This window comes from Eutrigla gurnardus, assembly GCF_963514095.1.
Source record: "Eutrigla gurnardus genome assembly, chromosome: 12".
Classification (NCBI taxonomy): domain Eukaryota; kingdom Metazoa; phylum Chordata; class Actinopteri; order Perciformes; family Triglidae; genus Eutrigla; species Eutrigla gurnardus.
In genome coordinates, this window is record NC_139926.1 from 5,325,671 (window position 1) to 5,438,388 (window position 112,718).

General features: G+C 41.8%; 4 protein-coding genes across 5 annotated transcripts in view; 1 reads left to right on the forward strand and 3 right to left on the reverse strand.

The window, feature by feature from the left end:
* Nucleotides 1-293: 293 nt before the first annotated feature.
* On the reverse strand, nucleotides 294-28,922 carry slc15a2 (solute carrier family 15 member 2). The gene is made up of 23 exons (XM_084022580.1): nucleotides 28,765-28,922; nucleotides 26,913-27,000; nucleotides 25,659-25,800; nucleotides 24,192-24,284; nucleotides 23,333-23,432; nucleotides 22,336-22,426; nucleotides 21,531-21,608; nucleotides 16,843-16,925; nucleotides 16,375-16,458; nucleotides 15,909-15,998; nucleotides 15,018-15,062; nucleotides 12,748-12,783; nucleotides 11,862-11,950; nucleotides 10,620-10,701; nucleotides 10,147-10,272; nucleotides 9,240-9,398; nucleotides 8,487-8,533; nucleotides 8,294-8,401; nucleotides 2,555-2,654; nucleotides 2,341-2,484; nucleotides 1,870-1,974; nucleotides 622-897; nucleotides 294-589 (listed from the first exon to the last, which is right to left on the reverse strand). Exons 1-22 carry the CDS (start codon nucleotides 28,771-28,773, stop codon nucleotides 688-690), a joined length of 2,109 nt encoding a protein of 702 aa, XP_083878706.1. The 5' UTR covers nucleotides 28,774-28,922; the 3' UTR covers nucleotides 294-589; nucleotides 622-687.
* A 10,275-nt stretch (nucleotides 28,923-39,197) lies between these two features.
* Nucleotides 39,198-63,549, reverse strand: cyp27a3 (cytochrome P450 family 27 subfamily A member 3). Its single transcript, XM_084022581.1, has 9 exons — nucleotides 63,152-63,549; nucleotides 54,674-54,864; nucleotides 49,863-50,062; nucleotides 47,929-48,126; nucleotides 47,294-47,457; nucleotides 42,669-42,835; nucleotides 40,912-40,993; nucleotides 40,588-40,791; nucleotides 39,198-39,844 (listed from the first exon to the last, which is right to left on the reverse strand). Exons 1-9 carry the CDS (start codon nucleotides 63,413-63,415, stop codon nucleotides 39,692-39,694), a joined length of 1,623 nt encoding a protein of 540 aa, XP_083878707.1. The 5' UTR covers nucleotides 63,416-63,549; the 3' UTR covers nucleotides 39,198-39,691.
* Nucleotides 63,550-70,856: 7,307 nt separating this feature from the next.
* eaf2 (ELL associated factor 2) lies at nucleotides 70,857-80,026 on the reverse strand. Its single transcript, XM_084022591.1, has 6 exons — nucleotides 79,909-80,026; nucleotides 79,276-79,370; nucleotides 78,923-79,059; nucleotides 78,037-78,212; nucleotides 76,863-77,105; nucleotides 70,857-74,013 (listed from the first exon to the last, which is right to left on the reverse strand). Exons 1-6 carry the CDS (start codon nucleotides 80,009-80,011, stop codon nucleotides 73,970-73,972), a joined length of 798 nt encoding a protein of 265 aa, XP_083878717.1. The 5' UTR covers nucleotides 80,012-80,026; the 3' UTR covers nucleotides 70,857-73,969.
* Nucleotides 80,027-85,626: 5,600 nt separating this feature from the next.
* arhgef49 (Rho guanine nucleotide exchange factor 49) overlaps nucleotides 85,627-112,718 on the forward strand; it is a 66,064-nt gene continuing 38,972 nt past the window's right edge. Inside the window, exon 1 of one of the 2 annotated variants that reach the window (XM_084022564.1) lies at nucleotides 85,627-85,762. The gene's annotated coding sequence lies outside the window, so the exon portion shown is untranslated. Of the gene's footprint in view, nucleotides 85,763-105,405; nucleotides 105,498-112,718 lie in introns of those variants that run through there. The other variant, XM_084022565.1, reaches the window with a different exon arrangement.

Below are 112,718 nucleotides of genomic sequence, written 5' to 3' on the forward strand. Positions count from 1 at the left end.
CCCATCAGATTGTGAGACCGCTCGTTGGTGGATCATCCTGACGAATCCACACAGTTACAAGAATAGAAGACGAAGGCAAACCTGCTGTAACTCTGACTTTCCACCTGCCATATTGCTCTAACTGCAGAGCCTTGAAGCTCCGCCCCCCGCTGCTCCCCACAGACCCGTTCATTTGATTATTCAAAGTGTATTAATACTGAACGTGGCATGGGTCCAAATTGCACCAAAATTGGACGTGGCGTATCCCCGGGTTCCCAGCAATACACCGAGTGGAGATATGTTACCTTCATAACAGACACAGACTCCTGAACATGGAAAACCACCAGGTCCTTTTATTATTAACTTTCTCTTACAACTCAAAGACTGAACGCTTGTGATTATTATTTAGCTTCACAGAAAAACACGACATTGTGACGTGGAGTAATACATAACAAATATATACAGCGTATAATATTTGACATTCATTTGTAAAACAACTGATCAGAGTGTGGGAAATCACGCCTGAACACTATTTCATGTATTGAGTCTCATTCAGAAAAAGGTTTCACATAATATATGAAATATTGGGAAAATGATCAATGATCACGTCTTAGTGCTTCATTATCACACAGGAGCACGGAAAGCAGGGATCCTCCAACAGCTCCTCGGAGCCAAATCAGTGACGGACGAGGGCGTGTCATGTGACCGTTACAGTCTGGTGCCCAGCACCGCTTTCCTCAGGTGTTCCTCATTCACCTTTTTCTTCACGTCATCGTCGTCGCTCGACTCCCTCTCCACATCCTCCAGGAAAATCTTGTCCAGCTGATCGGGGGAGACGTAGGTGTAGAAGTAGGCCATGAAGGAGAAGATGATGAAGACGCCCAACAGCAGGCCGGCAAACAGCAGGAACTCCTTCCACTGGGACAACAGACACTGGTCAGTGTGGACTGTACTGGGAGCACTGGGTAATGCTTGTTAGAGCCGGCCCCCCCTTTCCTTCTCTCTCTTTTAGACCATCATTGTTCTCATCCATCCAGCATCATCTGTTCACCAACCCTGATTCCTCCTCTCATCCCTTCATCCCTCCTCCCCTAATCCCTCACCCTTCATCCCACCATACCTTCATTTCTCTCCCTTCATCCTCATATCTTTCATCCCTCATACCCTCATCCCTTCATCCTCTTATCACTTAATTCATCACCCTTCTTGTCCTCATCCCTTAATCTGTCACCCACCATACCCTCATCCCTTTATTACTTCCTCACTCTTCATCGCTCATCCCTTCATTCCTCACCCTTCTTCCCTCACGCTTCAGTATTGAACAGAACAGCTGCTTCACTATGGTTTTGGTGAGTAAATCCTCCTTCCGTGTACTGTGTAGGAGATGTAAATGTACTGTGTAGGAGATGTAAATGTACTGTGTAGGAGATGTTAATGTACTGTGTAGGAGATGTAAATGTACTGTGTAGGAGATGTAAATGTACTGTGTAGGAGATGTTAATGTACTGTGTAGGAGATGTAAATGTACTGTGTAGGAGATGTAAATGTACTGTGTAGGAGATGTAAATGTACTGTGTAGGAGATGTAAATGTACTGTGTAGGAGATGTAAATGTACTGTGTAGGAGATGTTAATGTACTGTGTAGGAGATGTAAATGTACTGTGTAGGAGATGTTAATGTGCTGTGTAGGAGATGTAAATGTACTGTGTAGGAGATGTTAATGTACTGTGTAGGAGATGTTAATGTACTGTGTAGGAGATGTAAATGTACTGTAGGAGATGTTAATGTATGTGTGGGAGATGTAAATGTACTGTGTAGGAGATGTAAATGTACTGTGTAGGAGATGTAAATGTACTGTGTAGGAGATGTTAATGTGCTGTGGCGTCGTACCTGTTCTAGTCCCGCCCCCTCCGCCACGATCAGGACTATCACGTTCCCGAACGCAACGGTGAGCAGCCAGCCGGCCTGCAGGACTGACTTCATGTTGGCCGGAGCCTGGAGGGAGACGTCAGCAGTCAGGACAGAGAGGTTAAGAGTTAAAAAGAAATATTGATGGGCTGAAAGTTACAGGTAACAAGTAAGTAACAGGAGGGCATGAATGAACATGTGTACAGTGTACAGTAAAAAATAATAATACAATAATATAATAATATTTGAAAAACAACCACATTATACTAATCATGTATTAATGGTTATTGTTATCATTGATGATAATAATAATAATAATAATAATAATAATGAGAATAATAATAATAATTAAGATTGAGATTCTGATGTCAAACAAACTGGACTTTAAGCTCCATCGTGCCCAGCATGGCTAGGATTACATGGTGTGAGTGTGTCCTTGGTGTCGTGACAAACCTGTGAGTAGGAGAACTCCAGGCCTGTGATGGAGAACATGACCTCTCCAATGGTCATGAGGACATACTGGGGGATCTGCCAGGTGATGTGCACGTTGTTGGCCTCTACATCCTCCATCTTGTGAGCCACGAGTTTACCCGATTCCTAACAAAAGACACAGTGTTACGTCCTGTTGTACAGCTGGTCACTGGATGGACAGAAGCAGCGTCCTGACCTCCGTGAGGATGGCGGTGTAGGAAGCTCCATAGTCCAGCAGGCCCAGAGCCAGACTCGAGCACTTCTCTGACTGCAAGCTGCAGCCCACATCTGGGTAACTAGCGGTGACAGCAAGGATGAGAGGAGTCGGACAACACTCAACACATATCATCTGACTAGCTTAGCATAGCTAACGTTACAGCACACAAACATGAAGTCAATCACTTAGTTGAGGAAGGTCACTTATAAAGTTGAAGTGACTGAGATATGGGATAAGATGAATAGATCCCGGATCTTAGCCTGGTCTGGAGCAGCTTAGCTCCACAAGATACATCTCCATGGTGATTTATGACATAATATATGAAACATATGAGCTTTCATGCAACCGGATCACTGCTCGCTCCCTCTCTTTGATTATGGTTGTAATGTGAACAGAGTACCTGAGCAGGTAGTGAACAGAGTACCTGAGCAGGTAGAGAACAGAGTACATGAGCAGGTAGAGAACAGAGTACATGAGCAGGTAGAACAGAGTACCTGAGCAGGTAGTGAACAGAGTACCTGAGCAGGTAGAGAACAGAGTACATGAGCAGGTAGAGAACAGAGTACCTGAGCAGGTAGAGAACAGAGTACATGAGCAGGTAGAGAACAGAGTACACGAGCAGGTAGAGAACAGAGTACATGAGCAGGTAGAGAACAGAGTACATGAGCAGGTAGTGAACAGAGTACCTGAGCAGGTAGAGAACAGAGTACCTGAGCAGGTAGAACAGAGTACCTGAGCAGGTAGAGAACAGAGTACCTGAGCAGGTAGTGAACAGAGTACCTGAGCAGGTAGAACAGTGTACCTGAGCAGGTAGTGAACAGAGTACATGAGCAGGTAGAGAACAGAGTACCTGAGCAAGTAGAACAGAGTACCTGAGCAGGTAGTGAACAGAGTACCTGAGCAGGTAGAGAACAGAGTACCTGAGCAAGTAGAACAGAGTACCTGAGCAGGTAGAGAACAGAGTACCTGAGCAGGTAGAGAACAGAGTACCTGAGCAAGTAGAACAGAGTACCTGAGCAGGTAGAGAACAGAGTACCTGAGCAGGTAGAGAACAGAGTACCTGAGCAAGTAGAACAGAGTACCTGAGCAGGTAGAGAACAGAGTACCTGAGCAGGTAGTGAACAGAGTACATGAGCAGGTAGTGAACAGAGTACATGAGCAGGTAGAGAACAGAGTACATGAGCAGGTAGAGAACAGAGTACCTGAGCAGGTAGAGAACAGAGTACCTGAGCAAGTAGAACAGAGTACCTGAGCAGGTAGTGAACAGAGTACCTGAGCAGGTAGAGAACAGAGTACCTGAGCAAGTAGAACAGAGTACCTGAGCAGGTAGAGAACAGAGTACCTGAGCAGGTAGAGAACAGAGTACCTGAGCAAGTAGAACAGAGTACCTGAGCAGGTAGAGAACAGAGTACCTGAGCAGGTAGAGAACAGAGTACCTGAGCAGGTAGAGAACAGAGTACCTGAGCAGGTAGAGAACAGAGTACCTGAGCAGGTAGTGAACAGAGTACATGAGCAGGTAGTGAACAGAGTACATGAGCAGGTAGAGAACAGAGTACATGAGCAGGTAGAGAACAGAGTACCTGAGCAGGTAGAGAACAGAGTACCTGAGCAAGTAGAACAGAGTACCTGAGCAGGTAGTGAACAGAGTACCTGAGCAGGTAGAGAACAGAGTACCTGAGCAAGTAGAACAGAGTACCTGAGCAGGTAGTGAACAGAGTACCTGAGCAGGTAGAGAACAGAGTACCTGAGCAAGTAGAACAGAGTACCTGAGCAGGTAGAGAACAGAGTACCTGAGCAGGTAGAGAACAGAGTACCTGAGCAAGTAGAACAGAGTACCTGAGCAGGTAGAGAACAGAGTACCTGAGCAGGTAGAGAACAGAGTACCTGAGCAAGTAGAACAGAGTACCTGAGCAGGTAGAGAACAGAGTACCTGAGCAGGTAGTGAACAGAGTACATGAGCAGGTAGTGAACAGAGTACATGAGCAGGTAGAGAACAGAGTACATGAGCAGGTAGAGAACAGAGTACCTGAGCAGGTAGAGAACAGAGTACCTGAGCAAGTAGAACAGAGTACCTGAGCAGGTAGTGAACAGAGTACCTGAGCAGGTAGAGAACAGAGTACCTGAGCAAGTAGAACAGAGTACCTGAGCAGGTAGAGAACAGAGTACCTGAGCAGGTAGAGAACAGAGTACCTGAGCAAGTAGAACAGAGTACCTGAGCAGGTAGAGAACAGAGTACCTGAGCAGGTAGAGAACAGAGTACCTGAGCAAGTAGAACAGAGTACCTGAGCAGGTAGAGAACAGAGTACCTGAGCAGGTAGTGAACAGAGTACATGAGCAGGTAGTGAACAGAGTACATGAGCAGGTAGAGAACAGAGTACATGAGCAGGTAGAGAACAGAGTACCTGAGCAGGTAGAGAACAGAGTACCTGAGCAAGTAGAACAGAGTACCTGAGCAGGTAGTGAACAGAGTACCTGAGCAGGTAGAGAACAGAGTACCTGAGCAAGTAGAACAGAGTACCTGAGCAGGTAGAGAACAGAGTACCTGAGCAAGTAGAACAGAGTACCTGAGCAGGTAGAGAACAGAGTACCTGAGCAAGTAGAACAGAGTACCTGAGCAGGTAGAGAACAGAGTACCTGAGCAGGTAGAACAGAGTACATGAGCAGGTAGAGAACAGAGTACCTGAGCAGGTAGAGAACAGAGTACATGAGCAGGTAGAACAGAGTACATGAGCAGGTAGAACAGAGTACCTGAGCAGGTAGAACAGTGTACCTGAGCAGGTAGAGAACAGAGTACATGAGCAAGTAGAACAGAGTACCTGAGCAGGTAGAGAACAGAGTACATGAGCAGGTAGAACAGAGTACCTGAGCAGGTAGAGAACAGAGTACATGAGCAGGTAGAACAGAGTACCTGAGCAGGTAGAACAGTGTACCTGAGCAGGTAGAGAACAGAGTACCTGAGCAGGTAGTGAACAGAGTACATGAGCAGGTAGAGAACAGAGTACATGAGCAGGTAGTGAACAGAGTACATGAGCAGGTAGAGAACAGAGTACCTGAGCAGGTAGAGAACAGAGTACCTGAGCAGGTAGTGAAAAGAGTACATGAGCAGGTAGAACAGTGTACCTGAGCAGGTAGAGAACAGAGTACCTGAGCAGGTAGAGAACAGAGTACCTGAGCAGGTAGAGAACAGAGTACATGAGCAGGTAGAACAGAGTACATGAGCAGGTAGAACAGAGTACATGAGCAGGTAGAGAACAGAGTACCTGAGTAGGTAGAGAACAGAGTACATGAGCAGGTAGAACAGAGTACATGAGCAGGTAGAACAGAGTACATGAGCAGGTAGAGAACAGAGTACATGAGCAGGTAGAACAGTGTACCTGAGCAGGTAGAGAACAGAGTACATGAGCAGGTAGAGAACAGAGTACATGAGCAGGTAGAGAACAGAGTACATGAGCAGGTAGAACAGAGTACATGAGCAGGTAGAACAGAGTACATGAGCAGGTAGTGAACAGAGTACCTGAGCAGGTAGAGAACAGAGTACATGAGCAGGTAGAGAACAGAGTACACGAGCAGGTAGAGAACAGAGTACATGAGCAGGTAGAGAACAGAGTACCTGAGCAGGTAGAGAACAGAGTACATGAGCAGGTAGAACAGAGTACCTGAGCAGGTAGAACAGTGTACCTGAGCAGGTAGAGAACAGAGTACCTGAGCAGGTAGTGAACAGAGTACATGAGCACACTGCAAAAATGGAATTTCAAGAAAGTAAAAAAAGCCTTGTATCAAGAAAATAAGTCTTATTTTTTGTCCAAAAAGAATATTAATCTTGTCAAGCAAGTTTTGCATTAGAACAAATATCTAATTTTAAGAAAGTATGCCTTACTTTTTCTTGATAAGATATTCCAGCTAATTTTGAGCTAGAATGAACCAGAAAAAGAGTATAAAAATGTTTTACGATCAAACCCAGCGGGGCACCAAAATTATTTGCCTTATTTTAAGAGTAAGACCATTTGCACAACATCTCAATTCAAGAATGCCATGAAACAAGGACAAAAGTTTTTATTATTAATATTTTCATTTTCATTACAGGACAGTTGCTTGGTGAGATTAAAAACCATATGGGATATTATGCTGCAAACCAGCTGCAACATGATGTTTAGTTGCTATGCTGCTACAATAACTGATGTATTATTATTTTGATAGTGAGGTTCAAAACAAAACTGGCTTTTCAATCTGTTTGATTATGATGGATCTGGAATGCAGAAGTGCCCTTTTTTTTTTGGATGTTGAATTGAGCAATGCAAAGTTAATAAAAAAAATTAACTGGGGCGGTCGGTGGCGCAGTGGATGAGGCAGCCGCCCCATGTACGGAGGCTCAGCCGGTGGCGCAGTGGATAAGGCAGCCGCCCCATGTACGGAGGTATCAGCCTCGACGCGGAGATCAGTGGTTCGACTCCCGGCCTGGCAATCTCCTTCACGCATGTCTTCCCCCTCTATCTCCCCTTTCCACACTGTCTCTCTCATAAAAAAAAAACAACAAAAAAACAAAAAACTGAGAAAGTTGTGGTATCTTGATTTAAGACATCACTTTTATATTTGTTATGCTGTTTTAAGAAATTATGTCTTATTTTAACTACTTTTATGCTCATTATCAATCCCAGATTAAGGTGTAATTTCTTAAATTAGTAAAGAGACTTAAATTCTAATTTTGAGTAATTTAATCTTGAATTAGTGTTTTTTTCATTGCTTGTTTTAGAAGAATTTGGATTAGTTTAAGATTTTCTGTCTAGTTTAAAGTCTCATTTTAGTCTTTCGGAGCTAAGAAATTTGGGCTTATTTTAAGAATTGCTTGTCAAGCAAAAAAAGCTTACCCCATTGGCAGATTTTTTTGCTTGATACAAGATAATTTGATTGAATATGAGAATATTTTACTTCTTTCTAGAAGGGCTGTTTTTGCAGTGCAGGTAGAGAACAGAGTACATGAGCAGGTAGTGAACAGAGTACATGAGCAGGTAGAGAACAGAGTACCTGAGCAGGTAGAGAACAGAGTACCTGAGCAGGTAGTGAAAAGAGTACATGAGCAGGTAGAACAGTGTACCTGAGCAGGTAGAGAACAGAGTACCTGAGCAGGTAGAGAACAGAGTACCTGAGCAGGTAGAGAACAGAGTACATGAGCAGGTAGAACAGAGTACATGAGCAGGTAGAACAGAGTACATGAGCAGGTAGAGAACAGAGTACCTGAGTAGGTAGAGAACAGAGTACATGAGCAGGTAGAACAGAGTACATGAGCAGGTAGAACAGAGTACATGAGCAGGTAGAGAACAGAGTACCTGAGCAGGTAGAGAACAGAGTACCTGAGCAGGTAGAGAACAGAGTACCTGAGCAGGTAGAGAACAGAGTACATGAGCAGGTAGAACAGAGTACATGAGCAGGTAGAGAACAGAGTACATGAGCAGGTAGAACAGAGTACATGAGCAGGTAGAACAGAGTACCTGAGCAGGTAGTGAACAGAGTACATGAGCAGGTAGAACAGAGTACATGAGCAGGTAGAGAACAGAGTACATGAGCAGGTAGAACAGAGTTTTTGAGGGTTCATCTCTACCAACGAGTCATTAAGTGTTATTTACTTTGTTAAGAGCACCGAGGTTTCAGCTTGAAAATGCTAAATGAGAGTTCCAGAAGTCAGAGTCAGGATTTTGTCTGTTCATACTGATTTGTACTCACTCTCCCCGATCCACAGTCTCGTTATCAGACATGCTGTAACCAGAGGGCAAGTGGAAAGTCACTGCTCCAACAGTTAGGTTCACTGTGTCTGGCTGCGTGTTGAGGAACCTGTTGAATCAGAAAATATACCTTAAGTGATCATCTTATAGCATCTTGAAAGGTTTTACAATGAAGAATAAAAGATGTATTTTACCTCAGGCGAGGACTCCCATCTCCACTTTTCATTATTTCATCATCCACCTAAAAACACAGCCAGGACAAAGACGTCTCCATCGTCAACATCATTTTCTTCTCTCTGCTTACCTTGTTCAGAGTACAGGACTCTTGCAACTATTTTGACTTTACAGTCTTATACAAGTTTTACTCACCTTCCAATATTTCTTATTGCACCAGGTTTATTTGTTGTGTTAATGCTTGTTTGCATTTTTATAAAATAATCACAAAACCATTTTCATTTTCATTCAGAGGTATGAAATTAAAAGATACCGGATTGCATTTGGGAACAATATCACGTATAAGTAAATCTTTGCACTGTAGATTTAGGAGTCTCCTCAAGCATCAAGGTTCAGTTAGTTGTCATTGTATGATGTGCACAAGGACAGTTAGTTTGTAGTCACATTTTTGCTCCATAAGAAAAATACACACACAAAACTATACAATAATATGAAGGGTGGAGGATGAATTTAGTGCCCGTAATGTTGTATAGGTCTCACATCACTCCTATCTGACCGCTGCATTGGCTGGCAGTAATGTTCAGTCTTCATTTTAAGATTCTTTGAATCACTTATGAAGCACTCCATCACCGAGCTGCTGTTTACATCTCTACTTATCCATCTACTCCTCCATTATGCCACTTCGTTCGACAATCAAAGCCTGTTGGCTATACGGTGTATACGGGTATGGGAAAGAACGGAACATTTGGAAGCATTTGTTTAAGGACACTCACAAGTTTGCAGTGGATTCCAGAAGTGTCTGAGAACAAGATGAGACTGTACGCCCCCTGCTGTTGAAAGATGACGTTACACACTGAGCGGTTTCCCTGGAAGGTGACTTGAATCTTCAGCTCCTCGCCGGATGCCGGCAGCGTCTCATATTTAGGAGGGTCCTGACACAGAGAGCACAATGTAAAGGCTTTCATCAGAGCATCTGTGTCGTTGCACCACCAGAAGTGGACCGCTTGCCTTTGAGGCAGCAGAAGGAACTTTATCTGTTTCCACTTTTAATGAGCCGCTTTTAAAAATGTATTCCTATTTTTTTTTTTTTAACTGAACCATACGCATCTATTACATATCAGAACCAGAATCAGCTTCAGATATACAGAAATAGAAGTAAAAGCTATGATAATCTAAATAAGAAAATACAATAAGAAAATACAGAACTTGACTTCTGTGTATATAGAAGTCAAGTGTCCTGTTATTTCGTAACAAAACAAAAAATGCAAATAAATAAATACTAAATGGAAACACATGGGCTGGATGATTATATACAGTATTTTGATGTAAGGGTATTTCTATATTGTGTGTAGGATTTCTAGGATTTATATATTTTATATATCTATATATATTTGTATAAGTTGATCCATGTTTACATATTCTATTTAACACATTATGAATCTGCTTCATATGTTCTGTAAGCTCTCTGCTGCTTCACACTCCTGCAAAACAAAAAGTTCATCTGAGGCATTTCCTGGTGAGATTATGTCAATATAATTGAGGGGAATGGAGCAATAAAAAGCTCAACACTGACACACAGACCTTTTGAGTCCTGTTTGAAATGTAAAAGGAGAGTACACAAAGACATTTGAGGACAGGGATTAAAATATCAAAGCAGTGTTCCTCCTCTGGCCAGGTTACCTGAAGGTACTGGATTGGCTCTGTAAACAGGTCGCTGCCAGGGATCTTCAGAGTGGCGTCACCTTCGGCCACGTTAAACACCTGCAGGAGACACTTCCCCACAGGTGCAGGATCCACCACCGTTTTCTAGCAGACAGGGGAGGACATCATCAAGACTCATATGCTATTTGTTACGGTCCATGCACCATTAACATTCTCTCTAGACAACACTTGGCTATTCTGAGACATGCATACTTATCATGACAGAAAAGGAAAACACAAGCTGCACATCTACTGCACAGAATTAATTTAAATAAATACATAAAAAAATAAAATACATTAATTCCCAGGACTGAAAGCTGAATTATTCCAGGTTTTCCAGGATGCATGGGAACACCGACAGTCGTGTGTGTTGTGGCCTGGTGTGCATGCATGCAAGTATAGGTGCAGCTCTATTTCTGCAACAACAGGAAGGCTTCATGATGAATACTCACCACAACGTTCACCTCCACCAGCGTGGCCGCTCCGAAGGCCAGCGCTGCAAAAATCATCCCTGCGGCCATTTTCCTCAGAGGCCTGAAGAACAGACAGTCAACACGTTCATACTCCTTTCATTCAAAGTCAAGAAAAGTGATTTCCTTTATGGAATTTATGGATGAAAGGTTGGAATTTGATTTGTCTACATATCGCCAAGGTTGTGTCTTCTTGGGCAGAACAGTTGTAATAGTAGTAAATCTGGCTTAAAGCTATGGTCCATGATTTGGAATAAAAAAATCCGTTCAGTCTATCAGCCGTAGGCCTGCATAGAAATTGACCAATGGGAGCCATTGCTCTGGAAGGCTCCCATTGGCTCCATCCAATCCCCTCGTCTCCCCTGCTCCTCATCATCCCGCCTCGTCCAATCGTGGAACACTGAGGGGAGGGGTTTGGTTGGGGGGGGCGGGATGCTTTTTTCAAATCAACAGATGCTCAGAATGTAGACCAAAGCTTTAACGACTTGTGCTCAGGTGATTCTTAGGTTTTGCAAAGAGCCTAAAACTCCGGCAATGAAAACTAGGAGGGAACAAATGATGTAAAAAGATGTTGGGAAGACTGAACGGCAAAATCCAAATGTTAATGAGCAATGGGACAGCTTCTGTGGACACAGCTGTGACCTGAACTCGGCACAAATCTGGTGGTTTAGTACAGTATTATGAGCACCACATTATTGTCACCAAATAATAATCTTTCATACAACAATGTTGGTTGTGTTACCTGCCTGTTTTTAGCTGTATTTATGAATGTTTGTGAATAATGCTATGATAAAACCCAATAAAACTACAAATGATTAAGAAGAAAAATAATGTCCACATCATTGTCCTCACTGATCTCCTGTCTGATAAGATAATGCCTCACTAGCTGTGACGTAATGCACTAAATCTGTTGCAAACATGTTTTTTACAGCCTGAACCGTTCTCAAGAAGACATTATTGAAACTACTCTGGGTCTAGTTTTACTGACCTTTTCCGGAGAAATAACTAATTGTGAACCTCAAAATCCCAGAATAATAAAGAAATGAAGTCTGCTTATGATGTACAATGTGGATGTACAGTATGTTTGTGTGCATGTGCACTGACATGTCCTTTATTCGTATCTGTGGGATATAAACCTGAGGTCACATGGCTCATTTTCCAGTTTAAGAGGCTTCATTTCTGCAATAAAGATGGGAGTCTCCAAAACAACAGGCTTCTCCTCACGTGATGTTGATTCTGCAAAGGCCAACGAGCGGATATACGACGAGGTCAAAGACGGGCACAAAGAGAAGAATCATCAGAGCATTCAGCATCTGGACGACAGGGAGGGAAACACTGGCTGTTAAATGACTCGATAAAAACTCATAAAATCATAAAAGGTTAGAGTTATACGTGAATAAAAGATGGATTAAGAGACTGTATCGACAATAACGAGATGGCAGTGATTAACAAAAGAGTTTTCAGGAGAATGACGAGTCACTCGCCAAGGCAATCACTCATCTTTACTCTGGCACACTGTGTTTTCACATGGAAAACAATGCTTGTTAAAGTCGAGCTGAACGGAATTTCAAAGGTATCTATCTTCCATTATGTGACGTATGAAAACAGGAGGAAGGCGGGACATGACGTTGGGAGGAATTTGATTTGATGGTTGTTCTAGAGTCTAGAACAACCATCAAATCTAGAATCTAGAATCTAGACTAATTGATGGATGGATGTCATGATGTTAATGGTTGGTACAAGCTGATGTAAGCACCCGCCATCTTTTATTTTTCCAGGTAGAAAAAGATATTGGATTTTCATACTGAATATATGAAGGACTTGAGTTTTTGCAATTCTTTCTTTGGGCATATGTTGTTAAATAAGTCAACAACATGAGTGGGAATGTGATCTAAAAGCTTAAAAAGGCATTATTTTAATGTCAGCTCAACAGGCAGGTGAAAATTATATATCAATATACACAACGTCTGTAGGTGTTTCTGTACTCCAGCACATTGAAATGAAACAATGATGATAGGTTTGGTGTGCTGACGAGTTTGAGTGGGTTGAGGGTCGTCTCAAAGCACCTTGTTGTGCATCATTGTCTTTTTCACTGAACACCTGCACCTACCTGCATTTGGTCAGGTTGGATAGCAAAAGAATCGCCCTGTAATAAAAGAAAGAAAATTTCATGTTAACGATATTTCAACTTTAATTTATACATCTAACAGGAAATGCAGGGTTTCTATTGCCCAATACAATTCAACCAGATTAGTGCAACGTTCATTAAGCCCATAAACAGTGGAATTTACTGGAACAAAATGACATATTGCACCTTAAGAAAGGAACACATTTACAAGACAATCAGATGAGAAGACACCCACAGATATCAAAGTGCAATAAAAGATGTTATCAGCTTTTTAACATTCAGACACCAATTGTTAGTTTGTGTACTCTCGACTCTGTTGCTCCCCTAAAAAAGAAAACTATAAACAAAGGAAGTGAGCTCCACGGTATAACTCTCAAACTGATAAATTAAAACAAAAATCGCAGAATCTTGAAATCAACTGGCGCTCCACCAAACTGGAAGAATCTCACATAGTCTGGCAACATACTGGAAGGCTCTCTGTAATGCCAGAGCAGCCTATTACTCATCTTTAATAGAGGAAAATAAAAACAACCCCAGATTAATTTCAGTACTGTAGACAGGCTGAGAAAAAGTCACAACTCTACTGAGCCATGTATTCCTCTAGACCTTAGTAGTAAAAACAAGCTTTTTTTTAAATAATAACAATTTAGCTATCAGAGACAAAATTACTCACTTCTTGCCTTCTATTGGAACGACGTTGCCCTCAAACTCAGAAATCTTAGAAATCATTTAGAAGCATGAAGACCTGATATATATTTAGACTGCTTTTCTCCAATCAACCGTAACCAACAAACATGAAAGATCTCTTCTTCTAAACCTTCAACCTGTCTACTAGACCCGATACCAACCAGGCTACTGAAAGAAGTCTTACCCTTAGTTAGCGCGTCCTTACTCAATATGATCAATGTGTCTTTATTAACAGGCTATGTGCCACAGTCCTTTAAAGTAGCTGTAATTAAACCTCTTCTTAAGAAGCCGACTCTAGATCCAGGGGTTTCAGAAGTTAAATAACTACAGTCTACTTGAGGACTTCCAGTCAGGATTTAGAGTACATCATAGTACAGAGACAGCTCTGGTGAAAATTACAAATGACCTTCTTATTGCTTCTGACAAAGGACTGGTTTCTGTACTTGATCTGCTAGATCTTAGTGCTGCATTTGACACCATTAACCATGAGAATCTAATATGTATACTGGAAAAATGCATTGACATCAAAAGAACCGCATTAAGATGGTTTAAGTCCTATTTATCCAATTGATCTCAGTTTGTGCATGTCAATGAAAAATCCTCCAGGCACACTGAAGTTAAATACGGTGTTCCTCAAGGTTCTGTGCTTGGATCAATTCTTTTCAACTTATATATGCTTCCTTTTGGAAATATTATTAGAAGACACTCATTAAACTTTCATTGTTATGCTGATGATACTCAATTATATCTATCGATAAATCCCAAAGGAAACCAATCAGTTGGTTAAACTCCAGGCATGTATTGATATATAAAAACCTGGACGACCTGCATTTCCCTGATACTCAGATAAGACAGAAGTTATTGTACTTGGGCCCAAACTCCTCCGAAAATCATTGTCTAAAGATATAGCTTCTATTGACGGGAGTGCCATTGCCTCAAACACTACTGTAAGAAAATTCAGAGTTCTTTGATGTTTGATCATGATCTGTCCTTGAACCCACACATTAAGCAAACTTTAAGGACAGCCTTCTTTCACCTGTGTAACATGCTAAAATCAGGCCCATCCTATCTTGAAAAGATAAGTGGGAAAACTATCTATGCATAAGAAATGTATTAAAATCTGCATCTCTACTGGCTGTGCTTTCTCGTCCGGTAGTGTAGACCGTGATCCTGCCCTACGCCGACTGCTAACTGGCCTGAAGATGGAGGCACCGTGCATTGCGCATTGACTGCTTTCTGGTCTACGGCGACATGTTGGAGATAGAACCATCTAAACATGGCTGAGCCTGCTACCATGGACAACGACTGTTAATATAACTACCAACACCAGATGTAGATGAAACCCAAGAGCCTGCTGTGCTCGAGATTTCTGCCTCAAGTCTTTTTCGCCACTGTCGCGCTGTAATGCTTGTCTGGTGATGTTGGGACATTCATTGACTCTGAAAATCATGAGCATTTTCTCATCCTGCTTTACGTGAAAAGTGTCCTAAGATAACTTTTGTTGTGATATGACAGTATAAATGAAATAAAATTGAAATGTAAATGGCATGTAAGAAAGCTCTTACAAAAGCCATGTTCATCCTGGTGGCTTGAAGCGTCCAGCGGGAACCCTGCAATGAAGACAAACACTGAACGTTACTGCCAAAGTAGATGAAGGTATCAGCTTCACTGTTAACTCTAATGCACCTTTAACCCCAGCCGACTTGTTTGGTTCGCTTTCCTGGAGAGGAAACAATAAAGAGCTGGTAAACGTTTGACACGTCTTCCTGTTTTTAAAAGCAGAATTGAGTTGAGGAGGAATGAAGCTCAGGAATGTTCCATAATCAGATGTAGAGTTTTGGCCAGAGGAGTAGATAACTCATAAATAGTTATGGGATTTTTAAGAGCACAATGACACAAGACCTTGACCTTGTGCTGACTGAGTTGTCTAGTCATATACACACACACTTAACTGAATAGGAGACTATAACATGTAAATCACATATATCACCATGAAACACAAATTAGCATTTAGCGAAATTTGCTTTGCATTTGGTGTGAACGTCCCTTTAGATGTTTTCAAGGTAAATTGTACTTTAAAATACATGAACATTTGTTCAAATGATTTTGCTTAGTGTCAGGACTTTTATTCTAAAACTATAGCTTATCAAATATCTCCATCATGATTGCACTTATATTTTAACTGTTTGTGAATAAACGAAACTAGACGGAAGTGTAAAATTGTACAACAGTGGCTTCCTTGGCTCTACTTGAAACAAAACAGATTTTTGACATGAATGTCTTCATAGTGATCCATCCAGCAGTTATTGAGATATTTCAGTCCAATCTTAAGTGGAGGGTCGACAGACTGACATTGCCATTCCCAGAGCCTCTTCTGGTCTTTTCAGTACATGGTGCAACTATGAGGAAGGGACACATTCAAGAGAGGAGCTTACATGTCTTTTGTCTTCACTTACCTGCTGATCAAACAGAGCCCAGAACATTGGCAGCGGTATGTAGAGCACCAAAACCCTCAGCACCATCTTAATCTCCTGGATCAAACGCCTCTGTTAACACACACACTGGATGTATTATTCATGTGCAACGTGCATAAGTGTCACCCTCAAAGATGAATTGTTGCTATGAAGATAATAGAGTGCTGCAGGGATGACCTAACAAACCAGGACTACATATTGGAGCTTAATTTATAATTTATTAGAGTGGCTAAGTCCCGCCCCTCCAGTGTTGCCCATGGGGAAATCTGATACTGCGACAACTTTCTTGACTTTAAACAAACATCATATATGGTACAATTCAAACGGGTTAAACATATTATTTGTCTTGGCGTTGACTGCCGTACATAGTTTTCCTGAAATAAGGGCCCATGTGGAACACAGGAATGGGCGGGATTTCTATGTTTATGTAAAGTAGTCCTACTGTTACCGAGTATTTCCCCTCAGCCCAGTCCAACCAGTGCTTCCTTGGAGATTCATACTTCGATCTCGTCCAGCGTTTTTTGATGGCAAACTGCAAACCAAAAGAAAATAACAGGAATACAAATGGAAAAGTGGACAGAAGCAATGTGTCAAACTTTTTCTGAGACTAAATATTCAGTAATGAGAAGTGAATAACGCCACTATATAGATTTTTTTTTAGATTCAATATCAATTGCCAATATCGTTTTTCTATTTGAGTCTACTTATTTATTTTTTATTACATTTAAAGTTACTCTATATGACACTGGTGTAAGTATTACCTCTTATACACTTTACATGTATTGCTATTGTCTGCATACATTTATATTGTTCCACTATTTTTATTGTTCGGTAGTCATTTTTTATCTCTTTATCTCTTTAATTTATCTTAAATAAATGGTCTGATCCAAGTTGGGAGGACAGGCGGATGACTCACCCCAATGCAGTTGCAGACTTGCAACAGGATGTTTCCCCGGGGAGGACTCTTCTTGTACAGATCGCTGCCAAGTATGAACACAGCTGCACAAGATGGATGAAGCGTTAGGATGCTGAGCCAACTGTTGGAAACAGCTCATCTGGTATCAGGAGTACCAAGCTAGGTACCATGCTCATAGTTTAAGTTTATTTATTTAAAATAGGGACAATACATATTAATGGACATATACATGTAAATATGCAAGATTATAGCCAACGGCTAATTTCCATCTTTAGTCCCTTCGGCAGGTTGATGTTAACATATGATAAATAAGACAACAGTGACAACAAGTCACTGTCCAGGGTGTACCCTGCCTTCGCCCAATGACAGCTGGGATCGGCTCCAGCCCCCCCGCGACCCTGAATACAGGATAAGCGGTAGACGATGGATGGATATTAAGTGCTATTTTAAATGCACAATACTCAATACATATTACAGTACCCATTTTAAGAATATAAATGCGTCTTGCCTTGCACGTAGCCCTAGTACCTGAGAAGTAAAAGGTACCCCCAACAGTTAAACAACTATACAAGTTTAGGCATGATTGTGGCAACAGTGTTGTTCTTCCAATAGCCAAGCTTTGAGATGTTTGGTGAAAGAGGTCAGGTTCGGAAGTTCACGTATTGTGTTTGGTATTGAATTCCAGGTGTGAGATGCACAGACAGAAAAAGTGGCTTGACCAAAGGCACTCTTTCTAAAAGGAACTACACAGTCACCTCTAGTACCAGCTCTTGATCTGTTTGTGTTTTTTTTTCACAGATTCTTGTAATGGAGGAGGTGCTTTGTCATGGATTTGTCAAATCAAGAGGGCGTCGATGTATTTAACAGTGTTATCCCAGTTTAAGCGCTCATGTTTTTTTAATATCTGACAATGATGATACGTTTTTGCTTTTTTATCTAATACTTTCAGAGCTTGTATATAAACTATTTCAATTGGCTTTAGTGTCGTCTTACAGGCCGATGCCGAACTTGTTACACAGTAGGACATGTGTGACATGATTATAGTATCAAAATATAATTTTGCTGATTCAAGAGTTAAACTGTTTCAAATAAACCTAAAATTGGACAAAATAAACTTAATTCTGTTCACAGTGTTTTTTATCTGTTTAAAAAGAAGTTGTGAGTCAAGAGTGATTAAGTATTTCAACTCTTGTACCACCTCAATTGTTTTACCTTGTACAGAAACATTGGGATTGGGACATAGCAGCTATGTATTTATGTATTTTGTGTTTTACCATGTCCTCCTACAATAACTTGTTAAAGAGTAATACAATCTACCATGTAAACATGATTCAGACCTCTATCCCTCTCCTTCCTGCATAATAAAATCACAGCTTGTTGTCACAGCGACCACTCAGCCGAGCACGAATCCCGTGAGGATCAGATGGGATTCAGAGGCAGAGACAACTGACTGTCAGGACGAATGAGGGGGTGCGCCTGGATCAAGAGGAAGCTGAACTTCCTACAAACATGCTGCGAGCATGCAGATGGCCACCTAAACGAAGCTCAGGTTCTGAAAAGTGACAGTTAATTTGGACATGGATATTAAAAGAATGACATTACTTTGCAGCCTAGTGCTATTAATTATTTCCTGGAGGCAAAAAATCTTTTACTTCTTTTACTTCCACACAGCTGCTAGCATTCACACCACTGAGCTCCAGCAGCTATGACCGGAGATTAAAGGTCCCATATTATACTGTTTTTCATCAATTCCACACAGCTGACAGAGGTCCAACAACACTGTATTTGATATGCATTGCCCCAAACCCATCCGTGGTCCTGAATTTCAGCTGTCTAAAAGTTGCTCAAATGAGCTCTCCTGAGAACAGGCTGTTTCTGTGTCTGCACCTTTAAATGCTAATGAGCTCCATCTGTCATCGCCTACTTGGAGAGCGACGGAGACGATTCCAATTACACTAGCAGTAGCATGCGGCAATATTTACGGTGGATGTATTGCTATGACTCGCCTATGTGGCTCAGGTGAAGTTGCTGGGTCCCGTATGGTTGGGACAAATGCCGGTACAACCGGTTTGCAAAGTCAAACCCAGTTTAACCCCGTACACTGAACCGAACCAGTGAAACCGGAAATCGGCCCAACCCAAGTTGTTATGGTGAGAACACACAATGTGTTGTCGCAACTCGTAGGGAAGAGCAGACATCTTGCTAATTCCACCATGCTTTCATGCTAACATGAAACTAGTTACAAAAAAATGACTACATCAGCGTGCTGGTGGCCAGCGACAGCGTTGTGTCTACAGTCCCTGTCCCTCACTTCACTGGGAGGAGAGCAGGCGGGAGCTGTGGAGACTAGCTAGCTAACTAGCAAGCTGTCATCTCCGGATCTCCCATCTCAACTCTGGCCCTCTACTCTTCGTAATGTTCTCCACTGTTCATTTTAGTTGGTAATGCAAGTCCTCTGTTTGACCTGTCCACTTCTCCTCCCTCCCTGTGTGGACTATCTTGCTCTTCATAATATGTCAGTTGCTCTACCCAATAAAGCAGAATGTCGCTGCGTCTACAAACACTCACACGCTAGATGAGCATTGCTGTTAGACGCCAAGCAGCACTGACCAAGCTGCATTATTTGACGCCTTGGCAGTGAGAACAAGATGGTATTGGACACGTGAAAATGTTGACCTGATGATGCCATTCGATGAAAAACCAGAAGATCACCAAAAATGATTACAGTTCATCCTGAGGGGACATGAATAATGAACCACATTTCATCACACAGGAATATCCGTCTGGAACAAAAAAGAACCTCATAGTGGTGCTAGATGAAATGAAAGAGAATTGCCAAACTTATCATCCTGAGGAGAACATGAATGATGAGCCAAATCGCTGTTGGGATACAGTATCTATCTTAAAAACCACAACTGTAAACCTCATGGTAATGCTAGAGGAAAAGTCACAGGATCACCAAAATCCTTAGACTTCATCCACCCTGTACCTACATGTATGTTACAAAAGTTCATGGCAAAGCCTTCAATAATTATTGAGATATTTCCGACTGGACCACAGTAGTATAAAAATACCTACATTATCTGATGTGTCACAGTTCTCTACTTCTTTAATATAAATTGCTTTTTACTCTCAATGACCACTGTAATCACAGTGCTCAGGAAATTGCCACCCATTTTGGGTCACCAAACCACATTCAGAGCCCTGGCTGAATGATACCACTCACACTCTCAGACACGAATGTAGAGCAGCAGAGGAGATGGAAGAAGGACAAGCCCCACCTCTCCTTAATTTACATGATTGCTTAGCAAAATACCACAGAAGCATTAAAACGGCTACAACTGAGTTTTTATCTTATCTTGTCTCCAATAACAGTCATAGGCCTCAGGTTGTTGATAGTGTTTAAAATAGTGTTTATAAATCCCTGTGATACAGATCACATTGTGCCAATGCCCTCACTCTGTTCTCTCATCCCTTCTCTTGGTCTTCACCCAATCCTTTCACCCAGACCCCTCTGTCTCTCCTCTGTACCCTGCAGTCATTGATCAGTTTCAGCCTGTATCAATGTCCTTATCATCAAAGGTAGTGCAGCATCTGCACTCCCCTCAAATGACCCTCTAGATAGCATTCTTTCTTGTCTACTTAAATATGTTTTTGATACTGTTGGGTCAAGCATTCTTGCATTGATAAACTCCTCTCTTATCACAGGGTGTGTCTGGACCTGTCTGTTCTCATTAATTTCAGGCCTATCTCAAAGCTATCTTTTCTGTCTTAAAGCTCTGCTCTACGATTTGAAAGATTTGTCAATTGAGCCAAAATTTTGCCAATAGTAGCCATGCGGTCCGCATACTAATAGCAGCAACTAATAATAATAGCAATATCATAATAATAGCAGCAACAATAATAACATTTGCACATAAAACAATGTTTAGTGGTCCAATGAAAAAAAAAACAATTTGGCCCTCGACTTGGCAACCTGGACATAATTTGGCCCTCAGTGAAAACTAATTGGGGAACCCTGCCTTAAACCCAAACGACAGAGACTATTATAAACTACATTAAGTGAGCGAAGATTGGTTTCTGAGGTGTTCTCATAAATGATATCTGCATCATCTAGAATTGGTAATATAAGCTGTGAAATAATCCTTTTCCTAATATGTACTGTGAAACAATTATTGGAGTGATATTGTATCCTGAGGCTGCAGGTTATTTTCTTAATAACAGAGTCAACATGTGGTTTGAACGAGAGCTGAGAATCAAGCAAGAAACCCAAATATTTAAATTTCTCAACTTTTTCAAGTGGTGTCCTGTCCAGGAAGTAAATTGACAAATTATTATCCTGGTGCTCTGGAATAGCTTACTAGTTCATATAAAAACTGAAAAGAACAAAGAAACCAATGCTGATTGACCCACCTCTTCTCATTAGTATTTGATTGATTTTAGCCTGACTTCATCTTCTGTTGAATTTTAATTTTACACAATTGTAGTGTTTTCTTCTGTTGTTATTGTTATTTACTTTTATATTTATCTGCATGTTTGCTCAAAACTTTGGTCAACTGTGGTTATTTTAAAATGTGCTATACAAATGCAAATACATTTGACTTCACTTTTGAATATTGATAGTTAATGGTTGAAAGGCACATCCGCAGTCACTGACTGGCCGATGTTCCAAGTGGACAGACACTCACCTAAAGCTATGACCATCAGAGCTGCAGGAACCCCGAAAGCCAGAGCATAACAATCCCCACCGAAGCATTGCACATCCTCTGCAGGAGACAACCAGCATTAACGCCATTACACTGTGTACAGAATATATAAGGCCTTTGCACACTGAGTCTGTTTTTTCCATCTGAAATTGTGTCAATCACATTTGCACACAAAAGTTTTTGGAACAGGTTTTTTGACGATTCAGAGCCACCGTAGAGCTACAAATATCAACAGACATCCTCATCCACCTTGTTGCTCAAAGCAAAGTGCTATAAGACAAACAGTCTAAAGACTATAAAGAAGCAGATATGAAGGACAGATTGTGGCGGGCGATTGCAGACAGTTTGGAATCAGGGTCAAGTGGATTGCTTCTTTCTGATGTGCGGTCCCAGTAGTGCTGCAAACTGGACCACCGACATCCTGAAGTCTACCTGGACCCTGTGAAAATAAACATCCAGTCATTCAGCAGTGAGGACGATGTTGTGATCGTCTCATTCTTGGTAGAAGAAAAAGAAGGGAGCTGTGCAACGATCCTGATCGGGTCCAGGTGGACTTCAGGATGTAGTCCAGTTTGCACATCAGAAAGAAGACCCCCAATCTCCACGATCCACCTGTTGCACAGATCTTTTTCTTTTTTCAACAAGGGAAAAATCTACCTCACTGTTGGATGACAGAATTTTCGCAACAAATATGTATTAAAAAACGCATCGACTCAGTGTGCAAGGGTTCTGTGCGTAAGGATTTTTTTTTATTGACGGATGAAAGACTGATTCAGTGGACTCTCACCTCTCAGTATGGGAGTTATCACAGTGGACAAGAGGCTCCCAGCGTTGATCGACATGTAGAAAATGGAGAAGAATTTCTGCCTCTCGCTGCCCTGGAGATGATCAAAGAAATAACCAGGGCACACTTGTTTCAAATCAGGTCTAAAAATCATCTAAAAATTGTGATTACTTTATAAATATGAATATTCTGTGCAACAACACGCTCTTGTTCGTGAAACAGTCACACAATTTGTTGTTTCGTGCTGAATGACACAAATCAGCACAACTTAGTTTAGACAACACAACAAACATTAAGTTGAGAAAAACAACCTATTTGGGCTGAAAAATTACGACATACGGTTAGGTCCAGGTAACAAAACATACGTTAGTTTTCGGCAACAAAACGAATGTGTTTCTTTAACTTCTTTTGTCAAATTTTCTACTTCTGTAATCTGCATTTTTCCCATACAAATACAGCATACACCGAGGAACATTAGTCATGTTTGTGTCCACCTGATGAATCAATATTCACTCTCCTTTTAGCTCTGGTTTGGTCTCCACCTTTAAGCTGCACATGTTTCACTTTGTTCATGCACTTAAAACCACGACAATACAAGCTGAAATGCCTCTTTTATCAAAACATTGATGATTGCAATACTTTAACCATCCCGACTGGTACATCTACACAGGGTTTCACACTAAAATATACATTTAACCTTGGACTGTTGTACAGCAGTTAAGCAGTTTTTATAGACGCCATGACTTTGTCTTTTATTACAGAGGAAACCTGAAGAAACTCTCTGGAACACTAACACATAATTAAACAGGCACCAAGATGAATTTCAGAGAGTAATACTTTGGTTGACATCAATTTGTATTTAATGACCCAATAAAAAGCTCCCATTACAAAGTAAACTGTATTTTGAAAGACTTAATATACCCTCAGAATCTCTATATTTCCTTTACTGACTCATTTTACAGATTTTCTTTTCACCTAAACAGGAAGTGTGGTCACTTACATGCTCCTCTTCAAACTGGTCTCCCCCAAAAGCTGCCACGCAGGGTTTGATTCCCCCGGTGCCGAAGGCTATGAGTATGAGACCTACCATGGACAGAGAGCTGCAGGACACAAACAAAGACCTGTTGGTGACGATATCTACATATACAGTATGTGTCAACTAGTACTGAAGCTTTTCCTCCATGAACTGATCAGTCGACCAACAGGGCAGTAATACAGTGATGATCAGTTATCATCCGCTCCAAAGAAGGACAAGCTAGCTAGCTAACTAGCCAGCCATCCATCTCCAGAGTGCATCCTGTCTAGCTCCTCCTGGAGAGCTGGGACGCTTTACTGTCCCACTGACATGTGTTGTCACCATAACCACTGACAACAATCACCATTTTATTTTGTTCAGTCAAACGACCACTGAAAACAGTTCCATGTCCGTTCTACTCTAATTCTATTTCCATTGGTGAGAATCAGCCCCACGATACAATATTATTGGGATTTGAAACATCTTGCAATATGCTTGTTGCAATAACATATTGAAATATATTGTGATTTTTTCAAGCAGACTGCAATATTATAATACAAGATTGATGCTTGGCATCCATGAACCACTACAATGATGCCAATGCTGTAGGCCTATACAGATTTTTCGGGGTTCTATATTAACATGGCTTTAAAATAGTGTATATAGCTGCAACAAATGGGGAAAAAGATCTCCCTGAATTCTGTCTCCAAGTTCTACAAATGTATATAAATGTACAAAGTGAAAGAAGACATTCTCATCCATCTGTGGCTCACTGATGATGAGGAGCTCTACTGAACAATTATTCTACATGCTCTAAATGATTGAATCACTCCTGATAACTTACATGTGCAAGTCATTGTTTCCCACAGTGGGAATGGCTCCGACCGACTTGACCAGATGGCCGATCACGTAGACGATGGACAGGTAGATGATGGTCCTGTGGAGAGGGATCATTCTCAGCTGCACTCTTATTATCACCGTGATTCACCTCCACTAACAGGTGGTGTTACACTGTTTAGACAAAGCTCTCAGGTTTAAGGACTAAACCATTGCTGACGGATTCATACTGAAAGCATGCCTCACTGATGATGATGAAACTACAGATGCAAGATGTCACCTGCTGCCATGAAGCAGTCAGAGAAGACTTTTAGCTTGTAGAAAGTCCTCGTCCTGTTTTGGTTGACAGTTTTCTGGACTGGAAAACGAATTAAACATGCGAGTTCAACAGTATTCTCTCCTGTCATGTGACACTGTGGGGACCTTCACACAATGGAAGCTTGAACCATTTCATTCAAACTGTTTCCTGTGTGAATAAAACAGTCGGTGTCTGAATGAAACCGTATTTGTCTCAAGAACATCAATATATCAGCTGAATGGTGTATATTTTAATGACCACCCATCTATGCCTACAACCCATTGATGTATTACTAAAGAGACCTAAAGTGTCAGGCTCCCCTGGCTTTCACTTACAAAATATCAATCAAAGAGACATATTACAACCAGGAAGAGACTCAAAAGGACAATGAAGAAACATAAAAGAACTACAAAGTGACACAAAGCAACGACGAAGAGTGTCAAAAAGACTACAACGAGACCCAAAACACCTACAAAAACATACAAAACGACTACAAAGAAAGATAAAACAACCACAGAGATTCAAACACATCCAAAAGGAAGTGAAACATCCACAAATAGACACAAAACAACTACAATGAGAGACAAAACAATCATAAAGAGACACAAAACAATCATAAAGAGACATAAAACAATCATAAAGAGAGACAAAACAATCATGAAGAGACACAAAGCATCCACAGAGACATAAGATAACTACAAAAAGACACAAAACAACTATAAAGACATGAAAACAACTACAGATAGGGACAATACAGCCACACAGAGACACAAAACAACCATAAAGAGGCACGAAAAGACTACAAAGACATGAAAAACTAGACAAAGAAGAAAACAACCACAAAAAGACGAATATAACTAAAGAGACACAGCACAACCACAAAACCCACAGAGACAACACACATCCACAGACAAGTAAATTATCCACAGACAAAAAAGGACAAAGACCACATAACCATAAAAAGACCAAAACAACCACAGAGGGAGACAAAACAACCACAAAGAGAACATGTCAACACCAAAAAGAGGCTTAACATCTCTAGCATCAGTGTGTCTTGTATCAGAGCTGCTCTCATGTCTGTTTCTACGTAGAAATAAGTGGATCTGAAGACAGCCGTTTAAAGACGGGTCTGTAGATCATCTACCACGTGTTGTTATGACTCTTGAGGAGACTCACTTGAATTTTCCGAGCCAGGAGTCGGCGATCAGAGCTCCCAGTATTGGTGTGAAGTAGCAGAGGCTGCTGAAGGCGTGGTAGACGGCGGTGGAGAGGTCCTTGTCCCAGCGCAGGTAGGTGAGGAAGTAGAGCGTCAGCACCGCTGGAAACACACACACACACACACACACACACACAAAAGCATGAAGCATGAGCTGTGGCACATATAAGTCCAACAAAAACACCCGTCCTGTTCCAAAGTGGCTTAACAGCATCGTTTGCATGTCCTGAAGCAAAGACAACTCATATTGTTTACTAAGCAACGGGAAAACCTGTTCTAGTATATTTCCACTTTGAGTGCAGTTTTATGGTCGTTTTGGATTCACAATACATTTTTAATCACAAATGTTCTTAACTTGCAATAAAACATTTTTGTTTGCAATGTGTACGTTTGTTTGCTTACATAATAAAGAGAAATGTCTTTACACGTTGACCACTGTGGTTGAAAGCTTAGGGGGGAAGCTAGTAAGTAGACCTTGAATCAATCTTTTTTTTTAACTGTCTAGGATGACCTTTTCATGCTCAACTCAATTGTCGCCAGATCAAACCGAAGCTAATATTGTTTTCTGGAGACCCTCGTGAACTCATAGTCCACCTAAGCCAACGTCTTTAAGTACGACTCTCTCACAAAGAACTCATTTAGTGCTGACATGATTAAAGGATGAATTCATTAAGTCATTTATGGAGGAAACACCATGAGGTTCCGGCTCCTCCCATGTGTTTTTACTTTGATTGATTTCATTGTATATCAAATATCTTTTTTTTCTCACAACTGTATTTCAAATTCACTTCAATAAATCAGCATCAATCCTAATCTTCAGATGGAATTATTAACATAGCGTGCCAATCTATACTGCTAGAAAAGAGGAAATGGTGCTTTCACATGGCATGTTTATTGCATATATATATATATATATATATATATATATATATATATATATATATATATATATATATATATGTGAGTGTGTGTGTGAGAGAGAGAGAGAACTGACTGAAGTAATGTGACCAACAGACATGTGAGTATAAGTGAGGTCATGTGAGGGATGACAGAGGACATACTGTATATTCTCTGTATGCACACCGACACACCAGTTTAACAGATTGAGCATCAATCATGGAACTTTGTTCCACTTAAAGATCCTTCAGGTTCTCCTGGTCTTCAGGTGATCTGCAGCACCACATGTCGTGCAGACGGACAGACAGGTTGCATACCTTTCATGCCATAGTAAGAGAAGCGTTCGCAGAACTCGTTCACCACTATGAAGCAGATGCTGACTGGGTAATTGGTTCCACATAGTTTCTAAAAGAGAAAAACATTTGTTTACTCACATGGCATAATACAGAATGACATGTTTACTATACAATAAATATATCATAATAACAATAATAATAATAATAATATAAGGAGATGTAGCTCAAAGTGCTTTACAACGAAAATAAATAAATTAACATGTAACATATTCAAACACAGGCAGATAGACCATAATAGCAGCCAATATAGAAGTAAAATTAAAAACAAACCATTAACAATAATTAGAGAATAAGTTCAAATATATATATAATATTAATCAACTGCTCAAAAAGCTAAACAACAAATAATTAAATGAATAGGCAACACATTCAAAAAATGTAGATACAATTAATAAGTTCAACAAAAAAAATCAGTAGATGCTAAAATATATCAGTGAAATGAAACGCAGGGACCAGGAAGAATAACAAAACGTGAGGTTTTGTAGTTTGCAATAATAATAATGATTTATTTGATTAAATGAATGTAATATATGTCCATTTGTTAATAATAAAAATAAACAAAATAAATGAATTAATTCAATTAAAACAAATAATCATAATAAAATAATGAGTGAGTGAATGTGTTTGCTCGAGTCCCTAGAAAGTCAGAGCACAAATCATGCTTTTAAAATGTACTTTTACGGCAGGCTCTTTGTGAATGTTCAGGAAATAAACCAGATGGAAATGCAGCGGTAGACTCGGATCAGTTTAGTGATTAACTCGTTGAGTTCGTCACCTCTAGTTGGAAGCAAACAGCCAACTCTTAAGAACTGCTTTGTTTCAAACGGCAGTTACAGAGCCCAGGGCCCCGTCATTACCTCACTGTATACATCCCGTTTCTCCCAGCACCACACACACTCACACACACACTCACACACACACACACACACACACACACACACACACACACACACACACACACACAGCCTATCGGCATGAATGGTGCATTCTTTGATGCTTCCACCCACAAAGTAGATAATAAACAAACAGCAAATTCTCAGTCTGTATTTTCAGCTGTTGACTGGTTTTGAAAGCAACCTCAGGTTTCCTTTTTATGAATACTGTCTCTTCGTTGCTGATTTATAATATACACTGTATCCTCATTTGGCGGAATAAATTATCTTATCTAAACTACAGAGCAAAATCATACTCTGATTGAACTAGTAACAGTCATTAGTGTAATTAATAGAGAGAGAGGAATAAGATACGGTATGACTTTATCACACATTTACACCAGCAGATGGATAGCACTCAAGTCAAAGCCTAAAAGAACATTACAGTGATGTCTGTTCAACAGAAGAGAAGTGGAAGAAGACAATGTGGTGCTTTTTACTTGTTACCATCTTTTGTTTCCTACCATCGTTTTGCAAGCACAGCTATGCATTAGCATTAGTTTGTCAACACTAAATGTACTCAGTTGGAGGGAAATTAGTGAGAAACCTCAAACCACGAGAGAATAAGAAGAAAAGCGCGTTGATATTCCATGGATTATAATGTAGACGTTTGCTGGTGTTTATTTGGGTAACACGAGCCTTTGAATGATGTCAAGTCGCCCGAAGCAGCCGGAGCGCCTGTTGCATCATCTCACCCAGAAGAGAGACGTCGCCAGACCGCGTCTCTGAGACACAAGTCCGCAGTTGGACGTTCAAGTACGAAAAACCTAAAGCGAGCTCGTCTCCCTAAAGCGCGCGCACGTCCGCTGCACTCGGTGCACTTTTGACTTTAATGAAAGAAGAATTCAACTTTTCAGCCAGTTCAAAACATGCGTTCATACCTTAGCCATGTCGCTTTAAGAGCTGGTGAGACTGTGTCTCTCCTGGTGCATCGGGAGCTGCTGACTGGTGTCCAAGTCCGTCCCACTGTGTTGTCTGAGCCGCCGATGTAGATGAGTCCTCTTAGGGTAACTTCAAGTTAATGTTCCACCACAGAGCGCGTGCGTGTTCGTGCCTCCTCCCTGCTCAGCTCTCCGACACGCACGGAGCCACCGTGTGTCTGAGGAGGCCGTGTGAACAGGAGGTCCAAGTGGAGAACCAGCAGCCTCTCTGGCCGCACAATAGAGGCGTTGTGAGGCTCAGAGGCGACTGATGGACGGACGGAAGGTCCTGGAAGTGTTGAACAAGAAGCGGCTCTTCTTCAGATCAATGACGCTTCGCTGATTTCTTTTTTAATCAGCGCGAGCAACGTGCACGACCCCACTGTGCGCGCGCTCATTGAGGTGTAGCCTAATGATGGGTGGATTATGAGACAAAGGGCCCGGGACAGAGATATGCACCAGGCCCCAGCAGCTCTGATACATAGAGCAAGACACAGCCTCTCCTTGGTGGGGTTTTGTGTCTCTTTGAAGTTGTTTTTTGTATTTTATTTGTATAGTATTCTACTTTGTAGGCTGGTGATTTTTTCTTTTTTGGGTAACCAAAAATGTAGTGATAATAATGCAAACACAAGAAAATATGCTCAATGTGCTTTTACTTATACGGCAGGTGCAGAGTCAGAGAGCCTCAATAGGACCTCCTGTAGGATAGAGGTGGGAAAGTCGTCTCAGTGTGCGGACTCACGGATCTCTGATCACAATCACCAAACTGATCCGGGTGACTCGAGTCGCATCACTCAGAGTCCACTGTCTCCAACTACACATCAATGGTTTAAAATTAGCTATATTTTTTACCGTGAGGTATGCCCTTATTGCTACTGTTATTTTCGAAGCAAAAAACAGGCTAGTTTAGCATCGGATTAGCATTTTCTTGCTCCACAACGAATGTTCAAACTCGTTATGCTATCCAAAATCCATTTTACACCGGATTTACCCTTTAACGGGCAAAGATTGTCCCCAAGCCGGAAATACAGCAACGACCGGTAACTGTAGACAATGTAGAACATTTTAATCTGCATTCTTTTGTAGATTACACATTTCCTGACGAGGACACGATTCAGAGAAGGGTCCCTTCATCTGATTCCATTAGGTAGAATTCTTCACTTCTAAAGTCAAATTCATGTGAATCACTTCAGTTCAAATATTTACATTAAGAAATGGTAAAGCTGTTCAAATCCAATAAAAAGGCTGACCTGGATGCTTATGTGCAGGTTCAGGGTCACCCCCGAACCGAAAGCCTTAGTACTGGTCCCTCCTCTCCATGAAGAGCCTCATGTTCCTCGCCACCTCTGGCTCTGGGAGGTCTCATAATGGCTGATACTCACTTGGTGCCACAGGTGGTTTTGGGGAACTTTGGACAACACTGATTTAAACAACCGCATTCCCAGTAAATTATATATACACTGAACAAATCAACGATTGGATTGGAATGGAGCAGCAAAATGTGTCATATAAATGTAAGTAATTTATTAGTTTAACTTCTGTTTTTTTTCTCAAACTAACGCTAGTTCACGTTAACATTGAACTAACTGAACACAGCTGCTGCTGGAGGGCCTTCGCTACCAGTTTTACTTGGAAATTCATAAATTTTCTCCCCTGTGGTATCGAGTATTTTCCTAGGTGTTGGTATCGACTTTCAAATTCTAGTATCGTGACGACCCTAGATGGGACACACATTTGTCAAAGTCCTGTGTAGATTACATAAGTGTGGCACATTAAAAGTCGATAAATGTCAATTGTCAATGTCTTTTAATCTCTTAAGGGACCGACGACCCTGTCGGACGCCTGATCCGCCTGAGGAGAGAGAGGGAGCAGCTCTTCTTCAGCTGGATGGGAGTCGTGTAGGATTATTGTGATGGAGGAATTTATTTTGATGTGTATTCATAACGACACGGCAGATGTAGTCAACTGATAACAGTTGACTCTATTTGAGTATTTCCTTTATTCAGCTTGTGAAATGAAAACAACATGAGTTGTGCACTCAAAGTATTTTGTGTAACTTGCAATGTGTGCAGGAGCTCAGGAAGCCACCTAGTGGCACTGAATCAGGGGAGCTCACTGCTGGTTCATGGAAGTGGTTCTCTCTTATGGATGAGGTAATAGGTGGTAGGTCATCTATTCAGCCTCTGTGCCTCATTGCCTCAGCCTGGAGAGAGAACGCTTCCATCAGTCAACCAGCATCCCCTGATTCAGTGCTATCAGAACCTGAGAGTCAGACCCCAGAACCGAGAATATAAGGTCAGATGAGCCAGGGCCAGCAAAGAGGCAAAGGCGTGATGCCATGCTGGAGCTGTTGGAGAGGGCAGAGGAGAGGGCAGAAGAGAGGGCCAGGCATGATGAGGCCAGGGAGGACAGATTCCTCAATTTATTAGAAAAGATTGTGGAGAAAATGTAAAAAATTAAAATAAAAAAGACAAATTTGATTGCTTGATGAATAAATGTTTTATGAAAAATGATGTGTCAACAATAACAATTCATAACTTAAATAACAGCAACATAAAAAAAATATTTACAATGAAAGATGAGAGGGCCAGGCAAGATGAGGCCAGGGAGGACATACTACTGTGTGTGTGTGTGTGTGTGTGTGTGTGTGTGTGTGTGTGTGTGTGTGTGTGTGTGTGTGTGTGTGTGTGTGTGTGTGTGTGTGTGTGTGTGTAAAAATGATCAATAATCGTGATCCTGGAGAGCTTGAGGAGTGCTTGTAGGTGCAGATAGTGCAGCTGCCATGCGCCCACGCAGCCGTTCCCCACACTGCAGGTCTGCCTGGACCAGACCCTCTCAGTCATCGGGCCCCAGCACCTCCTCCGTTGGCTGAAGGGTGTCCCCATCCCTGAAGCAGAAGTTGTGCAAAATGGCACAGCAAGCCACCACCTTGATAGCGTACTCGGGGCGGACTTCCACCTGGTCTTTTATGATGCTGAAGCCCGTTCAATGACTGAGTGGGCCTTTGCATGGTGCCTGTTGGACCGGGCTGCCACAGTACTCCTCACTGGCTCCCAGTATGGTGTAATGAGGGGGATGGGCTGCAGCATGCACGGATATCCACCATCCCCCAGAATGCAGAAGCCCTCAGGTGGGTACAGTTGCTGTGTGTACAGCGGGCTGTTTTTCAGGACCCTGGAATCATGGATCAACTGAGCCACATACGGCCTGCATTTGGATCGGATGAAATCATTTTTGATTAAAATAACACTGGGCTTCTTCACTCGGGGGCTTGGTCCATACATGGCATCCATCGATGCTGCCCACGACCCTGGAAAACGCTGCAGGACCAGCCAGACGGGAAAAGCCAGCATCAGTTGCTTCAAGGTCATCTGGTGGTGGAAAGTGGACGACCCTGTTTTTGATGTTACATTTTACATTTACATTTACATTTACATTTAGGTCATTTAGCAGACGCTTTTGTCCAAAGCGACTAACAATAAGTACATTTGTCAAAAGAAAGAAACCACAACATTACATTGCCGATAAAGTAAGAGCTAAAAAATAGAAACAAGTGTACTCGTCTGAGTAAAGTAGTAGCTGTTCAGCAAGGATACCTTAAGAACAACAGTGCTATGATCAAAGTGCTATGTAGTGCTAGGTAAGAACATGATGTGAAGCACTCTTCAGTGACCCGATTTTGGCCAGCCAAAATAAAAACACCAAGACCTCCAGATCATGACCCCAGCATGATCAAAGGGAGAGCGCAGGATGGCCATCAGCTGGCCAATGGTGGGTCTGGAGAGGCGGAAGTCAGGTCGCAGGTCACTGTGGTCATCAAAATACATGACCACGATGGGAACTTGGCAGTTCAATGAACAGTACCTGATAGGTGTGCCCACTGTAAATAAAGTGTATAAACAAATCAATAAATATATTCAAACTGATAACATGTTGTCCTGCAGTGTAATGTGTGACTTAAAGCTATGTACAATATGTCAAATCTCTGTTTTAATCATTTACTGTCAAGATTTTGCGATGTCTAAATAGCCCCAGTAGGGGGTGAAGTCTGACACAATTAACCATTAACACAGAGTTCAGAAATGATGTGTTCATATCTGTTATAAATGTAAATATTAAAGCCCAGATCATCCTCATCTATTAACTTACAATTTGACGACGTCATGCTACTCTAGCAAGAGCTAGACGCCTCACATTTCTCTCTCTGGCCCTCCTACTCCTCCTGGCTAAAAGTATTCTGACAACGGTCAGAACAAAAAAGGTCAAAATTAGATTAGATCAAAACGCTGGAAAGAGGTTGAATGAATCCTTTCTTTATGTTGGCGGGAACGTACAGTGGGATCTGACACATATTAATTATGCATCAGGAATGACGTCATCAACGGCGCCGAAAGAAAGTGTCTGAAAGTGTTTTTTCATTTTGCCGATGAGTCCACTTTATAGTGCCCAACATAGAACTCCCCTATGTAGGGAGTAGGGAGTGATTTTGGACACGGCCTCTGGTCAAAGCTGCTCCCCAGATCACCAAACGAGTGCTCGAGATCAGCAGAGTGCAATCAGGAAGTAAATATTGACAGACATGCAGGCCGTCCAATTATTTTAATTCATTCATTGCTTTTGGTATGTTTGAGGATTTCAAGTAATATAATAGAAAGTGTTTCTGAATAGAACACACTCAACCTTTAACATAATTTCCCCCCCACTGCTGATTTGTTCAACTTATGGAGCGGACCAAGAATGTAGCTTTTGGTTAAAACTAGGTCCCAACAGTAAAACATCTGTCCGTTTGGTGAAAAGAGCACCGATATTTGCATCTACATTGGAGTCTTTGGGGCTCAGGAAAGTCTCAGTTGGGAAACACGGAACAACTTGGGATGGATAAAATACTCGCCGCAAATGTGTGGCAGGTTTTTTGTTGAGTTTTGATATGTTTGCGATTGTAAACCGGTTACTGTAATGTTTGCTTGCTAAGTATGTAATCTTATCATTTAATGACATGAAGAGGCTGGGAGAACTCAGCCTTCAGGGACAACTGTACTTAAATAAATAACCTCTGAATAAGAATAAAACGGTTTGATCGGAGAAGGAGTGACCTGCATGTTATTCAGGTTCTGAATAAGCAGGTATGGTTGAATTGTTTTAAAAGCTGAGGTCAAACCTGCAAATAAAAGCTGAGCATAGACCATAGGGTCTTCTAGATGCTTTCTAATTAAATGAATCATGCTGATGACAGCATCATTGGTACTCCGTCTCTGCCTGCAGACACATTGGAGAGGGTCCATGCCGTTCACTCCTGACAGAGAATGGTACATTTTGAACCTGAGAAAAAAAAGTCATTTAGTTCATTAGCAGTATCCATGGATTTCATGCTGTCCCATTTTTTATTATCCATAAGGGTGAGGCTCTATACAATTGTGGATCTATGTTTCTCTCTTGCCCTCTTCAAAAGAAGATTGAGTTATTTTTGTGTGTAGCCAGGCCTGCTTGGTCTTAGTTTCTAAAAGCCAGCTTCTTATTGTTTATACAAGCTTTAACCTCCTTCGTAATAGGTGGCTTGTTGTTGGGGAAGTGAAAGATGTATTTTTAGGCACTACTATGTCAACACAAAAGTTAATATAATGCTTCATCAAGCTCCAAGTAAAGATGCTCCAGTCAGTGCTAAGGAAGCAGCCCCTCATGTTTCCACGCTGTCCTCAGTCCACTGCTCAGTCTTGTCGGGCTTGCTTGACTTGAGTGCAGATTTGTATGTAGGCAGGAGATGAACTGTCGAGTGATCAGAGTTAGAGAGATGAAGAGCTTTGGCTTTGTAAGCAATTTTTATATTCCCTAAACATTTGTCCAAAACTCTTTTATTTCTTGTTTGACATTTGACATACTGGTAGAAACGTGGTATGGCTGACCCGAGCCTACAGTGACTGGAATCAGTATGAAAACCCCAGGGCCCATTGTCTTACGAATCAAATTTAGAATGTGCGTAAGTAGCAAAAAATACAGTGTTTATCGAACATCCGCACCCCGGTCGAACACACACAAGCGTTGATAAATCCCACATGTTCTAAACCACCATGCCATGCACATTTAATAAATAAAAATAAAAAAAACATCTGTTTAAGAAATCACGTGAGAATGTCTTTTCCCCCTCACCGGTATAACGGCAAAGACAGCAAAGAAATAACCTTTTCTGCAACAGAAATGGAGGTGCTGTTGTTCAGTTCACTTGGTGCCGGTGTGTTATTACATCGATGGAATGGAACTCCTTCTGTTAACATAATTAAATGAGTTGTGTGACGGTGTTTTTTATTGCTATGTCAGTGCAGTCTATCGCTCCTATTATACTGTATGTGGAAAATCCAGCGACGGCGTGAAATCCCTGTTTGATCTCAGCTTGTTGTGGACTCGCCAAAGGGAACTGGCTGTAGTTCGGGACCAGGGAAATGATGGCATCCAGCACTGCTGGCATAATGTTGCTCATTGAGTGCTGGGAAATGCCCAATCTGTCTCCAACCTCACACTGGAATGTGCCAGTGGCCAAAATGCAGGGTGGACTGGCCTTGGATGTGAACAGGAATGGCTCTCTTTCGTTTCATTTCTCGCTCCAACATCGGCCCCAAATCACAGCATAAATCGACCAATATCTGTTTGGGGAAGTGGTCCCTACCCAGAAGCCACACAATTAGGCGGCATGTCTGTTCCTAACTACACACAATTACTAAGTGAGTAAATATGAATCAAAGAAATGACGGAACATGGGGATGTTGAAATCAATGCATGCTGTGACACTCACAATGCTTTCTATTTGCAGTTCTCCTATTCTACCACTAGATGCTGTGCATAAGCATGGTCAGAGCTACGCACATTTCTAAGAACAAATGCAAGTTGATAAATTCACACACTTTGCGTAGGAATGATCGTACGCACACATAACACACACAACTGTTGGTACGAACTGTAAATGAGGGCCCAGGAGTATGCTGGGGTTGGGTGTGAACACATTCAGCTAGCTGCTTAGCAGCTCGCGTAGCATTTCCACTTTGGGGGGAATATAAACAGCTCTCTGGGCAGATAAAAGGGTCTGATGGAGATGCAGAGCTCTTAGTCTGGGTCACTTGCTTCATCTCTGATTGTGGATGTTTACAACATTGTGACTCACCTAAACACGTACGCCACCATGTGCTTTCCTGAAGAGCCTGTTCGGTTCACTCGTATACAGGTGAAGTCTTCCTGCTCCAGCAGTGAAACACCATGATGGAAGAGTTTCTATACGCTGAGTAGTGATGGCTGAACAAGGCTTTGTTGAAGCTTCCATGGTTCATTACTCGCGGCTTCAATGACACAGTGCTAGAGTAGGACATCTAGTGGTCAATAAAGCGAAGTGCAACCAAGACGTGTTTTTTTTTGGTTATACATCTACATGGTTGTATAGTTTCAAGCTGACACAATAAAATAAAAATGAACTCGAAGACAATGTTTCTTATTCGGCATGTGTGATTGTAACCCTGTAGGCTCTACAAATACAGATTGATGTAATTTTCACATGGGACTGGTGCAAATACAGATTATATTATGGATTTTGGCAAAGTATGTTTTGGGGAACATTGGTAAAGAGGTTCATGGGTGTGTGGGTAAAGAGGCTATGCTTGAGTAACTGTAGTTTTCACTCAGAAACAACACTTCTTTTTTTGGAGACAATGTCCCAGCCTGGGAGGAAGGGTTCACGCTGGACAGGTAACCAGTCTATCACAGGGAGACATGTAGAGACAGACAGGTAACCAGTCTATCACAGGGAGACATGTAGAGACAGACAGGTAACCAGTCTATCACAGGGAGACATGTAGAGACAGACAGGTAACCAGTCTATCACAGGGAGACATGTAGAGACAGACAGGTAACCAGTCTATCACAGGGAGACATGTAGAGACAGACAGGTAACCAGTCTATCACAGGGCTGACATGTAGAGATAGACAGGTAACCAGTCTATCACAGGGCTGACATGTAGAGACAGACAGGTAACCAGTCTATCACAGGGCTGACATGTAGAGACAGACAGGTAACCAGTCTATCACAGGGCTGACATGTAGAGATAGACAGGTCCATCCTGCATGTCTTTGGACTGAGAGAACCCGGAGAGAACCCACGCTCACATGGGGAGAACACGTAAACTCCACACAGAAGGAACCCGAACTGAGATTCAAACCGAGGACCCTCTCACTGTGCTACCAACTACACCACCACACCAAATGTTTAAACCATGTTTGTCACTATAACCTTTACTGCCCTTCCCTAACCATAATCTTAACAATAGCCAGCATGCTAGTGATTAGCATTTTATGTTCTGTAACTGCAGCAATGAATTATATAACTAGATAACTAACCAGCACCACATTTTGCCCCAGATGTTGTAATGTTAGTAGTTTAATTAAGTCCCTTATTGTAAAGGTGTGTTCACAACATACCTCAATGGAGACACCGTCAGTGCTTCATCAATCAGGGCTGGAATAGCCACTATTACACATGTCGGCTGGATGAATCCAAAATAAACAAATAAAAGGATGCCAATGTAGATGATGGTGATCATTAAAAAGTCAGACATAAGACCTATTTTCTAAGTCAGCCGGTGTGTTTGAGACGTCTGGAGACGTTTTCAAGAAATTTCATTCAGTTCTTCTAGTTGCTGAGTTCGCTTGTGAGTTTTTTGAGGGACTAGTTTCTCAACAGCAGCGGAATTTTACTTTGCTCCGTCGGACTCAAAACTCGCTGCTCCAGCCGGTAAATACACACCTGAACACCGCCGATTTGTCGGCCCTTAAGCCCCCAAGGCTGTCTGAAAAGCCCTCGGAGCTCACTCAAATATTGATGGGTGCTAGGCTATGCTAACATTGTAGCTGCTCCATCAACACTCCAAATAAGGTCATCTAGACATAAATACAGCAGAGACCTTGTTGTTTGGACCACAGACAGTCTCTGGTTTCTCCACATAGTCTGGTCTGGTCTCTGGACTAATGTGAGCTACTATCTAGACCTCTGGGGGACCACAGACAGTCTCTGGTTTCTCCATTATCTGGTCTGGTCTCTGGACTATATGAGCTACTATCGTAGACCTCTGGGGGACCACAGGCAGTCTCTGGTTTCTCCACAGTCTGGTCTGGTCTCTGGACTATATGAGCTACTATCGTAGACCTCTGGGGGACCACAGACACAGGGGACAACATTTATTTCCTCCATTTCTAATCAGACAACAGGAGGAATCAGAGCTTCATGCACATTTCTTGCTCGTATTCATCTGATTCACATTGCTGAATTGACTTTGTTGTTTCTACAAAGTTTTGTTCGATCTCCGTACTAATGTGAGGTTCTATCGTGGATCTCTGGGTGAACACAGCCCACTTGTCTCCATTTATGATTCAGTGACAACAGCAGGAGAACCTCAACATTGAGACACACAGTTTTATTTCATATTTTATATAATAAAAAAATTGGGACATTGCCCTCATTAACGCAGCCCGACGCAGTCCAGAGCAAATTTGCTTTATTTGTTTCTTTGCATTGACTTTGTAAACAACAACGCTGCACGAAAAATTCACTTTGTATTTGGGGTGAACATACCTTTATGCTACACTGCTTATGAAAAATGAGTAGAGGATAGATCTGACTGGACATATCTCTCTGCCTCGGCACATGTAGATACTGTTTTTGCTGTATGTGATCGTGCAACTGTTTTATAATGTGCTTGTTAAATAAACAGATTTGATTGGTTAGAATGCAAACGTTTTCAGGATTGATGGGACTTGTGAGTCGCAGAACTAACATTGTTGGCTTTGGTCTTTTTCATGGGATTTGTACCACCAGACTCTTCCTGGAGGATATGGCTGGGCCGATTTCCGGTTTCACCAGTTCGGTTCCTGGTTTGATTCATGCATTTGTCGGCATTTGTCTTTATGACACGTTGTGGAAAATTAAAAACATCAGTGCACTAAATCCAACATGTCTTTCATTAGTAATAAGCAGCAACAATGACAAGTGATTCAAATAATATTGAGTTTATTTATAAACGGATGACAGAGATCACGTTTCAGTCGAGGTGGGAGGGGGAGACGCGTGTTTTGAAGACGTGTTACTAAGCAACGCACCACCGGAGCATTTAACGAGCAGAGAACGTCGATCCGAAGAAGATAAAAAGCCGCTAGTTGCTCGTATGAGGCCGCTGTTGTATCAGCAACACATATATGATGCACAGCAACTTCGCTTGCGGTTGAAGAGTCGTGTAAATATGCAAGACGAGCAAAAGTTCACCCTTCAGTCGTTTTGAAGCCACAAGCTAATCGGAATTCCGACGCTCATTGAATACGTCACACACTCATTAAATACGTCACATCCGCCTCTCTGGTTCCGCGAAGCCATGGTGTTTTGTAAAAAGAGACACGTTGTGGTGTTGCACCATAAAACAAGGTTATTTATAAATGTACGATGGCGGCATATCTTTGACTCTCCTTTCCGTGGTTACTACAATCTTAAAAGAAAAAGAAAACTCGAGGGTCTGCTATATGCGACGCCTAGTGTGAAAGGTCGGTATAACCGGTTCGTCCTAGCCTACTGGAGGATGAATGCATTTTGGTGGAAAATAAAGGGAACACAAACGTGAAGAAGAAACAGCCCCAATAACAACAACCATGCATATAAATCCCCAGAGGAGGTGTTGCAGGTTAAAATGTTCATATTTACATGAAACGACTATCAAATTCTGTACACAGCATTATAATCTGCACACCCCCAACCCCCATCATTCAGCTTGTGTTTCAGTGCCACAGTTAAGGTGCATTCCTCTATAAACAAGTGCTTGGTGACAAGGAGGCGACGCAGTGTGAATACTAAAACAGCTCACAGGGAAAGTCATGCAGCGGCTCTCGGCCGCTCCAGATCCAGATCCCTTCCTCTGTCCACAAACTGTAGGTTTATGGGTTTAGCAGGACAAAGCAGGGTCCTGGTGATCGGCTTCACAATGGTTCCTGCAGGATCCGGCTTCACCTCGTAGTGCTTTATTAACTTTAAAGAGAGAAACATTAGGTCAATATTTAGTGACACGAGGCTCAGTGTTGTAGTTAATGATTAGCACCAGCTCACAACACGAATGAATTCTAACTGTTTTTGGCTGATAAGTCAGACGACTCCACCGCCAAGACCAACAGAGGAACAGCAGCCTGACCTCGGAGCGCTGGTTGGATGGATCCTACGGATCAATGCAGCAGTACATAACTAAATCTAAACTCTGGTCTGAGGCTGCTAAACATTTAAAACATATCCTGGAATTCCCAAACAACCCACCTTATTATTATTATTCAACAATGACCGTAGGAAAATCATTTTGATTTCAAATCATTTGCAAGTTTAACTGCGTCTAAGAAGACCATGATACACTCATGATTCTCCCCTCAGCCTCCATCGACAGAGGATTTAATGGATATATTATTCCCAAAGATCATTAGCTGTAATCAATAAAGCCTGTGCAACCACTGTAGAAGCTTGAGAGATCCTCATTGGTCAACTCCACATTTTCCCTGCACAGATAAAATGTGTTACTTTGATATATTTGAAGAATAGTTTTTCTTTATACAAAAATATATTCTTTTTATGGCAACCCTATGACTCCATACTTCTGGCCATGAAGTGTCATTCAACACATCCTGCTTGCAGACGTGTTTGCAAAAGGAAGGAACAAGATAACTGATAAACTTCACAAAGACGCCTGTTTCTTAATCTACACAAAAGCAGCAGAAAGATGTTCTTACCCTGGACAGGAGGAGGTACATCTCCAGCTCAGCCACCCGTCTGCCGAGACACGCCCGGATCCCAAAACCAAACGGCACCGACCCGAACGGGTGCTGCTTGGACTTCTCAGCTCCTCGGAGCCAGCGCTGAGGCTGAAAGGTGTGAGGGTCGGGGAAAATGTTCTCATCGTAGGACACGGCGTAGTGGCACAGGTGGAACAGCGTCTGACAGGAACAGGGAAGTCAGACTACATGCATAGCAGCTAGTCAAGCTTTACACGCATCTGAATGTTCTCATTAATCAGCGGCCATTTCGGGACTTGCGTCGCGTCAAATGTGTCTCACATTCTTGGGGAAGAGATGATCTCCAACCACGATCTCATTTTCAACAGTGACGCGGGCGTTTCCTGGCACCACCGGGTACAACCTGGAGAGCACAGGACACAATGGTTCACCTGTTTGTTTGGCAAAAGCAACTGGTTTCCATTCCAAACAGGAAATGTTGTGACATGTGGAACGCTACACTTTAGCTGTGCAGCATACATGTGCATAGTTCAAGCACATTCCGCAGCTCAGAAGGATTATTGTACCAGCAAGTTTCTGTTTTTTACACTTCGTTTTTTTGGAGGAATTAAATAAACATTTCACAGTGTGTTAATTAAAAGGGATGTGTACTCAGTGAGTCACAAATTTGATGATCCCAGACTCCACAAGACAAAATCAAAAACGACTTGGACTTTAACACCAATGACTAGTGACTTCACTGGAACTTAAGCTTTTGGACTTCCCCCAAAGATAAAAAAAAAAGTATGTAATTTAAAAAGTGTGCCAGCAATCAATCATGAATTGATTTCTGATCATGAATCAACCAAGGCCAATGCTGTTCATTCCCAGCAAGATGACACTTAAAGCAACACTAAAGAGTATTTAGTGCCTTAAAATAATGTTTCCAAAATAGTTTCAGTGGTTCATCACTTCAAAACCGGGTCAACGGCACTTCAGCATTCGCTCTGCAGCCCTCTATCGGCTGTAACCGCACTATGTAACTTTGCCTCATCGGGTAGCGGTTTTGTAGTTCTAATGAGACTACGAATTTGACCTGCTTTACGGCAAGCGTTACAAAAGCCGGTAGGTGGAGGCTCTGCGTGGAGATCAGTGAGAACACCCGGCAGGTGCGTGGAAGATACCTTGCAGCTAGGTAGTTTTTAAATTGGCGTCATGGCAGAGCCTGCAAAGAAAAGGAGGAGTATAATGTCCAATGAGGCGAAGAAAAGAAAACGGGAGCATGACAAAGAAAGAGCTCGTACGAGAGTGAATATCGGACCGGCTCACACTCGTCGGCGAGAGCTGAAGGAGGCTACAAAATGCAAGACGGATGGTGACTTGGCTTTGTTGCTGCTGGACTTGTAAATAATACCAGTAATCATTTTTTTTTCAACAGTGTGCATCTGTGTACAATACATTGTTGATTATTTTATTGGCTCATGTTAGCTAATGCGTTAGCTATTGTGCTAATATATATGTAACTATCGCTATGGCTCATGTTAGCTAATCTTAGCTAAGGAGTTAGCTACTCTACCTTGTCACTGGACATCGTTCAAATCGTTCATCGTTTCCAGAGCCGGTTCTGCATACAAACAAATAACGTGCGTGCGACGGTAGGCTGCGGTAGGCTTAATTATTTACGACGGCAGTAATGGACAATTCCCTTCCAACCTGTAGGAGGACCGAAGAGGAAAAGTTCCTAAGTGTTGCTTTAATGTTTGAAATAATCTGAATCCAATCAGTTTGCAGGAGAGAACCATGAACGTTACCGAGCACCAGATGGAAAAAAATGGTACCAAAGATCGTTTTGTTTGCGTTCAAAAACTATGCACTGGTCATTAAAAAATGAATTGTAGAAGGTAAAACATGCAGGTTGACAATTAGAGACGCAGATGATATTACATTAGTAAACAGTGCATTGTTGATGACTCAAAACTCAAAGTTTTGCCGTGTTCACACCAAATGTGCAAGACACACGTCAGCCACAGATTTACTTTACACGTCAACATTCACCCCTTCACTCACACACACACACACACACACACACACACACAGACCGTAGCGTCTCTCTAATGATGGCCTTCAGGTAGGGCATCTGGGCCATGTCATCGCTGTGTGGCACCTTGTCCCCGGGACACACGCTCATCACCTCCTGGTAGAGCTGCTCCTGGATCTCCGGCTCCTTCGCCAGCTGGTACAGAGACCAGGAGATGGTGTTGGAGGTCTGAGGGAGGACACAGAGGGACACGCACTCTCATGTATGTCTGATATACTGTATGTACCATCTCAGTTTGGTGCCGCTCTGCTCCTGTTGTTGTGTATCTACTCCTGTTGTTGTGTGTCTACTCCTGGTGTTGTGTATCTACTCCTGTTATTGTGTATCTACTCCTGTTGTTGTGTATCTACTCCTGGTGTTGTGTGTCTGCTCCTGGTGTTGTGTGTACTCCTGGTGTTGTGTGTACTCCTGGTGTTGTGTATCTACTGACTGTGTCTACTCCTGGTGTTGTGTGTCTACTGACTGTCTACTCCTGGTGTTGTGTGTCTATTGACTGTGTGTACTCCTGGTGTTGTGCGTCTGCTCCTGGTGTTGTGTGTACTCCTGGTGTTGTGTGTGTACTCCTGGTGTTGTGTGTACTCCTGGTGTTGTGTATCTACTGACTGTGTCTACTCCTGGTGTTGTGTGTACTCCTGGTGTTGTGCGTCTGCTCCTGGTGTTGTGTGTACTCCTGGTGTTGTGTGTGTACTCCTGGTGTTGTGTGTACTCCTGGTGTTGTGTATCTACTGACTGTGTCTACTCCTGGTGTTGTGTGTACTCCTGGTGTTGTGCGTCTGCTCCTGGTGTTGTGTGTACTCCTGGTGTTGTGTGTGTACTCCTGGTGTTGTGTGTACTCCTGGTGTTGTGTATCTACTGACTGTGTCTACTCCTGGTGTTGTGTCTACTCCTGGTGTTGTGTGTACTCCTGGTGTTGTGTGTCTGCTCCTGGTGTTGTGTGTACTCCTGGTGTTGTGTGTCTACTGACTGTGTCTACTCCTGGTGTTGTGTGTCTACTGACTGTGTGTACTCCTGGTGTTGTGTGTGTACTCCTGGTGTTGTGTGTACTCCTGGTGTTGTGTATCTACTGACTGTGTCTACTCCTGGTGTTGTGTGTATTCCTGGTGTTGTGTATCTACTGACTGTGTCTACTCCTGGTGTTGTGTGTACTCCTGGTGTTGTGTGTACTCCTGGTGTTGTGTATCTACTGACTGTGTCTACTCCTGGTGTTGTGTGTACTCCTGGTGTTGTGCGTCTGCTCCTGGTGTTGTGTGTACTCCTGGTGTTGTGTGTGTACTCCTGGTGTTGTGTGTACTCCTGGTGTTGTGTATCTACTGACTGTGTCTACTCCTGGTGTTGTGTGTATTCCTGGTGTTGTGTATCTACTGACTGTGTCTACTCCTGGTGTTGTGTGTACTCCTGGTGTTGTGTGTCTGCTCCTGGTGTTGTGTGTCTACTGACTGTGTCTACTCCTGGTGTTGTGTGTCTACTGACTGTGTGTACTCCTGGTGTTGTGTGTCTACTGACTGTGTGTACTCCTGGTGTTGTGTGTGTACTCCTGGTGTTGTGTGTACTCCTGGTGTTGTGTGTCTACTGACTGTGTCTACTCCTGGTGTTGTGTGTCTACTGACTGTGTCTACTCCTGGTGTTGTGTGTACTCCTGGTGTTGTGTCTACTCCTGGTGTTGTGTGTCTACTGACTGTGTCTACTCCTGGTGTTGTGTCTACTCCTGGTGTTGTGTGTGTACTCCTGGTGTTGTGTGTCTGCTCCTGGTGTTGTGTGTACTCCTGGTGTTGTGTCTCCTGACTGTGTCTACTCCTGGTGTTGTGTGTCTACTGACTGTGTGTACTCCTGGTGTTGTGTGTACTCCTGGTTTTGTGAGTACTCCTGGGGCCCGTTTCACAAAGCAGGTTCAACAAACTCTGAACCTAACCCTGAACTCTGAGTTGACCAACTCTGAGATGGGCAACTCTGAGTTTTCGGTTTCAGAACAGCGGTTATGAATTAGTTCAGTCAACTCTGAGTCTGTAAACTCTGAGTTACGCGCGTGCCTGCCGACTCTACAAAGCCATCATCAATGGAGCTCCGATACTACGATTCACCATGGCAACCGGGAGAGCGTCATTAGATATTACTGAGTGTTTATGTAGAAAACGAGCTCATCCTGAGAAAGCGGAGCAACGTAACTGCAGCAAAGTAGCGATAGTTGGCGTGGCAGACAATTACTGCCCGATCTAATGTGTATAACTGAATGAAACAGTCAATTGATCTAAAGGTAATAAGTGTTCATTTTCAGCTTTGCAGAGCGACACTGTGGTGTAACGGTTAGCAACACTGCCTATGGTGCAGGCGACAGCGGTTCAATTCCCGTAGTTCACACAGTAGCACAATGAATAAATTATCATTTTCATTGGGTGTAATCCCCCCAGGCACAGAAAGAAAGTGGCTTCAGTTGAAAATTAAGCATAAGAATATTGCGCAAATACATTGACTAAGGCATATGATTTTGATTTAATCATATTTCACATATTAAATGTAAATATAAGCAGGTATTTCAACACAGGAATGTACTTAAACATTTCATAAATCTCCCGTTCGCAAAAACACTACCTCCGCAAAGAATCTGGTTGCGGATTATGTCCGTGATATGAAATGTTGAAAATGTCGGAGAATATTGTTTAGATAATATCTAATGTGATTGAAAGGAAAGGTAATCAAAATCCTCTCCCGACGCAAAGCTGCTAGAATCACTTTTATATCCATATCGATTAGGTTGACGAGGAAAGGACGGCACATTTTTTCAGAGTTGGTTCAGATTCCGGAAAAAGGCGGAGACATGTAGGGAGAAACTCAGGGTTTGTTGAAGCAAACCTGCTAGCGAGCAGGTTAGGTTCACGGAGTATGTTACCCGGGTAACTGACTCAGATTTATGCTGAACTGGCTTTGTGAAACCGAAAAACCAGAGTTTCCCTCATCTCAGGGTTAACTAACTCAAGGTTTTCACTAAACCTGCTTTGTGAAACGGACCCCTGGTGTTGTGTGTACTCCTGGTGTTGTGTGTACTCCTCGTGTTGTGTGTGTACTCCTGGTGTTGTGTGTACTCCTAGTGTTGTGTGTGTACTCCTCGTGTTGTGTGTGTACTCCTGGTGTTGTGTGTCTGCTCCTGGTGTTGTGTGTACTCCTGGTGTTGTGTGTGTACTCCTGGTGTTGTGTGTCTACTGACTGTGTGTATTCCTGGTGTTGTGTGTACTCCTGGTGTTGTGTGTCTACTGACTGTGTCTACTCCTGGTGTTGTGTGTCTGCTCCTGGTGTTGTGTCTACTCCTGGTGTTATGTGTCTACTGACTGTGTCTACTCCTGGTGTTGTGTGTGTACTCCTGGTGTTGTGTCTACTCCTGGTGTTGTGTGTACTCCTGGTGTTGTGTCTCCTGACTGTGTCTACTCCTGGTGTTGTGTGTCTACTGACTGTGTGTACTCCTGGTGTTGTGTGTACTCCTGGTTTTGTGAGTACTCCTGGTGTTGTGTGTACTCCTGGTGTTGTGTGTACTCCTCGTGTTGTGTGTGTACTCCTGGTGTTGTGTGTACTCCTAGTGTTGTGTGTGTACTCCTCGTGTTGTGTGTGTACTCCTGGTGTTGTGTGTCTGCTCCTGGTGTTGTGTGTACTCCTGGTGTTGTGTGTGTACTCCTGGTGTTGTGTGTCTACTGACTGTGTGTATTCCTGGTGTTGTGTGTACTCCTGGTGTTGTGTGTCTACTGACTGTGTCTACTCCTGGTGTTGTGTGTGTACTCCTGGTGTTGTGTGTACTCCTGGTGTTGTGTGTCTGCTCCTGGTGTTGTGTGTACTCCTGGTGTTGTGTGTCTCCTGACTGTGTCTACTCCTGGTGTTGTGTGTCTACTGACTGTGTGTACTCCTGGTGTTGTGTCTACTCCCGGTGTTGTGTGTCTACTCCTGGTGTTGTGTGTGTACTCCTGGTGTTGTGTCTACTCCTGGTGTTGTGTGTGTACTCCTGGTGTTGTGTGTCTACTGACTGTGTGCATTCCTGGTGTTGTGTGTACTCCTGGTGTTGTGTGTCTACTGACTGTGTGTTCTCCTGGTGTTGTGTCTACTCCTGGTGTTGTGTGTGTACTCCTGGTGTTGTGTGTCTGCTCCTGGTGTTGTGTCTACTCCTGGTGTTGTGTGTGTACTCCTGGTGTTGTGTCTACTCCTGGTGTTGTGTGTGTACTCCTGGTGTTGTGTGTCTACTGACTGTGTGCATTCCTGGTGTTGTGTGTACTCCTGGTGTTGTGTGTCTACTGACTGTGTGTATTCCTGGTGTTGTGTGTACTCCTGGTGTTGTGTGTCTACTGACTGTGTCTACTCCTGGTGTTGTGTGTCTGCTCCTGGTGTTGTGTGTACTCCTGGTGTTGTGTGTCTACTGACTGTGTCTACTCCTGGTGTTGTGTGTCTACTGACTGTGTCTACTCCTGGTGTTGTGTGTACTCCTGGTGTTGTGTCTACTCCTGGTGTTGTGTGTCTACTGACTGTGTCTACTCCTGGTGTTGTGTGTGTACTCCTGGTGTTGTGTCTACTCCTGGTGTTGTGTGTGTACTCCTGGTGTTGTGTGTCTGCTCCTGGTGTTGTGTGTACTCCTGGTGTTGTGCGTCTCCTGACCGTGTCGACTCCGGCCAGCAGCAGCTCTGTGATGCTCCCCAGGATCTCAGTGAGCGTCATCTGATCAGCGAGCAGCAGGTGAGTCAGGTACGCTCCCTCCACGTTGTGGTCCAGGTGAACCTTCTCCTGGATCTCTTCCATTTTTTTCTGCACCAGCTCTTCAGCTACAAGAGACAAGAGACATGTGACACTTTAGTCCACTAGATGGCGAAGAAAGCACACTTCGTTTCTTTTTATTATAGGTTGTTGTCTAATTTACTGTATTAAATTGTATTTAAATGTCCTTTTTAAAGGTGTTTCTTATGCACTTTGTCTTGATGCTTTTGAAATTTGAAATTCCCTTTTTGCTTAAATGTGCTATAGATATAAACTATACCTCACCTTGAATTCATGCTGAATTTGAATGTTATTGGAAAACAACAGCATACTAAAACGTATGAAATACATGTGCTGTGTGTGAACACTTCACTCACTTAGTATGAAATAGCGTCGCAAATAGCTACATGCAAATACAGAGTATGTGATTCTGAACTGTTGTTCTTCAGTGATCATAATGAGTTTAACAAGCCGCTTGCTACATATGAAATCCAGGCCCGGTTCTGTAGCTGAATGGTCTAAAAGTGAAAGTTGCTCACAGACTTTGAAGAGATGGTCCCAGGCTGCTACAAACTGCTTCCAGAAAGGCATGTAGGGCCACGTGGACTTGGGGAAGAGGACGATTATCTGTGAGAGGCGGAACATTTCCCCCACAGAGGAGATGAACTTCTGAGTTTCCTCAGGCACCACCTCGTTCATGCAGCCCATACGAGTCTCGAACAGCACTGAGCAGATCCCTGCAGTGAACAGGACAGTTACTTTACAAAGGCTGGTTTCAGACAACATCCCTGGTCTGAGCGCATTCACTATGTGATTGTTGAACATGTCATTCAAATACATCAATCTGCCACTTTAACATGTTTCAGCATTTCCTCCAGATATTGCACCTGCTGAAGGGATTTGATCACATTGAGACACAACAGCATCAGTGAGGTCCAACCTGATCAGGTCTGGCTCATCCCAAAGACCTCAACCTGGATCAGGTTGAGGTCGGTTCTTTCACACCAAACTGGAAAATGAAACCTTTTCTTTAAAAAAAAAAATGAATGTTGAAATATAGAGAAATATAAATAGAAGAATACATGAGTCAATAAAAATGTGGAAAGAGAAATAGTAAAAGAATAAACGAATGTGGAAATATTAGACTCATAATACATGATAACAGCATTTTCAGATGTATTTGTTCATTAACATCCATCCATTTTCTACCACTTATCCTGTATTTTAGGGTCACGGGGGGGCTGGAGCCGATCCCAGCTGTCATTGGGTGAAGGCAGGGTACACCCTGGACAGGTAACCAGTCTATCGCAGGGCCGACATGTAGAGACAGACAACCATTCACGCTCACATTCACACCTACGGGCAATTTAGAGTCATCAATTAACCTATCCCTATCCTGCATGTCTTTGGACTGTGGGAGGAAGCCGGAGAACCCGGAGAGAACCCACGCTCACACGGGGAGAACATGCAAACTCCACACAGAAGGAGTCCGGGGCCGACCCGGGAATCGAACCCGGGACCCTCTTGCTGTGAGGCGAGAGTGCTACCCACTACACCACCGTGCAGCCCCTCATTAACATTATATATAATAATAATAAAAATAATAATACATTTATTTTGTATAGCGCTTTTCAAAGGATCTCAAAGACACTTTACATATACGGTTAAGATATATATATATATATATATATATATATATATATATATATATATATATTGTTTGCAAATACAATGTTTTTATGAAAAGGTTAAGTAAAAAGAACCTGTGTGTGTGTGATGTGTAAATGCTTTGAAAAGGATTAAAGGTCATATAATGTAACTAATGTTACCTTTGTGATCATTTAAACAGTATCTAATCAGCTGTCAAGGCCAAACACTCACCAACACCCTGAATGACGACACGCGGCTACTTTAAAGGCTAAAACTGGCTCCACATGGACAAACTACAGCATTCACCACAGCTCTAAATAATAGAATATTCTATATACTTGTATAACAACATGGAAGGAGACATTCTGCTTAAAAAGTTCTGTTACTTTTGATATTTAGAGTGCATTTTTCTGATAATATTGTACCTGAATGAACAAGTTGAAATTAGGGCTTTTAATTAGGGTATTTCTACTTTTACTTCAGTAAAGGAGCTGAGTATTTCTTCTACCTTTGTTGCAAAAGAGAAAAAGTAATATCTTTAATTGTACCTGTCGTTCATGTGTTCTATGTTCATGTTGTTACTGCTTCCTGTTATTTCCTTTAGACTTGATTATAAACCTCTTTTGTAAAGAGTCGTAGAAATAAAAATCATACTGCATGACTCTTTGTGCTCGAAACATCAGAGTTGTGTTGAATTATAACAAGTTCATGTCAGATTTATTTAAGCATTAACTACTTGTGTCATTACATTTTTATTCCCTTATACTAACCTCTATCAAATCAAGATGTTCCCACAGCTGATTTCATTTGTGTGTTCTCTGACCTTCAAAAGCAAATTTGTAGAGTTCTCCCGTCAGGTCATTGACCATCACTCCCCCACCGCTGGATTCCCTCAGCCACGCCACCCTGTGGATGAAGTCCGTCACCACGTCGTTGATGGTGTTGGTGTAGGACGAGACATGTTTGGGCTTCAGCATCCGAGGGTTCAGGATGCTGCGGATGCGCTGCCACTTGGCCCCCATTCTACAAATGAGGATTAATAAAAGAAACAGAATGAAATTAGCATGTATAGTAGCAACAGGTTTGAAAGTTGTTTTTCTAATTCATAGACAAAACTGTAAAATAAAATTAAAAATAAAATCATCATTGAATTTTCAAATTTCCAATGGTCTTCCTTGAACCAATCATGTGTGACCAAAATAATGGTAGATGGTGACGGTGGATAGAGATGAATGTAAACATGTTTTGACGCAATTGGTAACACTTATAATGTTGGATGAATAGATTCCATTGTTTTTAAATTTTTTAAAGTTTCACTAATTTTTTTTATTATAACTGTGTTATACTGCACTAAAGACAATTTTCTCTTCTTCCAGACATGATTGTGCTGCTTCCATAGAGGTGCAGGACTTTTATTAAGTGAATAAGAAGAAGGAAGAGAAGACGAAAAAGCAGAAGAATCAGGAGAAGAATTAAAGCAGACGAGGAACAAGAAGAAAAGCAGAGGAGGAAGACGGAGCAAAAGGGGAAGGAGGAGAAGTCGGATGATTAGAGGATGACTCTGGAACTGTTGTGCACATGACAATAAATGACTTGAACTTCAGCTTCAAGCTCCAGAACAGCAGGTCTCCAGAACAGCAGGTCTCCTGAACAGCAGGTCTCCTGAACAGCAGGTCTCCTGAACGACATCACTGGAACCGGCTTCATCTTTGAAATGATGTCATGTTTAGATTATTCTATTTGGCTTCGAGGCTCTTACTGTGTTTTACTTCTTAGAATGAGGCTATTTTTAATTTCCTCAGAAAAACCCCATAAAAATACACAGACACAGAAGGTATGCACTAACAAGTGTTGGCTGGGTATAAAAAAGCTGATTCATCGTCTTCCTCTGTGTCATAGAGCTCCATTGTTGACGTGTTCTTTCATTACCACACAAGTAGACACAGACACACACACACACACACACACTGTAGTTTACGTTGACTCAGTCCAACACACACTGTCCTGCTGCCACAAATACTCAACATCTGGTTCGAAAGACAAAAAAAAACCTAGGTTAAACCCAGTCTTATCTTATCACACAACATTTTACAAACAGCTTGATCAATCTATTGGTGATGTTTTAAAGATCAGCTGAATTATCGGTGTCTTGTGGATCAGAGTGCAGGCTGAGATCACCACGTTCACAACAAGTACTGCCTCAACAAGTCTGACAGGAAAAACCACCAGATGACAGCTGCTGAGACGATGGTCCTCAAGCCTGTTTGGGTCTGATGGCAGTGAATGCACCTTCCGTCATGACAGTACCTCGTCCCTCCCACTCTTTGTTCTTTGTCTATGGACCTCAAGTACAGAGCACATGTTGATCCACTAGTATTATACTGAAATAAGACTTAAAGGTCCCATATTAATAAAAAAGCAGTGTGTCAGAAAAGACCGTCATTTTAATCCAAACCATGATGTTTTTACGAAAACTAACCAAGTACTTCTGTTGCCAAACCCTAACTATGGAGTTTTGTAGCATTTTTGTTTTGTTTTGTTTGTGTTTGAAACTGTTTAAAACTGTGACCGTTGCAGTTTAGTTGTATGGGAATGTAATTTTGTAGGAGACAGGGTAGCAAAGAGGGGAAAAAACACAAAATTTTACAACATATATTCATCTAATTACTTGTCAAGATATCTCATAACACTTAATATAAAACAAAATCACCTAACGAGACAGATTTCAGAGTGGTATAGAGACAATGCATCGTATCGAATATCTTAAGTGAAAAAAAATCTTTTGAGGATTACAGGCTTATCATGACCCACAACTCTTCCTACTAGTAGTGATACAGTATAATGCTCATTTAAAGATGACTTCTCATCTTGAAAGGCCTAAATATTCCGTCTTATTCCAAGAAATCTTACAAAGAAAATTTCCACTTGTTCCATTGGCAGATTTGTTTTTGCTTATTAAAAACAAAAATTCCTTGTATTCATTGTTCTTTTTGCTTGAAGTGGCCTATTTCTAGTGAACTACATGATATATTCTAGCCCAACACCCATGTCGGCTCAGATCAGGAACAATAATGATGATCCAATCATCAACGGTTTTATACCGTGTAGTGTGTCATAGTAGACAGCACTGGCGAGCGGTCATAATAAGCTATAAATGCAGTGCATGCCCAAGCCCTTCAATAAAAATAATTGAAAATATTAATCTGGCAGTGTGTTCAATTATACAATACCTTAGTTTTACTGTTTTGGTCTTAAATCCGTGCCTAATCTGTCCCGTTTTGCTTGCGAAAAGCTGGAAAGCTGACAGCTTGTTTCGCGCATGCGCACTGTGACACCGACTAGTACAGTTACTGCTAAAGGCTGTGTTTACTGTAGATGAGCATTTTGAATGGCAAAAAAGCTGTCAGTGAAGCAGCTTATCTGCCAACGCGCATGCGCAAAAATGACTTGTTTGAATTGTTCAGCGGGAAACTGTCAGTGGTTCATTCATTGTGTAGCCTGGTCAAAATGGCTGAAAATATTAATTATATTCAGGCTTTGCGTTCAGTGCCGTTTTTGCGGAGACCTTTTGAGGAAAAGAAAGCTATAATTTCAAGTGGACGGCCTACTCCTGAAGTAAATATCACAAAGACTGCAAAGAATTCCGTCCGTCACTTTCAAGCTAGCGCGTATGAGAAACATAAATGGCTAGCTAGCCGACCCCCCTCCCGTCAAACGATCCGGTCTGACAGCGACATATTGCCTGTTCATTCATGAAAACCATCTCGAAACACTCTCAGTCAAACAAGGTGGGGAATGAGAAATCTGCGGCGCTACTAGCCTAGTTCGTTTTAAAAACACACCGGCAGCAGCGCCTACGAGACGTGTCAGTGAGTTACTGTAAATGCTGTGCGGAAAACCAGCTGTGGTCTGTGATTGAGGTGCAGACGGGTGAGTTTGGAGCTGACGAGAGGATCGCGCTGACGACCGCTTCGTTACATTTTTCTCATTGAAAAACTATACAACTGGCATTTAGATGATGTTCTCCATAAAAAAATAAGTGAAATACTGTAATAACAATTCGGTTTTAGTAATCAACCGCTTATAGTGATCAAATGTACTCTGGACCAACGTGATCACTACAAGCTGTTTCCACTAACCATATTATATTTTTTATTAAAAAATATAATGCCCCCCCACGGGCGCGCATGGTATTGACACTTCAGCATGACCACAGTAAACGGTCACCGCTCGCCACTGGTAGACAGTACACTAGACAGTATAACTGACGCAGCATCTGGGATGCCTCACAACGTGCTGACAGGAAGTCTAACATGTTTGATTTTTTTTTACCTTCCACAACATGTTTCACCAAGGTGGTCACTTTGACCAACAGAGCAATCTGTGAAACAACTGTATACTATCAAGAGACTATGTCATGCCCTCTCTGGTGGACCAATATGGGATGACAAGAGACAAATCATTTTTTGATCCTGCTTAAATTGTACCATGAATTACACATATAATGTTTGTCAATTTGAAACACATCAGGTGAGATAATGTTACATTAGTGATGGAACGTAGCTAAGGTTGCTAGCTGGCTAGCAAGCCAAGCTAATGGCTGTGTTGATGATGTACAGTGTAGTTTCAAACTAAACTCACTGATACTATGACAAACCTAATTATCTTTTAAATTGACAAACGTCATATGTGTAATTTATAGTACAATTGGACAGGTTCAACAGGCTCAAAGGGGCGTGGCTTAGCCTATCAATGGCGAAACAAAAGAGGAACAATGTTCTTGTGAAATGGAAAAACATTTACGTTACTACAGCAACAACAACCATCTCTTTGATGTTTCCGCAAGGGACTATCACAACAGAGTGAAACAAGATAAAAGCTGGAGAGAAATAGCAGAATAGAGATGACATCACACGTGGTGAAAGACAACCAGCCATGATTGGTCGGGGACCGACCCTGTAGTCTGTCGTGTTTCTCTGCAAAGTCATGATAAGATTTTATGACTCTATGATTTGAGTTGGCCAACCAACACACTGTTGCATTGGATAGACACAATAATTATGATCTGTTCCAGTCAGGGTTTCAGTGCTGTACTGGAACCACTCCTTTGAGGGTATTGAATGATATCCTAATGTCTTTTGATTCAGGTGATTGTTCTGTGTTATTACTTCTCAACATCAGTTCTACCTTTGACTCTATACAACATCATATCTTGATCAAGAGGCTACGTGATTGGGTAGGTTTAACTGGCAAAGCAATAGACTGCTTTCATCTCACTGATAGAAGTTTTAGTGTCTCATTGTCTTGTAGTGTTCCACAGGGCTCCATCCTGGGGACTCTCTTATTCTCTTTATACCTGTTACCCTCAGGACAGATTATAAACAAATTCAATGTTGCTTATCATTTATATGTGGATGATATCCAACTCCACTTCTCATTCAAATCAAGTGAAGTGTTTAGGTTATCCAGGCTCTTGGACTGGCTTTACCCAGTAGGGACGGACTGGACAACAAACTATTTTTAACAGCTTAATCCTGATAAGATGGGGGTTCTGGCTATTGCTCCAGAAAAGGTTTTCCTGATGTTTATGAAAAGTATTGGGCAACTAACTAATAACTGCAGGGTTTGACTCACTCTGTCAGGGGTCCATGGGCCTGGTTCCTGAACTCTCTGTAGCTCCTCCAGTGGGGCATGTCAGTCCGGACCGGGTGTTTCCCCTCCTGCCTCAGGACCTGCTCTATCAGCTCAGCACTGGCCACATTCACCACAACCAGAGGGCCGTACGTTGACTTCCACAGAGGGCCGTAGATCTTGCTGTGCTCAATCTGTGGACGAGAAATACTATATATCAACCTTGTGTCATTACAAGAAATCAATATATTAATCTTGAGATTAGACAGATTCTGTTGGATTATGCAGAATTTTCCAATAATGTTACAGGAGCTGAAAAAGAAACGTTAGTTAGAGCTTTATCAATGCAAGGCCAGGCAATGTGGTGTAACTGGAGTTAAGTGGTGAAAACTTTCAAAACAACATCTCTGTCATTACAATTCACAACTCAAATCTGATTTAATTGTATGATCTTTTGATCCTTAAGTGCAATAAAACATGGTGATTATGATGGATAGTAGTCTGGAATCATGCAGGTGGTGCATAGTCCTCAAAGTGCTATGAAAAGAAAACTAAGAGATTTTGAATGATGAAATTATCAGGAAAAATGTTGTCTTTTCATCATGAATACTGACAAAGAGTTGGGATTTGCAATCAATCTGGTACTTTTGTTGAATTCCAGGTTAACTGCACATGAGGCCAACGTGTATTCCTGTATTTAGTACATGTATACAACCTTAGTTTATCACTTTGTAGCTACACTCAATCCTGTTTAGATAGTGCCTCCTGAATTGAATCATGACATCAAGCTTCTGCTTTTACTGACTTCATTGTCTAACCACCAACAGTTCCATCTTCCTGCCTCCCGCCTATTTCCATCTGTGTTCTTCCTACACACGTGATCTGTCTAACCCAATACATGACATCCCACCTTTTCTTGGAACTTAACATCCACTTAAAGCTGTAGTCTACGATTTTTCACTTGAGCCAAACTTTAGCCAATAGAAGCCATCCGGTCTGCATGGCAACTATTGGCTAAATGTTCCGGCACCTGTTGCATTTACACCGATAATGTTTCATCATTCGTGGCCGTAATAAACACTATTACTGCTTTGTACATGTTGTGGAAGTCCCGGACACACCGGGAAACTAAACGGCGTCCTGCCTGAGTTCATAGCGGAGGGAATATTCCCATTCATTGTCTATGTAAGAAGCTGTGCAATGCCGTCGCGGAGCGGCGAGTTTCCAGAGACGGCGCCGCCCGCAAGCTCTCAAATATCTTTTAAACTGACCGTTGTCGATCTAAAATAAAGACAGATTCAGCAACTGCATAGCTTATTTCTCGCCTAAAATGTTTTCAGAAACACATTTCGTTGAACTATTGTCGTAAAATAAGAGGGAGGTGGGAGGCTGAGAGGGGAGGACGATACGAGCTTGGAGGAGCACAGAGGGGAGGGGTGTGTGTGAGGGGGGGAGATGCTTTTTTCAAACCTTTCAAATCGTAGACTAGAGCTTTAAAACCCTGTATACTGTACTGTATAACTGTGGCTACTTTGCCATTATTTAGCTTTTTTTTTCCTAAACTTGAACTTAATAGTCATTTTACAACATTAAAATCTGTCTTTTCAACAAAATATGACTATTTAAGAATACATCCTCACAATGCACACAATTAATTTCAACACAAAATCACCAAGTCTCTCAGGTGCCCTTTTGATCCTCTGAGGTCTGGCCATTGGCATATCTAAAATCAGAGTGTCCTCCTGTGGTGTATGCATGATATCACTCTGTGCATGTGTCTCCTTGTCGAGAAGACGTTTCTTCAGCTTCCGGTGTTTCCACCTGTGTACTGTGTATTTCCTTAGGCCTGTTTGTCTCATAACTTTTCATTTGTGTGGTGTTCCTCCGATAGCGTGCTCCTGCTGGAGATTCAACCACAACTTGATTTCCAGTTTAACTCACAACTTTGTGTGGTGTTGCTGAGAATGGTGTGGTGAATTTGACCACTTTGTCCTGTTGTATAAAAACTGTGTCTCCACCATCTCACCTTCTTTTCGTCTCCACCGCAGCACAGGACAGGGGTGCCCATTGTCCCCCTTACTATTTGCACTGGCCATTGAGCCGCTAGCTATTTGGCTGCACTCCGAGGAGAAGTTCGAGGGTATTATGCAGCTGGGAACTGTACACAAACTGTCACTGTATGCAGATGACTTACTTTTATATGTATCAAACCCCTCCACGTCCCTTCCAGTAGTTTTAAACATTCTCAAACAATTCGGCCAACTATCGGGATACAAACTTAATTTTGGAAAGAGTGAAATGTTTGCAGTGAACACATTAGCAGCTGGGCTCCCTCGGAACATATCCCCTTTCAGATGGGTTGATGAAGGTTTCAAATACTTGGGAGTTTTCATCACAAGATCCTTGACAGACATGTTCGACAAAAATTTTGCCCCTTTGCTTAAAAAAGTGGAGGAGGATTTTAACAGATGGACTAGCCTCCCTCTGTCCTTGGCAGGCAGGGTAGGATTGGTTAAAATGGTTGTTTTACCCAAATTTTTATATTTATTTCAGCATATCCCTGTACTTATAAAAAAAACATTTTTCACTAAATTAGATAAGTCTGTATCTAAGTTCCTCTGGGCTAATCAACCGGTGCGCATGCGGAAAAAAATCCTGCAGCTTCCTAAATCTTCAGGGGGCCTTGCCTAGTTTTGTTCAATATTACTGGGCAGCAAATATTCAAAAGCTATTATATTGGATGGGCCAACCAACCTTAGACCCACCAGCCTGGGTTCAAACGGAAGCGTCATCAGCAAAAATCTCACTGCGTTCATGGCTATGCTCCCAGCTGCCGGTGTCTGTCTCTTCGATCACGTTCAGTCCGGTGGTTACTCAATCTCAACGAATATGGAAGCAATTCAGAGAGCATTTTGGCCTTCACAGATCCTCCACACTTGCCCCGATAATCAATAATCACCATTTTATGCCAGCCAATACGGACTCTGCATTTCAACTTTGGTCCGACAGGGGTATTGTCTCACTCAACACTAATTGACACACTTCTCACGATAAACCCTGATCAGAAGAGGATTATTTCATGCATCTATGGTTCTATGGAGTCCACCAGCTCAGCTTTTCCCCATCATACTAGGGAGGCATGGGAGCAGGATTTGGGGCTAAGTATTGATGATCAGCAGTGGGGAAATATCCTTGATCTTGTTCACAATTCCTCTGTTTGTGCCCGGCATGGACTGATTCAGTGTAAATATCATACATAGAATTCATTACACTAACCATAGATTGTCTAAGATATATCCCAATGTCCAGGATGTTTGTAACAGATGTGGTCAATCCCCTGCAAATTCTCCCAAACTGGAAACATGTCCTGCCCCCATCCTATGACCGATGGATCAAGGACGTTATGTATAATGTGAAGCTGGAAAAGCTGAGGTTCTCGCTGAGAGGTTCCCCAAAGAAAACATGGAGGCCATTTATATCTCTAATGGACATGATAGATGTTATGCCTAATGAACCAAATGACTGACTGAACTACATTACTATATTATAACTATATTTATAACTATTATAACTATATATATTATAACTATCTTCCCTTCTTCTACTCACTATAACTATTAACCATTTATTATTTATTTATTTATATTCGTTATTGTCTCATGTTTTGTTTTTGTTTGTTTTTTTTCCTTTTTTTGTTTGTTTTTTTCCAGTGTGTTTGTTTGTGCTTGTAGCCCAAGGCCGAAAGGGTGAGGGAGGGGTGGACGAGGGTGGGAAAAGGGAGGAAAAATGAGGAAAATGTGAGTACTGTACCTCTGTTGTAATTGCATTACATGTACTTTTTTTTTGGTGCTCAATAAAACATTTGTTAAAAAAAAACTGTGTCTCCAATGTCCACCTTTGAGTATTGAGCTCCTCTTCGTTCATCAGCATATCAGTTTGCCTTTCCTTTTTGCTCTATCTCATACCTCCAGTGCTGTTGTGCTTGCTTCACTGAAGTCTGGGAACTTTCCCCTTGTTTTCTAAGTTCAGCAGGGCTTTTTCCTGTGGTGGCATGTTCAATGCTCCTGTACACAGTCACATACTTATCATCTTACATTGCAGTCTCTGCTTGAGCAATCTTTAATCTCTTCATCAGTGATGAGTTTTGGCGCTCAACTTCTCCATTAGCTTGAGCCCATTTTGGTGTTGTCTTCATGTGTTTGATTGCATTATTTTCACAGTATTCCCTGAATAAGGCTGTGGCAGCACTATACGACTCCCTCTAAGCACTATGTATCCCACTACACATAGTTCATTTGCAATTGGTGCATATGGTTTACAGTTCTTAAAGTGTCCATTTGTGATTGCCTTGCGTACCTCCACATGTTCTGGGTCAGTAGCAGAGGCTTCCTCCACCTCTTTTGTAGTAAGTGCTTTAGGTGTAGCACTCACTGCTACAAATTTCACATACGCATCAGATTCATGTCTGTGTATCACCTTTTGTGCTGTATCCCCAGCAGCCGTGACAATGGATCTGCAATGTTGTCTTTACCAGGTATGTGTACCTCTCTGAAGTTATATGGCTGGAGCCTGAGTACCCATCTCTCTATGCGTGCACATGGTTTGGACTGTATATAACTTCTAATGGCTTATAGTCTGTGACCAGATCAAACTTTTACCATACACATATGGATGTATTTCTGCTACTGTAACCCACAAGTCCCAGGAAGCTTCTCACCGCTGTAGCGTTCTCTGGTTTTCTGGTTCTCTGGCTTCGATTACAGCTCTCACTCTTTCTTCGGTTGGTCCGATGCCTTTCTGTGACAAAAGTATCCCCATGAATATCAGTCTGTCAATGTTAAACTGGCATTTTTCTGGATTCAGTCCGCATTCTGAAAGTCTTCTCATGACAGCATGCAGGCGCTTGTCATGTGTTGCCGGATCTGGTGCATGTACTAATACATCATCTGAGATGTTCTCCACACCTTCAGCTCGCTAGCTGACAACAATGCAAATATTAGTCTCTTGTATCTGTACACTCCAGTGTGCACTGCAATTGTAGTTATCTCTCGTGACTAGGGTTGGGCACCGTGATCCGGTTCCAAATAGGAACCGGTTCCTAACGTCCGGTTCCGGAACCGTTACGAAGTTGTTTGAATTTCGATTCTTTTTTCGGTTCCCAAATGCCCACACTAGTTTGTTTATGTGGTTTGTTGCCAGTCCGCCGAACGGAGAAGAAGAAGCCGCTGAACACCAACGAAGAAGCGTCCACCGGAAGTGTTTGCATAACCGAGCGAGTCGAGCATGGAAAGCGTGAGTCGGCGGTCCAAAGTGTGGCTTCAAAACAACGAAATCTCGGTAGAATGCACTTGCGACAAGATTATTTTGTGCATAGGAGGGTGCACGACGGACATGAAAAAGCACCTCCTCCGAGTTCATGGAGTAGAAATAAATGTGTGCCCCGTCTTTGACACGCTGACCGTCCTCCGCTGCGTCCTCCTCTGGCTCCGGGTCTGGGTCCGGGTCCGACCCCCAGCGTGGCACAGCAGTGACTGAACCGCAGTCCGAATCCGGAAAGTTAAACGATAAATAATATGTCTTGCGCCAACATTGAGGCAGCTAACAAATTAGCCCACGTATTTTTTATAGACAATTTACGTCCTGAGATCGCTAACGTTAGCCAGGCTGGTGACTCCACGACTCTGCGATGTGCTGAGCCTACTCTGTTCACCTTAGCGGCAAAGCGCAAGACGTCGGTGCAGCAAAAGGAAGGTTTTACAAGTTGTTTCTTATTGTTTATTCTGCACCAGGTTAGCCCATCAGTGGGAGCACGGTAACATGTTAAAGTACCTGCAGCATCATACACTGTAAATGTGTTTTCATGAGGTTTTCAAAAATAAAGCTCTCTTGAGGAAAGTGTACCCCTGTGAGAATGTATTCATAATTTATATTTATATTCAAATTCATAGATTTGATATTTATATTGTACTTGAAAACAGCCCTGTGAGAAATTCATAGTAAAGTTCATCAAAAGTAAAAAGTTCATAGAATTAAAATTGATGGAGAAGGTCAGACTATTTCATTCAGAAAGACCGTTGGTTAACTAGCTCATTTAAAATATCCTAAACTTTTTTTACCCTGCCTCTTAAAAGAATCGGAATCGAGAATCGTTTGGAACCGGAATCGAAACAAGGAATCGGAATCGGAATCAGAATCGTCAAAATTCAAGCGATGCCCAACCCTACTCGTGACTCTGGGGTCAGTTCTAACTGATGGCAGCCCCATTTCAGGTCCAGCTTGCTAAATACAGCAAAGCCATTCATGCCATGAAGTATTTCAACCACAGTAGGAATAGGGTACCATTCCCTCACAATTGCCTCATTGGCTCTTCTCATATCCAGACACATTCTGATATCCTTATCAAGCTTTGGGAGTACCACCACTGGGTTTACCCAGGGGGTGGGGCCTTCGACACATTCTACAATGTCCATGTCCATCAGTTCTTTTATTTTTCTTTCTACAGCCTCCTGGAGGTTGTATGGTATGCGTCTAAGAGGCTGGGCCACAGGTTTCACTTTTGGGTCAATATGTAAGCTAATCTGTTTGGTGTTCAGCTTTCCCACTCCCTTGAACACATCAGGGTCCTGCTGCTGGACCAATCTGTGTGCTTTATTTCTATGACAGCTGAGGCATTTTCACCTATTTTCAGCACCCTAACTTCATGGCTGTCTTTTGTCCAAGGAGCGGTACACCCTTTCCTTTAATCACAACGAATTCTGCCTGCTCAGCCCTGTAACCTATTGTGATTTCACACTTGATGCTCCTTTAACTGGCAGTGACTGACTTGATAAATATGAGTAGGCCTACAAGTTGTTCTGTTCTTTTATCAGATATGAACAGCATTTTATCTTTTCCGCTTTCAGTCTCTCCCATACATTTTCTCCCATCACATTACTTGTAGCACCAGAATTCACGAACATTTTCAAGTCTATTCCCCCCACACAAAAGGTAAGTCTCTCAGACATCTTTTACAATAAATGCAAAATCTTTTTGTTCTAACTCAACAATGTTCACATTTTGTTTCTTTGATCCTATTCAGCGGCACAATTTTGAGAAGTGATCTTTTCCATTGCATTTGTGACATGTCTGTCCACGTGCAGGGTATTTGGGAACTTTTCCCATGTGATCAGAGTAACCACATCTGTAGTATTTTCCATCTGCTTTGGCAAATTCTTTGCCCCTCATTTTTCCTCTTGCTTTATACTTCCCTCCGTTTTGTGTGACATGATGAACCGTTTCTGTCTCCCTCCTGTCACCCGTCAGAGACATAGCTGTCATCGGTTAGTCCATGCCCCCCCTCCAGTAATTTTTTGCGCGTGTATTCTGATGTACACTTTCTTACTCAGAATTGCGTCTCTTATCTGGTTATCTGTATCTGCTTGGAAATCACGTCTCTTGCTGTTTGTCTCAGGCATGTAGAAAACTGTTGCACAGTCTCACCTTGTTTCTGACACAACTTGTGAAACGTCTGGAGGTCAAACGCTGTATTGACTCGTGGACCGAAGTATGTGTTCAGCGCTCCCACTGCAGCCATGTAGTCTGTTGCTACTCCTGTGCCTGCTAGAGTCTAAAATATATCCTGCACATCTGGTCCCGTGAGGTGCAAAAGTAGAGCCCTTCTTCTCTGTTTTGTGACATCTGTCGCATCATCGGTAATGATTAGTCCTTTACCATACACATATAACTCCAAAGAAGTCAGTCACCGGGTCCATCTTGGTCCTAGTGTAGCCGGGTCTGTGTAGCATGCAAACGGCTGAAGTCCTGACTTTTCCATATTAGTTGAAACTCAAGCTGTGTAGCTCTTTTCTTCAAAGTGCGACGTCCTCGTCACCATTGTTGTGTGCCTATCTTAATACTTAATTAGATAATGCCTCCTGAATTGAATCATGACATCAAGCTTCTGCTTTTACCGACTTTGTCTAACCATGAACAGTTACATCTTCCCGCCTCCTGCCTATATCCATCTGTGTTCTTCCTACACACGTGGTCTAACCCAATACATGACACATGTATACAGCGTAATTTATTGCTTTGTAGCTAAACGTATTCCTATAATAAATGTATACAGCCTTAGTTTATAGCTTTGTAGCTACACTTATTCCTGTATTTATAACATGTATACAGGTCAGCAATATATGTATAATCCTGCTTTCATATGTCACATTTATTGTCTATGTATCATTGCTTGATATCTGCACCGTCAGGATTGCTTTGACAATACATGAACTCTATTCCCTGTGAGAACACTGAGCTCTAATAAAGTGCCCCTCCACGGCGCTGCGTTCAGGGAACCGCGGGCATGCTGCTGTCCGCGCGGATGAACACCTGAGATAGTGATAGATATTGGAACTAAAGTGAACTGATCCTTTATGCGGTCATTGAACCGCGGGGAGGTGAAAGACAAATAGGGTCAGACGAAACACAAACGGTAGCTCCACTGACCTGCAGTTGCTGCGTCGTTTGGAAATAGCCCTTCACAAACAGCCAGTTTAAGGTGCTCATGAAACTCGGTCCGCCTAACTCGTCCATGGTTTTCAGTTTGACGCTGTCGCCCATCACGGTACCGGTGCCGGTGCTGGTGGAGGACGCGACCCGGCGGCGGGCGTCCTCGGAATGGCCTGCACTCAGTCCGGCCGCCGCTCTCCGCAGCCCGCCGTGGTGACGGCTCCCTCGCAGACCGAGCTGCAGCACCGACTTCCTGAGCATTTTAACCGCGACAACGGTCTGTTTCTCCGCGGTGTCTGGGATCCACGGACCCCGTCTGCTGCTAATATGGCTCCGTGTGCGACCGCCTATTAAGCCAGCCTCCGACACGACTGTGGACTTTGATAGGCCACCGCATCATAAACTGGACTCATGGTTAACTCGCAAACACGGCCGATATAGGCGATATAGGCGATATAGCGGTCAACGTGACCAACAACTAATATGAAGACAATAACAGGATTCAACCTTACCTCCACACACCTTCTGTGCTCAGTTTGACCTTATTCTGTTTCGTTATGTGTCAATGAACACTGGAGTGTTGGCATTTCAGGGTTAAACAGTTCAGTTTATTGTTTTATTTTAACACTAATTTAAATGGTGTTCAGTGTTAATCTGCAGAGATGTCATTTAAGTGTAAGTGATTTCACTTGATGGCTTTGTTTTCTTCTTATGCAGTTCTAGTTCAATTAATTTAAATGCATTGAAATAAAAAATAAAACGATGCTGTGAACTGTATGAAAATTTAAAGAAATACAGAAAATGACAAAGCCTCGTTTGTTGCCAGGACTGAACGGTGAGGTGTACCAGCTAGCTAAGAATGTGCAACTAAACCCATCCACCCATCCTTCCATCCATTGTCTACCGCTCATCCTGTATTCAGGGTCGCGGGGGGGTTGGAGCCGATCCCAGCTGTCATTGGGCGAAGGCAGGGTACACCCTGGACAGGACGCCAGTCTATCACAGGGAGACATGTAGAGACAAACAACCATTCACCCTCACATTCACACCTACGGGTCATTTAGAGTCATCAATTACAGTTTTTTACGATTGAATAAACACAATTTTGATTGTTTTGTTTTGTTTAGCAAAACCCAACACACGAATAGCACAACCACATACCCAATTAGCAAAACACCTTAACTCCTTTGCAAAATGAACCACTCTTGTAAAAACTATACACCAACTTATCAAAACCATATTTTTTTACCATATGAAACACACACGTTGCATATGACTTAACTCTGTTTGCACCAGTTACACTCTGCTGTTGAAAACCTTAAACACTTTCGGCTAATTCTGCTTCTAAGTGCATAGAGTAGTATGCGAAGCACACAGTGAATTTGCAAAACATCGCTCGGATTTGCACAACTGTAAACACAATGTCTGCTTACACTTTTTGCAAAACAATACACACAGTGAACACTTGTATGCATTACTGTAGACACCACACAGGACACAAGACTAATGCTGTTGACAATGTTATTTATTTTTTTCCATATACTCAAGCCAACATGGTGAAAAAAAAAACATTTCCCAGTTTTCATGAACATAACATTTTATCCTGTACCAAAAAAGAACCCCCCCAAAAAAGAAAACACAGCACATAAATTGCTACTGTTGGTCTCTTCTCCTAGCTGGATCTGGCCAGAGAATTCCATCCACATCACAGGCGATATCCTCATTTGCAAGACAGCGGGGAAAGAATCGCCGTGCATGCCGTATCCACCCCTGTATGGCTTCCCCTCCTTCTGACCTTTGAGAGGTTGAACCCCGCCTCGTCTATGTAGATGAACTCATGCTGAATGGCCTCAGCATCCATTTGTAAAACTCTCTAAAATACAGTGAAAGACAAGATTGTGTAGTTCAGCATAGATTTAGTGTACAGTACATTTACATGTAAAAAAAGGTTATGTGTGCAGTATGCAACATCAGAGTGCTAAAGTGAACAATACATACCTCCACATACTCATGCCGCAGCTGTTTGACCCTCTCTGAGTTCCTCTCAAAAGGCACTCGGTACAACTGTTTCATTTGTACCTGGTGTGCCTTCAGGATACGAGCTATGGTGGACAGAGAGACCTGATTCACATTATGAAAGATGATTTGGTCTTCAATAATTTTGGCCTGGATTTCACGAAGCCTGATGGCATTATTTGCCAAAACCATATTCACAATCTCCCTCTCCTGCAGTGGTGTGAAAATGGGAGCCCTTCCTCCTCGTTGTACGCGACCCTCAATCCTATGTAGAACAAAATACATGTAACCTACTGTAAAATGTCACAGGAAGGGGTATCAAAAGTGCTGATATGGGGTGCATACAGTAAGAAGCTGTAAACAGGTAATTTTTTTACCTGTTTTCCAGTCTGAATGCCCTTATGACAGATGCCACGGTGAATCTGCTGAGATTTAGCTGGACTCTCAGTCCAGCCTCCCTCAGCGTCAATCCATGGTTCACAACATGGTCCACAAGAGTTGCGCGAATTTCATTGCTTAAAGTTGGACCTCTTCTCCTTTGAGCTTCACCTACTCCTGCTTGAGGTCTTCCTCTTCCTCTTCCTCGGCCACGGCCTCTGCCTCCTTCTTCTCCTCCTTCTCCGATTCCCCCTCTCATCCTCACTCTTCCTCTTCCTCTTCCTTCCATTTTGGTTAAGCTTGGTGAACTCACCTGCTGCATTTTTATAGTGCTTAAACCTGATTGGTGTGTCTACAATTAAGCAATCTTGTGTTTGCACACCTGATGGCAGTGTTCAATCAACTGGCTCATAGGTGTGGTAATTTGACAGTCAGTGCTTTAGAATTGCAAGGAAGTGACATCTTGATATACTTCTGTGTCTAATGCATAGACGTGTGTGTTAGTGTTTCAAATCACGGTGTGTATTGTTTTGCACAAAGTGTGAACGGACTCATTGTGCTTACAGTGGTGCAAATCTGGGGCCAAGTTTTGCTCCTTGAGTGTAAGGTTTTGATAATTGGGCAACACTTTAGATTTTAGTGTTTATTCAATCGTAAAAAACTGTAACCTATCCCCATCCTGCATGTGGGAGGAAGCTGGAGAACCCGGAGAGAACCCACGCTTACATGGGGATAACATGCAAACTCCACACAGAAGGAACCCGGGGCCGACCCGGGAATCGAACCCTTGCTGTGAGGCGAGAGTGCTACCCACTACACCACCGTGCAGCCCTGCAACTAAACCTGTACCCAATATTATCAACAACAGTTGTACAATAATTTACAAACAATCTTAGTGATTAAAATAAAAACGTTTTTTTCACTGTGAAATCTGGTATATGCTGGAAACAGACGGCAACCTCCGGTTCTAAAAAGTGCAGCCAAAGCTCAAGTGGTTTAAACTTGCATTCTCTCTGCTGGCCATCAGGAGGCGACTTCTCCGTCTGAAGTCTGGTTGGCTGCCCCCTGATGACCAGTAGAGAGAATGCAAGTTTAAGCCACTATAAACAGCGCAGGCTTGACTTCTCCGAACTGGAGGTCGTGACTGCTTATGACTAACATCTCTATGGGCGATTGCACCAAAAGCATGAGTTTCGTCCTCAACGGAGAGGAAGGGGGCTAAACTCCGTGTAGACACCCAAAATGTGTCATCAATCATGGCCGAAATAACCACTATGATCTGTACATGTTGAAGTCCCAGATCTCAGCATGAATACGGCAGAGACCTTGTTTTTGGGATCCAGCAGGGTCAACAGCCGCATCCTCCTCGCTGTTTGGTCTGGTTTCTGATGTGAAGCTGTTACCGAAGTAAGCTTCCATAGTTCAAGGTCAACTTTTCAGCCAAGTACTAAAGTCATCTTAATAGTAGTCATTGGTAGCGACGCAGTGGTAGAGGCCTGTCGATCATAAGGTAGCCCCGCCCTAAAGCATCCCCTGCTTTCTGGTCTATTTGACTCTAAATTATTACATTACTAAATGAACATCACGCTGTATTGAAGACTTGAAACTAGAGATTAATCAAGATTAATAACAGCACATGTGAAACAGGGACGAGAGGCAAACAAAAACAGGAAGTAAAGCAAACAACACAGCAATAAAACAGGAAGTAAAAAACACAAGACACAGAAATCACAAATATTAACAGGAAATAAAAGCAGCACAGAGAACCAGGAGAGAACCCAAACTGACACAGGGAGAACATGCACTCCTCATATATTATTATCAAATATTCACTTGCAGTGTGTCAAGTCTGAGTCACTGTGGACTGTCTGCGTTACTTTGCAATAAACTAAGGAGATGAATAAAGTATCTTCTATTTTATAGAAATATATCTAAGCAACACATTCATTCAATAGAATATTATAAACCTATTCATTTATGCATATCACCTGAAGTTACCCTGGGGATGTTGAACGGGCTTTGTCTCACAGACCTCTGGAGGATGCCACACTAGAGTCAGCATGTAGCCCGGAGGTCAGTCAGTCATTTCTAGGGTTTGAGGGCGTTCCGGGCTCCAGTTGCAGGACACCAAACGTAAACAATAACCAAGGGATTGTTCCTTTGCCAAGAATACACACAAGCTAACCTCTAGCCGTGCAGCCTCCACATTGTTTTTGGTGTTTTTAAACTTCTGGCTGTTTCACTATTTTCTCATGTTTCTTGTGTCTAACTGACCAATAACAACCATTTCTGACGTTGGTCCAGTTGGGAGGGAGAGCGCAGCAGGCAGCAGCCGCTCACAGGCTGCAACATTATCTACACAAGGACATCCACTTAAAAGTGCTTGTTTGTAAATGACAGGCTCAGATGTTATCATAATTACCCGACAACATTGAAAGAGTCTCTCTGAGGGAGAAGTTTAGGTTTAAGAGCAGCGGACCTTGAGACGATCATCTTCCATGGCCGAGCATCCAGACAGACCTGACGGACCAAATGACTCAACTGCCCCAGGAGGATAGCAGAGATAGAAGCTAAGCTAACTCATCTAGCACCTAAGGCTCCTCCACTACCCAGAATGCTCCTGTCTGATGTTTGGTTGCATGAAAATAAGATGGATGAAAAAAGACTTTCGGCAAAGCCAGCAACGAGCGTCACTGACTGTTGGTCCCAGATCTTCCATAGAATGGTCCATCGTGGATTCATCCCAGATCAGGCTGAACTTGACATGCGGCCCTCAGGACCGAGGACGGGTCTCTGGTGGGACAACAAGAGGTGGACTCTGTGTTTACATGGATGATGCTTGGTTCTCAAACACAGTCAGAGTTGATGGCCATGTTGTCTGCCCGGAAAGTTGATTTGTTGCTGCTGTTTACATTCCTTCTGATGCTAATTCAAAGAATTATTTTCGTTGTTGGTTTTGTTCCGTCATGTTTTATTTCTGAGCTACAGCTGGATGTTTTTATGCATCGCACAATGAAAATAAATGATCCTTGAACCCTTAAATACAGGTTAATATACTTCACATTGCCTTTACGTTGATGGTTTGATGGATGGGTGAGCCGCCTGACAACCTAGTTTGGTGTACTATGACCGGTGTGTCAGGCTGCAGCGGTGACGCCATGGTCACACCTGATTTTAAGTTTAGACCGCCGGACAGCCAGGAGCCTCAAGTCTGCCTATCGGGACCTGGAGCTGGAATAAGGGGTTAGGGGGTCTGAGATATGGGAGAGGGCCAGTCCATTTAGGGCTTTACAGCAAGTGGCAACCTTTGAGTCTGAAAAGTGAAGCCAATGCTTTTTAAGTGCCTTGTAAATGCTTCTACCAATCAGGGAGGTCTGTATTCTGTAATAACAACACTGTAAATAAAAAAAGCTGGAGGAGATTCAGGTTTTCATGAACATAACACGTGAGTTAAGCTGTTATGTTTTTGCAACAATAAAACCATTTTCAGCAGTTGTATTTATAGAGATTAGGCCCGTACCGCTGATTGGACAGCTCCGATGAGTCCGATGGTTGGTGATGATGTCATCAACCAGGGGGCCAGGGCAGATCCTCCATCCTCTAATAAGAGTAGTCATTATGGAAATAAAGCCCAATGTTGCTGGACTTGATGAAATGAAATCCTCAAAGACGTGTCTAGCATACATCTGCAGCAGCTTCTTGTTCGAGGTGAGTAATGTGTTAGTGTGGTGTTTTGTTTTATTTTAAAGGGCCATAATACTTTTTAATACAATCAAAATAACAATTCAACAACATGATATACGATACAAACACTATTGCAATTTAAATCCTACAGAATTATATATGTAACTATATACAAACAACTGTAGAATGTGGGCAAGTGTGCTGTAACAGCACTGCTGTTAAGTGTTTGTAGAATTTGTTGAGAACAAATCGCACATAAATCATTGGTGAATGCCAGAATCATTGTGAAAACTGCACTGCAAGTGCGGTTAACAACAAATTTCTTCCTAAGAACACTTAGTGAATGAGGCTGTTATTACATCTAGAAAAATAGTTTCTAACAAGAAATGAATTTCATAATGCAGCTTGGTCAGTATGTGACACAGCTGGCCGCTGCATTATGGGTAGAGCATCAAACACAGGACTTTCATCCAGGAGGCTGCCGTTCGTGCGACGTGTGAAACTAAATGTAAGCCTAAAGGCCCGATTATGCTTCCGCGTAGTGATCACGCAACGGCCACGCAGTTGCTTGGAGACCGTGATGGTTCTGCGTTGGGTTTATGTGTCGAAATGCAATTCAATGCCACACCGGTAGAGGGCGCTATGTTTTTTGTAAAGACTGACTGACCGACCGAGACTCTTGCCGTATATCGTTGTTAGCCTCGTTATAGCGTATTTGTTTACTTTCCGGCTTTAAACATCCACCATTTTTCAGAACTTGGTGTTTTATTTCTTTGTGCAAAAGCGAGAAGGTGCAAACAATAAAACGAGGTGAAAACAATAAAAGTAGCCTTTTAAAAGTTTAAATGGCGGTGTTTATGAGTGGAAACCGGATAGCGGTCTCCAGCGGATGTAGTTAGCGGACCAATCACAGCCAATGCCGCTGCGTTGGTGTTGCATCGCCTCGACGCGCGTCTAGGATTTTTGGGAGGTGCACGTCGGGCCCTTGCGTTGGACGTAAGGGGGGTCCGCAAGGACGTAAGGGGTCCGCAAGCCCCCTTGCGTTGTGTCGACGCGGAAGCATAACTCAGCCTTTAGTATTTTTGTTACGTCAGTCGTTAGTGTCCATAGTCATGTGACTCGGGGATTCCTCCATTTGTCTGGTAAGGTAGAGCAGTGTGTACAGTATGTTTGTGTCTGTAGCTGTGTTGTAAATAAACTGGCTATTTCTGATGCTCTTCATTTCTAAACTCAGATTTTAAGAGATCCAAATCCTAATTTTAGAAGAAACGACTAAAATAAGATTAGTCCTTGCAAAAAATAAATGTCTGAGATTAAAGTCACAAATCGACAAACCTTGCGGTTTGGGTTTCTTCTGTATGGAGTTTGCATGTTCTCCACTTGTTAGCGTGGGTTCTCTAGCTTCCTTCTATGCAGAATAGGGATAGGTGTGACCCGTAGGTGTGAATGGTTGTCTGTCTTTACGTGTCAGCCCTGTGATAGACTGGGCAATGGCAGGGTTCACCTGGACAGGTTGCCAATGTCAGCCCCCCCCCCCGCGACACTTAACGGGAAAAGCGTTCGACGTTGGATGGAAAATAATCACAAACATCTAAAACATAATGAATGCAAAAGCACAAGGAAAAACTATTAAAATCTTTATTTTTCTACAGAGAAATTACCCTCAAATTGTTTACAAACGATGCTCTGACGCCACCGTTCTCCTTAGAGCTGAAACATATGACTAGAGACATCTTCATGTCTGTCTCTCACTGTAACTGTCAGCTGGGACGCTGCGAGACATGCTGAGACAAGCAGCTTCCTGTCTGCGTCTGTGTGTGTATATATGTGTGTGTGTGTATATGTGTGTGTGTGTGTGTGTGTGTGTATATATATATATATATATATGTGTATGTGTATATATATATATATATATATGTGTATGTGTATATATATATATACACATACACAAAATATGAACATGTTTAGATGGGATGATTCATTTGTGGAATAAACACCTACATTCTTTGAAGGCATTAACACTGTGCTCGCTGGATGGGAAGTTAAAGTATAAAAAAACAATCAATAAACAAATGCAACACCAATTAGTCACAGGACCAAATTATACATAAACTCAACAACAAAGTTGTTTGATTTGAACCGCCTCCTATCAGTTACCCATATAAAAGAAATATTTAAGGTAAAAAAGATAAGAGACTCTAAGAGAATTAGATGGGGAATAGTGCTGGTCCACCTTAAAAGGTCAGCCCACCTTTCCTGACCCTGACTTCGGACAAGCACGCTCTCTCCAAACACCTTCTCTCCTTAAGTGGGCTGGAGCAGCCAGAGTTGTTGCTCACGTCGGGGCAACCCCCCATGACTTCTTTCAGCTTTCTGACAACAAGATACAGGAACTGAGCTTGTGTAAGTAAGCGGAACACAGACCGACCTACTGCATTCACGCTGTAACATTACTGCTGATTTCATAGTCACAATCGTTACGTCCTTTATTCATTGTTCTTCTTCTTAATTTATTATACTCGAACGTCCCATCCAGCGAGCCAACGGCGTTCAGCCCTTAGATATATATCTGTATATAAATATAGATAGATAGATAGATAGATCTATATATATATATATATATATACACACACACACACACATTAAGCAATTCATCGTTGGTCGAGTATTTCTCTGGATATAAATAATTAGATTCAAGTATTGCAGGTTTAAAGCTACAAAGCATGACTCTCTGCAAGTCAAGCGAGTACTAGTGCACTACTTCGCCACAAATCACAGCTGCTTATATTATAAAATATCAGACTTTCTTGAAGTTGCAGTAATCAATATAACATATCACCCGCATGTGCCCTTAAAGAGATAGTGGAGTTGTATGAGGTACTTATCCACAGTCAGCGACTATATTTAGAATATTTTCAACTCTTCACCTTGCTGTCAGACAGCCCTTTCTGTTGGCTCTGCTCTCTTTGAAGCCACAAGACTCCTTTGACAAAAACAGTAATTTAACCTCTCAGAACACAGGAATTGCTACACGACCGCTGCCTCCATCAGTTAGTTAGTTTCTGTTATTGTGTGACTTTGTCATTTCAAAAGTCCCAATGAAACAGAAGTTAGAGCATCTTCAGCTTCTGTTATGGTTCAAATGTCCGATGGCTCATGCTGCACTCGGGCGTTAACAAAAATAAGATGAGAGTTGGGGTGGTTAGCTAGCCCAAAACACGCTTCTCTGTTTGTGGAATCGTTAAAGCTAACAGAGCAACATGGAGAAATTATGTGTTTGTAATTTCATTAATTAAAGGAGAATTCAGGAAAATTGAGGCATATTTCCCGCTCCGTCATAGTGCAGATGAACATCCATCAGATGACAGGGAGGTACCGGTGAACGTGGATGCTTGGAGGGAGGCCAGGCTGCAGTGACAGTTTCCCTTCCATCTCTCCCTTGTCCTCCCGATTTGATAACTCTCCTCCGTAGCCCGTATCACACTAAAATATAAGCCCACCCTCTTTTTAGCGGTCCAATCAAACACGCAGGATTTTATTTAAATCCCTTTGTACTGTATAGCTCTCAAATATTAGACTGTGAACAGAAGCTAAAGACACTCATTTCTGTTTCACTGGGATGTTAAAACACCAAAGTCACACAATAACACAAACTCAATGAGGGAGGCAGCAGTAAAACAAGGTCAAAGGTTGACTGTTTTTGTCAATAGAGTCCTGTGGCTTTGGTGAGAGCATAGATAACAGAAAGGTCTGACTGGCAGCAAGGCAGAGAGGTGAAAATATTCTAAATATAGCATACACTTAAAAGGTATACACTAGCTATGGAGAAGTACCTCATACAACCACATGACAAAACATCACAACTGTCCCTTTAAGATCTCAATTTTCTTTGGTTTTCTGGCCAAACTCTGCTCTCATCAACCGTGTGTCCAGTCACAGCAGGCAGCTGTTATCTCCATAACAACTGTAAAACTATTATATTTATTTTATTACTAGAAATTAGTGACAATGTGGATCTGTGAATTTTGGGTGTGTAAATAAAAACTTTGCTGCAACTTTATACTGAGAAAAAACATCCATGTTTTGCATTCAGCTTGTTCAATTACACCTGAAGCACTGCCCAAGGATTTCTTTTAATTGTTTTAATAAATGCAGCCTCAAATGAACATCTTTTGTTGCCCTACAGCTTAGTTTCAGGGATCCAAAGCAAAAGCCTCTACAGCTCATTTAACAATAACTCCATAATATAATTATAAATATAAGACTGATATCAGTGTGGCTCATCCTAAAAAATAAGGTTAGTTTCTGATTTGACATATTAATGTGAAGTCAATCAGAAACTAAGGCAGCTGAACTGAAGCTATTAATCCACATCTGACCTAAGGCACAACAAAAGTTCCTAATATTGAAATGCAGAAAATCCAGTGATGGTTTCAGGCGACTGATCGGTGTGCAGAAACGAGTGCCACTCGTTGCTCTGCCTTCGATATGCTCGGCCAATGTAAACACAGACGTGCATCCAGTGAGATGAAAGTTAGTCACTCTGAACTAAGGCATCCGTTTTAACATACAGTCAGCAGAAAAATAAAGATCAGGAAGCAAGAAATGCTTGTTGGCGGAATATAATTTTTGCTAGCAGACTTGTGGATATGTAGAGAAGACAGTCCCACATTAATCATACTGTCCGTTAGTCCTCACTGTATGTCTTCCTGATGTCCACAGACGTCCTCACGTTGTTCAGTCACTTTCACTGCCTGATTCACTCAGCTGGAGATCACTCTCTGTAAAACAAATGTATAGCAAAACAAACTTTTAAAGGCTGCTAACATAGACATATCATTCAATTAAATGATACTAGTTTTGTAAGACTATTTTGTTAATAACTGAACAGTACAACCAAACTAATTCCCTATTTAAAAAAATATAGCCCTACAAAGAATAACAGAAGAACATTAAGGCCAAAGTACCTTTTCAAACATATTTTAATCAAATTTGCAAGTGCAATTCTGCAAAGTATGAACATTCAACAAGAATTTTAAAAAGTTAAAACAACACTATAGATAGCAAATTCTTTTTAGGGACCAACTCCTCCGTGTTGTCCTCCATGCTGCTTGCACGCTGAATACAAGCTGTCCGTAATCCCTCAGCGTAGTGGCAGAGGTGCAACAGCATATAGGTTGGTTTCTCGTGACGTCACAGTGCTGCATCGCGAACGCGCTAAATCCAGATGGATGGCAGGAAGTGAAGTCTGCCCATAGAACTGCCGTGTGAAAAAGTCAAGATGCCCATGTTTTGTGTAGTTTACGGCTGCTCCAATCGTTCTACCCGTGAAAAGGAAAAGAGTTTTTAGAGTACCAAAGGTTGTCGTCCATAAAGGTGAGAAATGTAAAAAGCTCACAGAATAACGCCGTAATAGGTGGATTTTAAACCTACGTCTGCGGGTCTGAGAGTCGCTTTGCCATCAATAGGGAACACTTGCGTTCTCCGCTGCTGGGGCCGTCGCAGGCACCAGCTGCCTTCGTCCCCCTAAGTTCAGACTTCGAGATGCCCGGTGCGGTGCTTGGGCCCGTCTCGGGCTCGCCTGCCTCTCCGTTCGGCGCGCTCCCCCCTCCTTCCCCGACCCTCGGGCCGGGGATGGGCACCCATCGGGCCCGCAAGAGTCGGGCGCGGCTGCTGGTGGACTACCCCTCTCCGTGCTGACCGTGTTATGCGTGCGCAAGTCCGACGGTGCTGCTAGTGGGGGAAACGAGGGCAGTGTCGACGGTCGGGGTTCGGCGGGTCGCGTCGGCGGACCCTCCTCCTCTGCCTCAGGGTACCTGATGCCTCAGTCCGTGAGCCTCCCCCCACCGGGAGCCACGTCCCTCGCTCCAGAAAACTGACTCATCTTCATGAGGTACGGGTCACGCCCAACATATTTACTTACTAATTGTTTGTATCGTATTCTAGAAACTGGCTCTAAATCCCTATAATAAGGACTCTCTGGAACGGTTTCCTCCATAGACGTAGTCAGCATTTTTACTTCCGTACAGCCATTTGGAAATCGCGCTCCCTTAACGCGTCATGAATCACGTGACTGAAACCAAGCTTTAAGGGCCACTGTAGTTTAAAAAAAAAAAAAAAAAAAACGGAGCCGAGAGAGGTGCGCAATATTCAGAGAAAAAAAGTCGCAAATTTATAAATTAGAAATTTTGCTATTTTATAAAGTCACAGATTTGCCACTTTATTATAGCGGTCATAGAGGAAGTAAACACTTTGCTTGACCGGATGTTTGCCGTTGCTCTGACAACAAGTGAAAGCTACGGCTACATCTTAGCCTAACCACCCGATCAATAAACACCCATAAGATGACAACTTGGCCCGTATAAATAAAACCAACAATAACAGCCGTCACCCTAAGGACCTTAACGAGGCGTTGTCACACGTTGGGATGGATTAATTAGAAAGATAAATGTACGTACATTCATGGGACATTAGCTAGCATAAATGCCGGTTGTTTGTTAGCGTTGTAATAAAGTAGCATATCTGCGACTTTTTTCTCTGAATATTGCCCCCCTCTCGGCTCCGTTTTTTTCATACAGTGGTCCTAATATGTCGTCGTACAGAGGAGCAGAATATCTGCTGCAGCACGATCCAACGGCCCAAACATGCAAGACCTCTGCGTTAACTCACAAAAAACGTTTCCATGTGGACGGCGAATGTGCCATGTAGCACGATATTAACGATCTCTCTGTAAAGGCAGATCGCGGAGCGATTTGAGACATTTTGATGGTTCAAAATCTAATATCGTCATATCGCACACCCCTAGATGAGAGTAGCACCAACTGATCCTTCGCTAAGTCCTGCTACTATGTGAGTTACCAAGGAGCTCACACTGTTGTAGCTGCACTCCCTGGATGAATCCCATCTAATTTTTGTTTTCAGAGAGCAGCAGACAGAAGGGTTTATCCAGGAAGTCAAACTGATTCCGCAGCAAAAACAGGTTAAAAGGATAAAGATAGAAGTTAAAGCCCAAAGTTACAGATCACAGTGTTAAAGTGAACCATCACATCACAAAGTGAGAGATATGAGACAAGAGAGAGAGATGATATTCTCACACCTAACATGACGGCATTAGTCTCTGGAGCTGTCAGACTCTGGTCAGAGCTGGACAATCCTACGCTATGATTGGCCGGTGTGTGTTTTAAGTTTTAGTTGATTTACAAAACATTTTTCTAACTTTTCTATCATTTAAATGTAATTGTATTTTCTCCCAATCCATGTTACCAAACAAATAACATCCAACTGAAAATTATTACTCTTTTATGTAACATGTTTCACTTTCCCAAAGAAAACGGGTGCAAAACACCTATAACTTTCTAGTTGTATCGTTGTCATTTTTTTATATTATTGTCACCACATTGTAATTTCCAACAAATATCAGAAAAAAACAGATATTTGTTATGGTAACATTTCAGTACATATTTATTCTATTAAATATATGTGTGGTATTGAGAAAAAATAGTTGTTACTAGTAAAATGCTGAGTGTCAACAATTAAAGAGTGACTGGTTGAGAAACTGAAGCTAAACTCCTGATGCTTTAAGTTTTTTTGAGTGCTCACAAAAAGATGTGTTACAGAGCAGGTTACTCACTGAGTGTGTTCATGAGTCCTCCGCCGCCCTCCTGGTTGCGACTGTTAGTGCTGGTAGTGATGATAGGCATGCTGTGGTTGGCCGGCGGCGGGGCCGGGGCCGGGGCTGGGGCTGAAGTCCGTTCGTCTTCGTCATCACTGCTGCTGGAGCTGTCGTCACTGCTGGAGGACGAAGAGCTGTTGGAGCCTGAGGAGCTGTCGCCGCTGCTCAGCTGGTCCATGACCCGCGCCTCCGCCATCAACTCTGTAAACAGAAGCACAAACAAAGATAAAGAAAAGTGTGATAATCATCCACATTTATGGGAACGAGGGATGTTGGTTAACCATTAACCGGTGACCAGTAACACATGTCGTTCTATGGGTTGATTATGGTCTTTGTGTTGACCAAATGAGCTGTTTAGGGAGGACACATGCACGCACCACGGAGCAAGAGGCTTGAAAGCAGAAAAAAAATTGTATTGAAAACATTTAAATTCAGAATCAATGAGTCACCTGATTGCCTTCTGATCAGCCCTTAGAGAGACACTGATCAAACTATTTAGAATGGAAATCAGCTCATCAGTGGCTGATTAGCTTATATTTGTAACGTGTTCCCGTACCTTGATCAAAATGCAGCAATAAACTTCAGGAAATAACACAAAACATTAAAACTGGATGGATATAGCAATTCTAAATGTGGTGGCAAAGCTTATTTAGGCAATGGAGCAAAGTGCCTCTTCACGTCAATTAGCATTTTTCCCCCCCTTAAAAATGAGCAGGGTTCTTATCAGCTAATGGGTGTTGGACAAAATTAACCTAAAGTGACATCCCTTAGCCAACACAACCGCTGACCTAAGCAGCGGAACGTTTTCATCCAGGCTAATGAGGGCTTCACAGTGATTAGTCTCATAGCAGGAAACTTGATGTTGGTAAATTAAGTCAAAAAGTCAAACATGTCACGCTACAGTTATCATTCTCATGTTCATGACTAATCCAGTATTAGTTATTAAAGAGCTACAGTATAGGTCGATGCGGAGCCTCTCCCCATCAGATAATTTACCCAGCTAAATTAGGTGGTCTTTCAGAGACCCGGGTTGATGGTGTCTCACGTATCCGACCGCAAGCTTTCCAGCTGCAGTCACTTCGCTTTTGAAAGTCACTATAGACATTAGACACTGTGCCTGACAGCACGTTACCTCTCTCTATGTCGTCCATGGGAGACGCCGGGGATGCCTTCTCTTTAGGAGGAGAACTCTTGGAGCTGGTGGAGGTCTTGCTACTGCTGCCGGTGTTGTTGTTATTCCTCACCTGCTGGCTCAGGCGACTGGTCTGTTGTTCCAGGCGAGAATGGATCTTACTGCTGCCCTCAGCCCTGAGAATGTACATATACAGTAGATGCATTTTAATTAAGAAATATGTCTTAAGTATTGAAGTAATGAAGTTTTACAAATGTTACCTTCGTAAATATACAAGCAAGCTGTGCTCAAAAGTCAGTCAACAATAACGTGCTTGGTATCGCTTTGTAATGCACCTGAACACACAACACATCAATTTTATCATAAATGCTGCACTTGAGTGTATTATCATCAAATATATAGTCCCAGTAGTAGTAAAGAGTAGTAAATTACATTAGTTGCATCTGTATATATATTATGTATATATGCATGTATATTAAGGTGATATTGTATTTGAAATTTTTATATTATACTAGGCTAGGATCACACTCTTAGTTATTACTTATTGCATAGCCATTACCGGTACTCTGGAACGGTAAGATAATTGGGTTTACTCACAACAAAGTCATATTCCGTAGCTTCTTGCCTTTCATATCAGACCAGACATATGCATATAAGCTTTATGGTGGAGGAGCTATTCATCGAATCATTTGGGGAATATTATTTCTGCCTGTACTTCCTAGGGATAGGGCCAAGGTTTATGTGGTTTAAAACATTTGTGTAACTGTAAATTGGCTTTTTTTTATGCCAAAGATGCACATTAAAGTGGATAGAAACAAACGTGTGATACAAATAACAGATAAAAATATATATTGAACAGTAAAGACCTAATTTGAAAGCAACCCACCTGGTCTTTTTCACAGCTATATTACTGCTGAGTTTTTCCAGTCTGTACTCTCCTGTGTCATGGTTCACAATGAGGATGCACTCTTTCATGTACGGCCTCTTGGAGCCCTTGAAGACTGTTACTGGAGCACTTGAACCCTAAACGACAAATAACAAAAGAGGCAGGATTGAAGTCAGGATTTTAGAAATACTGCGGTAATGAGCCTGAAAATAAAGTCTCAAATGTTATTACTTGAATTATTGAAAACATTATAAACAGTTAATAATGTGTTGGTCAATGAAAAGTACAGCTCTGAACACAAAGAGAGTGAGTTGAATAATCCTCATCAATGATTTGGAGCATCCATCACTGACCTCTAAATTGGGTAGAGTAATAGTGACTTGCTCTCCTTTGCCCACTTCAAGATCCCCTTCACATGTTGTATCAATGGAGGCTGGTTTGAAGTCATCTGTGACACATAAGCATGTATTATTATACATATATTATATTCTACACATTTAGATATATTCATTATAAACAAGTTACATTGTTGTATTTGTACATGTTATACACATTAAAATATATATTTGCCATACAACATCGTTGTATTTGTACATATTATAAACATTTAGAACTATGTTCAATATCAATAACAGAAGCATTGACATTAGACACAGTGCTGCAGTTGCCTGCCATGACCACCAGATGGCCGCAGTGTACAGGCTGACGCAAAGCTAACATTAGCTAACATTTTGACAGCAGGATCATCAACGGTTTCTTATAGTTGAAAGTTAAGTAACTTATAAAGAAGACAAATGCCGGAGCTGTCAACTTACAAAAAGGTGCCAACAGTAGGCAGATACAAACGGAGTGACGACGAGGCGACTAACCAGCGGCTACATGTCAAACAGCTGCCTTCATGTGTAAGCTACCAAGCTAACTAGCATGCTACTGTTAGCTACAGTAAAAGCCGGACGTGTCGAGTGATTCAAAACCCCGGTACTTACATCGCACCGTATGGTAGCCGCTTTTGGGGTGTTTCTCAAACGTCTCTCCTAGTTTCAAGACATGCTCTTGATTGTCAAAGTTGGAATAAGCTGTTCCATTCATTGTGAGAGTTTCATGAGCTGTAAACTTTCTGCTGTTCCTCTTTTTCTGATAACCATGTACGGCAAATCCCCGACCGCCTCGTTGGTTCCGTCATGTCCTCAAGACTTCGTTATGATTGGTCAAGCGCATCATTCCTCTATCTGATTGGCTCAACGTCTGTCAATCAATCATTTTAATGACATCCTAATGACGGGGCAGCTACGAGGCAAATGCCATGTTTTCTTATAATCATGTGTTTTATTTGACTTGTGTCCATATTGCTGATCTGAATGATTGATCCAGACCTTCTGTATAGTTACTCATTCTAAAAAAAGATTCTAAGAATCACTGAAAATAAAGAATCACACAGAATGGATCGTTACAGAATGATATCAATGTTTGATAGACTCAATCAAATATGAATAATAATAATAACACTTATATATAATAGTCATCATTATTATTATTGTCATTATTATTGTTAATTTATTATCATTCATAATTTATTATTATTTTATTTGAACAGCACTTTTCAAGCTGGGAGTATAAAGTACTTTCCATAGATGTGGACAGGATCTAAAAGCAGAAACAGCGTCAGTAGATTGAATCATAAATGGAAGACTGCATGTACAAGTATGAATGCTCCATAGAATGATTTGATTGACCGATATGATTTTTGACAGGGACAAAAACACATCAATTCCCAAACCTGCGAAGCCCCTGTTGCTCTTCAGTTTAAAGTCTTCTGTCTGTTGTGTGTGCAAGTTTAACTTGAAATTTGCACAGAAACTGATGAGGAAAAAGACTATGCAGTTTATGTATACATTTATGTTTTCTGGTGCATGCATACCCCTCTGTTCTGTTTTGTGCCGGATATTTAATAATGTTAAGTTAATACGTTTTCTTCCTATTTTGAAGTCTGTGTTAAACATCTTGCCTGAAGGAGCCGTAGACCAACTCACTTACATTTCTCAAGAAAAGTGATGATATATATTTAAATCATGTATTTTCTATATAAATAAAATATACAGTACCAGTCAAACAACTTCTCATTCAATGTTTTTTCTTTCTTTTCTGAGTGTATATTAATACTGAAGACATCAAAACTATGAACAAACACATGGAATTGTGTAGTAAACAGAAAACCAGAATATCTTTTATATTTCAGATTATTCAAAGATGCCATCTTTTGCTTTGATGATAGCTTTTGACAATCTTGGCACTCTCTCAGTCAGACTCATGAGGTCGTCACTCCGAATGGTTTTCCATTAGCTGTGCCTTCTCAAGGGTTCATTTGTGGAATTCTTGCCTTCTTAATGTGTTTGAGACCATCAGTTGTTGTGCAGAGGTAGGGTTGGTACACAGTTCTTTACAGTGAACAACCCTATTAGACTACTGTTCTAATCCATATTATGGCAAGAACCACTCAACTAAGTAAATAGAAATGAGAGCCCATCATTACTTTAAGACATGAAGGTCAAAACCATCAAATGCTATGATGAAAGTGGCTCTCATAAGGACCGCCACAGGAAAGGAAGACCATGAGTGGGCTCTGCTGCTGCAGAAGATACGTTACCAGAAACAGAAACGGCTATTTAACAGTTTGCTTCACAGTGTTCAAGTAGCAGACGCATCTCAACAGTCCAACTTTGAGATTTTTGGTTCCACCCGCCATTTCTTTGAGAGATGTAGAAAAGGTTAGTGATGGTTTCTACACCGTTAGACTTGGAGGAGGAGGAGGAGGAGGAGGAGGAGGAGGAGGAGGTGTGATGGAGGGCTGCGTCAGATGACCTCCACAATCACCCGACCTAAAGCTGAGGTGGTTTGGGATGAGTTGGACCGCAGAGTGAAGACAAAGCAGCCAACAAGTGCTCAGCACCTCAGGGAACTCCTCCATGACTGTTGGAAAACCATTCGGAGTAACGACCGCATGAGTCTGACTGAGAGAAGGCCAAGAGCGTCAAAGCTGTCATCAAAGGGTGGCTACTTTGAAAAATATAAAATATAAAACATATTCAGTTTTTTGTTTACTACTTAATTCCATATGTGTGTTTCTTCAATATGAATCTACAATGTACAAAATAATAAAAATAAAGAAAAGACATATCTTCTTTCATTTCCATTTATTGGTGTTTGTTAGTTTAAATTTATAACAATTTTTTTTTCACAATTGCACACCCTTTTACTTACCAAAAGTGCCAATACACACACACACACACACACACACACACACACACCTTACAGTCTATGAAGCAAACATTAGAATGGTGAGGTCCCAACATCGCTGTGCTGTGCTGTAAACCTGATTACTGAATTACACTGGAGCGTGTGGTGTCCTGCGGGTCTGTCCACGAGAGACTAACAAACTGCTGCAGCAACACTTACTGTCTGCGGGGCTCTGAGCTCCACCAGTCCTGAGGCAGTGAAAATAATCTCTTTTCCTTTCTTTAAACTCTTAATGGGTCCTAAACCCTGTGTGCACTTTGCTGAGGCCATATGCTCCACTGCCTCCAAACATTAAAGGATCAACATAGAAGACCAATGTAATGTGGAGATTACACAAGCGCATTATCACCGGCCGGTCACAACGTGGTCTTCCTCGGGAGATCTGTGCATGTGCAGGAGTGCAGGCTGTAAGAAACACATGTGAGGCTCCATGGCAGCCACCTCTGTCACCTTCCACCTCTATTTATGTATTGGTTGTTATATCAATAAGATGAAATGTAACTTATAGTTAGCACAATTAAACTCCCCTAGTTGATTACTGACATTAAGACAATTCTTAAGTAAGTTTTCTGAAAATGTATGTTTAAATAAGCAAATGAGGAATTATATAATGGTAACTTTTGGTGAATTTAGGCAATTTAGATTGAATTTAGACGCAAACAGACCCACCAAAAAAGCCACCGACAGCTAAATCTATTCTGGATGTTTTCTTTCCATTTGACTGAAAGAGAAAATTGAAGATACATAGATAAAAATCTACAAAATGATCAGTGCATGAAAAACAATATTATTTATGACTTTAATGGCCTTTTCCCCATATTGTTTGTGTGTGAGTGTCTGTGCCGACCATGATGGATCATAGAAGGACAGGAATCCTGTTTCACTGTCCGTGTCCCTCATGAACAGAAAGCAGCAGGGGTCTGTCTCCATGGACGGAGGTAAACACGGGAGCAGATATCGGTTACTGGGTGGTTTCCTGTTGGAGGTCAGGTTTACTGTTCCCAAGCAACTAGCTGACAATACTGAGGTTTGAGTCACAATAGAGAGCAGAGAGACAGTCTCCTCAGTCCACCAACAGCTCAGTAGAGTATATTTGGTGAGTGGGACAGGTTTGTCAGCCTCTCTCTTTATTGTGATATCTTCTTGTCTTCGTGATGAGACTTTCATTTCAATAAGACTGTCAAATAAAGGAAGATATTCAGCTCTTTCATCATTTCATTTTTAGTGCAAAGGTTGAACAGAAAAAAGTCTCAAGACTTTGAGTCTTCAAATCCTGAAAGGACAAATCCAAGTTAAATCTGGGTCACAACTAATGACTTACAGTAGCGTCTCAAAATAATGACTTAGCATCTGAAAAATAATGACTTAGCCTCTGAAAAATAATGACTTAGCCTCTGAAAAATAATGACTTAGCCTCTCAAAATAATGACATAACATCTGAAAATAATGACTTAGCATCTGAAAAATAATGACTTTGCGTCTCAAAATAATGACCTAGCATCTCAAACTAATGACTTAGCATCTCAAAATAATTACCTAGCATCTGAAAATAATGACATAACATCTGAAAATAATGACTTAGCATCTTAAAATAGCCTGACTTAGCATCTCAAAATAATGACGTAGCGTCTCAAAATAATGACGTAGCGTCTCAAAATAATGACTTAGCGCCTCAAAATAATGACGTAGCGTCTCAAAATAATGACGTAGCGTCTCAAAATAATGACTTAGCATCTCAAAATAATGACGTAGCATCTCAAAATAATGACTTAGCGCCTCAAAATAATGACGTAGCGTCTCAAAATAATGACTTAGCATTTCAAAATAATGACTTAGCGTCTCAAAATAATGACTTAGCATCTCAAAATAATGACTTAGCATCTCAAGAAATCATAAAGCCAATCATAATAAAATGTATTTTGGGGCGCTATTGGTCCAAGTCAAGTCTCGAGTCTTGGTGAGGATTTAAAGCTGAATGATGAGGAATGTTATGGAGCGTTATTGATCTGTGTTTAACCAGATGACAACTTGATCTGAGTTTGGTCCAAGTCTCAAGTGCTCAGCTTTACCTGCTGTAAGTCTCTACTTTTTTAAACTGTGTTCTACCAAAAGGTGTCTGTAATATTTTGTCCATCACATTTCATCATGGAAATTAAAGGAATAAGAATATTAAAAATCTGTTGTATTGGATTAGAGGTCAGAGCGCTGTTATCAGAATCAGTTTTATTCTGCCAAGTATGTGTGCACATGCAAGGAATTTGAATCTTTTTTTCTCGTAATATACTTAAAGAAATAAGAAAAAAAGAAGAAATAAAGTGTCTACAGGTTATTATTACACCATACTATATAGTTACATTAATTCTACTTTATTATGACCTCTGTTGTAAATTTCTTCCTCAGTGACTTTTTGTATAACGCAGTATACTCTATCTCTCTATGTATCTATGACGACGTAGCTACAGAGGTTTCTATTGTTGTGTAGAAGAGAAGAGGAGCCAGACTGACTGATGAACCACCATGATCTGGACTCCTGAGGGGGGCATATGGGCTGAGTGTGGACACAGCCCGCCCTCTTTCATCTGAGCCAATCAGGAGCGCAGGGGCAGCGTTTGTCCTATGGTTAGTGCTGCATTCACTTGCTGTCAGAAATAAAACAACCACACTATGAACATCCAAAGTGTGGTTACGGCAAGAAATGATATGTTATGAATCCTAAAAGTCCATAAGGCAAACTGTAAACAACAGACATAAGTCTTTTCCATAACTGTCATTTAGAAATGTTGAATAAAAAGACTTCTGCATATAATAATGATAATAATTAATATTATTATGAGGAGGCTGCCTTCAAAATGTCTGAGCAGTCTGCCAACACTCATAAGACACAGTGACATGCATCATTCATTTCAAATTAATTTGAGATCATCTTTGAATGGCAATCCAGTGTGTTAACAAATTAATTGTAAATAACCTGAGGCGTGCTTTGTTTAACATTTATTCTTGTCCTTGTTTAAGGTATTGCGTGTGCTTTGCAGTATGGCTCTTCGGGTTTTTGGGCAATGGGCTTCCATATAGTTCACTTATTTATGAGCAATGAGTCTTGTTTCATTGATCAAATGCTTTGCCAAACAAAAAAGTAATAAACGTTTAATTACACATGTTCTCTATATTTACTCTTTAAGCCTCACCACTAACACGATATCATCAGACTATAAGATGAAAAAGGAAGACATATTCCAAATTGAACTGGAAGTTTTGATTTTACGAGCAGTCCATGAAGGCAGCACAGTTCCGAAGGAGACCCCCGCAAAGCGAAGAGGTCGTGTATCCGGGATCCTCCGGTAAAAAAACCCTCTAGCCAGCACGAGGGAAGGGCAGGGAATCAATGAAGATTTGTGGTTTTGTGTCGGTGCCGTTACCGTCCGGCCTGCAGGGGATGGATCCCGGTCTGCAGCTCACATCCAGTCCGTCAGTCTGAATCCGGATCCACACAGACCTCTGCTCTCTGCTGGGATGATGGAGGTGAAGGCGTCCTGAAAGTAACTCTGAGTAAGTGGACGAATGAAAGGCAGAATATTTGGCTGTTTTACCCTCTGAAGACACAGAACGATGCCTGGTTTGTGTAGTCGGTATTTGTGTCTCTGTGCATGGTGTCACTGCTGGTGTCAACCTGCCTCTCTTCGTGGCTTTGCTCCTGATGCAGGAATCATGGAAAAGAAGAGCTGGCAATTTGTGTGCAAATACAATTGTTTTTCATTATGGAGTTCTATTGGATTTATTGGTTAACCATTTCATCTATTTATATATCTGATGAATAACCTCAAGCATAATATGCATTGCCACTTGTATGGACCCTGATATTATTTCAGCCACTGAGTGACCCTTCAATCTCAACTTTAATGGACAAAATGCTTCAAAGATCTCAGGGCTTAGTCTCAGTATTATTTATTCTTTTTAATGCTTTTTAATGGCTTATTTCCAAGAAATGTATCTCTGGTAAGCAAAAAAATATTAAGTTGAGCTGAAATGAAAAATGCCTTTTTAACCCTTTCATATTGTGCACTGATTTAACAATAAACGCTGGTAAAATGACCAAGACATACATTTTTTTATCTTGTCGTCTTGCAGACAGACCTAACAAAGCTTGACTTAAGACATTTACTGATCACCATCATCATGGAGTGATTTCAGCATCCTTTTTATCTGTTTATTCCAATTGAATCACAATAAAATAGTTTATTTTTGGCTTACTGCTGTAGTAAACCAGACGATGTGTGTCTTGCTAGATACAATGAATACAGCTTAGTGAAATCCACCTCTGGGTGATGTTGAACTCAGAACTCATGGTGCGTTTGGTTTCCTGGTGTATCTGGGATTCACAACATGTAGAAAGCAGGAATAGTGGTTATTTCAGAAATGCCTTTTTAACCCTTTCAGATCATCCTCGTTCATATTGGGAATGTTATGTTCTTACCTGTAGCACTTTGATCATAGCACTGTTGTACTTAAGGTATGTTTGCTGAACAGCTACTACTTTACTCAGACGAGGACCTAACACTTGTTTTTGGATCTTACTTTATCGGCAATGATATGTTGTGGTTTCTTTGTTTCGACAAATGTACTTATTGTAAGTTGCTTTGGACAAAAGTGTCTGCTAAATGCCCTAAATAGAAAAGGAAATATTGTGCACTGATTTAATGATATAGTAAAATTACTAAAACGGTTACATTTTTTTAACTGGATGGGATGCTTGAGTATAAAAAAATCAAAGATGAAACAATCAATAAACACGCAGCCTCATAAAATACTAAGATACAACGGCTACGACACTGCAGCAACGTGATGTTAACCTCTCATCTTTGATCCTAATAAGCCGCCCAGCTGCAACGATAACTGTTGAACATGTTAAATCATCATTTATCATCAGACAGACACATCTACAACTCAGCAAATATTTGATATTTTAGTCTAAAATATTATTTAATGATACAAGTTTCTGTTGATCAGCTGATCAAATCAGTTCTTTGTGTCTTGACTGTTTGGTTTCTGTATGCTCATTCTGCCTCCCACACTAATTCATTTAACATCATTACCTGAATCAGAGGAGGGAAACAGCTGCCAGCCTGACCTCTCCTCACCTTTGGGAATTATATCTACATCCTGGACACTGTCCTCTGTGTCAGACAGTCTAAGAGAGAGGTGGAACCCTTCTGGTGGGCCATCATGTCACTGTATTTTGAAAGATTTACAAATATCATTTGTCTAATTCGTACTACAATTCAAACCTAATTTTCTCTCGCTGTTACCGTAAAAACAATAACCTGAAATGATGTACCCTGGGGGACACCAGAAGGGTCTGGACTTAGCCTACAATAGGCCTTTAGGCCAAATTCAGCGTCCATCCTTCGAACGTGTCCTTCGTGGCCTACTTCGGCCGGGTCCTTTGAAGACAGCGAACGCCGAACAGTCTCCAAAATGAAACGGTCTGGTCTACAGAGGACTTCCTGTCACCTTTGCTACCCACGTTGCCTAGCAACCAGCAAACTCAGCTGAGCAGATATCTTTGAGGTTGATATTATTTATCCTCAGGACAGAGAGTGTAAAACCATGCAGGGATAGAAAGACGACAGTATTTTCTCTCTCTGTGATGCCATTCATAAATGAAATAGCAAGGCGGTGCAGTTACTTCCCCCGGGGCGTCCCCGCAGTCCCCCATGAGTCCCCCATGAGTCCCCCATGAGTCCCCCATGAGTCCCCCATCCTTTAGTGCAACATGTTGGGGCTAACTCGGAGGCAGGTGAATGGAAATGGCTCCGGGGCTGATGGGAGTGCTGCTGGCTGACTTCCAGCCTGCAGTCAGTTAATGTTAATGAATACGGTAAAACTGCATTATTTGCAGTAGCAGCCTTGTTTTCCAGGAATGGATAAAAAACGGTATAATGAAGCTCAGGCACATGAATAGTTGATGAAACCTGACTTAGTTGGAGTTAGTTAGTTTCCCAAGATGAGAATCACGTGACTGGAAAATCGTGTTGGGTGCTCCCTCAAAGACATTCACAGGAAGTCTAACCTTGAAACACGTTCCTGCTTAGCTTGCATAATATTTGCACTTATCATGACCATCTACTGTTTTCTTCTCCATTGTGTTCAGAGGAATTTCTCTGTACAGAAGGGCTTTTCTGGCATCTGTGTTATTTGTAATGAACTGTTGGAATGTGATGCATTCAGGGACAAGCATTTTCATGGTTATTTTCAGGGTTAGAAAGAGGCATTGGTGATGCAACAGAAAAAGCCAGTTCGTCATATTTTTGGGGGGCCAAATAAAAGGAAAATGTCTCTAATGTTGCCAAAAATGACAAAATGAAATAAATAATCATAGTGGTGTTTAATGCAGCGACATTCTGAATGTTAAAAACAAAAGCGTATCAGCTTAAAGAGACAGTTTGTCAGCTACACGATACAAACAGACATTTGTTGTTTGTTTTTAACAAAACAATCGACCTGTGTGTTTTATGGAGTCACCTGTGTAGTTACATAGTTAATATCAGCATGATGAGTGTTCAGAGAAATCCACATCAGCATCATTGTATTGAAGATTGATTATATTAAGTGGTGCCATTTGTATGCGGTGTAAAAAAACTGCTCAGAACTTCAAAATCATCAGGAAGTACCTGGAAGCCAAAACACACCGGATCTCATAAGTTAATGGAAGGTGATTTTATTGTAGTTATTAAACACATTAGCATTAGAGGATTTACCTGCCATGACTTGTTACAGGCTGACTTATTTACCTGTTTACTGTAGGTGGACCTCCACTGTCCAAATATGGTCACTTCCTTCACAGGTTGCATAAATTCCAAGATGGCGATGGCCAAAATCCGCAATGACAACCAAAATGCTGCATTCGGATTTGCAAATGTATTGAGATTTGTAAATAACAAATCTGTAAATGCTTGAACTGCAGACAAGTCATCAGTTACAGCATCAGCAGGACTCCCGTTGGCTTGTTACATCATGCCATGCAGAGATCTGCAGACTCGTACAGCTTTCATTTAGATTTCTGTACACATTCACACGCCTCAGTAAGCATTCAGAGATTATTTGAGACTCTTCTGTGTTGAACATGAGTCGGTGTCCCGTTCAGTTAGAGGAGAGAAAAAAAGATTTCTGCATCATGTCTACAGCCAAGATTATCAGTGAACAAAACACTGTTAAAGTCCAGATGAAATTTAAACCCTTTTAGATCACATTCCCGCTCTTTTTGTGCACAGTGCATATTTAACAATAAATGCTAAATAATATTAAAACAGCTACTACCAACCAGTTCCATGGCAGCCATCCATCAATCAACCCGAGTGTTGAGTTTTAGGTGGTAGAATCCAAATCAAATCAAATGTGAAGGATTTGATTTAAATCTTGTTATTGTACAAAAGTGTTAAACCTTGATGTCAGATATTCTTTGTCAAAGATCAATGAACTTTCCTCTGGTAGACTGGTGACCTCTTTCACCAGGATGAGAGGCTGTAATCTAAAGAATGAGTGGAGGGATTCTATCAGTTCGTGTCAAATAGAGTCCTTTGAGTTTACAAATCTTCATCCAAAAATAATCCATGTTGCTGTTGCCGTCAGTCAAAGGACACTCAGTGGTCTGAGGAAGGAATGCCACCTTGACTCGAGGCCTCAGTGATGACACGTCTTCGGCGTTCAGGTTGCTGATAAAAGCTCATTTTGGAGATTCATAGGAATTCCAATGACAGTGAAGTAGCTACGTGTTGCAGCCTCGCCAGTTGTTTGGGGGATTGTTGCTGATTAAAATGCCACATTACATGACAGTTTTTAAAGCGACGCATGTTTTCAGCCGATGTTTTACAATGAAATTGAGGGAACGACTGAAAATTGCTTCATGCTAAACTATTTTCCCATCGCACACAAAACATGCTTAGATTGTCAACAACAGAAACAGAAAACAGAAAAATAATATTTGATTGTGATAAAAAAAAAAAGCAGCACCGCCTCGGCTGTCTGCTGAATGCACCGCCCGCATGACGGGAGTCACACAGCGTCACCTTGATTCATTGAAGATGAAACGTATCGTTAGCTTTACGTCATGTAAACCAACTACGAAGCTATCAGCTGCATCCAGATCAGACTGGAGACGTAAACACAGATGTCTGAGTACATGAAACTGTTTTATATTGTCATATTGACTGTAAAAAGACATGGAATATACATCGATCTCCACCCTGTCTGCTCCCACCGTATTTGTGTTTGCAACAACCCAACTTCTTGGACTGGCTCATAGATGGAGGGTGTTGAAATCAGCATTGAACCCTGAGAGCCTCCTTTGTTGAGGCATCCAGCCTGCAGGACAAACTGTCCCCATGTGTCCCATTAACATCAGACGCATGTCTCCCCCTTTTACAAACGAACACCCTCCACAAAGGGAATTGTGGGAGGAGTCTCTGTCCCAATTATGGACGAGCCTTAATTACCAGCGGAGTCATTAAGAATCAGGCAGCTGTGGCAACAACAAACTGCGTGTCGGAGGTGAAACTGTTAATTATCCGTTGTGTGTTCGTAGACACCGTCACTCTCCTGGAGACTCAGACTGGGAGCGACTCATCCCAGTTCAACTGTTGGGATCATGCAGAGCTGCGTGTTGAGTCTTTACTGGAGTGTAAAAGTAAAGAGGCACACTGCAGAGCAGGAAGGTCACTTGATGAAATGCTAATCTGAGCACTGAGCATCCATGCTGACACCTGACGGGACTGGCTGCTTCAAATGAACACACATAAAACCAAACTGCTGCTTCAGTCGATTCAGAGACCATGTTTTTTTCTGATTTCAGACAAAAAAAAAATCTGATATTCTCTTAAATGATAAAATTATATTCTCTGCTAAATGCTATTTTCTGAGAATAAAGTAGTTATTTTATGAGAAAAAAAACTTTCTGACATTATAAAGTCATATATTTACAAGAAACAATGATATTGTGAGATAATAAGGTAGTAAATGTATGGGGAAAATGCAGATATTCCCTGGTATCAAAAATGTAAGAGAAGAAATATTTCATTGACTTGGTTGAAGTATTTCACTTACAGCAAATATGAGTTCTTAAAATGAAAACATTAAAGATATGAAATGCTGCGGATTGAAATTGTTCTGTACCACATTAAAGCAACATTTCTAATAGATTTGTTTCTCACAGCGTTCATTTCTAATGTCTGTGTGTCACCTTCTCCAACGTGGCCTTCATCCCATAATATTATTATCTGGATGAGCCCGCATAATCCCTTCAGCTTTCTAGCATTAGCATACAGGGATACAAAACCTGCAGCCGTGGCCCGTGGTGAATGAAGAGGCAGGTTTAAAGTTTAATCTCTTTGACAAGCCAGGATATTTATCAGGATATTATTCATATTTGTCCTGACGTGTGATTAACTCTTGTTGCGTCCCTCATAACTCACCTGGAAACCTGCAGTCGCCGTTCTGATGCGTTCAGACCAGGTTTCCAGTAAGTCAGCGGTGGTTTCCTGTTTTAAAAGCACAGCGTCTGGCTGGCCTGACCCATCATCAGGTGTAAGCATGAGTGAAGCTGCAGACAGGCCTCCAGCTGAGCTCACTGTCCGTCCACGTCCAACCTGTTCCCCACCTTCACCAGTAACGTCCCTCTTCTTCTTCATCGTGTCTTCTTTCTCTCGCTACACGCTCATAATGTTCCCGTCGGTCCAAACCTTCATTCTTCTCTTCTGTTCACGGCCTCTTTTCTTTTGTTCCACTGAAGACGAGCCTCCATGACCAGCCAGTTAAACTGGAGAGACAAAGGAGGTCTCCGCCTTGTTGGACGTTACAACACACACAGAGGGATCGTGTTGATGTAGCTGCAGTATATAGGGGTGGACGTTTACATCTGGTAGACATTCTGCTCTATGGTTTATTAAGTATTTTATACAACGGGGTATAAGGGCCATTGTATGTAAGAAAAAATAATAATAAAGTGCCAAGGGAAGGAGGTAATATTCTGAGAAAAGCTGTGATATTCTCTGAGAATAAATACATTTACTAGAAAGAAATATTCTCTGAGATTATAAAAGTTATACATTTATGAGAAAATATGATATTCTCTGAGAATAAAGTGGTTCATTTTCGACATTTATGAGAAGAAATGTAATATTTTTTTAGATTTTTAAGTCATAAGCTTTCAAAAACAATTATATTTTCTTCGAATAAAGTGGTAAATTTGCAAGAAAAATAAATAAATGTGTGATCATTTACCTATACTCTTCCTCTATTTACTATATAATGATAAATATTGATAAATAATGCAATGTCAATTTTGTTGTGGTTTTGTTCCACTAATTCCCTGTCTGTGTTGTTTACATCAGAGCAGTAGTGATGTTATAGTGCGGTCTTGTGTTTCCTCCTCATGTTCGGGTCCTCTAGAGGCCTGGGAGCCTCAGGGTTCTTCAGTATCTTAGCTGTTTAGGACTGCACTCTTCTGGACGGAGATCTTGGTATTTTTTCCGGTTTCTCATGTTCTTGATGCTGATGTCCATTGGGATAGCTGCATCTACATCTACTGCTGTCCTGTTGTTGGTCCACCACCCTGATGTCTGGTTGGTTAGCCGTCACCTGTTTATCAGTCTGGATCTGGAAGTCCCACAGGATCTCGGCGTGCTCATTCTCAACCAGCTTTGGAGGTTTCTTCCATGTTGACCTCTGGACTTCCAGCCCATAATACTCAGCCCGGATGTTCCTGAACACTATAGCCACTTGGGTATGGCGCTCCATGTACGCTGCATCTGCCTGCGTTGTACACCCAGCTGTTATGTGCTGTCTTAGGGGCATCTCTGCTCAGCCTGCACCTGGGGTCCTGTCTGCTGTGGTAGACCCGGCCTCTATTGTTCTTGTGCTGAGGGTTTGCATGTTCTCCCTGTGTTAGCGTGGGTTCTCTGTGTATATGTATACACATATCATGTGTATATATGACAGCATTATCTCATTTTAAAATGTATAGAAAATCTGAGCAGCTAAATCACAGGACTGGACCAATAACCACGAGGTAGCGACGGACTCAAATCTTTTACATTTACACTTAATTAGAGCTAGAACGATAAGTCGACTAATCAATTAGTCAATTAACAGAAAAATAATTAATTTATTATAAATAATAAATAAAATGTTGTTTTGAGCCTCCCTCTTTTCCTCTGTTTTATATCATATTACACTAAATGGTTTTGGGTTTTGGACAAAACAAGACATTTAAAGACGTCACCTTGGACTTTGAGAAACTGTGATTAGCGACCAAACAATTAATGTAGAAAAGAATCAGCAGCTCTACAGTTAACTGCATCTTTAGTTTTCTGCTGTTTATATGCGCTGATGTTTTTACACAAATTAAGCTCCTAAGGAATAAATGCTGAAGATCGCATGCTGTTTATAATATCAGCTGATCTGATGGTATCTATAATGAGTTATCAGATGGACGCAGCAGATTCCCACTCCTAATCTCTGCTCTCTCACCAGATCCCTCCCATTGTTCAGCCCTGCAGGCGTTCACCATTAGTGCCTGTTTTTTCCACAAAAATACATAAAATAAAACATAAAAATAGCATTCTGATTGGGAGGGGTTTTGCCCAGGAGCATTAGAAACTAAAAAAACAGGAGTGGAGACAGCGAGCTATTGTTCTCTCAGATTTTCATCCACACATCGAAGGTTGAAAACCAAATATTTCTCCCTGCGTGTTTTCATGTGTGATGCATGTTAATAAGCCTCAGTGCTGCTCTACCTGACAGCTTGTGTGTTCATGTCACGACCGGGTATAGACTGTTAGGATTCAGGTCAGAGCACATTTCTGCCAGCAGGAAGGATTATTATCCTGAAAGCAGCTGAATCAGCGTGTTGAGTAAAGAGGTTTGGTTAGTTCATCAGCAGCTGAAGACCCTGAACTGACTTTCCCTGTCTGATCTACCTTTAAGTAAACACAACAGCTGTTTGGTTCGTGAAGGGGAAACATTTTTTACTAGCAGTGTCAGGATTTTCATTCTAAAATTGAGTGAAATTCATTTTAGATTTCGACCTTCAAAGTCAAAAGGCTTGGCTAATAATTTGTTTCTCACCATCCAGCCTGTTTGCATACGTTCAAAAGGAAAAAAACAAAAATACCCGACAGCAACCAGTGGAGACGACAGACCAACAACATGCCAGCTGTCACGTCCTAACACCAGTTTGGCTCCGCCCACAAAATGTCATCGCTGTTTACACAAAAAAGGACTATATTACGAGATGATCTGTCTTTTTATCCTCCGTCTTGTGGAAGTCAACTTGAAATGATTCAATTAGCCGAGTGTGCAGGAATTTCAGTGACATAATTATTGGGGCTGCATCTTTCCTGTGTTTGTTCAATATAAAAACACACCTTATTGTTTCATACATTCAGCTTGTTTGAAAAATAAAAGTGTCTTTTCTTTCCCTGAAGCCTTTTCACTGCTTTCAGTCCACATGTAACAACAGAAGTTCCTTTTTTTGGCTACAGCTTCATCTTTCCACCCAGACAGCCCAAGGTCGCCTCTAATGGCTTCTCTGTGTGCTGTTATTCAAAGTGCAGCAACATTGTTGGCTTCCTGCTCCTTCCCTGGACCGTTGCTCATGTCACCATCGTTGCATAATGTTTGATGCAACTTGTGCAGAATCACAGCCTCTGGTTCTCGTCTGATGCCCATTTACGCCGTCACTGAGATTATAAAAGCCTTGTGTGAATATTCTGCATTATGAAACCCCTCAGCCCGTATTCATGTGTAAATGCTGATGCTTCTGAAGCTTCCTACTTTTATTATTAAGGCTGAATCTTGATGGCGTTCCATTTCCGCCTCCCACGCAGCAAAGGCTTAAGGAGCTGGCGATGTGTCACCAGTGTTTACCGCACCTATGAGGCCTCAGTTCAGTCTGCCGATGAGATATGCAGATGAATGAAGCCCAGTTTCTGCAGAGAGAGAACTAGTTTTCCTGTTTGGCTCACACACAGATGCATGCTGGTACCTCTTGGCATTGTGTTCTGTCAGAGGAAGTAGGGTTGTTTAATATGGCGATGAATGATTTTATTTATATATTTGGTTGCATAAGTGGTGCGGCTTGGAGAGGGACCGTGTGGTGAACTGTGCAGACAGTAAAATTGGATTTCTCCCCATTAGGAGGTTGATTCAGTGGACTGTACAGCTGCAGGCGTGCTGCTTGTGAGAGCCGTCTCCTCTCTGCATGCAGGCTTGAAACCAGCCAATAAGGACTCAGCAGGAAGCACGTGTACACATACTGTACACTCATTCACAAACACCTCAGAGAATTCAGGTCAGAGACGTTACACAACATCTGACTGCCAGCTTAGTGCAGTCACCACTATTTCCTAAAAATAAATCTCCTAAAACTCAATATGAGTGAGGTTAATGGGTTGTGATTATATGGCCCGCTTTTTCAATAGTTCCCCCTTTTCCTGCCTGGTTCAATCAATAAAAACACACAGCACAATATCTGTGGAGTCATAGGAGAAAAAAACATTTAGAAAAGAATATACAATATAAATCTAAAAATCAGAAATATACTGATATGAATAAATGAATAAATGTGGAAATATAAAGATTAAAAAACAAATTCACTGTTGCCCATAAAGATGGAATGTTTTCAGACACAATCCTCTGTTTATTCCTATTTAAATGTATCAGTAATCTCTTCAGTCCAGGTGTCATGATTACATTATTTCTCACAATTATCCAGGTGAAATGAATGAGTCCTTCGTGGGCGACCCTATAATAGGATAATTTTACGCATTTTTATTTATTTTCATGGTAAGAGGTAATACTTACACCAATATGTCTAAAAAGAATTGGCAGAAACAAAAGGGGAAAATAAAGTGAAATAAAAATAAATGGGATTATCTAAAAATTAAATAAATAAACAACACCATACAAGTTTATTGCTAAGTGCTAAGATATATAGTGATATTGCACATCGCCCTATTACAAATGTGTGTGCTGCTATTATTGCACTGGGTTAGCATACATAAGTATTTATGTGTGCACCATTGCACATTAATAGTAATAGATGTATATATGCATGCAAGGTCACTGGCCTGGATCATCCCCAGTGTCCCCCCAACAAGTAAACCCACACATACAAGATACAAACACAGACTACCCATCCAGTGGGTAGGTAGTTTACAGTTTTGATTTTCCTGTCCCCATGTTTTAGTTTTAGTATTTGGTAAATGAGGTAAAGGTTGGCAGATCCCATATGATGCTTGGTATGGTGTTCCGGGTCTACGACGCTCGATATGAAAACACTGTCTGCCCAAAATCACTATTCCTAAATGGGATTGACAATCACCTCTGGAGCCGGCTTTTTTTTATAAGGTCCTTTAACGGAGGTGGGGCCATGGAAGATTTTGTAAACCAAAATAGAATCTGCATAGCTGGTGTGTTTTCACAGCTCAGCAGCTCATATTTCTTCAGGAAATGAAAATGCTTATATTATTATATTACTTTTATATTTTGGTATTTTCTCTTTATTTTCCCACCGTCATTCATTATTTGACTGACTTGTCTTCATATTTCTACATATATTTACAGATACAGATTTTTTCTTTTTTGTGGCACTCCTATGACTCCATAGTTTCTGGTGTATGTGGCTGGTGCTGAGGTCAGCAGATCACACATCCACCTGCACACGTCCCTCAGATAAACCACATTGCCATGTTTTTATATTTTTCTCACCAATGGTTCTGGAACGATTTGAGCATTAGTTTATTTGATGAAAATTAACAGTCGTGATAATCGACTAGTTGATTAAGACATTCATTGAATTTGTCAGAAGACGTCACCTTGGCATGTTTCATGAATATATGCATTGAAAAATAACGTTGGTATATTTATTGATGGCACACATAACCGAGATGTTGGTGTATGACGAGAATGCAGTCAGCTCAGGGATGTGTGGTCGTGCACACACACACACACACACACACACACACACACACACACACACACACACACACACACACACACACATCGTGAGTGCATGAAGCAGCGTTTTTTGAGGAATGTGGGTCACTTCCTGCTGCCGCCTCCCGTCTCCTCAGCACGTTGGCTCGTGGCGTTTTTCCGCTGCATGGTCTGATTGACTCGACTCTAGAAAGGAGTAAGCTCGGATCCAGAAGGCACGCTAGCATCCCTCTGAGGCCGAGCCGCAGCTTTATATTAGCATTTAGCTTTGAGCTAAGTGCATTAGTTGTGCAGGTGTGTGATCACACACCAAAGTATTCTTAGATGAAATGTCCAATGATCAGCAGACTTATTATCCTGGGATCATTATATTCATAAATATATCATTATATACCTAAAACGTGACTTTTGACAACGATGGAGGCTGAACACTAAACACCTTAACAAAGCACGAGCAATCAAACCTGCAATTCAAATGGTTGTTTTTGTCACAAATTCTTTCAAGGACACACACGTTAAGGAAAGCTGAACTCTTTCCACCTAAAATGATAGTTAATCCGGAACATGAATCATTTAACGAAGCACTGTTTTTTTACTTTTACCACAGAAGTGTGCGTGGGTGATGGCCGCTGCTTCTGGCAGCGGCCATCACTCTGCTTCTTTTGTGCGAGCGGAGGTTGTTGCTTCCATAATTCATTGCGTAATTGAAAATATGAGTAAAACGCCTGTGAAAAATCACAGAAAATGAATTCATACTAAAACGGTACATTGGCCCGTATTTTTATGGACGTTTCTTAGCATGTATACGTACACTACGACAACATGGAGGCTCCGAAGTCTGAACCAAGACGGAAACTTTATTTCTCCTTTCAAACTTGAAGAAGGCAGCGCCGACCAGATCCACTACTTCTGTTCTTACCAAAGAAGACCTGTTTTCCAAATAATTGTATTTTGTGAAGGTATTCCTGCTGTGTAAATGTATTTCTGCTTGGAGAGTCAAGTAAAGTCTGCTGTTCTTAGCTCTGTGTGTAAGAATGATCCATAATGTTGCCTCTTTGCAACCCGTGGCCTCTGCGCTCACCGAATCTGATTGATCACAGAATTTGGTGAAACAATGTTATTGTCATAACAATGTTATGATGGGGTCATCCCTATGTTCCCCAGGTCCCATGTTCCCTGGGTCCTATGTTCCCCGTTTTCCCCAAAAAGGGTCCCATGTTCCCCGGTTGCAATACTGACAGGAAGCCTTGTAGTGGTTCTCGGTCTCCTCCACCCTGGAGTGGACGTTGCTGCTGCAGAGCTACTCGCTGGGCGTTGTAGACCCTTCTGATGGGCACTGTGGGTTCCCTCTCCAATTCTCCAGTTACTGCTTGACAGAAATCGGCATTGTGCACCCTTACTCTGTCAGGGGGATGCACATGTTCACCGACCTCGTGCACAATGATGTTAGGATCCCCTCCTCAACATCAAAGGTGTGTTGGTCCACAGTACTGCCCTGCAGGTCTCTCTCCAGCATCTCCATCTAATGTTGTCTTGGTTGGTGCGATGCCTGTGGTATCTGAAGTGGTCCAGAACTATCACTTTTCCTCCTCGGTCTCCAGTCATTAGCTTTGCCATTGTCTCCTCCTTGGTAAGCTAGCTAGGGCTTATAACAATTGAGTTATATGTCACCAATACTTTTCTCTCCATTTTATTATTTAGATTTAGATTTAGATATTTAGTGTATTTATTATTAAGTATTAATTTATTAATTTATTGTGTATTTATTATTCTTATTTATTTATTATTAGTATTTAATGTATTTATTATTAGTATTTATTGTTGATTTAGTTTATTGTATTTAAACTGTCACTGTTTACAAAACAAAAGCCAATTTACAGCCTAATCTCCCCTCATCTAGGCCTATTTGGATATCAAACGGCCGACAGGCCTATTTGCCCTGGAATTCGGCACTAATGGTGTAAAAAATGACATAGGAAATACAGACTGTGCTGTTTATTCACCCCGCTGACGGTGTGTAAATCAGGAGTAAAGAGGGCAAACCAGAATTTTACCACACTTTTTAAAATCTTCTATCATTTCCTTTTGCTAAATACATAATTGAAAAAGTTATTTTGATGCTTTTTGGTGCATTTAATATCACTTCTGCAAACTTCTAGATGGAAAAAACGGGTCTATTTGTTTTGGTGCTCTTTTAAAGAATGACAAATGTATGTTTGCACACATCCACGCACCACAAAAAAAGGAACAAGAGAACATCATTACGATTGGTCAAACAGTAGACAAAGATCCTGTTAATGGTTTAAATATAGTTCAGTGTGTCACTGTGTTCCTCTGTGCATTGTGTTCTCCATTAAACTCAACTCTATTGATTGTTGGGCATCACAGGATGGATCTGTGCCCCACAATGCCCCTGTGGTTGCCAAGCGATCATGCGCCACATAAACACACTGGCAATGGGCAGGTTTTACGACGTCCTGTGTCTAACGCACTCCTCCCCCTCCGATGTGTAAACTCTTCACCAAGGGGGTCAACAGCGATGCATTGTTCCTGCCCAGGAGAGCCAACAGTAGCAGACATTGTTAAGCAGTGATGTGAACACACTGCCTGTGAACGCTTCATAATAAAGACCAAAATCATGACATGAAGCCTGAATCATTTCAAGACGTTTTCGTGCCGCTGTGTCCTCAAAGCTGATCTGTGTTGAGATTCTCCTCCTGTTGTTGCTGAATCAGATATGGAGTGAACAGATATTGTATCCGTCTGTGGTAGAGACGGGACAATAATGGATTTTTATTGCAGATTTGCGATTTATGATCAACTTATTTGAGATCATTTGATTGTTTTTCACAAAAAAAAGATGTCTTATCTGTGATGCAGTAAACATTTGTTTCAATGTAATTATGTTTGAGTGCCATTTGGAGTTTTAAAGGAGTCATCACCTGGTTTTATACGTATCCAGCCCCCCTTGGATCGCTTTGGATCAATTCGTAAAACTTATTAGAAAAAAAAAAAAAAAATTTAATCAAACATTGAGCTTGTTCTGACCCTTTTTCGTACCGCGATTTTATCACGCGAGATTACGCGCGAGGTTTTGACTGGTCCGGATGTGCATTGTATAATATGTAATGAGGCGCGCGTTGATTCGCCGCAGGAAGGACAGAGCCGGGGGGGCTTGCCTAGCCAGGCTAGCGCCGCCTACTGGTTCCGGCAAATTTAATTTGCCTCAACCATAGTCTGGGAACTAGCAATGCGTTTCGGTTTGCTCCGTCCGCCAGAGCGGACGGACCAATCAGCGAGCAGATGTGGCGATGACGGGCGATGACGGGCGATGACGTCGAACTGAAGCGCCCAAACTGAAATACCGGTGTAGTTCCCAAGCTGCGGTAAACAGTTGACGAGATGGATGTCGGCGAAGCTATACGCTCTGTGCTTGAAACTATTCAGGATATTAAAGACTTAAAGCCAGAACAAGAAGCATGTTTGACGAATTTTTTGGAGGGCAAAGACGTTTTTGGACTTCTTCCTACCGGGTTTGGGAAAAGTTTAATTTACCAGCTGGCCCCGTTAGTGGCGAAGACATTATGCAAGCCAAACGCTAATGCTAACCCTATTGTCATCGTTGTGTCCCCCCTGCTTGCCCTGATAGAAGACCAGATTAAGGAGGCAGGGATACTGGGTGTAACAGCAGGCTTTGAAAGCAGACTTTCTGTCTTACTGTCAAATATAATCTTTGAATGCGTTATTGTTCCTTTGATGCGTAGATTTGAGGAACAGAAACGACAACACTCGTCAATACACACGTTCTTCTTCTTGTTGTTGTTTTACGGCGGTGGGATGTCAATAGCCTACACATGTTTTCAATATGCTCAAAAAGACTACAATGCTAAACCACCCGGCTTCCGGCGCATAGCATACGTCACCGCCAAGCAGCAGCGATTAGTCGAAGCAAACGGAAGCAACCGCCTCCCGGAAGCAAACGAATCTCTACGGCTCGTGTTCAGACGCTATATGAAATGTAATGAAGTAAGTGTCTGATGCATCAGGCTAGGGCTTGCCTGCATGCAGACTCCAAAACATAATGGCGGCGCTTCGGCGATTTCAGGTAGCGGACGGGGCGGGGTTGGGTGGTGAAAGAGGGGTGGGCTTATGCAAGTAGCCTCCACGGTGACGTCACCGAAGGCGCAGAATCAAAATCTCGTGCTTTAGGAATGCACACCCTTGTGTGCTATTCCTGTTCGGAAAAAGAGCAGAAGCGAAAAAACGGCGCCACTTTCAAACTCCAGCCTTTCAGGCAAGTTTCAACTGAGGTCAAACACAGATATGCATGTTTTAACAAGAGAAATTGCGATTTCCAGGTGATGACTCCTTTAAGCACATTTGATGATTATCGGTAAATATTGTGAATCGCAAGTATTTTGGCCAGAATAATCATGACATGAACTTTTCAAATAGTCCAATGCCTGGTCCCCCCAAGCTCTACAATAGCAGCTCACATTAGTCCAGAGACCAGACCAGACTATGTGGAGAAACCAGAGACTGTCTGTGGTCCAAACAACAAGGTCTCTGCTGTATTTATGTCTAGATGACCTTATTTGGAGTGTTGATGGAGCAGCTACAATGTTAGCATAGCCTAGCACCCATCAACCAGACTCCATTCAGAAAACAGATTTACTTGACACTAGAAGCTGGTTCTTCCTGCTTCATCTCCTCCCATGAGTCATGACAGCAGGACTAAATTTAGCAGGACCCACAAAGTAAAGCTGTGGCACGTAGCACCATGTAAACTCTCTCTCTCTCTCTCTCTCTGTCTCTTATGTTGTGTGTTGCTCCCTCTCCTTCTTCTCCCAGTAAAAGGCTTGTCCGTGACTCACCACGGCAGTGCGAGTGCCTCATGAATTATTGAAGCGATGGTTGAGCCCTCATGAATTATCCAAGGAGGAGCAGCTCAGTGGCTTCGTCTGATCCAGCCTCCGAAAAATGACGTTGCCACACACGTTTGCTCTTGATGTACCAGAAATGAGTGGAAGTCCACGTAGGGAGGAGGTCGGGATGGTGGAGGGGTCATCAAATGTTACATATTATTTTAATGCCAATTGTGATGTTTTAACCAAAACTTACCAAGTAGTTTTGTTTTGTTCATGAACCACATGTTTCAAACAGTTTCAAACAGTTTGAAACTGCGACCGTTCGGTTTAGAAACAATATATTTCCATGGCAACATAATTGAGAGTGTAGTTTAGTTGTATGGGAACGTAATTTCACCACACAGGACAAGAACACACAAGACTGCTAACTGTAATCTAGTCCCAGTGATGTTAGGTTTTCCTAAATTTAGTAGTTTTGCTGCCTAAACCTAACCTTTGTTTTGTTGCCTAAACCTTTTAAGACCAGCCTAAGTCCTAAACCTAACCTTTGTTTTGTCGCCTAAACCTTTTAAGACCAGCCTAAGTCCTAAACCTAACCTTTGTTTTGTTGCCTAAACCTTTTAAGACCAGCCTAAGTCCTAAACCTAACCTTTGTTTTGTTGCCTAAACCTTTTAAGACCAGCCTAAGTCCTAAACCTAACCTTTGTTTTGTTGCCTAAACCTTTTAAGACCAGCCTAAATCCTAAACCTTACCTTCGTTTTGTTGCCTAAACCTTTTAAGACCAGCCTAAGTCCTAAACCTTACCTTCGTTTTGTTGCCTAAACCTTTTAAGACCAGCCTAAGTCCTAAACCTAAGATGGCAACATGTTCACTGATGATTAATCGGTTAATCGTTTTGGTATATTAAACATCAGAAAATAGTGAGTTTCATAGACACAAACGCACCACGAGCCGTCATGGTGCCTTTTCCTGACTTAAACCCACAGGAAGTCAGCGTTGCTGTGAGTCTCTCTACTGTACGTATGGCGAACAAACGCCACACAGCAGCAGGGGCCACGTGTCCTGAACGCATCGTTGTGTTTGATGAATAGTCTGTTAAAAGTGTTCATTGTACATTCCTCCGACTGAGCAGAAGATCTGATTACACTCTGAGCGTCCTGCTGTGGAAATAAATCGGCATATTAATGAGTAAATGGGATTTTATTGACTCCGGAGAGGATTCATATCAAAACCACCCTGGTGTTACTCCATTCATTTTTATTAATCATAGGAAGTAAAGTACACACAGGACAGCTCATAATGAAACTGGAAAATAACTAAACCCATGAAACTGAAGTTTGTACGGACATGTCCAAGTCCACGTGGACGGGACGGTGTTTGTTGACACAATGCAATTAAATGAAATGAAAGTAGAAATATGATTCATTCTAGTTGATAATGATGATATGCACAGACATTTTATTTTTATTTCAATCAGAGAGACACAATTTATTAGGTACTAATGTTTTCCTATTTCACGTACAGTGAAAGGTTTTCACCACTTGATTGATAATTCATAGATCAGGTTATTTCCTTTCATCTTTCTACTGTCATTAAAAACCAATAAAGAGACTTAAAGTCCCATAACTCCTACTATTATCACTGTTAGTCATATTTCTTTTATTATTGCTGCTGTTAGTGCTTTTATTATCAATATCATTCGGTTGTCTCCACTGCTGCTTGACGTCAGACCTTTTACTGATCACCATCATTATGGAGTTATTTTAGCATCCATTTGATCTGTTTATTGCTTTTACACCTATTGGACCTCTGGATGATGTTATGAACTCAGTTATGAACTGACAGGATGGCGTTTGTTTTCCTGGTGTCTGGGACTTCAACATGTATCAGCATGGTGGTGATTTCAGCCATGATGGATAGAAACCTGGTTGCTGTCTTCTCTGGCACATCCAAACATGTACACATCAAACTTAGAGGGGAAAATTTGCATTGCCTTTTGTGTGAAGTGTGTAGTTTAACGTGATACGGAGCCACAGTGGACTGTGTGGAGCCACAGACCTCCCTCACCTTTGCCCACTTCCTGTCTCTCTCCATATTGTTATTAGCTACTTTGTTTTTAATGATTAGGACGTCGCCCTCATTTGATTGGATGACTTTCTTTGGGAAAAAAAGAGACGGTGTGTACGAATTACTCCCATCTAATGGTGAAATTGTATTTTGCATTCAAACAAATATCGCTCTCTAGTGCATCACTACCAAGAAGCTATGACAACATGTCATCCAACAACACTTCACCAGTATTCTTTCAGGTAATGAGATTGATATTTCAAACAAATGTGTGAGCATGAATATATAAGTAATTACACCTCCAGCAAGATAGTGATTTATGTTGCCATGTTTTTATTGGTTTTTGGTAGCCTTCCATTACGATGTCGTAGCCTATAGCATCAGATAACAACTAGACACACAACAAACATGTTGTCTTTATACTGCTCAACAACACTGACTGTAAAAGTCGGTAAAAGTCGCTGTCTGCCCCGGGGGAGAGCCGGTCCTGCACACCACCCTACGTTTCCGTAAGCACCTCTCACTCATGTGATCTCCTTTCATTCACGCTGGCTCTGAACGAAATCACAATCAGGCGTCCTGTCCCTCCTCGGTGGTTATAGTCTTCAAAATGGCAGAACGACGTGGAAGCCTCCTCTGTCCAATGTAAATACAAATAAGAAATTATTTGCTCACAAGGATAAATCAGATGATTGGCGGAGGAAACTATACACTTATGAGGGAACATTTATGAATGAAGATATTGATTTTAGCTAATAAATAAAACTTAAAATGTTACACACTGTCCCTTTAACATAACGTTTTTTATCATAAATTTAAACACGAGGTGTGAGGTTCAGTTTCTGTAGAGGCGTTAATCATGTGATTATGGCAGTTACATTCAGGGCTTTTTCCAGGTTAAATGTCAGGTGTTTAACCGAGACCTCTCGACTGAGGTGGATTACTTTTTATCCCGCTTGTGATCCAGGTCGAGGTCTGAGCAAGCAGCTGTCACGTCGTTCTGACTGAAGAGAATAAAACGAAGGAGAATTGTGGATTAATCAAGTGTGGAAACATGGTGACACAGCGGCAGCACCTGCCTGCACTTTGCTCTGTGTGTACGACAGCCGCTTTCTGGTCGCCATGCCAACCAGAAGGGCTGTTCACATTGGCGCATGCTCAGTTTGGCTCCCGTCCTTGTAACAATAGCCAGTGAGAGACTCACACACACACACAGTCTTCTCCAGCTCGCAGTGGGAGCGAGGCGGCGAGGAGAGGCTTCCTGCTGCGCGGCTACGCTCGTAACGCACACACACACACACACACACACACACACACACACACACACACACACACACACACTCCTTCAGTGTTAGAGGTGAGTACACACGTGCATATTCAATATGCATGCTTTTATTTCATTATTATTATGTGCTTCAGTGAGTACTAGAGGAAGCATGTGCTCTCTTTTCTCAATCATATTTTGTCATACCAGCATCATTATAGTCAGATCTCTAATTCCAGCCCGGGGGTGCATGCATGTTGTGCTTTATGAATAGTGAAAGCATGTTTATTCTGCTCAATCGGAGGTGTAGTAGTTGACAAAGCAGGGATGGTTCAATAATTCATGCAGCCTTATGTGGAAGAAAGTCAGAGGATGACAGCAGGTGTAATGTGATGCTTTGCATTGACACAGATCGCTCGTTTTGATCAGTTCTACAGCCTTCTGGTTGCTTCTTCTTCATGCATGTTGAGCAGTTTAAAGGCTGATCTGCAGATATGACTCAGAAGGTGAAAGGAAAGCATGGGTGTGAAAGCTTCCTATGAGGGAACGCCAGGAGCTGCTCTGAGATCTGTAGGATGATCCTGTAGTCTCGCCTCATTTCTCCCTCACTGAGAGAGAGAGAGAGAGAGAGAGAGTCACCCACATGATGAATGGCTGAGGCTGATAAATTCCTGTGTTGGCTCTTCACACAGCAACATCATTGTCTGTGTGTGTAAACTGCTACCTGGTGATATGCTTCCCATCTATACCACAGTATTATTTTTCACCTATATGACAAATAAGAAGATACTGTTATTCCTCACGTCAGAAAACTACCCTTTTTTAACTCACTTTGTTATTTTTAAAGAAATGTAATTATAAATCACTTTGGAGTCACCAATTTAAAGACCAGCATTAAAAAAACAAAAGAAACAATAAGAGGCAACACTTAATGTTAACTCCCCTATTTCACATTGATGAGCAGGATTTGTTGGTGTGCTTGTTGACATTTTTTCTGTAGCCGAAACACATAAGACCTGCAGTGAGGTTAGGCCTGAGGGAAGACGCTCTGAGAAGGCTGGGGAATTATTACTTCAGTGTAATCCACTCTTGTAGTGAATTTGTGTCCGGCAGGAAGTTGGGAGTTTTTCAGATGCCTCGATTGAATATAACAAGTTCATTATTAGTAGAAGTAGTAGGCTATATAACCATTTAAAATGGATTATAAGAAGCTATGAGTCGTAAGCATATATAAGGACATTTTTAATTATTCATGAACGGTATTTGATAGCAGTTATAACTTCTCCTATAGACATAGTTTAACTGTGTTTTACAATATTGATATTCACCAGCTGTTTGTATACAAGTCATCACTTGTGGATGCTTCACAGGAGGAGTCCTATTTGTTGACAAATACATTAATAAAGATTTCACACTAAAAAAGTTTTAGCAAATAACATAAAATGCATATAATCACGACGGCACGAGATCATCCGTCTATTATCTACTCGTCCTATCAGGGTGGTGGGCGTCGGCTACACAAATCCACTACAATTCCAATGAGAATTACATTTACAACAATATTAATGAAAATGGAAAATGGATACTTTTGCTTGATGAATTACTTTGAACTGCATCTATATATGTATTTATTTACACATTTAAGGAGCAGCAACCATTTGGAGTCTCTACACAGTCTCACAGCAGTTAGTCAAATAGACAAGAAATCTATTGGTTTACTGTACAGGGACACAAATTGTCCATTTGTTTTTTGTAAATAAACAAAAAGTCAAATGGCCGCTTATGTCAACAAAGCAAGGAGAAGCTCTGATAACAACACATGATAACATGATATACTTTATCGACAGAGTCTCACGGCAGTTAGTGAAATAGCCACAAAATGCAATCTATTGGTTTCATGTACAGGGACTGAGAAAGACTGCTTATGGTGGGTGTGTCCAACAACACAGGACTCTCAACCACGAGACACTGTTTTCCTAAAGTGTTGTTGTGAAGTGATGTTTTTGATGGTTTTCCTAAACCTAACAAAAAGGATGTGTTGCCTCAACCTGACTTTTTGTTTTGCCTCATAATGTCATGCCAACTGACAGAAAACAAAGCTGTGCCGAGCGACACAAAAAAGAGAATTTGTGTCGCTCTGCACGACACCAATAGATTAGATTTAGTTTCACGAACTGCCGTGACACTGTGTTCGTTCATGGGTCATTCCATGCCAACTCAGCCACCCATGTACATGACACCTCTCAGATTTTGCTGAAAAGAGGTGAAAATATGCCTTGTGTTACCAAACAAAGTAATTTCAGGTCAATATCTCAAACGGTTTGCCCGTGGCGTCCATTTGAATTTTAAGTGCCACACCCCTTTTTGACACATTGGAATTTTGCATTTCATTTGTTGGCATTTTTGGAGGCCCATAACTTCTCTTCTAATAGTGATAGAAGGCTGTGGTCTGTTAGTTAATTGTAGTTTATACTACACAATTCTGAAGAACAGAATCCACATTCCTTACTGTTTGGGTGAGAAGTGGGTCATCAAAGTCGGAAAATTTTTGACGGCATGTGTGATTTTTCACTTTTTGGGTGCCCCCAGCACCACGATTAATGATGATATTTATTCTGAACAGGATTATTTGTTATATTTAGGGACCTTTGCTCTTGCCAAAATGAATTTGGAGGGTATGGTACCACTGGTGGGGGTTTTATGGGGGTCCAAAAACCCTCCCGGGCAGAGGTGACTCTTTAGGAACCCCATATTTGGACCCCCAAATGACCGCGTGGGCACTTGATGATCCTAATGGGATTTATACCAGATAAAGATACATATTTGTTCTTTCTTTTAATGAAATAAAACCTTTGACTATGAAGCTCCATAATATGAATTTTATTCTTCATAATGCACCATTTTGGACATTTTTTTCCAGAAGTCTAGAATGTAGATCAGTGAGAATTTAGTGATGATAAAGCATGAAAATAGTGTAAATAACTTAGTATTATGCTCAGTGATGGCAAACAATTAAATATTAAGACTGCTGGCCATTAATTTCCTGAAAATCACAAATTAACCCCTTATCCCCGATGAAAGAGACCCGCCTGTGACAAGCGACTTGCAGCATGAGCAAGTCTGCAGGCTACTGATGCAAACCACATTCTGACACCAATGGAGATGTTTCAATGGGCAAAAGAAAACATTAAGAACATTACATTCTTCTTTGTTAGTGCAGAAGATATTAAAAAATACGAGGAAAAGTACGAATTGGAAAGACGTTAAACAGTAAAAAACAAACAAACCGTGGGCTATTAGAGGTTAACAATCTCTGGTGATTTACATCTCTGTGCTTTTTATCTCTATGTCTTCATCATGATTTTACTTTAGACACAGTTCAAATGTTTATACTAACAATGAATCAAATGACTGTTTAGTCTGCAGCCCACTATTCAAGGAATCCACTCATTGTTTCATTGTGATATAAATAGTCGTGGCTCTCCAGTACGTGGAGGAGGAGGACGACAACACAGCACGCTAGCTGAAAACGGCTACAAAAATAGAGTGTGGTAGAGTGATAGATGGCAGACAGAGACCGAGAGTGAGAGGACTCTCTCACCCTGTGGGGAATTGGAAAATAAATTGAGTTGACACGGGCAGGTTTGCATAGCGATGTGCGTGCTGGGGAGACGTTTGGACTCGGGGCTTAGGAGGTTTACGCCAGGTTAATCATCTCTGCAGCCGCCGGTGAGGACGACCCCCTGGGATCAGAAATGAGCAGTTTCTATCTGCCATTAATAAAAATATGGAGTCATTAATGGCATTTGTGCCAAATTAAATACAGATGTATTACAGTCAAAATGAGGAACAGTCCTCCTGCAGAGACGTTTCTATCCTTAATGTAAGCATCTAGTGGGAGTCTCTTCTTTCTCTTTTCTGTCGCTGGTCAGAATATAACAGCCTTTGTTGGAAGTCAGGTTTAATTCTCAGTGTTTTGATGGTTTGGAGCAGGTAGTTGGAGCAATGTGAAGCTTCACTGATACGACGGAGAGCACCTTCTTCTTCCTCGTCATCATTTCGAGTTTAGGCACAGATTCCTACTAGATATGCATACATCACTGGTCTCAAACACACAACCTACTGATGAGTTCTTTATTCACTTTTAGTTCACATAGTTGCTGATTGAAACCAAATGACTGCTGTTTGTGTTTAGACATTCACACTTTTTGTTTAAAGTGAAACAAACCAACATGTTGATGTTCACATGTAGAAATCTATGGTTTCATTCATTAGTTTATGAACAGGAAGAGTTCACATTCAGTTTACCAAGAGGCTATTTTTCATCTGTAGTCCCTGGACAAATCAGAATACAAGACATGCACAAAGAAATGGACTTGACTACATTGACTGCATTATTAGATGCTATAGAATCAATGAGAATGTTTATGTGTCCAATGCAACCAAACCTGCACCTGCGGTGACTAGTGTGGTTAGTGGTTTGAGAAAGATTGTGGTTACAGTTTTTAAAACGTGAAGGTTCATTGCAGATCTGTGATGCCAAATGTTCCCTCCTCATTTTTTGATGTAACACACTCAATATCTGTGAGGACCTTGATCTTTAACGTTGAACCGCTGGATGGCTGTGTGTCTGGTGTTCCTATCGAGCTTTCTAACTGAGCGGATGCAGATTGGCGTAGAAAATGGAGAAACTTTGAGGAGTTTTGGGAATGTCGATTGGCTGCGAAGTGAAACCCACAACGAGAATAAAAGATCCAAGCGTTTCTTCACTTCCTTGCTTCCAGAAAGCATAACCGAGGTATAAGGTGTGATTAATGCTTACCTCATCTGTGAGGGTCATGAGTGTGTGCATATCCAACATTTTCTACTCTTTGAGAACCTTTCCCGATCCAAACAATCCTGCGTCATGTTTCAGCATTGTTGAGATTAGAGATGCTGCCACCTTCATCAGACAACGTTGACAGATTGAATCATGAACATTTTCCTCCACCATCGCTGCTCTCATCACGTGATGGGTGATGGAAATCTGCCTTCTGCTGCTTTTGAAATTAAGGGCTCATTATGGGCACTGAAGCAAGAGAATGTACTAAATGGTTTATATTTCCTTTTCTTTTTAAGCGAAGTGTTGATGGGATTAGTGGTATATATCTACACTCAACAAAAATATAAACGCAACACTTTTGTTTTCGCTCCCATTTTTCATGAGATGGACTTAAAGATCTAAAATTCATTCCAGATACACAATATTACCATTTCTCTCAAACATTGTTCACAAATCAGTCTAAATGTGTGATAGTGAGCACTTCTGCTTTGCTGAGATAATCCATCCCACCTCACAGGTGTGCCACATCAAGATGCTGATCTGACATCATGATTAGTGCACAGGTGTGCCTTAGACTGTCCACAATAAAAGGCCACCCTGAAATGTGCATTTTTTTGCTTTATTGGGGGTCTGGGGACTCAGAACCAGTCAGTATCTGGTGTGACCACCATTTGCCTCATGCAGTGCAACACATCTTCTTCGCATAGAGTTTATCAGATTGTCAATTGTGGCCTGTGGAATGTTGGTCCACTCCTCTTCAATGGCTGTGCGAAGTTGCTGGATATTAGTGGGAACTGGTACACGCTGTCGTATACGCCGGTCAAGCACATCCCAAACATGCTCAATGGGTGACATGTCCGGTGAGTATGCTGGCCATGCAAGAACTGGAACATTTTCAGCTTCCAAGAATTGTGTACAGATCCTTGCAACATGGGGCCGTGCATTATCTTGCTGAAACATGAGGTGATGTTCATGGATGTATGGCACAACAATGGGCCTCAGGATCTCATCACGGTATCTCTGTGCATTCAAAATGCCATCAATAAAATGCAGCTGTGTTCTTCGTCCATAACAGATGCCTGCCCATACCATAACCCCACCACCACCATGGGCCACTCGATCCACAACATTGACATCAGCAAAGCGCTCACCCACACGACGCCACACACGCTGTCTGCCATCTGCCCTGAACAATGTAAACCGAGATTCATCCGTGAAGAGAACACCTCTCCAACGTGCCAGACGCCATCGAATGTGAGCATTTGCCCACTCAAGTCTGTTACGGCGACGAGCTGGAGTCAGGTCAAGACCCCGATGAGGACGACGAGCATGCAGTTGAGCTTCCCTGAGACGGTTTCTGACAGTTTGTGCAGAAATTGTTTGGTTATGCAAACCAATTGTTTCAGCAGCTGTCTGAGTGGCTGGTCTCAGACGATCTTGGAGGTGAACCTGCTGGATGTGGAGGTCCTGGGCTGGTGTGGTTACACGTGGTCTGCGGTTGCGAGGCCGGTTGGATGTACTGCCATATTCTCTGAAACGCCTTTGGAGACGGCTTATGGTGGAGAAATGAACATTCAATGCACGAGCAACAGATCTGGTTGACATTCCTGCTGTCAGCATGCCAATTGCACGCTCCCTCAATGCTTGTGGCATCTGTGGCATTTTGCTGTGAGACAAAACTGCACATTTCAGAGTGGCCTTTTATTGTGGGCAGTATAAGGTACACCTGTGCACTAATCATGATGTCAGATCAGCATCTTGATGTGGCACACCTGTGAGGTGGGATGGATTATCTCAGCAAAGCAGAAGTGCTCACTATCACACATTTAGACAGATTTGTGAACAATGTTTGAGAGAAATGGTAATATTGTGTATCTGGAATGAATTTTAGATCTTTAAGTCCATCTCATGAAAAATGGGAGCAAAAACAAAAGTGTTGCGTTTATATTTTTGTTGAGTGTATATATATATACACACACACACACACACACACACACACACACACACACACACACACACACATATATCTGCAACTTGATGGAGAAGGTGGCAAGCTAATCTTTTCAATCATCAATTAAAATTCCTCCCACTTTATGCCCCGCCTGTCTGTCCTGTTTCACTCAGAAATACAATACTGGCACTTAAATATGAATGTCATTCCTGCAAAGTGGGGCGATGGGGGAAAAAAGCTTCTGGAGGAAAACGTTGGGTTTTTGTTGGTGCTAAATGAGACATCCAGCTGTAAAGCTGGCATAATAAAGATAATGTAAATACTCTACTGAACTCACACAGCCGTCCACTGTTGATGCTTGTAAGTATGTCCCCATAAACCATGGTGACAGTTGATCAATGGATCTCCATCCTGCCTCATTCCCAACACCCACCACGTACCCTCCTCTTCCTCCATGCCGCTCATCACCCCCCCCCCCCATAAGCCAATTACAAGCATGGCTTGGCTTCTGCAGGAGAAAGCAGAGGGCTTTTCCTGCTCT

What these genes read in the sequence shown, in the direction of transcription:
- eaf2 (XM_084022591.1), bottom strand. Translation starts at nt 80,011, where the DNA reads ATGAATGGAACAGCTTATTCCAACTTTGACAATCAAGAGCATGTCTTG. An exon ending in ATAGCTGTGAAAAAGACCAG is followed by an intron (nt 78,213 to 78,922) that starts GTGGGTTGCTTT and finishes GTACATTCTCAG; the next exon opens with GGCTGAGGGCAGCAGTAAGA. An exon ending in CATGGACGACATAGAGAGAG is followed by an intron (nt 77,106 to 78,036) that starts GTAACGTGCTGT and finishes TTCTGTTTACAG; the next exon opens with AGTTGATGGCGGAGGCGCGG.
- slc15a2 (XM_084022580.1), bottom strand. An exon ending in TCTGATGGTCATAGCTTTAG is followed by an intron (nt 16,926 to 21,530) that starts GTGAGTGTCTGT and finishes CATCTTGTGCAG; the next exon opens with CTGTGTTCATACTTGGCAGC. An exon ending in GGGCTGAGGGGAAATACTCG is followed by an intron (nt 15,999 to 16,374) that starts GTAACAGTAGGA and finishes GTGTGTTAACAG; the next exon opens with AGGCGTTTGATCCAGGAGAT.
- cyp27a3 (XM_084022581.1), bottom strand. Translation starts at nt 63,415, where the DNA reads ATGCTCAGGAAGTCGGTGCTGCAGCTCGGTCTGCGAGGGAGCCGTCAC. An exon ending in GCCCATGGACCCCTGACAGA is followed by an intron (nt 50,063 to 54,673) that starts GTGAGTCAAACC and finishes CCTCATTTGTAG; the next exon opens with AATGGGGGCCAAGTGGCAGC. An exon ending in ATCATCTCTTCCCCAAGAAT is followed by an intron (nt 40,792 to 40,911) that starts GTGAGACACATT and finishes TGTTCCTGTCAG; the next exon opens with ACGCTGTTCCACCTGTGCCA.